Source organism: Leiobunum rupestre, chromosome 7, assembly GCF_980474605.1.
Source record: "Leiobunum rupestre chromosome 7, qqLeiRupe1.1.hap1, whole genome shotgun sequence".
NCBI lineage: Eukaryota > Metazoa > Arthropoda > Arachnida > Opiliones > Sclerosomatidae > Leiobunum > Leiobunum rupestre.
This window is the reverse complement of record NC_143390.1, coordinates 55,358,512-55,502,690: the sequence shown is the minus strand read 5'-3', so window position 1 is coordinate 55,502,690 and position 144,179 is coordinate 55,358,512. Positions and strand designations below refer to the sequence as shown.

Here is a 144,179-nt window from a genome sequence, read left to right as displayed (position 1 = left end):
GCAAAATGTTTCTAGTAATTTGCACAAATTTCCTGAAATTCCCCAGACTGCGTGTTTTTACTCCCTTTGGTGAAGTTAGTTCATAGACTGGCTCGTATTTATTGGCCTTCGTTGTACCGGCCGCACAAATAAAATCGTGCAACCTTTAACGGGATAATTCCCCAACGCGTATCGTATCGGTTGGGATAACGAGTACGGTCTAGAAAATATTCCTACCCTTGATCAAAGATATTAATTCACCAAGGCATGGGAATATGGCGACACAGTGGGAGTCGTGGCCTTTCGTGGGGTAAATCAAATCAGAGAGGGGGAGATTCGAATTCAGAATGGAAGCCATTTGTTTTTAATCAATCACTAAGTCTTTATTTAACACTGTAATATCAACCCTGTACATAAAATGAATATAATGGGGGAAATTTATCATCTATTTTTTTCTTTAAAGCGAGGGGGTAAGTCCTACTTTACTCTCTCTATGGTAAGGCCACCCCGACTACTGTTGGTTTCTTTACTCAAAATAAGCGGGGGATTTCGATATTAAATAAACACTCTTTACCTTAATTTTGTTAATAAAAGTATCTCTTATGGTTTTCCATATGATCAGTCCCTGAATTTGTAACTTAAGGAATTCTAACTCGAAAAGCGGGGGCAAAACGATTTATACCCTGAATAATAAATACTACAATTAATTTGAACTGGTGACAAATAACTAACTCCAAATAATAAAAGCGAGGGTAGACACGTATGAAAATAATAATCCTAACGTTATAAGCGTACGAAGCGGAATGAACTCTCAACCTCAAGGGGCACCTGTTTTACCCTTTCCTCGGACAATAGCGAGTTATAACACCTTTTTTCTAAGACTTTTTATCTACGTTTCACTGGCTACTTCAGATTTTGACCCTTGGTACTCCACGGTATGGAAAATTTATACTAATCACTGATTCTTTTCTTCGTGGTTGCTCTTTGCTTACGGTACGCTAGATCGCCCAAGACACACACACGCGCGCGCGTTATCTTTGGAGGGGTACGAGGGGGACTTCTTGTTTCGCGATGATAGTTCTAAACTATCTATCCGTCTCGCTTACGGTACTCCGGATTACGACGACGAAATTCTCGTCCTTGTGGCTGCAGCCTTTGAAAAATCGCGCTTGTTACCTGGTAGTAGGACTGAGGCCTGTGAACATTAATATGGTTTCTTGGGATCGCTTGTGAGCTGAGGAAAGCTTTCTGGTTTGGTCTTTTATCTAACTCATACTTCGGAAAGATTTGGGGAATGTATGTACCATGGTCTTGTGACAGAGAGAAACACCTTTTAATTAGCGAGGGATTATATTTTACCCTTGCTGAAGGCAGGGTTTTAGTTAAAAATTTATTTTAAGAGAACTATTTAATTAATTAGCTTAATGTTATGTTTTATAGCGAGGGTAGATCAAATTATATTTTCTGTATAAACTATATGTAATTCGTATGTGGCATTCAAAAGTTATTTAAGTTTTTAGTTAACGTTAATTTGAATTATTATTTAATAACCGGGATTATTTTTATATACTAGATCTTTGAATACTAAAACATTTGGCATATTGGTTTTTAGTAATAACAAAAGTGGATATTAAAACAAAAAGTATACTTCGTCACCCTTTCCTTGCTCCATGTAACCTGAGAGATCCCTTCTCAGGGCCAAATTGCTTCCATCCCCTATTGCGTAAGGTTACTATTGACGGTCATCGCACATGAACATGCGAAAATAGGCTTTAAAATATAGAGCCGATAGATTTTGCTTCCTAGGAGAATTAAAGAAACCCTAAATCGCCTTTAAATTTAAATTCGTATGGTATCGGAGTTAATATATAAATTTAATCTTTAGGGAATTAAAAATATTTTTTTAAATTTACAATTTTCTTTTAAAAAACTTTTGACCGATATTGTTCACGTGTCTTACTTATCAAGAATAATTTCGTTGCCTGTAATCGGCATAGAGATTGTTTGCTATAGGTAGGATTTGAATTCGCGAAATTAATTTATAATTATAAAATGCCGCGGAAGAAAAGTTCGGATTGCAAAAACCAGCAAACTCATTGTAATGCTTTCCTAGTTTTTAAAGATTTTCGTGATGTAAAAATACTAACTATTGAAACTAGGGCAGTCATAACGTTTAATAGCAAGGGCTTGGATAAAGTTATTCAAACGGACAATACAGGTTATGGTGTTTATGTACTAATTCAAACAGAAACGATTGGCTTTAAAGTTCCTTCTGCCAAATGGGACGAAATAAATTATTTTAAGAATGCAAACATTGATCAAAATACACGTAAAAGAAAGCTATTAATTGACAGTTAGTGAAGGTTTTATACCTAAAAGACCAACTTTAGATCTCCAAACAACTACTTCAAGAGAATTTGTACCTCTCGAACTTCTCCTTCCTCCATCCTACAGCCTTGTCAACTTTGAAATGTTTTGTAGGAAACTTAAATCATGGTAATAATTTTTGGCATGAACATTGTTAATCTACTCATTTCATCATGCGTAAAGTAACGTTACGTAACTTCTGTTTGTTCTCATGTAGGTAATCTTGCTTTGAGAAGTTTGAAAAGCTGTAGTGGCTCTGTGGATTATCTTGATATTTACCAGAAACAAGGATTATTGCCAGTCTCAACTTACTCCTCGGCGATTAATGTTTTCCTCAGAAGGGAAATTAACGATTTTGACGCTATTCAAGAATGTGGAAGAATTGAAATTCGACAACTTTGAAAAAAACTATATATTTGGATAGGAATACCTAAGGTATGAACAGTTATAATGTATTTGTCGATTTGAATTGTTCGTTGTTGGGTAAAATACTAAATACTCATATCATAAATAATTTAAAATATAATACTTTATTTTAGTATTTAAAATAAAATACTAAATACATTTCTTTCAAAGTATTTGAAATAAAATACTAAATACTGATTAAGTATTTAAAATGCTACCCAACACTGGAATTGTTGAATGTATTTTCCATCAACCTTTCTCAATAGGAGACATCATTTGGAATGGAACACACTAAAAATCTTCAGAAAATTATGCATCCATTTGAACGTTATGAGGCTGTAGATTGTATAGCTTGGTTTGTGCCTCCAGCTAAAGTTGCTAAGGAAAAAACAGAGGCAAAACTTTACCAGTGTCCTAATTACCGTAACCTAAATTGGTATAAACATCACATTCCCTAATATTTTAACACTTTACTAATAAATGTATATTGAATTACATTAGGTATATGACAGATTACAAAAAAAGAAGGAACAGGTCAAACTAAGGAGACAGTCTGTTAGGTCAACTTGCAGAATTAATATTTTGGCCCTAAAATCCAGGCAAAATAGATTGCTGCAAAACAATTGGAGATGTTCAGAACTATTTCGAAAGGTAAAAATTGGGAAGAACAAATTCTTGAAACAAGTTTGGAACTAGACAAAGACCAAGATGTTAAAATGAATAATGTTGAGCTGAAATAAATTTGAAGGGGAAAAAAGATTTGGATGACATATTTGAAGGGGCCATGCAAAAGAATAAGCTAATTGGATTGGCACTGAAAAAAGCGTGGGAGTTAAATTCTCTTAAAGACCAAGATAAATGTTCAAAGGGTTCTCAAGGTAATAGGTGGAGTCCGCTCACCTATAGAATGGCATTGAGTGTATATTCTCGGTCACCTGCGGCATACGAGTCACTTGCCTCTTTTGATGTCTTACAATTGCCAAGCGCCCACACATTAAAAACCAAAATAAGACAGATTGAAAGTAAACCAGGTTTTGACCTAATCCACCTTAAAAAGAATCAAAAAGGTTTGATGAATTTGTAAAACACCACCCAGAATACCACAATCCTATCAAGGAAGGGGCACTCATTTTTGATGAGGTAAAAATAATCGGCAAGCTTATGTGGAACTCAAAAAGTGGAGAATTTATGGGAGCCGCTATGGATCCAAATGAATACGCTTCTTTGGAAGACCTGTATAAAGTGAAAAACCTTTCGGAGGTTTTGGAAGCAGAATATACTTTGCAGTTTCTTTGGCGATGCACCACAACATTATTTGACATCATTGGCCCGTATTTCATGTTTTCTAAACCTGTAACACATGCAGCTATTTCAAGCACCGTGATGAAGACGGTATTTGCCTTTCATTCTGTTGGCCTGGATGTAGGTCTTTTGGTTTGCGATGGAGGGAGCAGCAACATGGCTTCTCTAAGACAAAGCCTAGGTTACAACAAAGCTGTTGAACCTTCTGCGAATGAAGATGGGTCATTTAATTTCCGATTTAGTACAAGGATTACCAATTGGTGTGCTGAAGAAAGATATATTTATTGGAAAGTATGTCCAACTCACCAACTTAAAAACATGATTAATGCCCTCAATCATTCCCAAGCTAAAGAACCAAGAGACTTCACTAAAGATGGTGAATCATTTGGATGGGATCAAATTGTGGCAAAGAAAAAAAGGGAAGACGACAGAAGAGACTGTGGTGAGCTGGTACAAGTCAAGCGCTTACAACAATCCCACATAGATCGCGACTAATGGTTGAAGCTCAACGTCACTCCCGCAAGGATCATGTTGCAAATGGAAGTCTTGGCTGAACTTTATAACTATGCAAACCCAATGTTTGAAGATGTGCCAGTAGACAGATCCAGTACAATGGCTTGCTACAAATATTTGAAGGCTTGCCATGAGATATTTGCTTGCTTTCAAAGAAGAGCGCTTCAAGCTTGTATTCAGCCCCAATTAGGTCAATGTTAAAAGGACTGAAATATTTCGAAGATTGGGCAACCGAAAGAATGAATGATAGTAAAAAATGACAAATAATCCAAAGTTTCTGTCATGGCAAACCTTTGAACTATTGAGAATAGCCATTTATGGTTTCATTTACTACGTTCAAGATTTTACATCCCGTTATCCATCAAAATACAATTATCCAGTAAGGATTAATAGTTCGGCAGTCGAAACCCTGCTTAGCCAAATGAAGTACGTTACTGCAGGAAAATTAACAAGTTTAAACTATGGAAATTCGCGACGGGCTTTGTTGATCAAAGGTTGCACGAAAACCTCACCTAATTCAGAGGCGTCATATCGCAAAGTTGGATTAGACATAAGTGAAAGCATTTGCAAACTCCAATGATCCTGATCCTAATTTGTCTTTAATAATAATTAACCTTAAATTTTAAAGTAGAAAGCTGGTGATTTTGTGACTATGTAATATTTTATATACTAAATTTGCACTGATAATAAAATCACAAGTTTGGTGAAGCGTACACCACTTAACGTAAATAAACATTTACTTTGGACTATAATAAAAGTCTTTCGACTGTTTCTTAACTATGTTTCTCCCTGCTCGTGATTTCCCTGGCATTTGCTTGTCTTGCCCTATTCGTGGAAATCTTGAACATCCAAATGTGGATGGCCTTGATGGACTAGTTAATATTTCTGTACACTATATCTTTATGTGATCAGTGTCTCTTGCGATAGATTCTTTGCCATTATTTTTCTTCCTCTTTACCACATTCATCTTCTTTATAACAGGCTTTTTACTGATCACATTTCTTTTATTTATCACAGCTGCTTTTTTCTTCCTAGATTTCATGCTGTAAAGCATACAGCGTAAATTTTGTCCTCCAGAACCTCTCTTTCCTCTCAATTCATTTCTGCGGCGGGGGCTGGCTCTGACCAAATCAGCTATTTTAGCATGGACTATTTTCCTTTGAAATATCACTCTAAATTCTTCTAACTGATCAGTTGAAAAACCCATTTCCATTACTTGAGGAAGTTTTGAAGCTATAGAAAAGATTCTTCTTCTCTAATAAATTTAGTTGTTTCCTCTGAAATTATAAGGTTTTGATTTATATTTTGTAATAAGTTACAAAAAAGCCAAAAAGAACTTACTAATTACAACTCCAGGGCTAGGGCTGCTATTCCAATAACTTTAATGATCCACAACTATTTTGCAAATTCTCGAAACCAATGGTATGAAGGTAACATGGGCAATAAATAAGCCACCTTTGTCGATCATCTTGATAACAGCGGGAAGCTCTTTATTTAATAATTCTGTATTTCGAATTGATAGAGCAATTTTGTACAGCATATGAGCTTAATCGCGTTGTTTTTTAGATAACAGTCTCTTTCCCTTTTAATTTTAGCTACGATTTGCATGCCTTGTTTACTCCCAAGACGCCTCCAACTAACCGATTCATGGTATAAAGCCTGTCTGTCTTTAAGTGCCTTAACTTTGATTTTTTGCTTGCTGTAAAGTAATTTTTAATTCATAAGGCCTATTTTTGGAACGATATCCATAATCAGAAACTTGACCTTCCAAATCATCGTTTCTTTTATCATATGCCTTGATGTCAATGACACGCCAAACAAACCATTCGATAACATTTAAAAGTTCACTATAACAGTCTATATCGTAGGAAATTACTGGATCTACTCCGATTTCTGACCATACTAAATTATGAATCCAAAAAAAATTGAATATCCTCCTTTAGATTCTCCTTCATATTTAGAATAAAGTAACCTGTATTGGGTGGCCATGTCCTCCATGATTTCTTTCAAACAACCCGAATCCCTCATGAACTCTAACAGTTTTCTTCTCTTTCCTGTATCATCCGTTATAAAGAAATCGTTCTTATCGAACTCATTTAAAATTAAGTCTACAGACAAATCTTTTTCCATTTAGGCCGAAAGCCTTGCAGCACGTGTTTCATTAAACTATAGCAGACGCTAGTGATCTAGCACACGATATTGCAAAGAATCTAAGCTGGGATCGCTAGTGTCGGATCGTACAATTTTGAAAAAAAAAAACCATATGACGTGAGAAAGCTAAAGCCTGATTGGTTAGTTCCAATAGGGAGAGAGGGGAGGTGTACGGCTAAAGCCTGGAATCGAATATCGAAGTATACTTTTTGTTTTAATATCCACTTTTGGTAATAATCAAGAATACTATCAGTAAATAGCTAAATTAGTACCAAAATGGTCAAGAAAGCAGAGAAAATGTATTAGCAAGAGTCAATTACACATAAAATAAAAGTAGGTAAGCTGGGGAAGCTGAGCCTGAAGGGTTATAATCGTCACTGAGGGAAGAACCTCTGGCCCTTCTTCGCCCGATTGGTCAATCTTAAAATTTATTATTCGAGTGAAAATAAGGGTATTAAAGCAGGTAAATAAGCCTGCTATATCTCATGACATAAAAGTTGTTTCGCCCGCAAAACGTAATTTTGAGATCGGTCCATTGTATGAGTGACGAGTATGAGTTGCGCTGTCAAAATTCAGTTCCCGGTAAGTTGTACGTTTGACTTTGCACTGTTTTCAGTATCAAAATTGCAGGACTTCGCAGAAGAAAATTTGTTGAATAGGTAATTAACTATTAGATTTTTTTTCCACTAGGAGTTAAAGACAGCCCTAACTTTATATCGCTCTTTACAAATAACAATTTAAATGAAAAGGAATTAATTGGGATTAAGGCAGATTGTGTTAAGTCTTCGTAAGTCCAAAACTTTCGTTCAGTAGAGCCAGCGGTATTTGTAAATATATAAAAGTATTTCATATTATAATTGTAAGTTGAAATAATTGGTTTAAATGTTAACTTATTTCACTTTGACACATCAGTGTGCTCTTGAAAAATATGTGGCCGGGTGCCCCACCTTGGTCTGATAACGGTGCTGTTCACAACTATGCGCGCCGCACAGCCACGACTAAAATAAATTAAAGTATTCAAATCATCAAAATAACAATTTAAAAAATACATAAAATCACATTTTTAATAAGTAAATTTAAACGTTTTTGCCGTCATTAGTTTGCCTCTATCAAACATTTAAAAAAAACAGACTTTAATTGTTACAATGCTACCTCGCTTTGTGAAGTAGGACTGATAAGTTACATACCTACTTACAATTTTAAGGTGGACGATACAAATTTCTTATTATTTTACATAATTCGGTTAATTCCCGGGAGTTCCCGGCTTAGCGCAACTTATTAAACAAAATGTGTATACATCATTGATTTCGCAGAATTGGTGGCAGCACGTGCCTCTGTTTTCCCTTGGCAACGCCACTGAATTTGAAATGAGTAAGAAATTTGAAAATGATGCAAAAATAATTACTAAAGCGTCGTATCATGGCTTTGTATATCAAACAGATAAAGCTCTACACATAGATACCGAACATTCGTTTTTACAAACCGAAGATAATCAAGGTCAAATAGACTGACTACACTAAACGTTTGTTATTAATTAAAACTACAGAAAGTTCTGGAGAAAGTGAGCACCTAAGCCTACGTTCACTGCCAAAACGCAAGGTGCTAAAGAAACATGCCACCAAAGATGTTCAACAAGGAGTAGATCATGCGTCATATAATATTTGAGGAGAAACTTCGGACAGTTTTTCCAAATGTTAAATCAATTTTCAGATTTTCCCTGTGCTTAATAGCTACGAATGGTGCGGGCGAACCGTCATTTTCTGGTTTAAAAATAATTAAGACGATTTTCGATCAACAATCTCCTAAGATCGGTTGTCAAAATAAGGCATTCTCTGCATAGAAAGTGATATGTTACAACCAATAGATTATAGTGATGTGATTGATAGCTTTTGTACTAACAAACGCGAGTAAAAATCATTCTGAGCTCTTTAATTTATTAGCCAGTAATGGGCTTAGCGAAAGTAACTACATTAGTACAGCTCATACCTTTTATAACCTTTCTAGGTAAGTGAGGTGTAAATATTAGTACTTTTAAGTACGAGTAAATAATTCCTGTTTTATTATTGTTTAAATATCAAATACGCTTTTCTTTTGGTCGTCATATTGTCGCACCCGCATGGACAGACGGGACACACCACCTACATAAGACTCTCTCTCTCGTTCTTGCGCTCTTACAAAGGGCCCCTCTGGTATAAAAGGAGGGTCCCCTCGTCGAGCGAGCGTCTTTCTCTCCTCGGAGATAAAAGGGACTAAGGTTGAAGAAACCGAGCCCTCCCCTCCGGGAGCGAGGTTGCGACTGCGAAAGTCAGCCCCCGTTACTACAAACCACGCCGAGGACTAAGGCTGAGAAAGCCGAGCCTCGTGCTTACCCCGTCCGAAGAGAGAGAGCCCCAGCGTATTTTTGTACATAGTTATATTTCTGTAATTTTCTAAGTTTTATAAATAAAGTATATTCGTCTAACCCTTTTTCCACGACTGATTATTTCTGCCGTGACAATATACTCATTTTAACTAAAAATTACAAGTATCTAACATTGAATTGAAGTATCTAAATATTGAATTACCTAAACCATTGATGCTCTATACTTGGACCCTAATTGGGGGACTCCTTAAGTATCATAGTACAGGGCCTCTATTAGTATAAATCCGGCACTGGCCCAATGCCGTACCCAGTGCCGTAACTGGGCAGGTGCGACAGGTGCGGCCGCACAGGGCCCAGAAGCCAAGGGGGGGGCATAAACGAGGTTAAAAACAAATATGTAAAATTCTTTTTTTGAAGCTGTGGTGGTGCCGAGATTATTTGGAATTAAGTTGGCCCCCTCATTTTCATTATTCTTAAAGCTTAATATAGTGAGTCACCGTCTACATTAGAAAAAGTTCAATTATTAAGAGAATTTAAAAGTTTTAAGATGCTAGTTAAATTTTTTAGCCGCCTTTCAAATAACAGACTAAGCCGTCACTGAAAATCAAAATCAACTTTACCACTATAGCAGCAGGAAATGAAGCTAAAGGTTTTGAGACAAAATTTAAAATTCAAATACATAACCTAAACGCGTTATTTACAATTTTAGCAAGAATACACGAAGTAGCGCCAAAATATCTAAAGCCATACGAGGAAGCGGACAATGTTGGGGCTCCACACCAAATACCCGAGGTGCTATTCCCTTTAATGCGATCAATTACATAGACGCCAAATGACCTGGAGCTCGGTTAAAAATTATATTACAATTTAAAATGTGTATGCATAAAACCACCATTATTCTCACCGTCGAACATCACGCTCACATACTTGTACCATGAAATTTTAGATATTAATTTTTTCCCTACCCAAAAAAGTGGCCCAAAAATTGAACTTTGCACAGTGTCCAAGAAAATCTAGTTACGGCATTGGTTCTACCACAGTCATAAGGGCTTCGTGACGTTCTACCCACCTAGTAGGTCATACTTGGTATAGTTTATTTCTCTTTGTGTCTGGTGCATACTTTTTAATATTGTCAACTAGGACATCTTGTCTTTTAGGGGTATTTAAAAGGGTATATACCTTTTCAATTATTCCAAAACAATTTCTTATTTGAGACATAACAAATTGCCAAATTTAAACTATGTGATGCGCAATGAACGTATAAACCTTGGGGATACAAAACCATCGCATCCTTGTCCACGTAAATATGACCAATATAAATATCGAAGCTTTCAATTATTTTGTTCGATAAATCTTTCCCTGTTGTGCTTGTAACTGGTACGAATTTCAAAAATTCTTAAATCATTATCTACGTTTCTTACCACGAATCCATAACGCTACTTAAAATGAATATCTCCCCATATCCGCGGTGGTATTTTGTGGCGGAACATTATTGGTTTCGCCAAAAACGCTTATACCGCCTTAAATGACGTAAAATTCGTGAAAGCTCTTACGTTTGATTCGTTATTAAATATACAGGGTCTTTTTTTTGCTCGGAAAAGTGTTTTTTTTCAAAAACTATTTATAGTACCGATTTCAAATTTGGAAGGTCAATTCTCTATACCGGGGGACATCAGTTTGAGAAATTTGAGCGTTTTCGGTAATGTTTTTCACCAATTTTGAAAAATTATTTTTCGACCACTAGGTGCGAGATAAAAAATTTCTATTATAAAGTTGTAGGCCGTCATCGAAAACCCTTAAAAATTGTTCACTCGACGAAAAACAACTTATTTTTCAGTGAAAATTCGAGCTTGAAAAATTTACAAGTTGGTGAAGCCAAATTACGATTGTTTGAAACGATAATTGAAAAGGGAACAAGTCTAATACAAACGTAGTAGAGTTTTCACACTTGAAAAAATGTACACGTTTGGTTTTTAAATGCAGATATTTTATTCACATAAATTTTTACAAAACATTTTCAATAATATCACCATTGGCTGCAACACAGGTTTGTGCGCGGACAATTAAGTTCTCAAACGCTTTCTCTACCATTTCTGGTGTGACGTCTCGGCAAGCACTGATTATTCGTCTAATGAGTTCCTCCCTAGTTTCAATGGGCGTGGCGTATACCTTTGCTTTAACGAATCCCCAGAGAAAATAATCCAGCGGTGTTAGGTCAGGGGACCTTGCTGGCCAATGCACTGGACCATTTCTCCCTATCCACCTTTCAGGAAACTCGTTGTTGAGGTGCTCAGTTACTTGCCGGGAAAAATGCGGAGGGGCGCCATCTTGCTGAAACCACAACTGACGTCTTTCAGCCAATGGAAGGTCGTCGATTGCGTCACTCAGTTCGTTCTGTAGAAAATGTAAATACCTTTGGCCGTTGAGGTTCGTCGGCAGGAAAAAGGGACCAATCAAACGGTTTCCAACAAGTCCAACCCAAACATTGACCCGTTCAAATTGAACCTGGTGATGATATTCAAAACCCCAATGTGGGTTGATGTCAGACCAAAGATGGCTGTTTTGATGATTAAAGGGCCCATCTCTAGAAGATGACGCTTCGTCGGAGAACAAAACATGGCGCAAAAATTGTCTATCTTCTTGGACAGCATTTAGTAACCAGTTGCTAAATTCATAACGTCTTTGATGGTCTCCGTCAATTAGTCCTTGGTGGAGCGTAGCTCTGTATGGGTGATAGCGATTCTTACGAAGAATTTTCCACACACGATTTGCAGAACAACCCAAATCAGCAGCGGCGTTAGCGCAACTGTGACGAGGATATGCCACAAAGTACGCGAGTACATTGTTCTCGAAGTCTAAATCCGGTTGACCCAATCCGCGAAACCTAGGTTGCAAGTTACCAAATTGATTGAAATCGTGAATTGCTCGTCTTACTGTATTTACAGATGGTGCTCCATTTGGATGTCTTTCTGCGAAGATTTCAGTCACTCTTCTAAGGTTTTGCGCTGCTTCTCCATAGTAAATGGCAACTATCTCGGTACGCTCAGCTACTGAATAACGAGGCATTGTTCGAAATATTATCAAACACTGATAATAAGCTCCCAAAGTTTTCCTTTAAATACCCAATGCATGTTTAGGATTGACCTATAGCCTCGTGTTTTTTAAATCCGGTCGTTTTTTTAACCAAAGTTTCAACTGGATTAGGTAATTCGGTTTCAATTATCGTTTCAAACAATCGTAATTTGGCTTCACCAACTTGTAAATTTTTCAAGCTCGAATTTTCACTGATAAATAAACTGTTTTTCGTCGAGTGAACAATTTTTAAGGGTTTTCGATGACGGCCTACAACTTTATAATAGAAATTTTTTATCTCGCACCTAGTGGTCAAAAAATAATTTTTCAAAATTGGTGAAAAACATTACCGAAAACGCTCAAATTTCTCAAACTGATGTCCCCCGGTATAGAGAATTGACCTTCCAAATTTGAAATCGGTACTATAAATAGTTTTTGAAAAAAAAACACTTTTCCGAGCAAAAAAAAGACCCTGTATACAGGTTCTTTGTTAGTCGACTGCTAGTTTTCATCTTCGGGAAAAAATGGTAGAACCCATCGGCATAGTTGATTTAGATGTTTCTCCGATATTAGAATCCGCGATAGATGAGTCTATAAAACCAATTCATGATTTATAAAAAATAGTAGTTTGTAACCAAGCTTCAAAGAAAAGGTCGATAATATGGTCCGTAAAGATGAAGTTTATTTTCCTCCAAACCTGAACAGCTCAGATTTAGAAGCGTGGAGTGAAGGAATTTTTTATCAAAATCCTGTGAGAGTTATCATAACATCCAACAATTTAAAGGCCATCCTATCATGATAGGATTTCAAACATGTATTCCATTGTGCTTGGCATAAAGTGTTAAAACCATTGGGTCTTTTCCTTGCATAAACCATGGGATAATTAATTAGTCCATGCATGAACTCAATACAGTCTTTAAACCGGTGCGGAGGGAATATTAAAAATGCTGTTCTCTAAAAATATGTTCATTTCCGAAACAACTGCTTTCAACCGATTTTTAAGTTCTTTTATAACTTTGTTCTTATTCATATTTCGGTCTATCAGATCTTAATAACATTATAATCAACTCCACCAAAGACCTTGGGTATTAGTCTAGCTGATTTTTATTATTACCTAATTAGCAAACAGACGACAGAGCCAACGACACATTAGTCACGTGGTTTTATGAGAGAAGGAGCTAACACTCGGCTTATAAGCTCCGCCTACTATGTTCCGCCACTCCGGCGGGGAATCAAAGCCGTTATTCATTCCAAGTAGCGTTAAGGATTCCTGATCTAACGCATAACGAAGATTGTTAAATTGTTGAAATGTCGCACGTTTCATCAGCAAGAATGGAAAAGCATTTCTCCTCATTTATTGCTTCAGTTAAAAGTTTTAAAATTATGTCATTGCATTTATAATTTTGTTTTTAATATTAAAACTTAAGTACGTAACATTTTTGCCAGAATGTTTAAAATGAGGAATCATCCGCGTAAAATCGCATTCGTAAAAGAGCACGAAAATTGCCTTCATTGTTGATTGGTTCTTATTCAAATGAAAATTCTCCATAATCGCGATGTCTCCTTAATGGTATATTTTGCCACCCACATAGAATTACAGTTTTTATAATCGGCTCTAGTCGTTTTCGATTAAGTGCAGCTTGTGATGCACTACCTGTAACAATTTGCATATCTATTGAAGTACCTTTTCATTTCTAATATCACGGAGATTTCCGTAAGATAGAACAGCGGATGTGTGATAGTGAGTGTTTTCGTGATATTTATTTTCTCACCGGATTTTTTCCAGTTAGTATAACCAAGAATTGATCTATTTATATATAGAGAGAATGTTTATATTCCGTCATGAACCGGGGGAATCAACTAAAGGGGGGAGGAAATGTAAAAGGAGGCTTTCTTATTTAACGCGGCACTCACGCGAATGGCAAGCGCGTCAATAATGCGCCGCCTGGAATCGACCTTATTTCTATTTACGCCTAGCGGCGGAATTAGGGTACTACAACGGGGGACAATGGAGTTTGCGGAACTACAGGTTAATGATGTAAAGAAGTCCACACTAGTTTGTTCGTTGCTTTTTGAAGAAAACTCTTATTTGAGATCAAAGAGTGTTAAAAAAAACCCCATTCTGAAACATGAAGCAACACCATCAATATTCCCTGGTCTACTGAAAATACTGAAACTAAGCAACATTCAGAGCACTCTTATTCTGTATAACACCGTGCCTGAGAGGTATATTTTACAGTCGGATAGTAGCAGCGAAGATGAGGAAACATTTTCTTTAGAGGGCTTTGAAAATCCCTACCCACAAGTTGAAGAACCAAATATTGAACCTCAATCAAGTACGAACACTCCCAATGTGTAATCGAAGGTTATATGACTTTTTCTAACGACATAGAACTGGGGTTGCATAATGGACTTAAGGTCGAAGTGCGCAGTTCGCCACCCCTTTCAATAATAATAACATTGTAATAAAATACATTTTGGAATTTAGAGGGAGTACAACCTTTGGTGTTTTAACCAGGTCAGTCGATTCCACCATAAAGAACACTATGGGGTAATACCCCCTTTAAGCGGGATTTTCAGTTACTCTACTTGATTAGTCAATTAGTTCAATTTTGGGCAAGAAATATTGTAAATATGTGTTAAATTTCTTAATTGAAATACCTCTTTTAAAAAATGAGGGAAAAGAAAATATTGAATTATGTAAAAATTTACCATAGTTGTAAAAAAATTGAAATGCAGGACGGATACTTAATGGCGTCCATCGTGCATTTTTCCATTTTTTTTTAAATAATAATTAGTAGTACAATTTTAATATTAACTTTAATTTATTTAACAACTCGAGAGGTAAAGAACATCTGTCTCGTTAGTTTTTTTAGTGAGTTGTCAGAGAACTTCAACAGTTACATAAATAAAAATGCAATTAAATTTTTAGTGATGTAACAGCTCCTATTATACTCTGCTTAAGACGACATTGTGATCACAAAATAATATTCTTCCTGGAAAAAAACTTGAAAATGTGTTAGTAACAGCAGCAGTTTAAATCTAGAAATAGAGCTGGTATTTTTTTTTCCCAATCAGTTTGGGTATATTTAACCATTTTGGTATTTAATACAGAATTTTTTATCATTCATATTGGCATTTTTTACCAATTTGGTATATTATAAGGCATTTTTAACCATTTGATGGGGTTCCAAACAGGTGGTACATAACATTATGGTAAAAAATAAGAAAAGTTGTAAATAATAATTTCATGTGAAATATTGTTTTATATTGATATATTGAATGATTGCAACTTAAATTTAATTTTACGCAGATAAAACGGTGTGCGTCAGCCTCCTTACCCTTACGTGCCCTTTAAGGAAATTAAAGTTATTAGATATCATTTTTCAAATGATATTCTTCATTTCACATAAACTAAAAACCAATATTTACCATTATTTAGCACTATTTACCAGTGGTATGCACAATATTAAAAAAGTTGTATTTTTGGAACAATGCGGTTTGATAGCTTACTATTTGGTTATAGATCTTTAGCGATATGAGGCAAAAGCCAGTCATAATAAGTTGTACACAATTTAGGGTACATTTCTGTATTTATAAAATTGTTGTCAAATTTTACAACAGTATACTCCAAGTCATTTGGTGGTACGAAAACAACAAAAAAACAGGAATCAATATTTGTTACCATCATTTTTCCTTGCACCTGATAAAAATAGTCGTTTCCTTTTCAACTTTATCCGGCCCTCACTCTAGTCCTTTTCCAAACAAAATGGTTTGTCTCCACTTAGTTTTTTTACTATGCTTTTTTTTGTCATAAATTGAGAATGGGCATTTTATTTCTACTAAATACAACTTGTTTTGATACAAAACAATTCGATCTGGGTTTGCACCTAAAAAAGAAATTCTTGGAGTTACTATCAAACCTACCGTTGCGTGTTCTTGTACGCCAATTTTAGTGCAAAACAGTGCGAAAGCATGCTCCTCATATTTTAATCCAAGCTGAACTGATGGAGTTATAAAAAATGTTCTTTTCCGTTTGAAAACTTCAACATTTTACAAAATGATCCAAAATTAGAGGCGGTTAGTCTTAGAGCCCTCTGTTTGAACCAGAATGGATTCTTGCTTTGAAGCCTGGTTTTTTTCTCAACTACTTTCGCTTCTTCAGTTGATAAATCTATCAATTTGAGCACATATTTCTTATCTTCGGATAAGTTTAAATGTTCACTAGGCAAATAATATTGAGGTGTGGCTGAAATAAACTCCCATAATTAATCGTAAATTTCACTGTTGCTTTCTTGAGTGCGAGTCTGTACAGACTGTACAGGCATACAAAAATTACTCTGAAGAGTTGCTATCACTGGGAGGGAAGTTTGGCATACTTGACTAAATAGCCGATCCAATTTCTCAATATGGTTTTGAGTTACGGGAGTAGAATTTTTGTTTTGACTAAAGAACCCAATGAATATTTTTTGGCTTATCTGGATCATGTTTCACGAAAGATATATCACTAAGCAAGAGTCGTTCGTCCGTTCTTGGGTGTTTCACGTGCAACATTTGTAGTTTACTAGTGCATGACGGCTTTGAAACAGTTTCTTGGTCCAATTTTGATAAATCCAAAAGTTCGTATAAGAGGGCGGCTGAATGTTTGCATTGACCCTCGATACCAGCGGGACAAGAACATGATGCCCATTTCAAATTGGAGCTTGGAGTGTTGAAACATAAATGTAGGAGATAGTTTTTCTGCTTCATTGCTGGTTAACAAGCGGGTTTTTACGAAGGCGAATGGTGCTTTCAGATTTGTTTCAAGTGCTATAATTCTGTTGTCACGGAAGAGACCGTAGCCCTCCTTTCTCTGTTGTCCTGATTTTATGAAATTGACTATCACAGTATCATCCAAATCTTTAAGAATGAATCTCCCCATCCTTCTTTAGGAAACACTGCCTTGTAAACGGACTAAACCTAGATCTGAAATTGAAGGATTGACCTGTTGAACTTCTAGACAAGCGGTGCAAAAGAAATGGTCCATAATCTCAAGTTCTTCCTGGGTAAGTTTCATACATTCTGTATGGTACCATTTTTCACACATATCACACTGTATCATGGGTTTATTTGGGTCATTTGCCTGTTTGCATATGCAGTTCAGTCTAGTTTCAGGATCTATACATGTCTGTTTAGATGGAACTGCTTCTGCCAAATCAGCTTGTGGAATCGTTCTTTTCCTGCCTCTACCTCTTCCTCCTCCGTTTGCCATGACTATTCAAACTATGCAAAAAAGCAAAATACATAAATATTTTATAATAGGCTTTTATAACGCTATATATCATGCATTATTTAAAAGAGGGATATTACACAAGAAATACCTGGTTGAACCCTTACCAAACCCCAAATGATAGACGGTTAAAGGTATACCTAAAAGTGCGGTTATATATAAGGAAAACTGATTAATTATTTAATTTTTTTGCAGTGGCTTAAAGAAGATTTTCTCCAATATTTAAATGACTGGGAAGGGCATGTTTGCCAAAGAGAGAATACTAATGGTGAACCGTGCACAAATGAGCAGCGAAAGAAGATGCTGCTAAGTCAGGAGACACTTTCAGGTTTAAAACAAACAAGTAAGAACATCGAATCTTGAAAACCTATCTGAAAGATTAAGATAAATATTTTTTATAGCAAAAGCTATGGTGGAAATTATTCCATTCCTACTTTCAAAAGGGGCTAAATTTGTGTTGTCATCTAACTTCAATCAGGATCCGTTAGAAAATGAATTCAGTAGGTATAGACAAGCTTGTGGCTCTGGACAACATCCAACGTACCAACAAGTCTGCACAAATGGTCCTAAACTATTAGCTATCAAGCGGGGTAACATAAAAATTAAAGCCATGGAAAGAAATTGCCGCTAAAAATCAATTTTAAAATGGATAAATAAAATTTGTACTTTAATAGGCTTCAGGAAACAGTTTAAGGCACACAGTTGCTAATTTCGTTTAGCTGTTTTCTTAACGCTTTTTTGGACTTTGCTTTTGTGTTTTTCTTTCTCTGGTCTTCCTTCAGTACGTCTTTCTCATGACGCACATGTCCATTGGCCACTGTATTAATAAACTTATTAATGATTGTATCAAATAGCTTTTGACTTGTTTCATTGGTTATGGCACACACATTGCAAATTGATTTCCAATAGCTGTATAGTTCGCAGTTATTTCGGATTGTTTCCTTCACAATGTTTTTCCTGTCAATTTGCTGCCTATTTTTATGACTAAATGATTCTGATATTACATCATGAATTTGTTTGAAAAAATGGTACGTTTCACTCTTTGCATATAAAAGACCTCCACGGTCTTGTAATTCTGTCCACTTTTTAATGCTGATGTTGACACATTCTTCGTTATTCTTGGTACAAGTCATCTGTTGTGCTATTTCCGATCCTTCGGTCGATTTTCTAAGAGCACGCATTAATGTTCCCACTACATAATAAAGTGCCTCGTCACTCGCTTTTTGGTTATTTTGTTCCAGTGTAGGAGGGGTCTCAATGTAGTGGAAACTTCTTTCAAAAATGTGCAAAAGCAAAAAATTCACAGCTCTGGTTTTTTGAAAGTATGTCAGTTGAGGTTCCTGTTTGAAGTGAATACAATTATTTGACTAATAACATACACACATGAATAATGTGAGCTTACGGTTATGTGAGACATTGTGTTCACAATAGAATCTATGATCTTTTTATTTGTTTTGACGTTCTCTGTAGCCTGTACGAACTTCTCTTCTGGTGTTTTTGTGAAAAGCTCCTCTAAGACCTCTTTGCAAGTTGAAAAGGTTTGGGAATTGTTAAGCAACAACGCCCAAATCATGATTTCTTTGTTAACATCAAGGTCCATTTCTTCTATCGACATTTTACAGCTCCGATCCCAAAATGGAACGCAACAGAAAACATTTGTTCATAAGAACTACTTAAAACGATTTGTTCTCTTTTCTTTTTTACTAAGCTTTTCTTCGTGCTTTTTTTCTTGGGAGGAGTATTCTCACTAAAGAAGGAATAGATTAGGGAGAGTTAACAGATGATATGAATGATAGTAACCATTGATCGTGACTCCCATGGGGTAATTGTCCATCAGAATCCGAATCTACAATTCCAAAAATGGTATTTTGTTTGATTCGATAGTTAAACTTAAATAAAAAATTTATTAAATATTCACCTGGTAGTACTATAATTGGAGGAGTTTCTATGCCCAAAGTTTCAAAGGTATGCAGTCTAAACATTCTGAAAAGGTTTTGTATTAGTTAAAATAATTAGTTGCTTTATCAATGTGCTAGTAAATCTTATAATTTACTGTTTGCATATTAATACTTACATTTTTAAAGATATAAATTCAAATAATGGTCAATTTCTACCAAATACACGAACGTGAAGTTTTATGGGTTCATGCACGTGGTATTTCGTTGTTTTTTTTTTTTTTTCAAATTGCCGGTCACCCCCCCCCCCTCTATAAGAGTCACGTGACTTGATCTAAAACAGGTCAATTTCCGTTTTGTATAAATTTGGCCGATAGATCGCGCCACTAGTAGCCGTTTTTCTTATTTGTCGCTTTTCAGGGAAAAAGTCATGTCCTAGATGAAATCTTTTATTGGCCCATGGTGAAGCGTTATACTTAGTTATTTTTTTTAATAAACTAAAACAATTTTTTATTAGGCTGTGATTGATGAAGTTAATACGTACAAAGATGAGTTACAAGAAATATGTTTAAATTGCACCAAAGATCTGATTTCAAAAGAACTTGCACTGCTGTTTTTGAATGAAGTTCAACGGAAATTTGTTCACACTACAAGTAACGAATTTATAACAGCCAGAGACGAGTGCGATAAAGAAGATAAAAATATCAACTCGAAAGGATGTAGTGGTTTGCGGGATGAACTCTTTTATTATTTCAAAAGGCCAAGGGAAAAAAACTGCCATAAATAGTCAAACATTGCCTAAAAATCAAAAGAGGAAGAACCTTCTGGATTCACCAACCAACATTATGAAGAATCAAATCACTCCAAAGAAAAGAAAAAAAATAATTGGGAAAAGGTTTTTTATAGATAATTTAAATACTAAGTCAGAAATATGTGATTTGAACAAACAAATTGTGATATATCTAAAGGAAATACTCATAGGAAACGCATACGCAAGGTTCCTCAACATCTTTAATGATTTCCATTGCGAATGAAAGATGAAAAAAGTTCAAAACCAAGTTCCTGTTTTGTTTCTGAACAACTTCCTGTTTAAAATTTTTTTAAATGTATTTTAGGTTACCATAAGAGTATTAATATAGTAAAATTTATTAAACAAGATATTTGGAAGATAATCCACCTAATGTTGATCAAAATTCAAAAGGCTTTCACGATGCATTTTTAGAGAATCAAAATTTTTGCGCTACAAGCAGAAAAACATTGTAGAACCCTATAAATTTTGCTCAACGTAGGGTGTTGTAATATATCTAGTCAAAAAAAGATTGTTTAATTATCACTTAGTAATTTTAGAGGAATTAAATACGTTTAATTTTTATTGTTTTCCAAATTTTTCTGCAAAATAATCTCTGACATATAACATTGTGTCTCGGTAACCTTTGCCACTCTGATGACCTTTTGTGTCTACTCTGGTAAGGATATTTTTGCGGGCGGTGCTAAAATTTAGGCTCGTCACTTTTCCTCCAGCATTATGTTTTATTTGAGAAAAGAGGGTTTCCACGGAGCTTCCATTTATACGCAGCGGGCACAAATAATACTCTGTACCATGAAAATTTAGATATTCTTCTGCTAGACCCTTCATTCCAAACACCATTAACCTTAGCAAACCCCAAGTCTATTCCAAAGATTGTAGGAAATTTAGTGCAAAATTTTAATAGTGAGTAATTTGGTTTACATACCTGCCAAGATATGAAGTATTTTTGCGTTGAGTTGCTGAGATTGAAATCAGGCTCCACAACTAAAAACGGTTAAATAGTAAATGGTAAAAAACATATACTTAATAGAATGGTAAAATCTTATTTACTCAGAATATCTTTCAGCCAATCGGAGAAAAATTTAAGCCCTTCTAAGTTTTGTATTGACTTGTCTGACGGAACTTTAATTGGTTTTTTTGATAACATCCCATCTTCAAACAGTAAGTGACAAGCCTTAAGGAAATTATATGCTGCCATTGTTTTATCGTAGTTATCTGGTTTCATACCAGATGGGGGGTGGGCATATTCATATATAGCTGATAAAACATCATTTTGCGATTAAAGAAAAATACAAGTAAATTCTCCTAATTCACATTTCAGGATTGCCAAAAAATTTTCAAAACCAAATTCCCCGACTTTTCCAGGTTTCCCTGACATTTTAAAAGTAAAAATTAGACAATTTTGTATAGTTTTTTCACATTGCAGACTTCCTATATGGGTCTCGTCAGAGAGAGCAGACGGAGTCGAGCAGACGATAAAAACCGAACTTACAGAAGCGCAACAGGGCTGTAAAGAAGGCTGTGAAAATTAAAAGTAGCGAGCGCAGTTCTCAAAATAATTTTAACAACCGCACGTGATTTAGAATAAAATTAACATTAGGTAAAACACCAAACACTGTCCTATTTGTTGAACGCAAATTTGGCAACTGCCCCCTATGCCCTCCCAAAAACTATTGTCTACCCCGCATCGCTGCGGACTCATCAAATCCTCAAAGTAAACACCAAAATATAATTTTTAGACTACATTGCAAGTTAGGACGAATTTGGCCTCTGGAGAGACCTTTGAGTTTTTTTTACCTGTACTCATTATACTTAAATAATTTAAAATTTTAATTTCATACCTGCAATATTCTAGCCGGTTTCACGTTTAATTTTGTCCACTGATCCCTTTTTACATAACTCTGAAGAAGTTTTGGTACAAGACGTGGAACTTTAAGCTTTCGAAGATGATCTTCCCTCGCCTTCAGATCGATGATTTGTTGCCAACCAAATTCAACACCTTGTAGTGTAAACTTCTTTGGCCTTTCCTCGTAGGATGACGACAGAGCGTTGATCATATTTTTTAACTGTTGTGATAAAAATAAATCAACGAGTTGACATTACAGTAAGATTTTAATACAGACCTGATGAGATGGACATATTATGAAATATATATTTCGATCACTTCGATACGGATTTGCAAAACCGGCTGAATCTCTACATTAATTTCACTTTCCTTTTTGGTGAAAGTAAATGTTCCGTACAGCTCAACAGCTTGTTTGATAACAGCCAAATTGGAACTGGCACCATCGCAGACTATTGCCGAAACATTAAATTTGGTAAATTGAAAAGCTTTTAGTACTTGGAACAGACAATTAAAAGTGAAATAAGAGTCTGCAGTAGACGATACTGAGAAGTAAGGGCCTATTATGTCATAATTTGACGAAAGGTCTCGCCAGAGGAACTGTAGCATATAGTTAGCTTTGGAAATATTTTTATCACAATCAATTTCATCATAGAGATCTTCCAAGTAGAAATATTCTTGAATAGGCATGGCTAGTCCGGCGAGTTGATGGTTCTTACTGTTCCAAGCAACCTTTGCAGCCACTTTCACCTCGTCAAATACTAAAATTCCATCACTATTTGGTTTCACATATCCTCTTTTCACTTGTTCCTCTACAAAAAGATCATAGCACCGCTTTTCTTCCCTTAACTTTTCATAATGTACACCCGGTTCATCCAGATTTTTTTTGGTTTTTCGTTGAAGAGAACGCCATGATGGTAATTGCAATATTTTGAAGCTTCTCAATGCTTCATAAGCAGCATGACTGCGACAAGCTATTGCTAAAGCTAAAAAAAATTAATATTTAAATATATGAAAATATTGAAACAATTTCCTATTCAATTTATATTACCTATTCTGTATGTGATGACGCTCCACCTGTTTTTATGACTACCAGTTTCTAGAAAACAATGAGAAAAGTAAATGAGACAATGTTTCAATTACCCATATATTTTTAATAAACATACTATTATGGGCTTGGTCATTTGCGAAATCTTTCGATTAATTCCCTAAATATGTCGCACAATCTTTATCCCAAGCTTCCCGCAAGTGTTTACGCTTTTCTTTTATGGGTTCAGCATCACTTGAGTTGGTGTCTATATTCAAAACTGAATCTATGTTGTTTGAAAATTTATTTTGGATAATAGTTGTCACACTTTTCAATTCATTATGTTGTTTATTACTCAAATTCATTTTCAACGATTCAAGTTTCTCTTCAAGTTTCCCAATTTTCTTTTTCATATTATGAAACCGATATTGTATTAACCTTTTTTTTTGCAATACTGTAAGGAGACAAATATTGTGTTGCAACAGTTGAAGATGGATCAGACTTCCTTTTTCTTACTGGTGATAACACTGCTTCCGCTCTCCGTTTCACACACACACGTAAATACCGCTGTAATGCATTGCAGTTCTTACAAATATTAATTTTAACATTAGCAGCTCTTTTGAAAAAGCTTTCACATCTTGTTGATATAAAATGTTCTGCCGGAAACTTGAAAACATCCAATTGTTTTGGTTTATTGGCGAGTTGAGCTAAAGTCCAAGCCCTTGACAAAAAGAACAAAGTTTTCACTTGCAAAATTTTTAAAAAGATCATTGACTAGATCAATTTGGAATTCTCCGTCAATAATAATGTTGTGTTCTTTCACAACACCCTTAAATTTAGAGCACAATTTCAGTTCACCAGTGTTTGTCAAAATGTAGTTACACGAATCTGAATTGTAACGCGCTAAAAAAAACCTTTCCTAGAGATTTCCAGATGTGACTAAAAGAAAACAATTATAAGCGGATTTATATACAAAAAGGTGGGATTAAATACTCAACTAACCTGTTTATCAGATGAAATTTTCTCCACACATGACAATGATTTATATAGTCGTATCAGTTTATTGATAGATTTTCCAAGCTCGTGAGGAAACATTTCAAAAACCACATCATACTCCTCAGTTTGAATGCTTTCGTTGGCAAAATTAATTTCAGTTTGTATAGCTTTATTTACAGTGTTAAATTCCGTCTGAGAAGTTTCATTTAAACCGTTAATTTCTGTTTGAACGAAAATATTAACTTTGCAACTAGGGTTTTCTTTTTCTACCTTTTGGACAATAGCTTCGGGAGGCCTAGGCTTAAAGTCAAAATTTGCTATATCATACTTTGAAGTTTTTTCTTTTCTAGTTTGAGTATATACATGGTTTCCCTTCTCAACTACCTTGACAGTTTGAATATGTATACTTCTTTTCTTGGGAATGTCACTTAAATACAAATTACATTGTGTAAATTTCTCATTTAATTTAGCCATGACGAACACGAGCTCGCAAAAACCATCTGCTGAAATTAGAGACTGAACGACTGAACTACTTTCCTTACAATAATTTATGCTAGAAATTTCTATTGGATGATTTTGAATTTAAATCATCCAATTGAAAAAATCGGAAAATTCGCGCCAGACCCATAGACCAAAGAGAAGTTGACAGTACATTGTCATGTAGTCGACTACGTAGTCTTTAGGCGTTGGTCACTCTCGGTAAATATTTTAACAGGCGCGAAAGTACGGCTGAAACACTTTTGGGTCTTATGTCGCTTTTCCTTAGTACAGGCGAAATTGTAATTCCGCTTTGATGCTCAGTAAAAAGCGATTTAACTCTAGATTATAACAAAAAAGAAAACCAATGTTACCACTTTGGCAGGTCCGTTTAAGGGGGTGAACATGGGGGATGAAATTTCACTATTAACTAAAAAATTTACTCAAAATGGCATTTGCTTACTAAAAGTGTGGCCCATTTATGTTAATTTTTGGAAATCGCTCAGTGGCGTCGTTTAGGAGGGGCGTATCATAACTCTCATCCCCCCTTTTCTTAAATCTCATTCATGGCCGGTGGTAACAATTATATATATTTTTAAAAATTAAATGCTCGTAATATTTACTAAAAATAGTTTTCGGGGCTTTCAAAAACATATAGAATTACTCTTTAGGCTTATTAATAACGTTTCTAGAATTTTTTTAATATACCCCCTCAAATCATAAATCTCGCCACTCATTATAAATCATTTATTTTGTTTTAGTTTTTTTTATTACTATTGAGTTATATTATTGCAGTATCAAATAGATATAGTTAATTACCAATACTACTGGAGATGTAGAAATTAATAAAAAATAATTAACATCACAAAAAGTACTTTTTAATTTTTATCAGGTACGTAACGCGATTGACTATTTACATATATTGTGATCATTTTCGGAAAACAGACACTTTTAAAAAAAAATAATTAACATCACAAAAAGTACTTTTTAATTTTTATCAGGTACGTAACGCGATTGACTATTTACATATATTGTGATCATTTTCGGAAAACAGACACTTTTAAAAAAAAGGAAATTTGTTTAATCGAAAAACGTCAAGAAAATATCTATTCTTCTTCGTCGTTAGATATCTCAAACTTCAATATTGGAACATTTTGGCAATTATCAGCCAAATTCAGGCGTCTGTGCAATGCAGGTCATTTTTCGACAAGAACAGTTGCCTTTACAGCCACTTTTACACCCGCATTTTATAAGCTCTAAGATAGCTTCGGGTGCCGCGGTAACTCGAAGCTTGTAACCTCCTCGTAGCTAACCGGGTTGGTATCATTTAGTTTCCATTCTGAGCTTTCTGGAAGTGATAAGCGCGGCTGATTTTCTCGCGAACCTTTCCAAGCGCAGCACAGGTAATGCGCTTCTAATATATGGTGTTTCATTGCGCCACTGGTAGGGGGATGGTTTTCACCGTGAAAACTACGCGACGAATAAAGCTGCCAACGTAGCATTTCGTGGGTCTCAGCCTGTTTCTTCGGGCTGTGCAGTGAGCATACAAAAGATTATTCAAGAGGACTTTTCTCCGGAAATGGATTGTTAATCTTACCAACTGACAAAGCCAAAATTGTGCCTCAGATTGATAAACTATAACCATTTCTAAGCTTGAAAATGACTTATTAACCCTAAACGTTGCCACTGCGGAGGAAATTAATTCACTTGCAAAAAGGAAGCTATACGGAAACTCTGAGATGAACGATTCCGAGATAGGGTCGCTTAACGTACTGCTTATTGATGGTATGGCATGGCTCAGATTTATAGCCCGGTGTACCGGTAAGATTTAAACCACACCACTGGAGGTCGATCATCAGAATGCCCTACGCCGGCATCCACAAGCCCGGACAGGTGACAAAACCAGCATGGGTAGTAGAGCCCTACTACTGATGGTCGCACCCTCGACGCAAGCCGCTCAACCCAGAAGAAGGTGCAGAAATGGTTCGACCAGCTCGCCACTTCACACACAGCAGTTGGAATGAGAGCGGATGCTCTGGCAACTCCGGCCGACACCCTACCTAGGAAGGTAGAGAGCCAAATTTGCCCTTTGGAAAGAGCTCCTAAAGGGGAACGACGAGCACACAGCAGCCCAAATAACCCAGTACAGCTGGCACCGGAGATCCCGGTGGACTCCAAAAGGCCGAGAAACAGGGCCACCGTGCCCACATATGGAGGCCCGCCGCCCCACAACAGGCTTCCCAATCTGCCGAGGCGGCCAGTTTGCCTGGACCCTCTCCATTAGCCTGGGCCGAAGCCCAGTATCCAGCCCCTACCTGACCGAAGTCGGAGGTGGAGATAGGACCATTTGGATGGAGTAAACATCTCCCAGTGCGCCACCGCCCTTACGGGTTACAAGAGCCGGACCCCGACTCCCCGTTAAAGTCACCAGTTATTGCACACTCCGACCCCTTGAGGTATGGCAGTAGTGCAGTCAATGAAAAAAATTAACAAATTAAAACTGCGAAGATTTAGGAAACTTATTTACTCTCACAATTCAGAGGATGGCCATTTCTTGGTTTTTGATACCTACAAGAATGGGTCCCTCAAAACACAAACAAGAAATAAACGCGCAAATAATAGCTCGACCTATTTCACATCAACGGCAGGACTAATAACGCTCACGTTCCTCTCAAAGAGTTGTTGTCTTCAATTAAAACGAAAGCAGAGCTAACAAGATACTTGGGAGAATACATATTAGCACACAGTCGCAGTCCGTCGAATAAATTAAAAATGATTTTTTGTTACGTATGGCTCTGTTACCAAGGCCAATGTCCCTGTCGACCCACATATCGAAGAACACTCGCACGAAGAAGCCGACACTCTCCTAGTATTACACGCTTTCAATGTTAAGAAAACAGCCAATATCTTTGTCGAATTTCCGGACACCGAGGTTTCGCTTCTACTTATATATTTTTTCCCGTTATTACCTATAAAAGACCACATTTTACTTAAAAAAAGGGTGACACCAAACTAAATGTCGCTTCCACGTACAGCGCCCTAGGAGAAGATCAGGCACGGGCAATACTTGGTTACCTGGCATTTACAGGATCGGATATAACGGGAAATATTTTTGGTTATTCCAAAGTATTTCTGAACAGAAATGATTCCATCTAGAATGCCTTTTCTTCTTTGGGGGAGCCGGCAACGCTACCGAACCAAGCAATCGAGGACAATCTTTTGAAATATGTATGCTCACTGAACAGCCCGAAGAAGCAGGCCGAGACCCACGAAATGCTACGTTGGCAGCTTTATTCTTCGCGTAGTTTTCACGGTGAAAACCATCCCCCTACCAGAGGCGCAATGAAACACCATATACTAAAAGCGCATTACCTGTGCTGCGTTTGGAAAGGTTCGCGAGAAAATCACCAGCGCTTACCACTTCCAGAAAGCTCAGAATGGAAACTAAATGATAACATCCCGGGAAGCTACAGGGTGGTTACAAGATTCGAGTTACCGGCACCCGAAGCTATCTTAGAGCTTATTAAATGCGGGTGTAAAAGTGGCTGTAAAGGTAACTGTTCTTGTCGAAAAATGGCCTGCATAGCACAGACGCCTGTATTTGTGCTGATAATTGCCAAAATGTTCCAATATTGAATTTTGAGATATTTGACGACGAAGAAGAATAGATATTTTCTTGACGTTTTTCGACTTAAACAAATTTCCTTTTTTTAAATGTGTCTTTTTTCCGAAAATGATCACAATATATGTAAATAGTCAATCGCGTTACGTACCTGATAAAAATTAAAAATAATTTTTGTGATGTTAATTATTTTTTATTAATAATTAACTATATTTATTTGATACTGCAATAATATAAATCAATAGTAATAAAAAACGTAAAACAAAATAAATTATTTCTCATGAGTGGCGAGATTTATGATTTGAGGGGTACCTTAAAAAAATTCTAGAAACGTTATTAGTGGGAAAAAATGGTAATTCCAAATGTTTTTGAAAGCCCCGAAGACTATTTTAAGTAAATAGTACGAGCATTTAATTTTTTTAAATATATATAATTGTTACCACCGGCCATGAATGAGATTTAAGAAAAGGGGGGATGAGAGTTATGATGCGCCCCTCATAAACGACGCCACTGACCGATTTCCATACATTAACATAAATGTGCCACATTTCTAGTAAGCAAATGCCATTTAGAGCAAATTTTTTAGTTAATTAGTTGCTTTAAAATAAATTAAAAACCATATACCGAAAAGTGAAATTTCATCCCCCATTTTCACCCCCTTAAACGGACATGCCAAAGTGGTAACATTGGTTTTATTTTTTGTTAATGACCCTTATATTATAATCTAGAGTTAAATCGCTTTTTACAGAGCATCAAAGCGGAACCCTTTTTTTTGACAACAACGCCTGCACTAACTAGCCTAATATTATGATTAAAAACCTCTGGTTTGAAAACTTCTACAAGTAAACAGAATCCCTCCACTTCAGTTCCTTCTATTTAAGGAATAAAACTACAGCTTTGATTTGCCCCAAATTGCTCGTGCTACGGAGGAGAGAAAATCGCCGAAAATTTCAGGATTTTGGGGAGCGTATAAGGTCAGTTTCGGACTCAAAGTGAATACACTTAAGCTTGGAAATGCGTTTCGACAATGACATTTTTGGAAAGAGAACGTCCTGGGCTTCAAAACAAGCATTCGTTTTTATTACTATCGATTTTTCGTGCAACCAACACTTTAATAAGAGTAAGAAAATTATATAATCAGAAGAAACTAATTATCATGCAAGTAGGGGGGAAATGAGAGTGGTGTATATGAGATGGTATTTTAATGGTATAAAAGTGGGTGGTGTATATCTAAACCTGTGGTATCGTACATTTACAAAATTTCCGCCCACCGACGCGTTTTCAGCACCCGAGCGAGTTTCCTACGTAATATTTCCGCAAATCAGCACGTTTTCTGCGGTGGTTTCCACATATTAGCGCGTTTTACTGCATACGGCGGGGTCAAATTTCGTTTAAAATCATGTATTCGGGTCCGGCTTGTTTGTTAACAACAAATATCTTAGGTTTTTAGTAATAGTACATGGAATAAATCGCGAATGTTGGAATTGGGTGTACAGCATGGTATTTTTCTCGGTATTTTTGATGGTATGTTGGTATATTTGTATATACAAAATAAGAAAAAACTGTTTTGTTTGTTTATGTTGGAATCAGTCACGTTTTTTGGTATGTTAGGCCCGGCTTGTTTCCTCGTTATCTTTATCTCGAGATAAAACTGGTATATAAAAGGCGCGATGGCTGAAGCTGCTCTGTATTTTGATGGTATCATAAGTAACAAATAATAATTCATAAGTATGACACTGAACGATTTCGGTAAATTTTTATGTTATGACGGTATTTTTCATGGTATGAATATATATATCCTATATTTACAAAATACGGCTGATGCATTTCAAAACGCGAATACGTAGAATAGATTTAATTTTAAAACCCATTTTAATAAGATAACGAAATTAAACAGTTTTAGGGTTTAAAAGTACTTAAAAATCGGATATTTATAGAGATGTTTTTTTGAAAGAAAAGATACGCGTTTAAAGAGATTCCACCGCGATGGGGAGAGAGTGGTGTTGGTAAAAGGATTTTGGTACCAAACTAATTTCATCCTTTTCATTTGTGATTTAAACTTCATTACACGATAGTTCATTTTTAATATTTATTCGTTATGGAAATTCCACAACAAATTCTCAAATTCGTAGGATTATCGAAATACGCATACTCCCCTATTCGTGAAACAGTCGGGTCTGCGGGGCTTGATTTACGTAGTGCATATAACTATGAACTAGCTCCTGGAGAAAGAGCTAATAAATACCGATTTAAGCGTAGTTATACCCTATTTCTGCAACGGTCGAATAGGTATGATTACAGTGTTGTATTTGATGGGGTTTTTTTTAAATTAAACTATATATTTATTTCTTTAGCACCTCGTTCAGGTCTTTCCGTAAAACATGGTATTGACGTTTTGGCTGGTGTGATTGATAAAGATTACACGGGTTCAATAGGAGTAGTCTTAATTAATCACGGAAAAAGCGTTTATAGAGTCTTTAGAGGTGAAAGAATAGAACAAATTATATGTGAGCGTATTTTGATGAATGTCCCGATGGAATGCGCGGTGAGTTTAAGGTTAACCTAAAGGCTCCGGTAGTTCCTCAAAAATCCGCTAGGACACCAAAAATCGTGAAATGGGAATACGTAGAAAAATCGTGTCCAGTATAGAACACAGAATCGTACTAAAGAATTGAACGAGATAGACAACTGTAATCGGTGAATTCCCGCGACTTGATTGACAGGAGATAAGCTGATTACACTCCTTTGTCATAGTAAAATAGCCATATAGTGTAGAAAGAAGCAATAGAGAAAGAATGGGACGGGTTGGAGTAAAGGTTACGACCCATATCTTTTGACACCAAAGGAAGAGGTAAAAGCACTCTACAGATAAACCCGTAAAAGGGGAGCCATCTCTCGCGGTAATAAAGTGTAGAAAGGCAAACGATACTATTCATACGTGGACCTAAAACGAAATATCAAAATAGAAGAACGATGTTGAACCAAGGATCAGTTGAACGAAGTTTTGAAAGAATTATAGTAACAAAATTATATAAAAAAATGTGTAAAAATTTATTACGGGTAAAAATATAGTTGAAAATCTAGGAATAGGAACGAATGAAATATTAAAGGTTTTTAATTAAAGACCGAGAATCGGAGAACAGAGCGAAAATTCTGGTGCGCAAATTGAGTAACCCTTTCTGAATTTGCAGTTTGATTGACAACTCCCGGAGAGCGATCACGATCGGCCCGAGCCCCTCTCCTCGTCTCTACAGCGCTAACAACTTTTCTAGACTGTCTCTTGTTATTTCTATCCGATGGCAGTGAATGCTTTTAGTAGGCGTAGCTTATACGACGCGAGGAGACCCCGGCTGGGCCGGGGAAACACTTTCGCCACTGCATTCCCAAAACCCCAGAGGGCCCAGACCCGTTCCTTAGCTGAAGGTCAGCGACTATACGCCAACCTTATTCATTTAGTTTTAGTATAGTTTTATCATCTTGGCTGCTAACAATTACAAATCGTACCATCCAACAATTTTATAAATAATTATTCCTTCATGAGTTTATAACGTGAGCAAACAATAGATAATATACCTAAAATTGCAGACTTATAAATAAATAACGATAAAATAAAAATAAAAACCAAGTCCACTGTATGTATAATAAAAACTAATTTTAATTACTAAAAATGACGACAAGTTTCGCCAACTCATTCGGGGGCTTCAGTTCAGTTCGGGAGCGGGAGTTAGACCTGATAGAGCCCCCGAATCGATTGACGAAACTAGTCTGTAATTTTTAATGATTAAAATAGCGTTTTTATTATACTTAGTTTTTATTTTTTGGCGAACATTAGAAAAAGCGCGATACATTCTTCATCCAGCAAATACCGATTGTATTTTACTAGTAGGACTGAGAATCAGAGCTCAGTATAACTTGATTATAATGATTATAATCAAAAATATTATTACTTATAATTATAATATTATATAATATTATATTTATCATACAAATTTAGAAATAGAACGTTGAAGATTCGATAATAGATGGAACTGATAACGTGGTAAATAATTCCGTCGCAAATGAATCGATAACTGATAATCTAAATGTATTGGAAAATTGAAATTGCAGTTTCACATTCAGATTCCTAAGGAACATAGTAGTAAGTTATATTTACTTGACAAGATTCAAAAGGGAAATATCGACTAGTCAGTACGTTACCTAAATTACGGTTTCAACTGCATGTTTGATATTTTGCGCGAACGTTTACTTCTCTCACGTAGGACGTAGGAACGGTGCAAAATGCAGCTTCCCTAAATTTTGGGAAGGGCGTCAAATCGGTTCAAACAGGGGCGCCAAAACGCTAGATAAAAAACATTATAGTTTGTTGTCTTACAAGAACTAGCTTCTGAAGAGAGCGGCAATATTGTAAATATTGCATAATTGGTTATTAGTGTGGACAAAATTGCAGATTCCAAATAATATATCCAAATAGTTCATCTAGGTCAATGAAATGAAAGCTCGCTACCTGAGAGCCAAGGTGAAGCAAATCTAAAACACCTTTTTGTATCTTTATATTTTTAATAAAAAAATTGATTTTTTTCTCGGGCCTTTTTGTGAAAAAAATTTATATTTTATTTTACATTTAGCTTTATTGCAATAGTAAACTAAAAGTGAAAATAAACACTAAGTTTTAAAAATACCTAGAAAAAACTAACTAATGTAAAGAAAAACACTCCAAGATTCTTGTTTCGAGTTCCATTCAAAAAAAGTCAATCAACCAAAGATGTTTACAAACCTTAGGCATGGCCGTCTCATTTGGGCAAGGGTGCAAATTGTAGCCGACTGGGAATAGGGTCGAATGAAATATTAAAAAGGTTATAATTATAATTTTTTTAGAAATAGCAAATAATAGTAATAATAATCAGTAAATACAGAATATGGTTTTTCACTTGCAATATACTGGATATAAATGTAGCTAATTTCTAAACGTGTTGTATTATTAAATAAGAAAAAAATATATATATATATACGAAATTCTTTATTTAATGCTTTTAAACATTTCCAAAATAATTTTAATTTTTTTTCTTGGATGGAGCTGCCTGCTCGTTTTCTTGGCCGACGGTTATTTTTTTTGGGCATTGACGCACCAAATGGTCAGTCGCCCCCACATGTAAAACATTTCCGCAATGTTTTGTTTTTTTGGGCCCCACTGCTACCGCTCTCTATTCCTTGGCTGCTCCATCGGCGGGAGCACCGTCGGTGATGGCGACTCCATCGGCGGGGGCACTGTCGGTCTTGATGGCGACCCCATCGGCGGGGGCACTGTCGGTCTTGATGGCGGCTCCATCGGCGGGGGCACTGTCGGTGGTGATGGCGGCTCCATCGGCGGGAGCACCGTCGGTGGTGGTGGTTTCATTGGCGGGGGCACCGTCGTTCGGAGTGGCTCCATCGGCGGGGACGAGAGCTGTGACATTCCATTCGGCCGCGCTGGCCCAGCTTTCGTTGTCGGCCCTGGAGTCTCCTGGAGAAACGGCGATGATGGCCCAGTTGGAATTTGCTTTCTTCATAATCTTAGCATCTAATTCTATCAATTACAATTAGTTTCTGATGGTCAACTTGGCGCTCCGACGACGTTTTATACAACATTCACTTCCCCTTATGTTCGTTCTTATCCCCCCACTCGCTATATTTTATCCAATTGCAAGAGTGAAAACTCAGGAATTTTCCTAAGTGACCACCTGTGCAACTGCCATATTACCCCCCCCCCCCATTTGTAAAAACCCTATTTTTAGGCATACTTTCGGGATTGTATCCGCGTTGTATTTTTATTGTAAAGCGCCCCTTATTTTACTTTGGAAATACCAGTGCGTCACTAAAGTTATTGGCAACGGCCCTTATATTCTCCTTATCTGCATGATACTGGGTAGTAGTTTTCCCCTTTGTCGTCGACTTGGGGGCGCGGTGTATTTAGGGTATTATTTGGTAATTAATTTATAATTTAAAAATTAACATTTTGAGAATTTGCGTAAATATCAACAACGTATGGTAATTGCAATAAAAATAAAGGCATATTGTTAATCTTCAAGTTTTTAATAAAGGTTTCAGATGAAACTTGCGCGTTTCTGAGAAATACCCTTCTGAAAATGGTAGAAATCTGGTTTTTTCACTAGTTTTTCGTCTGTGCAGACAGTTTGAATATAGCTAAGAAGCTGAAAATTTCCAGTTAGACTATCCATTTCCGTTGGAAGTTCTTCGATATCCCTTCACGGAAGCTAGTTTCGCCGCCGTTTTTATGTTTTATAAAATCGTATAGTGTACTGAACAAGAATATGTAAAAATATTTCCACATTATCTTTCGTGGAATTTATTCCAAAATTCGGGCTCTCTGGAACACTGTGCATAGGCGCATTTAGAAAAATTCCCAAAATAAACTAAACTAAAAGAGAAACATATCGTTTTTCAGTCGGCGATATAAAGTAAAATATAGCTCTCCCAAGAACCAGCAAAATAATGTTATAAAATCGATTGAAACCCAAAAGCGCATTTTCTACAGTCTACACCCTCTGTTGTGTAAAGAAATATTTCTTACGAAGTTCAGAGAGATAGTAGGGGCGGCTTTTAATGACAAAAATAAGAGGGTTATTAATATAAAAATTAAAGTTATTCTATTTCCACACCACCCTTGAGGTAAGAATATGGCGCTTTGACTTTTATTTGTTTATAGATAGGAGGTTCCCCAGTAGGCTTATAACTCCTATCTTGATGCGAGAAGATAAGTCGGCCATCTTCACTCGAGCTATTGTAGCGAGAAAATGTCTCGTTCATTTTCACTCTAGCTACTTACTAGCGAGAAGATATGGCGGCCTGAATCCTCACTCAAGCTACTCATTAGCGAGAAAATATCTAGAAAAGATATTCACACTCAAGCTATACTCATTAGCGAGAAGATATCACGGTCAGATATTTACACTCGAACTAAAATGTAACCGAATTTGATTTTGGCGGCTTGGGTTTTTGGTTTTTCAAAGCTTCAATTACGTAATTAGCTTCTCGTAAGTTCATACTCCGATGACTACGAGGGTCTACTAACTCCGGTAACAAGCCTTCGAAATAAAACCTCGATAATTTGTCCTTCATTTTATTCCCCCAAAACTCTTCGTCGAATAAAATTCGTTCGATATGAATTTCAGTGGGGCTCCACAATACGAAATCGCAAAATGGTTTACCGGTGATTTTCATTTGCCCCTGCGTTTGAAAGTAGTAATCGTGGGTATGTTTTAATTTCAAACTGCTACTGTTTTTGTCCAAAACGCAACAGAAGTTCGCCCCATCTTCTATTAGTTGTCGAAATGTTTTATCTTTGGCGCGCACTGGACACTTTATCTCAACAATACCGCCACTCGTTTCTAATATTTCATCTGGAGTGGCTGCCAAGTAGCCCTGCTCGAGATAAACAAACAAGCCGTTGGAAATCACGGATTCTCCCGTTTTTCTTTGATATTCCGCTATGGCGGTACTCTCGTTGAGTCTACCGTATTCCATGGCCGCTGATGTTATTCTCCCGCCGTAAAGAAGTCGCTTTACTAGCGAAATCACCGACGTCGTTTCTTTCATTTTGCAAATACGACCAAAGTTAGAAGCCGTTAGTCTGGAACGTCGTTCCGCAAACCAGACTTCACTGTCAACCTGGTTTCGGGTGCTTTTTTCGATTTCATTTCTTTTCTCTACGTCGACAGAAATATTTTCGACGAACTCGAGTGTAGCTTTATGATAGGCATCTTCGTCCATATCAGGTTGCTGGGCGTTCGGACCATAGTCCACAGATTCTTTTGGCGTTGAAGTTAATTTGTTATGTTTCCTTTGTTTCTTCACTTCGGGAATAGAAAGGAGTCTACGAGCCTTAATTCGGCTTCTGTCAATCCTCGAGGCGTACCGTTTCAAAACCATCGAGGGACTTTTTTTCAACACCTTTCTCCACGTAGACTCTTGCCATTTTGCGCCATACTGGTAGCTTAGGCCCGCACCATTGACCCTAACGTTGTAGGATCCTCGGCGAGACCTGCAAAACTGCTTGTGGCCAACGAATTTGGAAACAATATTCATATAAGTCTCCGCGGCATTGCTGGTCTCGTCAGTTAGGAGCTTTCCAGCCTTTTTTACCAAATTGCCAACGGCCGATTGAATTTTTAAAATTAAACTCGCTAGTAGGTCTTTGAACTGGTTGACGCTTGTGGCCTTTTTACCGTCTTTAGCGGGGCTGCAGAAGTATTCTTTGCATTTGGAGTGATCTCCGTAAACATGGTGAGGCCCGTTTCTGAGGTCGTAAACCAAATCTTGCTCAGATTGGTTATTTACCGAATTATATCTAATAGCTGCGCGGGCGCAAATGGATAAACGTTTAATTCGGGCTTTACTCAAATGCTTAGCCATCTGAGCTCCCTCCTTGTTTATGCCGTGTAGAGTGACTCCGTACCGTCGGATCGCAGCGTGATTGGCGCACTCAATTTTTTTAACTCGATGTCCATAGGGTACCTTTTCTCTAATTTTAAAAAGGGTACTAGAGTGACCGTCACCTACCAGTTCGATGAACCTGAGATTATGCAGTTCGACGCTTTTACAAAAGCCTTCTACAATAATGTCCGCTTCCATCGCGCACGACGAACCATTCCAATTACGGAAACATTCGTGTTGTATTTCAACGCCTTTTTTCTCGGCCATGAAACAAATACTGCAATATTTGTTTCTGACTCCGAGAAAAAGCAATTTCTTGGTTTCGGCTCCTATTATCGCGGCAACTCCCGAGTTCGCCAAGTATCTCCCGTTATATGCCCGCTGAACCCAGCCTCCGTCCGCGATAACTTTGATCCGCGCCGCGGAATCGGCGTCTACGTGACCTTTGCCGCGAGCTATCTCGTATTCCAAAACACCAGCGGCTAAAATTTCCGCGTGAAGATGTTCAGCCCAGTCCTAAGGAAAGAAAACGGATGAGTTTGTGAAATTACTTTGATCACAATCACTGATATCCCGTAATTCATTTTCGCTAAATAAATGAAATTGTAACAGCTAATATTGTTTGCCATTTTGTATATCAGTTACACTATGCTCCAGTGACGTAGACAAGGGGGAGTTCCCCCTTAGACCTACCTTTGGCTGATTTTTACCCCCTTCTTTTTGGCAGGCGAAATGGAAAACGTTGAAATTACACTTTCTATTTCGCGTTTTTTTATAATTTCCGTTTGTAAAAGTTATATTCTTAGTAAAAGAAATGTTTCAGTGGGGACGGAAGACTATGGACTACAGAGCGTTTCACCAAATATAACTTTGACAACAAAGTAAGCTTGGCAAAGCGAGGGGGAGTACCAACTTTTCCATCGATTTTGCAAAAACTAAAGAAATCAAACTATGCAAAACGTTGATATATTTATAAAAGCTACGTTATAAAAGCTACGTATCTAAGATATCAAAAAAATATTCGTACCTTTCCTACTTGGTTTTCAAGTTTCGAATACGTAGGAAAGCTCATGGAAGGCACATTTAGCACGGATAACACTTCATCCTGCTGGGCGTGACCCGCTCCAATTGATGTAAAGGCCCACGCTCCGACGTAGCTCACGCTTTTATCATTTTCAGTTTCTTTGTTTGTTGAAATTTTTTTGGTGGCTGAACACGAATTGCATTGAAAAAAGAGATGGCTCTGGAGTCCAAGAACCAATTCTTTTTCAAACTGAAAATGGCCTTGTTTTTTGCATTCGTATCGATGCTTCTCTAATGCGCTAATCTCCTCTAAAAAAACCAATATCAACAATTCTGCGCCCTTCAAGCTTTTTCATATTTGGAGATGAAAACCCATATCCCATTTGTTCCGTCGACAAATTGAATGATAGAAGTTCCGGTCGCTCCGGGCACCCTTCAGCTATCCTACATGGTAAATATCATTATAATATGCAAAAACAAAATACCAGATAATTATACAATCGTGAAAGTAAGATGGGGAATACTTACGTCTGAAAACTTTCATCCGCAGACCTATTATCGGCATGATGCACTATATAACCAAATCCTTCCGGAGATGATTGAGAAATCGGTAAAGGAGGGCGCGCTAACGGCGAGAAATTAGCCAAATCCGTTGATGAACTACCTAATTCGGACGACGAATTTGCGCGCGATGACTCTTTTTCGCTACAACGCTTGCGTAAATGAATCCCTCGGTTGTTCACCTTTTTCTTATAATATTTTTGAGATTTCGGTGCCATCTCTTTACAAACTTAATTTCAAAGTAAATGTAGTGTGGACAATTTTGTCGGGCTGAATCGATAAAAATTGTAAATTTTTAAACGGCTATAACACACGTCTTACACTTACAAGAAATCTAAAAAGTGACACAACCCTCGCTGCCTCGCACAAACCGGACAGAGGTCAAAACTATTTTTGGGAAACCCTCCGCTCCCTCCCCAAATTTGAGCCTCAACGTCGACTTTGGAACATTTCGCGCGAAGGCCGGCGTATTCTTCTATTTGGACAATAGAACAATACGCCGCTCTTATCCCTTGACAGTGAAGGGTTGGGAAAGCTCTTTTACCTACATTTTTTTAAATAAGTATTTACCGCCATCTATCGGAGAAATGGTGAACTAAGACCATAAACAAAATGCATAGTGGAAGCTACAGCTTTTAGCGTTTTAAAGATTACGACTCCATTTTTGATGTTAAAAATTTAAAAATGGTTTTAAAATTAAGTTTACCTTATGTGTTATATTTTGTTTTTGACAGAAACTAGAATATTTCGAAATTAAATGGTTTTTTGGGTGAAATTAAAATCTTTAAAAACGTTTTTTGTTAATTAAACAAAAACTAAGTAATAAAATTAGATTTTGCCAAAATTAAAAAATCGTCCTTATAGCCCATTGTTTATCTTCAAAATTTCAATCGTATTAAATACATAATAACGGAGCAATGTTTAAAACGCTTTTAAAACTTTCAAGTTTTCGAATAATTATAGTTAATTTACCACTATAAACTTATGTATAAAAAATAAGGAAAATATAGAGTGTAAAAAGGTCTTCACGTTGATATATGGTAGCATCAGTAAGATATTGGCGAGTTCACTTTATAAGCCTTTGAAAAACGGTCTCAATTGAAAACAAGATGATCAAGACGTCTTTAGGTTAACCTTAATCAAGATATACTTATTCCTAAAATTACAACTTCTTTGTTTTGGATTGGATTAGCAAATAGAAGAAACCGAAAGATGTACGAGAGTCTTCAGATATTTGCAAAAATAAATAAATGATTGTGTTTTATGGTGGTATATTTGTATATACAAAATAAAATAAGATTTTGGTAATGTTCTTGTTTTTCAAGAATATAGTAACTATATGCTTTAAAGAAATTTTTTTATTGAATACTTTTTATACATAAACTATTTAATCATTTTATCGTTTACATTTCTATCTAATAATAATAATAATAATCAGCTAAGCTAATACCCAAGACACAATGTTATACATATCTATTCCTTTACACCTATTTATAGCAAAATAGATACAGAATTCCCCACATGTATTACTAGAATTACTCTGTAATTGATTAGAATTAAAAGTAACCGTTTTACTGTTTCGTTCAATAAAGTCATTAAATATAAAATAATCTGGTGGGTTTTCAAAGGAATCCATGAATTCGGTATTTCTATGTTTAGAAAAATATATTAGAACCCAATGTAATCCAGGTCCGTCACTCGTATAGAGAAGGGAATTTTTTTAATATATTTAGGTAGTTTATCACCCGCGAATACACCTCGGAATATACTTTTAGTGCTTACATCTTTTTCAAGAATTTTACTTATCTGTGACGAATCCATTAATTACTGTAATCGAAAATCACGGTTCGGTTCTTATCAATTTCAATCAAATTTTGAAACTCAGCGTAAATTAGAATGGAAATCGTCTCCGGTAACGGTTTTGCAAATTTTAATTCTAATCTCAGGTTACTGTTTTTTACAAGATGCAAGTGATTAGCGTTGTTATTAAGATCCGAGGTTAAATTGTACGCGAATAAACAATTTCCGTTAGGGTAATCTTCCCGACTTATCTGATTCCCTTCATCTACGTTCCACTGATTAGTTTGAATGAAAAGATTGCAATACGCTGGAATATATTAATTTTCCTCAAAGGTTAGGGATAACGCCTTATGCAGGGCGCTGCTACCGTCAATGTACAATCCAATGCTCGATAAATCAAAATGTTGAAATCAAATCTCCTAAAAACGCTTTTTGTTCCACAAACCCGATAACAACTTTCTTGGGTGCTTCTCCAGTAAATAAATGATCCTGCACACTGGCCATAAGCCCAGCGGGTATAGAAAATGAGGTGCACTTCGAACGAGTTATAGGATATCCGGTATCACTTTTACTTTCCTCAGATAAAGGAAAGCTGATAAAATCTCCATTTTACATTTTACATCGGAGTGAACGCAAAACGCTGCTCTATTTTTATCGAATTTAAATTTCAAATCAACTATATTTAATAAAAAACGCGGTTTTTGACTTAAATCAGTATGGACTACCCCTAACAAGTCAATAGCCCCTTTTCGCGCTGAACTCGCTCGTTTAGAGAAACCATCGTTATCAAAAAATGAGTCGAACTTTCCAGGTGTATCCAGATAGAAAAGTGAACTCGTATAATTTCCCTTTTTTTCGCTGAATCTCCGAACATTAATAGAGTTTGTATCATACTTTTATAAGCGTAACTTTGACTGGAAGGTGTTACTGATCTTTTATTAAGAAATACATGAACGTTGCTAAAAAGCGAATGAAGAAACAAATTCTCGGGGGCAATGTAGTCGGCTAGAGTTCCGGCTTCTCCGCCTGCAACACCTGGAACCACGGGTTGCGGTAGTTGGCCATTATCTTTAGTTACCTTAACTCGAACGTGTAGCAAAGTTTTTGAAAGGTCTATATACGTTTCCGATTTACCGTTGATAGAAAATGTAATTGATGCATTATCAACTATATTTGATATTGGACTATACTCAACCCATTCACCTCCAATAATTGAAGATTGTGTCATACATACTTGAAACAAATCTAGCTCGGAATTTATACATTCAACTGAGTGCGGGTGTAAAAGAGACATTATGAGAATATATCGGAACGTTTAGGGAACCGTCCTTTCCCTACCGTATGCCGACTCAAATTGTTCAATTTTTTCAAACCCCAAAAATTACAAATTTCCATTTTGAGACTTTATAAAGTCGGCAAGTCGACTTTAATGTACAGTCGATATGCCGACTTGATAAGGACCACACATGTATTTTTTTCATATTTTTAAAATAATTGTATTTTATTGTATAATTATACTTGAAGTTAATTTTTACTAATTATGATTAATTAATTTTTAGAAATTAATTTGAATGATAAGTTACTTCCCCTGTAGCAAATTAGAGTCGGGCCGACGCCGGCAAAAGGTACTAAACACTAAAGTCGGCCGACCTTTGGATTGAGGGTCGAAATGTCGTAGGGGTAAAATGGTCGGCCGACTACAAAACGTCGACTCTTTATCGCCAATTAATAGACTCTAACCGACTCCGAAACGACGTCGGGCCGACTTTATGTTAATGCTTATTTCCGACCCAAAACTGATCTCATTATTAGATTTTCGAATACAAATAAGTTTGAAGAAAAATTAAAAGTGAATAAAAAATTCATCATCATCAAATAGTCAGAAAATAATTCAAATATCCCCTTTTCCTAAATAAATATGGTCAGTTTCATAAAGTTAATGTCGAATCCAATAATTAAATGTAAGGTCTATTTTAAGTTAGATAATGGTCGGTATACCGACCATAAATAGTCCCAAAAAAGGATTTATGGTATTAGTGTCGAAAAACGTCGTCGACTATAAACCATTGAATTGGGAATAATACTGCTAGAATTAAAATTACGATTTCAGTTGCCAAGGTTACGCGGGACCTAGTCTGATAAGACGGTACGAAATTCATCTTTATAATTAGGCGGTAGCGCCATCTATATTTTGTAAAGTTATATGGCTAAAAATAAATAATTATTAGCTAACTCACCGTAACTTGAGTTAAAAAGAATAGTGTTGACAGAATAAAATTATTTTTAAACAACTTCAAAGGTATGTTTGTTACGAGAAATCATACATTCCAATTTCGCATCAGATTCGCGGTAGAACGACAAAGTTGATAAAGTCTCTTTATGGAACGAAATTGATCCCGCGCCAGCCAGATTTAGTTGTACCTCTATTTATTCCCAACTCAATGCTATAAACCGACTTTTCGACCGTACCCCGACTCTAAACCAAAGACTATTTATAAATAGACTGGCGTGTTCAATGGCTCAACTTGCATACGATAGCAGACGCTGGTCAAAATTTTCCCCGCGCTTCAGGGTGCTACTAGTGGCGCCTCTAACGGCTGGTCAAAGCATGGAATAACGATTCCTGATTTTTATTGATATTGATTAATTATACACTAAATAGATTAAAAAATTTAAAATGTATTAATAAATAGGCCTATTGATACGAGCACAAACGCTTTTCAAACGCTTCATAGTTTAAAAAATTCAAAAGCACGCGCCAGTTGATACTTTCGCAGCGCCATCTCCAGACTAGCAGCATGTTAGAAGTTTATTGGCGAACTTGCTTGAGATGAGAGGTGTAATTGTTGACTTGTGCGCTTAATTTTCTATTAAAAATTAATGGAAAAATCATAATTGAAATCTTGAGAAATACATTATATCGAAACTAACAAAGTAAGTTTTTCAATAATATATCAATATAAATAATATCTATATCAATTAATTATAGCTTTGTGAACAATGTTTTGCATGAGTGGTTAGGCCTTGGCAATTACAAGGTCATGTGTTTTATAAATAACATATAAAATAGACTACAACATTAAAAGATAATGATATTTGTTAAAAGTATTTGAATTGTAATTGTTTTTACGTATTAAACTCTATAAGCTTAATTAAAATGTTTCTTTTCTATATCACTACTATATTAATTCTATGTACACTCTGTTTGAAAAGTCTTCGACAGCTGAAATGTTTGCCCTCTTTTTAATTCTGCTAGAAAACTATAATAGATAGCTCGATGAAACCAATTGCAACTTTTATTTATTTTCCAATATCTTTCGTTATTTATTGGTTTCGTCCGCCAAAAATTAATAGTTTGGCGGGAACCGTCAAAACTCATTTTTGACAACTGTTTAAATATTGGTTCTATGGCACTGACTCGCGCGTTTTTGAATTCACAATGGTCGATTCATATTTAGAAAGTGGAAAAATTATCTCTCTACAACCAACGGTTGAGAAGCTATCGCGTTTCCAAATTGTCGTCGAAATTGCGTTATTTATAATCGCTTGATGCATTTTAGGTGTTTCCTAGTTTCGAGGTAAGTTTTGAAACGCTATAACTTCTGAACCGTTGGTTGTAGAGGGATAATTTTTCCACTTTCTAAATATGAACCGACCATTGTGAATTCAAAAACGCGCGAGTCAGTGCCGTAGAACCAATATTTAAACAGTTGTCAAAAATGAGTTTTGACGGTTCCCGCCAAACTATTAATTTTTGGCGGACGAAACCGATAAATAACGAAAGATATTGGAAAATAAATAAAAGTTGCAATTGGTTTCATCGAGCTATCTATTATAGTTTTCTAGCAGAATTTAAAAGAGGGCAAAAATTTCAGCTGTCGAAGACTTTTCAAACAGAGTGTACTTCGCCAAAAGATTTTCAGTTTTGTATATTGTTTGGATTAGTTCTATTAATATAAATAGCTCATTTTTGTTTACAAAATAATTGAAAATTATTATCGATTCAATCTCATCTAAATTACTGTTAAGGAATCAAATTGGTATTAAGTGGGAGTTCCGAAGTGCGATTTAATTTGACGTCGGCACAACGTCGTTTCACAGTCGGAATTGTATGTATATGAAGTTAGCCCAACGTCGTTTCCGAGTCGGAAATATGCCTTTGTGAAGTCGGCCCATAGTCATTTCTGAGTCGGCCCATAGTCATTTCTGAGTCGGCCCATAGTCATTTCTGAGTCGGCCCATAGTCCTTTCTGAGTCGGCCCATAGTCCTTTCTGAGTCGGCCCATAGTCCTTTCTGAGTCGGCCCATAGTCCTTTCTGAGTCGGCCCATAGTCCTTTCTGAGTCGGCCCATAGTCCTTTCTGAGTCGGCCCATAGTCCTTTCTGAGTCGGCCCATAGTCATTTTTGAGTCGGCCTATAGTCATTTCTGAGTCGGCTCATAGTCATTTCTGAGTCGGCCCATAGTCATTTCTGAGTCGGCCCATAGTCATTTCTGAGTCGGCCCATAGTCATTTTTGAGTCGAATTTTTTTGTCGATCGACGGTCGGCTGACTACTTATCTACTAGGACATTTCGACCTTTCAGAGTGGGGTGGCCCGACAGTAGGCCGACCTTTCTGTTTTAAGACACTAGCCGACGTCGGCCCGACTCTAAAATGCTACAGGGGTATCCTGCCTACTGTTGAAATGCCGCTTTTCGACTGAGTTCGTTTCCTTTTATTTCCGGAACCTGTCATTCTTTTAACATGATCCGTAATATGATCAGCTGCTGAAGATAAAATTTCCTTTCCGGCGTTTATAGAATGGAATTTAAGCGCTGTTTTAATTAGGACTCCACTAACAACATCGGTAGCTACTTTCGCTCCGGTACTTAAAAGTTTTTTCCCTATGTAAGAAGCCCCTTTCTTCAGTAATGGTACCGCGAATCTAAACGCTGAAGATAATATATTTCCTAGACCATGTCCCCTTTGCACAGCTAAACCTCTATATACAGGTATTCCACCGAAACCAACCTGGTTTAAATAGTAACTTTCATAGTCAGTTTTGGAAGGTGAATATTCAGACCTCATGATGTTAATTGTTCACTCTCTTGAGCTAGAATGAAGGTGTGTCTTAAAGGGCAACGCAAGTGAGTTGGAATTTGTGTGACTATGTATGCAAAGTGCGAAATTTACGGTAAACTCTACGTGGTCTCGCTAGTACCGAGTGGGGGTGTAGGGAGCTTGCGTTGCCCTTTAATTTCTTAAATCATAAAGAGGTTTATGATGAAGTCCACATTTAAAGGGGTCTAAAATGTAATACAACGTGAACTGTATTGGTTCACCTAAATCATCTGTAATATTAATATCTATAGTCTTAATATTATTACACAAGACTGGTAGGTAATGAGGTTGTGAAAATATTTTTGTAGCCATTTTCCCTTTAGACTCAGCTTTCCCTTCGACGCTTATGACTCTTAATAGAGGTGCTAAACAATTTTCGACAACGCTATTTTCAACCAGATCAGAATAAAGGAATAAGGAATGTAACCCAGCGTCCATATCTCTTCTATCTTTAAAACCTAGTGAAATCGATAGATCGGGGCCAATTATAGCTATAATTTTCGGTTGCAATTTATCTTTAATTCGATTAGAATATTTTAAATAAGCGAATGTAACTTCATCGTCTTGGTTGGGAACGTTCATAACATGTAATAGTTCTTCTGGAGTTTTATAAAAACCCGCGCGAACTTCAATTATTTCATCATATTCGAGAGGGTCTTTAACTAGAGGGTTATCGGTCATTTTATCATGTTCAAGGGTCTTTAATAACCAATAGATTAGGTTTTCTAACGTTATACCATGTCCGAGGGTAGCTTATTTCCGCTAACCCAACTTCGTACTGTTCCTCAAATCTTAACGGTTCAGCTAAATACGTTCGAAATTTACCAACGCTATTATCTTGGTAATATAATAACGAGGCATCTTAAGGTAGCGTTACGTAAAAACTCATTTTAAATCCACTTCTTGTATCCAAGAATAAATGATGGATCGTAATCTTGCCACTTTACATAAAGTTCTACGCAGTGGCGTAGACAAGGGGGGGTTCCGGATCCAGACCCCCCCTTGGGCCTACCTTTGATTGTACTAAATTTCCACCCCTTCTCGACCCCCTCTTAACATTCACGTACCTCTACCCCCCCCCCCTTGACGAATTTCTGGCTACGCCACTGGTTCTACGGTACCGTCCGATTTTTTTCTCTTTTTTATTAGTTTTTTTATTATGAAGTAGCAGTCTTTTAGACCCCGATCAACAATCTGAACCTCCTCCTAAAATAGGATTGAAATTTAAATCCACCAACTTATATACAGGTGGGTCACGTGGTAACCTCTCATATATTTTGAACAATTCAGTAGTAAAATTCGGGTTATATTTCTTATCAAAAATTGATACATTTCTACTTATTCTACACATTCTACAAATATCTCCAATTTCAAATGCATATTTTCACGGAAGAGAAAAATTTACCGAACCGTAAAGATTTCTCCATATTTTGGCGCAGTTCTCTGGAGTAACTTCCACGGGTTGACATTTAATTGACCTGTGGTAACTATGGTTATAAGCGTTTACTATATCATCTAAAACTTTGATATATTTAAGGGTGTTATTCTGTGTGAAATAGCGATGTAAACGCGATTTAAAACTTCTAATGAATCTCTCAATAATGGACGCTTTTATTTCGGATCCAGTAACAAAAAAGTTAATATCCCTTCGTTGTAATTCGCTTTGCACTTCTTGGCAGACAAATTCGTTTCCATGATCACTTTTAATTCTTTTCGGTTGACGGCCTTTTCCAAAAATTTTACGTAATGCCTCTAAAATTGTTACACCTTTCTTGTTTGCTAAATAAGTCGATAATACATAATATCTGCCAAGTCCGCTTCACTTTTTCCATAGAAACTTTTAAACCTTTATGTCGAGCTGAATTATAGAGCGCACGAACTCCTGTGTATGACCCCGGGTCTGCAGGATTAGTATTGATTTCCTCAAGTTCTTTCTTCATATCGGGTAATATTTTGATGTAATGGCATGTAATACCAAAAAAGGAAATTAAATAATTCTAATATTATAATAGCTATGATAATTAATACAGCTGTGATAATTTTCGGTGATTTTGAAAGTGATTGTGATAAATAGGCTAAAAGTCCTAAAGAGACCGTTTCTGTACAACCTTCCATTGTAGGCTTATACTATGAAATGATAACAAAATTATCAGGTTAATATATTTTATTTAGTATGCAGCCAAGTTCTTAGAGGACTAGGTGAAGATGAAGATAACGTTGAACTACTTGGTGGCGTATGAAATACGGCGAATGTTTTTAAAAGTGTCAATCTTACAGGATTTTTAATTAAACGTTTTGAAATATTTGACTTATGAATACACTCATAAAACTCTGTAACTCCTACAGGATCAGTCGTCGTTCCAGGCGTTTTTCTCACAGCATCATACAATAGATCGATTATTTTAGATCCTCCAACCACTTGTCCTCGAATAGAAAGCTCTCCTGAGTTAGCCCATCTAATATATCTCGGATCTTCCGTAGTCGCTCGGTATAGTGCAATTGCATCGCTAACATAAGTTGCAGGTAGAGAATAAGATATTTGAGCGAACCAGGTTTTAAGCTGTCCAGACTTTTCAATATCGGGAGTGATTTGTTCTTTACGTATGAATGTTAGACGTCGTTGGAGAGTTTGTTTGTATAATGCTAATTTCTCTGATTCGTTTAAATCTGGATGATCTAGAATGGATTTCATTTCATCATCGAGTGTCTTCTTTTTTTGAGGTATAGGTGTTTCGGGTGAAGTGTACTACAGCGGCCTCATCGAATTTGATATTAATTTTAGTTGCGCCTGATAGACCTTGTCACGTAGATGTCGAGGGTATTTTTTATTTTGGCCGCAAATGATTATTTAATTGTTGAACTTAATTTTTTTAATTTTAAAAATTTCTAATTTTCATTGCTTTTTATATTAATTTTGGTTGCGCCTGATAGACCTTGTCACGTAGATGCCGAGGGTAATTTTTATTTTGGCCGCAAATGATTATTTAATTTTTTAATGTAATTTTAAATTTCTAATTTTTGGGCATTTTCACGTGTTCCGTTGTACTTATTTCCGTCGTGTGTTCGCCGACACCACAGTTTCGGTGTCCTACTGAATTCCACGTGATATTCCCTTTTTGTATAAAATCAATTACAGTTGTTGTTCATTTTCTCGGTGTTTTGTATTTTTGGGCCACAAAGTGATATTCCCGTACTTTATCAAATCTTTTACAGTTTTTGTTCATTTCCTAGGTGTTTTCTATTTTTGGGCCAATTTGTTTCTGGTTGAAATTAAAAGTATATACTTGATGCGTAAGGCTTGGTACTGTCCTCTAGGTCGCGTAATAGATGGCCCATCGCTTTTTTTAGTATGGGGTTGGGGAGGCGCTGCGCGCCCCCAGCGATTGAGCGAAGTGAGTGCGCGGCGCCGTCAGGCGCCAATACGGGGAATCTCAAAGTGCGTTTAGTGGAGTTTAGTAACGTCTTTTACGTGTTTTGGAAGTAATCACACGGAAATTCCCTAAAACTTCTAAATTTTAAAAATTAAGTTAATTAATTAAATTATCATTTGCGGCTCGAAAAAAAATAGTTAGGTAATCTACGCGTCAAGTGCTACATTCTCCGCCACAAAAAAAATTTCAAAAACACGGTAATTCCCTAAAATTACTAAATTTTTAAAATTAAGTTAATTAATTAAATTATCATTTGCGGCTCGAAAAAAATAGTTTCGTAATCTACGCGTCAAGTGCTACATTCTCCGCCACCCAAAAATACAAAAACACGGTAATTCCCTAAAATTACTAAATTTTTAAAATTAAGTTAATTAATTTAATTATCATTTGCGGCCCGAAAAAATAGTTTCGTAATCTACGCGTCAAGTGCTACATTCTCCGCCACAAAAAAATACAAAAACACTGTAATTCCCTAAAATTACTAAATTTTAAAAATTAAGTTAATTAATTTAATTATCATTTGCGGCCCGAAAAAAAATAGTTTCGTAATATACGCGTCAAGTGCTACATTCTCCGCCACAAAAAAAATACAAAAACACGGTAATTCCCTAAAATTACTAAATTTTTAAAATTAAGTTAATTAATTTAATTATCATTTGCGGCCCAAAAAATAGTTTCGTAATCTACGCGTCAAGTGCTACATTCTCCACCAAAAAAAACAAGAAAGTACATGAGGCCGCTGTAGTGCAATTTTGCCGGTGTTTCTTCAGTTTTGGAAGGCGTAGTGTTTTTTAATCTCTCCAATACATCTTCAGGTACTCGAAGCATTTTTCGAGCCATAATCAGTTTATAGCTTGGCTTATTGCACTTCCCGCGACTGAGCTAACGATAGATAACAGTGGTGCCAATACAAATGGTAGAAAACCGCCCTTTTGAACCAGATTCTTTCGTCGTTTTGACATAACGTTCTCCTTTGACACGTTTCGTATTACTGCGCTATGTTTCTTTAGCCGCTAACGATGACGTTCTGAAGTTCAATTGTTCCGTGTAATACATTTATACAACATTCGACGAGGGCCAATATAGCTTCCTTACTGGCGTACTTAATAGTCTGAATTGCATGATTTTAGGAAACGTTTTCCCTTACCCGTTTGGAGACATACATTTAAAAAATTTTCTTAACCTTTCTTAAACGTAATGAACAGTCTTGGAATATCTTCTAGTTACGATAATTTAGTGCAACCGATATCGAAGATGTCAGTAACTGAAACTCTTGTTGATAACATAATATAATACACTTCATTTGGGGATAAAGACCACAGCTTATTCACCTGGTATTAAACCCGTTCGTAGTAAATACTGATCTGAGGTGTGAGGTTTCAAGTCAATTAATAAATACCCAAATTTCCGTGACGTAGCTTGTTGGAACGCGTCTATAACGTATTTACTATTGGTTGGGGATATTGGTCTCGCGAGATGATAAATTGTTGATTTGTCACGCGGTGATTTAAAAATAAACAGATAATGTGCATTTAAATTTAAAGTTATTATTTCTTTTCCAGGGTAATAAAGGTTTTGCATTAGAATTAGCACGGCGGTGTTTCTTTGATGAGATCCACGAATAAATAAATTAGTTACGTCTTTATTATTATATATCTCACATAGTAAATCGTCTAAAATAACTAAATTCCTAATTTGATAATTTAATGTATTAACGTCGAGTAACTCTTCGTGAAATTCAACAGAAGATGTATGTTCTAATATTGATTGAAAAGGTTTTGGTTGATACTCACAAAATTGTCAGTATAACACCATATTATCCTCTCTGGAGGAGGGGATATGCAGGTCTTCCTATGTTGAATCAACTGTCCTACCAGGAATGACTTCCCACATTAGGTTGGCCCGGCTACAAGCCCATTCATAGGGTGTTGTAGGCTTAAATCCATAATGGTTAATGATAATCGGGGTATTAGTGTAATAAATTTTATTAGTTTTTTAACAAGTTTTTAAGGTGGCGTATTATTAGCATTGTATATTATTAGTATCATTATATTATTTAAAAAATAAATCGGTATTTATTAGCTCTCTTTCTCCAGGAGCTAGTTCATAGTTATATGCACTACGTAAATCAAGCCCCGCAGACCCGACTGTTTCACGAATAGGGGAGTATGCGTATTTCGATAATCTTACGAATTTGAGAATTTGTTGTGGAACTTAAATAACGAACAAATATTAAAAATGAACTATCGTGTAAAGAAGTTGAAATCACAAATGAAAAGGATGAAATTAGTTTGGTACCAAAATCCTTTTACCAACACCACTCTCTCCCCATCGCGGTGGAATCTCTTTAAACGCGTATCTTATCTTTCAAAAAACATCTCTATAAATATCTGATTTTAAGTACTTTTAAACCCTAAAACTGTTTAATTTCGTTATCTTATTTATTAAAATGGGTTTTAAAATTAAATCTATTCTACGTATTCGCGTTTTGAAGTGCATCCGCCGTATTTTGTAAATATAGGATATATGTTCATACCATGAAAAATACCGTCATAAAATAAAAATTAACCGAAATCGTTCAGTGTCATACTTATGCATTTTTATTAGTTACTTATGATACCATCAAAATACAGAGCAGCTTCAGCCATCGCGCCTTTTATATACCAGTTTTATCTCGAGATAAAGATAACAAGGAAACAAGCCGGTCCTAACATACCATTAAAACGTGACTTATACCAACAAAAACAAACAAAACCTTTTTCTTATAGTTAGTTATAGTTTATTGATGCCTTATGTATAGATTTGACAAGATTTTCTCAGTAGTTTTACATCTGTCCTCATCCACATAAGCAAATTGCTCATGCGTGGAGGGGCTTATCGCAGATTAATAAATTTTTTGGCCTTTGAAACGGCAGTATACAGATTGAACAAAACTATAAAAAAACAACAAAAATTAAGAAAGTTATACAAAAGTAAAAAAAACCAATGCAAAAAATATAAATAAGAAAAATATACAAAAGAAAAAACCGCGAGTTAAATATATTTTAGGTTATTATTAGTTAATATTCAGTTGAAGCTTTTACAAATTTGAATTTAATTTAATTCCACTATATTCATTCCCAAGTAGTATATCTTTAAAAACCTAAATACTCGTATTATTTATCAATTCCAAACTCTACCAGCCATTTACAGACTCTGTTCTTAAATATGTTTGAGTTTGTAGAGTTTCTAATTTCGCTATTTAATATATTATATAGTTTTGGTCCTAAGTACCATGTCTGTCTTTGGCCAATGAATTTACTCATTTTTTCAGCAATTAAATTATTATCCGCTACAAAACGGGTGATGTATAAGAATTGAGGGTTTATAGTTATTCTGATGCTGTATGTAAATAATAATATACATTTCGAATATAGTTGTCTAACAATGAAAACTTTAAATTCTTTGTATAAGACTGTGCGATTTTCATATCTCCCTTTTTTTAGGCAGGTCCTTATAATATTTCTTTGCATTATCTCCAATGGTTCGATAGTGGTTTTGTATGTGCCTCCCCAACCAATTATACCATATGATATTGTTGACTGAACTAGGGCATAATATACGGTTTTACTCCACATTAAGGGAAGAAAATTAGAATTTTGATAGGCATATACGTAGCTTTTTATTACTTCATTAATATGAAAGTTCCATTTTAAGTTATAATCTATGGCTAGTCCTAAATATTTTATTTTTGCAACTTCTTCTATCGAAAGACAGTTTTAATTACAAATAGTATCATTTACGTGATCATGAATTTTAATTTCGAGATTATTAGTTGTTGTTCTATTTGAAAAACATATAAATTTAGTTTTTTCAACATTAAGAATAAGTAACCTTTCATTTAGGGCTTTATAGACTAGATTAAGTGAAATTTGAGCTATATAGTAAGCCTGTACCCAAGTGTTTCCATGGCAAAAAATTAGTGTGTCGTCGGCAAAAGACACCAGACGACCTTGTATATTAATATTACATAGTTCATTAACGTAGACCAAAAATAAAATTGGTCCTAAGATAGTACCTTGTGGAATACCATTGTGATCTGGCATATGTCACTAAGGGTATCGTTTAGTTTAACTACGGTTGTATGATTATTTAAATAATTTTCAAGTAAATTTAAGACTAATCCTCTAATTCTAATTTTGCCTAATTTTTTAATCAGTATGTTACGCGCCACAGTGTCAAAAGCTTTTTTTTAAGTCAATGAATATTCCAATGGTCTTTCTATTTTTCTCTAAAGAATTATGAAGCTCTTTGGTGACTTCTAATAAGACATCGTTTGTGCTTAAATTTTGACGGCATCCAAATTGGTTTTTTGATAACCTATTATTATTTTTCAATTATTTTTGCTACATTACTAATTAAAGATATTGGTCTGTAATTTTCTAGTTTATCCCTTTTACCCGCTTTAAATATTGGTATAATTATTGATTTTTTAAGACATCAGGGAATAAACCGTTAGTTATTGATAAGTTTATAATGTACGAGAGCGGTGTAGATATTTCTTGTTCATATAATTTTAAACTTTTTACACTAATATTATCATAACCATTTGAGAGATAATTTTTTAAAGTTCCGATTATATTTTCTTTTGGAGTACAAGGGCTCAAGAATAGACTATGTGGACGTACCGTATCCTTATTACTGAACACATTTTCGTTCTCGTTATTACTTTGATTTTTTGCTAGTATTTTTTGGCGATTATAGGCCAATCGAGGTGAAATAATTGTTAAACACGTTAGCTGCCTCTTTTGGGTTATCTTTTACTACAATTATTTTATTATTGGTTTTAATTTTTTTCGACGGTATCCTGCCTTTTTTTAATTTTTACTGTTGCTTCATTTATCGTTTTCCAAATTTGCTTTGCGTCCTTGCTATTATTTTTAATCTTGTTTTTAAAATAATTATATTTCACTGCTTTTATTAGAGCTGTAATTTTGTTACGATAAGTCGTATAGTTATTTTTTAAAGTATATTAAAAGGTAATTTTTTTAATTTTTTAGCCATTTTATCTCTTTTTCTAATAGCGGTAATTAGTCCTAAAGTGATCCAAAGATTTAGTTTAATATTTTATGCGATAATTTAATACAACTCTTGTTAGTGGACATCTCTAAATATTTTTTAAAGATGTCTATAAAGTTTTTGGCTGCTATATTAGTATCGTTTTCTCGCATGACCGTCGACCAATCTTCTTTTTTAATGTTTTACGGTAAAAATTCACGGTAGTTAGGTGTTTCACTTGAAATATTTCCCTCTAGGGGTATGCTAACGAAAAAAGGGTAGTGATCAGTTATTTTAGTTTCGGGTACTATTGAACGTATTTCAATGTTATCTCTCTTTTTCAGAAATAAATGATCTATACAAGTACTACTACAACTCTACTACTCTAGTAGAATCGTGTATGCACGACAAGAATCCACATTCACGTAACAGTGTCAAATAATCTAGTGTCAATGGTTCATTAGATTTAATGTCAATATTAGTATCACCAATCCAAATCGAATTAGTAGCATTAGTTATTGTTTTAGTTTCGTGGCGACATCAGTTATGAATTCCATGACATTATTACTAGGCGATCTATAAACTGCGATTATTTTATAAACTTGGTTATTCGGCAGGGTTATGTCTATACATTGAATCGTTCCACTAGAGAACCGTATATTGTTTTTTGCATATTTCAGTTCTTCCTTGATATAAATCGCGACAACATCGTTTCTATTTAAATATGTATCAGAGCATGTCATATTATAGACACGTAGACTGAATTGGTTAATAATTTCGTTGTTACAGGTTTCTGTTAATACAATTATGTCTAAAGAAATTAGGAGATCTTTTTTTATTCAAGGAAGGAAGATACAAGGGCCGAGTGGGTCTGAGAAGACCGCGAGCCCGGCGAAGATTTTGAGGCATGAGCGGGACGGGGGGGGGGGGGACAAATGCGGTCCACCCGTCCACCGGATTAATCAGGGCGAGATATACGTAACGGCCACGCCAACGGGGGGATACGTGGGGACAGGGATGGGGACACCCGTGGCGGATGTATTCCGACCACCCGTTGGGGGATTGGTGGTCGTCCTCACACGGCCAGCCACAAACTCTGCCTCCCAGACGCTTGGGATTACAGGAGTACGCCACTACTCCCGGCAATTAGGACATCTTCTAAAAAGATAACTAGTTCGCCAAAATGTTTATTCAGGCTTCGTATGTTTAAATGCATTATCGTGAAATTATTATTTTTACCTCTCCGAGGGGACTATGTCCTCTAGGAGGGGTTTTACAATCACCGTGTCTGTGTGTCTGTGTGCTGCGAACGCGTTACCGGGGCAAAGTTGAAAAACCGTGTTTTCAGTTAAAAGGTTGGCAAAACCACCGTGTGACGGTGAGCGTCAACGGATAAACTTGCGGATTTTCGTGCGGTATGTGTCACAACGTCAACTGGTAGTCTACGAGTCGTCCACTACCAGATGTCGAATAAAGCTATTCTACGGTATCTTCATCAAGGGCGAGTGTTGAAATAAAATGAGCGTGAAAGATGCGGCAAGTATGTCGTAAGCGAGAAAAATACAGATACCCTTCTGAATTTCTCACAATGTGAGAATGAAAATTGTCACGGAGACTCTTCGAAAATTATGAAAAATAAAACTTTTCTAGCTTTAGACTACGGAGTGACGTAGACCAGAGCGATTTGCGAATCGCACATCATAATTATTTTTCCACTCTTTAATTTTGTATATAATCTCTTAACGTTTATAGAGTTTATTCTGGATAAACTTTGCGTACATTTCTTTGTTATGATGTTTCGTAAAAACATGAATTCTAAATTTATTTTAATGTCTGTCCCTTCTTAGCCGTAACACTTACAAGAATAAACACTGGTTTTTCAGTTCGTAGAACTGGTTTTTGTATAATGTATGTCCCTTTTTCAGAAGGAGAAAAAAGATTAAATGGAACGTAATCAAATTTATTTAGGTGAAACCAAATTGGTTTCATATGAAAACACTGTTTAGCACAGCGAAGACTTAACGAAGTATTTAATTTCTAGTCAAATTTAAAGATAATTCAAAATAATACAAAATCTAGTTGCAAATTGAGTTTGTGCAATAAAATAATTAGCGATTTGACCTGTATGTAATTGTAATTTTGTTATTTCTGGCTATTTCGTTCTCAATTTATGGATGCTTTTGTATACTTTTTTAATGTTGTAGACAGCGAAGAGGCCAGTGTAATGGTAAAGGACGCGCATGTGTATCTAACCAAAGAATATAAATCCCCAGGAATAGAAGGTGTAGCTCCGTCTAGTGGAACTTTTGCGCCTCTCGTTTTTAAAGAGAGACCGGGTTGCGTTAACCGTTTCCGGTTACTCTGATTTGCTTTGCCGGAAGTTTCTAGCTCGGCCAAAACTTCCATTCCTGGGGCTTTATATTCTCTGATCTAACGGGCGTGAGTTCAAATCTCGCTTCCGCAATTATATTTTATTACATTTTTTCATTTTAATTTTACTTTCAGTTATAACATTTTCTTTGCTTTTTATATCAAATAATTTATATTACTTAAATTCCTTGAATTCATTATCTTGTCATTTTATTCATTTTGGGCTCCCAACGCCATCTCGTTACAAAAAAATTATTAAGAATTTTGGAACTGCTGTATTTGTTCTCTCCGCTAGGCCCGGGCGCCTTTCCCGTCTCGTATTCCCTCTCTCCCTTCTCTGAGAATGGACCGTCCCCGTTTCTCCCTTTACTCCGTTGCCGCTCCCCAAGTAGCCGGTACCACGAAACGGGAATTTGCTAAGAGCACCGCCAAAAAAAATCGAATTTCTTTTAAACTAATGATTAAGCACTTAAAAAAAACCCAACTAAATCGAAACATATAAAAGGCAAAGGTTTCCGACGTCAGGAATCCAGTGGTAGTTTTAGATTTCACCTAGGACAAATGTCACAAATAGTTTTAGAGATATAAAAATAACAAGCAATGCATGTTAGAAAAGGTTCTCAGACGAAATTTCGGGGCTTACCGTTTCAGCATAGACCAAAGCCAGGCGATCCGGAACAGATTGCGTTGTAGAACGGGGGGCTTGAACGGGGCGCTTGAACGGGGGGCTGGAGTCGAGGGAAAGAATAAACAGTAAATCTATCGCTTTACTTTAATACATTCTTGCTATTATCAAATATTTTAAGTAATGGGAAGGGGGATCAAACGCCCCGAAATCAAATGTTTTACGGTATAATCAGACGAGAGTAATCACCTTTTAAAGGGGCTCCAAAGTTCGGTGGCAAAAAAAAGAAAATTGACCATGCTTTTCCTTCCCCCCAACCCCTCACTCAGCCTTGGCAGAGGCGGGCAGAGTCAACCGTAAATTTCGCACTTTTCTGACTTTACACACATTTTGCCACCGAACTTTGGAGCCCCTTTAATACCTTTGCCCCCCCCCCCCCGGCCGCCTGAAAAGAAATCCTGAGTGAGTCCTGACTACGCTGTAGAGGGTATTTACAACAATAAGTAAAATCTCTGGATATTTCCGCTATAATTAATTTTAAAATAATTTGCGTTATTTAGTGGTGTAAAGGGAATACCATCAAAATATAATAGGGGCCACAAGGTGCTTTTTGCTGCTAATTATCTACATGAATAGTATGATTGTTTACAACTAATCTAACGATTTTTACTCGGTAACAGTGGCGCACCCTGAAATAATTTATTAACGGGTGGGGAGAGGGTTTGGTAAAAACAATTACGGAAAATATCCCTGTTAAAAGAACTTAAAGAAATAAATTGTTTTAGGTTTAACTTTTTACCCTTACTTTAAACTATCAAGTAAACTGACATTTTCCTATAGGCTATAAGACCGGGTTTAATAAACTAATATATGAAAAAATAACTGTGGTTAATTAAGAGGAGCCTAAACCCGGTTTTATGTATGTGTCTAAATCAAGCATTAAACCGAAATTGACCCGGCTAAAATAATATCAATCATTAAACAAAAAATATAATAAGTATGTACGCGCCTCCTAACGAAGAAATTAGCTTTCCTTAAGGAATACCAGAATTAGATCATTAGTAAGTTATCATAGGGCGCATTTAACTTGCCAGAGAGAGGGGGGAGATAGGCGGGTTGACATTTTTGGCCACCCTATCACGGGAGTAAGACCGAGATCGGTACCTGGTGGAAATTTATAGAAACTCCGATTTCAGAATGTCCGCTACAAAACACCACCAAGTGGAGAAAATCCGCGATAGTAATACACGAACATGCAGCAACCCCCCCCCCCCTTTCTTAGGAGGCGAACGGTTCGCGCTCTCTTCAGCTGTTTTGCTCTTGACGCCGTAAATATCGGGAGAAAATTGGAGGAGCGCGAAGTGGACGCGTTTTTTCAGCCCGAATTCCCTTGTGGACGAGAGTTGCCTCTAAATAACGATAGTGGCGTTGGGGTAGCGGCGACACTAGTCTAACAACAACGCCAGGTGTAAATGGTCTTAGTATGAATTAAATCGAAAAATCATCTACGATATTTCTACCTTAAAGGGGCTCCAAAGTTCGGTGCAAAATGTGTGTAAAGTCAGTAAAGTGCGAAATTTACGGTTGACTCTGCCCGCCTCTGCCAAGGCCGAGTGAGGGGCTGTGGGGAATGAAAAGCATGCTCAATTTTCTTTTTTTTTGCCACCGAACTTTGGAGCTCCTTTAAAGGGCAACAAGGACCCTAAAGCTCAAGCGTTTTGGGATTTTTTAACAATAGGTACTTTTGTTTTTTTTTGTGTTTTGTTTGGTTTTTTTGGTTTGTTATTTGTCAAGGATTACAGTAATGCAAAAAGTTTTAACTGCAAGTTATTATTTAAAAAGATATGATCAATGTAAAATTGCTACTTGCTAACAATTTTTACAACGGAAAATACGACATATTTCGAGATTTCTGTACGTGTTGGATAAAGTAGGACTGATGACGAAAAATAAAAAGGCTCAATTGCAAAACAGTACTGACTTTTAAGGGTTAGGAATTTTTCCCGTATTTCAACGCATTTTAGCCTTTTTTTAACCATACTATGTCATATTATATGTCTTCTGTGTGATGTTGACTTATACAACGTCGAATTTATTCTAAGTATTGGCGCCTAACGGCGCCGCGCACTCACTTCGCTCGAGCGCTGGGGACGCGCGGCGCCTCCCCAACCCCATACTAAAAAAAGCTATGGGCCATCTATAACGCAACCTAGAGGACAGTACCAAGCCTGACGCATCAAGTATTGTAAACCCTATATTAATCCAACTAACCTAATAATATAAATAACCTAACCTATTATCCGCGCCAAAACCCCTAAAATGCATTGAAATACGGCGAAAATACCGAAAATAAAAAAGTAAGTTAGTATGTTTTGCATTTCCACATTTTATTTTTCGTCATCAGCCCCACGTTAACCACAACGCATTAAAATCTAGGAATTTAAAGAATCGTCCTAGGGAAAATTCACTGTAAAAGGCCGATGTTTAAAAATTCATATCTTTGTTAATATTCATTTCCGCCAAAAAAAAATAAAATTAAAATAATCCCCATCTTGCCCTCTATCCAAAAGAATATATAAAAAAATCGGCTATTTTTAACAATAGGTACTTTTGTTTTTTTTTGGGTTTTGTTTATGTTTTTAGATGTATTATTTGTCAAGGATTACAATAATGCAAAAAGTTTTAACCGCAATTTAATATTTAGAAAGTTATGATAAATTTAAAATTGTTACTTGCCAGCAATTTTTACCTAGGAAAATACGACATATTTCGAGATTTTTGTACGTGTTGGATGAGGTAGGACTGATGACGAATTAGATTTAATGACAAGATATTACTAAATTTTTAAAACGTGTGCAAACCGAAAATGTGTTTACGGCTTTTTTGGTTTTGTTATTGTTTTTTGTTTATTATTTGTCAAGGATTACAGTAATGCGAAAAGTTTTTAGAAAGATAAGATAAATATAAAATTGTTATTTGCCAGCAATTTTGGGTTAAGTGTAGAATAGCTGCCCCCCCACCCAATTTTTTTATATATTTTTTTTGGATAGAGGGCAAGATGGGGATAAATTTAATTTTCATTTTTTTTGGCGAAAATGAATATTAACAAGGATGTGCATTTTTAAACATTGGCCTTTTGCAGTGAATTTTCCCTAGGACGATTCTTTAAATTCCTAGATTTTAATGCGTTATGGATAACGTGGCGCTGATGACGAAAAAGAAAATGTGGAAATGCAAAACATACTAACTTCCTTTTTTATTTCAGGTATTTTCGCCGTATTTCAATGCATTTTAGGGGTTTTGGCGGCGATAATAGGTTAGGTTATTTATATTATTAGGTGGGATTAATATCGGGTTGACGATACTTGATGCGTCAGGCTTGGTGCTGTCCTCTAGGTTGCGTTATAGATGGCCCATAGCTTTTTTTAGTATGGGGTTGGGGAGGCGCCGCGCGCCCCCAGCGCTCGAGCGAAGTGAGTGCGCGGCGCCGTCAGGCGCCAATACTTAGAATACATTCGACGTTGTATAAGTCAACATCACACAGACGGCATATAATATGACATAGTATGGTTAAAAAAAGGCTAAAATGCGTTGAAATACGGGAAAAATTCCCAACCCTTAAAAGTTAGTACTGTTTTGCATTTCAGCCTTTTTCTTTTTCGTCATCAGTCCTACTTTATCCATAAAGTATTAAAATCTAGTAATTTAAAGAATCGTCCTCGTCATCAGTCCTACCTCATTCAACACATACAGAAATCTCGAAATAAGTCGTATTTTCCGTTGCAAAAATTGCTAGCAAGTAGCAATTTTACATTGCTCATATCTTTTTAAATAATAACTTGCGGTTAAAACTTTTTGCATTACTATAATCCTTGATAAATAACAAACCAAAAAAAAACAAAAGTACCTATTGTTAAAAAATCCCAAAAAATCAGGTGGGGGGGCAGCTATTCTACACGTAACCCAAAATTGCTTTCAAGTAACAATTTTAAATTTATCATATCTTTCTAAATAATAAATTGCGGTTAAAACTTTTCGAATTACTGTAATCCTTGACCATTAATAAACAAAACCAAAAAAAGCCGTATTAAAGTAGAAAACACATTTTCGGTTTGCACACGTTTTAAAAATTTAGTAATATCTTGTCGTTAAATCTAATTCGTCCTCAGTCCTACCTCATCCAACACGTACAAAAATCTCGAAATATGTCATATTTTCCGAGGTAAAAATTGATGGCAAGTAACAATTTTAAATTTATCATATCTTTCTAAATAATAAATTGCGGTTAAAACTTTTTGCATTATTGTAATCCTTGACAAATAATACATCTAAAAAAATAAACAAAACCCAAAAAAAAAGTACCTATTGACGGCTTTTAAATTCATTTTGCGCGTGGAAATACCTCTACATGTTATGGTCAAAAAAGCACGCAAAGAAGGCTGTACCTGTAGTGTCGCGCGCTAAAACGTCCTTTCAAAATCCGTCAATTGTTAAAAATAGCGAGCGTTTTTAAAAGCCCAATGTTTGGTAAAAATTTTAAAATTATCAGATTCAAATAATATTTACATATTTAGTTCAAGAAAAGGTGCTACCTATGTGACGTATCATAAACCTTATTTAGCTGCGCCTCCTAACGAAGAAATTAGCTTCCCTTAAGGCATACGTTAATACGTAGAAAAATAAATTCGCAAACTTAAAGGGCAACACAATGCAGGGGACATTAAGCTATCATCTCTTATAGATAACAACGGCATATCGCATGCCCCTTTGGCGGGGGAACGGAAACTTTGGGCAGACTGACAGTAAGAGAATGCCTGGATTTGAGGTATAGGGGGAAGGAAAGGGCGATTGACGCATACGCAGATGCAATGTCTACCTATAACATACGATTCTCACATGCATCATGACTTGCGTTGCTCTTTAAAGGAAGTTTGAACTAAATCGAAAAAACATCTACGATATTTCTAACGTAACTAGCGCCAATCACCCCTAGCGACTGTTAAACCTGGTGGTAGAAATGTGAAATTGGAAGTTAATACTCACTTAATGTTACTTAAATTACTTACGAAATGAACATACTGGAGCGCTTTATATCCAAATACATCTTTTTGGAATTGAGATTTTTTATGTCGACACTTGGAATTTATATGGTTCCATTGGCACTGTTCTGTGAATGCTTATAGGCAAGCCTTAGAGGGCCACAGAATCTTCCAATTTTGAGGGTGGGGCTACAGAATCAAGTGTTTTGACAAGTGGTCATGTAGGCCGAAATTACATGAGCGAAGAGGCAGCACTACATTAACTTGTCCGGAATTTTCCAAACTAGGTCAAATGCAAGACAATTTCCGTATTTTAAAAATCATTGGGGGGGAATCATAATTTAACTCTATATACAATGGTGTTAAAAATGTAACCATAATTTTGCATGGAACAAGGGAGTAAAGGTTGTAGGTATGCCGCGCAACTTTCAACTTAAAGGCCGGGTTTTTGGGCAAGGATTTCGTTGCAGACCGAAAATGATTTTTACGAATAGTCTATTTTTGGGACGTAAACTGATACAGTTCTGTTGAACTCTAGCTTCTTCTCATTGTTAGGCCACTTACATACCAATAAAGAACCCCTCCTTTGTCCTTTTCGTATCTCTTTGGGTCTCGTCTCGGGTCCCTCTCTAAGTTTTTGGGGTTTGAAATGTAGGGGAAGCAAAAAGAAAGTCGGTTGGTATCCACCTCACCCCACAGAGGTCATTCGTAAAAATCATTTTCGGTTTGTAACGAAATCCTTGCCCAAAAACCCGGCCTTTAAGGTAAAGCTGCCTCATCAAGACAAACTGGGTAAGAAACAACAGAATTACACATTTACATTGAATTTTAATTCAAATGTTGTACACAACTATCTCATCAAGTGCAATGTTTTGCCTTTCTTTTAAGATTATTATAAAAAGGTATCCATAACTGATTTCCACAATGCATTAACAAGGCAGCTGTGGTAAGTTACTAAAAAGTCTAGGACCTAAGTTTTGTATAGCAAGCTCAATTTTTATTTAAAAAACCAATCACTGAATTTATCCATAATAATTGTAATAATAGTAATAATACAAAAAAAGGGCACATCTCTGATTCCATCTGGTTATCTTTTAACTCCATACAGGACTTTTACGTGTAAATTTATACAAATGCAAAACTGTACAAAATGTAGATCCCCCTAATTTGTCACACTTCCAAAACACCTTTCAAACCTACTGAATTCATTTAAACTTTAATACAATTATTAGTCAGGGAAATAAAATGACAAATATATATAACAGGGGACCAAGTAAAGTAATGAGCTACTGTTGCATACATAATTAAAAAAACTAATTGACTAAAGAAATACAAAAAAATGTTATTGTTAATTATAACCTAAAATATTTAATGAGCAATAACTAGGAAACAAATTATTTTTGATCTGACTACGATACTCTTAACGCTCAAAAGTATTAAATTATCATTACATTTTCAACTTGATTAAAAAAATTCTATCATTTAAAATATCCTTGCCAATTCAACTCGTTTAAAATGAATTTCTAGAGTACCAAATACGAAATCTTAAAACATTCATAACAGCCAAGGGTTTTTAGCTAATAAAGCAATAATAAAGACCATCATAATTATTGTACGTGGCTTTTTAAACAACAAATAACCAATAGACATAAAAACCTTAAAACATATAAAATATTTGTGATACTTTTAAGAATTGAGATCTAAATTTAAAATCCCAAATTTTTTATTTAGATTATACGAAATATCCTTTCATTCGGTATATAACAGTCACTTCTCCAATGCACGATTAAGTAATAAACTCTTACCAGTCCTCACGCTTTTAATTTTCAATTTATCCAAATGTCGTTGAAATTTAGACTTTTTTACAAAAATTCCATTAACACATTAAACAGTCATTCTCGTTATTCTCAATGAAGTCACAAATAAATCGCTTTACTGCGTATGAAATTTTCACCATTTTCCAAAGTTTTCCATTATTGTTAGCCATAAAAATCAAGCACCATTTTTGTTATACGTAAAGAAAATAAAATGTTTGGTTTCTAGCAAATATTTTTTAAGTTTTTTGTTTATAAATGAGAATACCAATACAAATACTTGCGGGATTCTGGCATTCCTAAATTTTTGGCTAATTGTTATAATTTGTTCTAAGCAACTAAAATGTACTCAGTCAATAATAGTGGAACTATTTACAAAAAATCTATTGAGCAAAATGCAAAGAAAAACCTTAATTACTATTGTTTAACAGAATTATATTAAATGAAGCAATAGTAATTAAAATAAGGAAAATGTTTATTGGCAAGGAATTAAGTCTTTTTATAATCACTAAGTTCTTGACTGAGATTTAAATTCCAGCTCTATCAATCTTCAAAACGAAATGGCCGCAATTTTTTAATTTAAACTTGGCCAAAAAGGAATGAAGGTAGAATGTGGAAGAGTAAGGTTTGGAGAAATTATATCACACGCGCACAGAAAATAGGGTAAAAGGATTTGGAAGGACATCCGGAGTCGTGGTTATACTGGTAAATATGACACTACCAATTGGCCATGCCAGGCTTGTTCAATGTCATGAAATATATCTGGCAAGATGATCCTCCTTTGGCAGATGAAAAGAACACCTAAAAAACAAAGATAATTAAATTTGTTTTAATAAAGACAATTTTTAATCTCACTTTATCATTTCTTTCACAAAGAAACTTTAGTTTTTGTGCTTTCTTGTGCATGAATACTCCATCTAAATGACCAGTTTCCACATTTCTTATTTCAATGGCCTTGTTACCCCATCCCATTATTTGTCCAGTTCCAATGTATGCTGTAATAAATATTATCACTTTATCAGATATGCATTATGAAACTACAATTCTTTAGGATATCCATTGTGTACAATAGTCTAGACTAGAATGGTCAGTTGCTTCCCCAGGAGAAATTCCATGACAGATTTATGCAGATTTGCACCCCCAAATTTATTTCTATGGCTTTTTTTGACCAACACATCAAATTCTGGATTTATAGCAAGACCTATCCTGCCATTTTCGAGATACAGAAGGAGTTATTTTACGAATTTAAACCTTGACCTCTATTCTAATTTCAAGGTATGTTTAGACACTAGGTTTAATTAATTTGGTAGATAGAGGGAAATTCATAAAATATGTTCTTTGCGCAAGCTTATTATTTTATACTAAAGGGTTTTAAATGTTTGGCCTCAAAAGATCTCATTTTAATTTATTTCTTAAATTAATATTTAACTCCCCTCCCAAGATTCACTGAATCAAAAAACTTTAAAGTACTTTTTTTTAGTTACAGAGCAATGATTTTTTAGGTTAACCTTTCTAAAAACATTTACCATTTTTAAAGTTACTGATTTTTAAGATATAATTAGTAGAAATGATACCAATAATTAAAATTAGCGATTTTAAGCATCAAGGTGTTTAAAATATTACATCAAAATTATAATTTTACAGTACATACCAACAGATGTTGGCATTTCTCCCCATTGAAGGACAATATTTCTGCTAACTTTTCCATATGTGTTCACGTACATTCCTTCGTCTAAGTGAAATGTTAAATTATACACTGATAGGCATAGTAATAGACCAATAGATAATTGTCTTCCAAGTTAGACCCACTCAATCCCTCTCCAGGAGAAAACCAATATTTTATTATGTAATGTACTTACTGTTGTAGCACAGCAATAATTGCATCCCTTTGGAATTTGGCAATGTTACGATACAGTGTGATGTAACAGGGCTTTGGCTCTGAAATCAAGAAAATGTGTTCAATCTTGCAGATAAATTTTATAGCAACTAAAATAGAGGAAGTTCTGCATTTTTAGATTAAAAATAATTTTAACAAGTAGACATTGTTTACCATGAATGAATTTATTTACAGAATAAGAACGTAGAGACAATCTGTGGGTATCATGGTTTTATTTCACCCAGGCATGAGAAACATTAATCACTTCAGAAGTTGCATGTCTTGGGGAACCAATGAAATACTGGGGTGATTTGATTTTTTAGGGGGAAGGAGCTTACTCTTAAAGCATGATGGGGAATAGGGATCAACACTAAAAACAGTCTCAATATAGCCATTCTCCCTGAGTATAAATAAATACGTTTTTGGTGTAACAAGAAAAAACTGCACTAAAAAGACTAAAAGGGTCCTTTTAATTTAGTATATATTGAAGGAATAAATGCATGGCAAAATTAAAGTACAGCAGACTTTTCCCGGCGGGCACGTAGGAATTTGATGCCGAGATTACGAGGCTATTTTTTTGGCCGCAAATGTAGATTCAATTTAACTCTAAAGTTTTTGGAAATTATTATTACAATTTTTCATTGTGTGTTCGGCAAAACCACACTTTTTAAAATTTTGCTAAAGAACAGCTTTAATGGGTTAGCGTATTGGCGCCTAACGCCCCCCCCCCCCCTTAGCTCCATACTTATATTACATAGTTGGGCCATTTGGAGTTGTATCTACTGACATCGCAACTAGTAAAATCGTTTCTACTAAAATTGTAAAGGGAAGCCTTTATTCATAGTTCCCGAAATTTTAATAAATCGCAAGACCAAGGCAAAGTGGGTTACGCGATGGGTAAAAATTAAAGCAATTTTAGGGTTAAAATGTACTAAAATAACGAATTTTTAGTCCTTAATGTAATTCTTAAAATACACCGTAAATTTGCAAATATTTCTACCAAAACAGTAAAAAACTGTGGGGTCAGCGAACACATGACGAAAAGAATTACAACAACAAACGTAAATATTAAAAATTCAAAAACTTTCAACCTAAAAAATGAAATTTTCATTTGCGGGCAAAAAATACCAACACTATCTACACTACAAGGTCTACCAGGTACAAGCCAAGAAAAAGAATAAGGCTGCTGCAGTTTATTTCACCCTAATAATGAAAAGGTTATTTCCCTATAAAATTGCTAGAAAATAGGAACAGTCAGTTACCCTTACATTAGCAGGAATGTAAATATCAAAAACCGCTCCAGAATCGAGGTCTATTGCATGGAAACCTTCCGTTGATCCATAGATGACTTTAAGACGTACGCCTTCCTCAATGGTCATGTCCACTAGGTTTGGTTTGTGTAGGAGATCCGAGAACGACTTGAATGCCATGAACTTGTGATATGGTTTTGGAGCCCAAGCGTATATCTCTATACTTTCCCTTAGAGCTATCACCAGGAACTTAATTCTCTCGTACTTCACTGCATGGATTAACAGAGAAAAGGCGTGGGATAGATGGAAGACAAAGAAAAAGGAGGCAAAAACAAAACAAAAAGGGAAGAGAAAGGACCCAGTAAATAAAATAAAAAAGCAAAACCAAAATGATTTATATAAATATATATGAAGCTAATATTTATAGTGATTTTTGATATTCTATCAATACAGTATAATATCTTAACATACACATGCAAATGTATTTTTATGTCTATAAGAGTGAAATTTGTATGTAATGAAAAACATGGATATGCTGTTAAAAGTATCGGAGATTGTGTTGCAATTTTTTTTTTAAAACAAGCCAAGAACTGGAAACAGTCCAGATAGTTTAGAACAAAAAATTATGAGCTGGCAAACATTTTCAAAATTTTATGTATGAAACTTCTTGTTTTGTCGGAAGAAAAGTTAATAGTTAAAGTGCCAAACTTAGTTTAAAAATCACAAGTTTAAGATTTCATCAGAGAGGAAGACTTTGCTATTACGGGGAGCAGATTTTGTTAGTGGCTGAATACAACCTGGACTTTAATATTTTTATGAGAATAATTTTTATTAGGCATGAAATTTATCCCCTTTAACTTATTAATTGTTAGAATAGATCTATAAAATTTGTTCATAACAATAGTATGCCTATTCATTTTAAGCTGCTAACCCATTATCCTACGAACCCGGCTTTTCCATTTATCTTGTAAAATGGGGGTGCAAGTTCCTTCAACATCGATTCCCTTGTGTTCATCAAAATTACTTTAATTTACTACCTAGTCAAAACTTGAAAAATTTCCCATAATGGCACATAACTGGATAACTTGTTTTGTCCAATGGATTTAACAAGAAATAAACTGATACACAACTCACTGCAGAAGAGTTCTGAAAATTTTTAAGTCTAATGATTAATGGAAATGAGATATTTCCTCCTTAAAAAGAGCTATTTTAGACCACTGGCCCTCTTATAAAAGCTAAGAGGTAAATTATTGAAAACCACCACTAAAATTGTTTAAAATTAACTTATGTGGAACAGATTTATTCGAAGTAACACTGAAATTCTAGAGGTAACAGAAGGGCAAACTGCTAATGCTTAGTTTTTTTTAGGCAAAAAGAACCCGCCACAATGAAGTATTTTTGTGTTACGGAAATTTTTGCAAACTGTACCAATACACCTAATTAAAACTAACATCATTTAATGGATGGGTATGAATTCTTCAATAAGTTCCTTTTTTAACTTCTGAAAAAGTCTAGCTCTGCTAAGGGCGGTTTTTACTCTATAAACTAGGTGGCTGATACCATTTCCATGGAGATTTTTATGCCATAAACTTGCATTGGTTCATTAACTTAAGTTCATTGTGCTTATTTTGAAAGGCAGTTTACAAGATCATTTCAATGGGTGGTTCCATTACATATAAGGTGAATACTTTTCGCTTGTTTTGGGATTTTGGAGTAGGGTACGAAGAGTAACCTTATGACATCATTATAGTCCCATTCTGTGATAGCAAATAGTTTTATAGTGTGGGTAAAAATATTTTCTCAAAATGGCTGCCTGTGGCCATTTTAGTAAACAAGCAGACGATTTTATCAGTTTACTCTCTTTACACCTTTTCAGAAGGAGTACAAAGAGTAGCCCTAAAATCTGGCAACAGATGAATAGCCTACAGCTTTAAAGTCGCTGGATGATTTAGGCCTAAGGTGGTGCTTTGAGTATTAGCCTAGCTGATTATGAGTATTAGCAAAAGTAGCATAAGACCCAAAAGTGTGTCAGCTGTACCTTCGCGTCTATTAAAATTTCTAGTGAGACCTAGTCACACTATAGACTACATAACCTACTAGTTGGAATAGTACTAGCAACATTATATTTAGTATAGAATCTGGCACGATTATCTCTCTTCGATTTACTCGCCCGTAGACACACGTTCTAAAACGACTCACTCGGCGGCGCTGGTATACCTCGATTTTAATGACATATTTTCCAACCCCCCTTCGTTTCCCTGTTTTATTTTGCGACAAACTCTCATTAACTACTATACCATTCTGACACACTTTTGGGTCTTATGCTACTTTTGGTATTAGTAATAGTTAGTCCTGGAACAGGCTAATATTTTGTTTTAGGGTTAAAAGAATACACCTTTAGTTCAAGAACAGGCGAAAAGTATTCACCTATTAGAAATACATAAAGCTAAATGGAATGATTATTTGCTAGTATTCCACATGGTATTTTGTGAACAAATATTACATTGATGTCATGAGTTTTGTTAATTATCCATTAAAGTATTAACTTGTGATTGGCTGTTTTAAGTATAAGCTGCCGACAAAAAATAACAATGTAGGCTTAGAAAATGAACACAGTAGACATTAAAAAAGCAAATGAGGTATCTTCGCAATTGATTTTCCATGGTTATCATTCTCAAATAGGATGTGAAGATGAGCATGAGGATCTCTTGCCTTCTGCCTCTGCTATAAGCTCCGCCCATATTGGTAAAGAAAGTATACCAGATGATCATTCCATGTTGAGAGCGATAGTTTTAAAATCCATTTTATCAATCACAATTATTTCTATATATTAAGTTTTACATTAAGAACTTTAAAAATGAATTACAAAACATACAATGACCATTTTAGATTACAATTGGTTATCAGACCAAATAGTTGTTGGATAAAAAAATCAAAGGTAATAGAAATGAGGGGAAATTTGGCAGCAGCTAGAAGGGCAGATTATTTTAAAAAGAGGCAGCCACAACTTAATTTCATAAAACATTTTATTAAAGGGAATATAACCTCAGGTATTTGGTGTGGAACACCAACGTTTGCAGCTCTGGCCGCTCTTGCCTTTGGCTTTAGAAATGTTTGGCGCCACTGTACGGGGTAATTTGTAAAATTGAAGGGGTCTTCCGTAAAGATTGATTTGCAGGTTATATTCCCTTTAACAAGCATGATAATTTAACCAGTGGTAGCCCCCTATTTTACCTGAACCTTTGGCTAAAGTGATCAAGAAGAAAATAACAGGGCCCCCACTCAAATCTTCAATTTCTTTATAGGAAACAAAGGATTATATTTCTTAAAGTATAGGACTTTATAGGACTATTTTTTTCAAAATAACATGATTTTACAGGACTATATACGCTATTTCATTTACTCACTTTATGCTTTAAAAAAATCCATAGTGAAAAATCTTTGAAAATATACTAGTAGCTAACCAAGTTGGCAATAAAAAAAGTATAGACTAGAATGACTTTGCAAATCTAGCAATTTAACTGAGTGGCGGGATTTGAAATGGCCAAAATATTAAACAAAACCGGTTATTTAGGACTTTGAGGATTTTGCTAAAAATATACGATATTATAGGACATTTTTGAAAATATAGGATAAAAATGGAAGTTAAACTTTTGGATTATTAGACTACAGCGTATTACTCAAATATTTTTATAAAACTAGAAATAATATCATAGTGACCATTTGGATAAGTTATATTCATATCATTATACATACACGGGTGAATGGAAGATTTTATCAAGAGCATTTTATGTATTTTTGATTCACTTTAATTTAAACAATAAATAATGCAATTTTTGGTTTAACTCGGCACTTCCCGTTGTAATATCATTAGTCCTTTACCACTCCAAATAGAAAATCAGACTGTGTACCCATGCCCAGAAATGAGACCAAAATGATTATGTTAGGTCTGATTCAATAAATAAAAAACCATCATATTTCACTGGCTAAAAACTTAATATAATTAATTGCTTAACATCCTGTTAAAAACAACTAATACCAAAGGGCATGGTTAAAGAAAATTTGCTTGAAAATGTTTACCATTGCCACTCCAAATGCGAAAAGTGTTTTCCCAGTCTTTAATGTCATGCTGAGGTATAGACCACACCACTTGGAAAAGCAGATTTTAAATAAACAAAAGCAGGAATAGACAGGAAATTGGGACAGAAAGACACGTATTTTTTTGTAAAAGTAATAAAAACATTAATTTGGCCTAGTATTTTTAATATAAATAGCAATATATAAAAGCAGAAACACTTAAAATAACTTAATAATGATTATGGTGTCATAAAACTTTTACGCTTATGATAATGATAATGCAGTTTATATCAAGAACCAGTATAGTATGCCTTTAATAGGAGATAAATTGTACTAGAAAAAATTTTGTTTCGGTTAGAGACCATTGAGAATAAAAAATGCAAAATCTCAAGTGTTGGTAGACTCATATGGCTAGGTATTTATTAAATAGTAGAGCTGCCAAATTTGTAGTACACCCAAAGTTACAAAATCTCTAATAGAAATAATTATCTCAATTAAATTTGGTTTTCTCTTTAGAAATTTTTATTTTTGGCTTTTCACTTTATTTAATATATGAAACTCGTTGGGACAAGCAAAATATAGTACATTTATAGAATTGGTTTCATCACATCCACTACTCCAGAATGCAACTTCATTTGTTTTAAGGCAGAAGTGTCAAACGGACAACTAAAACAAGCTATATTACACCCAAAACCATTTTTTTTGCATAAATCTAGGTTTTGTCTATTCCTTTAAAAAGTTATCTAAGTTGAGTATTTAAATATGTCTAACTGTTTGAATTTAGAGTACTAGGGGAAATGGGGGGGGGGGGTGTAGAATCTATACTATAAAATTTCTTATATCACCGAAAACACAAATAAAAGCACGGCACAAATAAGTCAATGTTAATTCTACTGATAAAACTTTAATCCATGAGATTTCGCAAATGCTGTTTTATTTCCTTACCTATTTTGAAATGGACAGCTCCTTGCAGATCTCCAACATTAATCCAGCCACTACGTTTTTCAACTTGCTGTTATGGAAGAAAATATAATGTTACACTTCTGCCAGTTAACGATTTTGATGGCTGATAACATAAAACATTTCTGAAGCTGGAAAGGAATTTTCAGATTTATTTTTTACATTTTAACAGTTGATTATTAAGTAAATTGCAATCCTATAAATCTAATATTTAACTATATGTGAACATTGCATCGCATTAGAAACTCAAATAGGATAACAGAAGTTAAATTTTGTCAGCATTAGAGTATCCATTAGGCTAAACCTGCCTAAATTTAGAATTCTTAAGGTACATAAACAAGAGGGGAAAGCACCATCAGATTAAAATAATGTTTAAAAACATGTGTAAAGACCTTTAAGAGCATAGTATCATTTAAAAATAAGGTTTCATATTAAAGTTAGATACAGTGAAATGTCATACCCCATCTGTTCGAAGAATTTTACTCTTCAGCCATGAGAGGTAATACACTCTGACTCTTGATTTTTTCCCAGATATAGTGACCAGAATATTTTGACCTTCTAGCACTTCCATTTGCTGGAAACGACGTCTTGAGATCAACTGGTAAACTTTACCTTGACCGCTTCGGTCAAGCAGCATCAACCCATTTTCAGTACCAATAAGCAGATTTACACCTGAAACAACAATTTGTAATGCAGCATTGATTAAACTATTCTATATAGAATTACCAGTTTAGTAAATTAACTAATATTAATTCCCCAAATTTAATACCAATATAATTTCTTAACTTCATTTTAGTTTATAATCTAACATAGTAAATTGAAATAGTCACAAAGATTTAGGCTGCAGTTTTACTTAAAAAGTCAGCTTTATGAAAATCTTACCCCAAAGAGCAGCACAGAGGATTTCGGAATTAAATCTCTTCTTGTATTTCCGTATTTCAGGTGTATCTGATGTAGTTTCATGAGAAGTAGGTGTCACATTGACATTTATATGGCTTTCCCTTCTTGGTGAGGGTGTTGGGGAGGGTCCAGTACCTCCTCCTGAATTTCCAGCTCCAAATCCAAATGTTAAGAACGACCGCTGTTTGTGTTGCAACTGCGGAGGCGTTTTGCTTACCGCCTGCCGATACTAGTGTAAATTTTTTACTTTATAGAAACTACTTCTAAGAATAAAAGTTAATATTCACCTCTTCTGAAGTGCTTCTGTCCTGGGGCCTTTGTTGGGAAGATCCGTGCTGAATTGAAATATTTTGTTGAGGCAGAAGATCTGGCAAAACACCACTTGAGCGCTGAACTGGGGTCGAGCTTAAACACACTCCTGAACTTTGGGAAGACTCTGTTCTTTGCATATGCGATCGCTCGTGAGGAGTACCCCTGTCATGGTTGTTCTATAACAAAAAGTGTATGTTAATAGGTAAATTTAGAAGTGATGTGTCATCAGCATTTTATCTTAACATTTGTTTTGTGGTCACTTTTTAAGTTACCCAAAAAAAGACCATTAACTATAATCTTAAAGTCCGAAGCTGTTACATCATTAATATAGAAGGTCGAAGGAAATACTTTACTGACAGTAGTTCAAACCATTCAAATAAGCATATTTAAACCCACTTAACCCGCATTGTCTTAACTTAACAGCAGCCAAACCTGGACAAGTGCCCAAATTTCTAAAACCTAGAAAAATTTGTAAACCTTAAGTCAGACCTACAAAACCGCAATTCCCCAGACCTCTGAAAGCACGAGGCCCAAGACAATTGTTTTTTTTGCCTTGCCAACTAATACACTATTATAGCTAAATTATTTTCTAAAAAGGTAATAAATCTACATTGTATAATATCAAGCATGTATAATAATATGAGAGAGTAGTATTAGCCGCTGCTAATGGCCAGGCTTAAAACATAGTGAAATGTTGCATGCTGTTGAATATTTGTCGGGTTTAAGTTTAAAAATCCAAAATAAATACTTGAAATGTATTATTACTAACTTTGGCAAAATTGAACTACAGCAGCCTCATGTAATTTTGCTTTTTTTGGCGGAGAATGTAGCACTTGACGCGTAGATTAAGAAACTATTTTTTTTTGGCCGCAAATGATTATTTTTTTAATTAACTTAATATTAAAAAAGTAGTCATTTTAGGGGATTAGTAACGTTTTTCTAAAAAATAGTTCCGTTGTGTATCCGTCGACACCACTTTTTTGACGTGCCCCAGCCCCATTCCGAGCATTGATGGTGGGCCTTCTGTAATTGTACCTAGTGGCATCGTAATTAGTGAAATTGTATCAACTTAAAGTAACAAAAATGTGAACAGGTTTGCTTCCAAAACACGTATAAGACGTTACTAAATTCCCCGTATTGGCGCCTGATGCACTTTGAGATTCCCCGTATTGGCGCCTAATGGCGCTGCGCACTCACTTCGCTCAAGCGCTGGGGGCGCCTCCCCAACCCCATACTAAAAAAGCGATGGGCCATCTATAACGCGACCTAGAGGACAGTACCAAGCTTTATGCATCAAGTATATACTTATAATATCAACCAGAAAAATATGCTATTTTCAAACCACATAAGAGATGGCAAGCGTGAGTATCACAAAATCGAAAAGCAGATGAACTTGTGATAAAAACTATCCGGGGATTTGTTGAAATTTTTGCTTTCCCTTATTCTTGTTACCTGACTAAGACTCATAACGCTTTCCACTTATTAGCTTGGCAAGCGCTACAAAATCGCTTAGCTTTGGGACAGATTTCCGAAGTGTGGGACCGAATGAGTTTCCCAATAAAAGACGATAACCTTTTGAGAGCCCCCAAAAGCTGACCAAGATTAAGTTCCCCATTTTAGATTGCCGCAAAGCTACGTTAAAATCTGCTCAGGATCTCTTACCAGTAAAATTCTTAAGATCAACTTTCAGCTCCCTAACTGAGAAAGTCTGAAGTGAAGTATGTGAATCTCATAACGTCCTCTCCAAAAGCAGGCAACCAACCAGTGGAACATATAAGATTATATTTCACAAGATCTCACCCACTGATGTGGGCATACCATTTTTATACACATTTTCATTTATAAAAAATTAACATTTAAGATTTTTAAGCTAATGCTATAACCACTAAACATGTTATTTGACTTTGTGCTTACCAAATTTGCCAACCTTCTTAAAATTTTCGTTAGAGAAAAATCTGGTTTCTTCTTGGGTAACTTTGCATGTGAAATCCAGAGATAATGCCAAAATTATTCTTAGGAAGTAATGGTGTATCCATCAAGTGAAATAAATGCGATTTTGGGGGGTAGCATTCAGAGCTATGTTCAGACAATTGAACAAATTATTTTAAACTTGGAATATACTGTCTCAAATAGGACCAGTGTATAACCCACCCCATTACATTTCTAATACAATAAATAAATTTATTAGCGTTAATATAAATATTTTAACCTTGACCAAGTTTAATTATGTAGATTAGAAGATAGGCAAACAGAAAAGTTTCATTACATAGCTATTCAATCATTTTTATATCGTTAGTATAAAAATCTTGACTAAATTTTTATACTATTTCAAATTCCTAACCCATGAATTGCCAAAATCCCTTACTCAGGGTAAAAATTTTAGTTCCAGAATTTGCTTTTTGGGTTACGTTTACACTTTTTTTAAACCTCAGAACTAAGTTTAAGCAAGCGTCTTTTCTAAAATAAAATTTGTTTTCTACAGACAAAACTATAAAAGAAGTTTAGAAAATTTCAGTGCATGGAATAGTCGATTTGTTTGAAATTTAAATAAAGCGTCAAGGTTGCCTGATTTAATTCAACGTGATTAAAACAGATTAAAATCAAGTGTATTTATAAAAAATCATTCATTGAAATATCACAATGCTTTCAATGGGGGAATATATGTAATATAAAATAGGGTCTAGAAAAATTTTAATACTGAGAAAACTAAAATATTTATTTAAATTTATATAACTGAAAGCAAAGTATCCATCAATTAGAACATACATATCAGCTAGGCTAATACCGAAGACACCAAGTTAGGCCAAGTAATAGGCCTTTCAATGAAACCTGTTCAGCACTCGCCAAGGAGTATTAAAATGCCGCGCCTGGACTAACAGATTCCTTTTTGTATAGTCTTTGTCACTTGTGGTCGCTTGGTGCCTGAAATAAGGAAATATTTTTAACGCTGTAAATGTTAGGCCTAAGTTGGAATTCGTGATCATAGATATGGATAATAGGTCGGGATTTCCTTATTCTAAAATGCCTAAAAAAGCTACGTGGGTTAAAGGAAACACTTGTTGCATTCCGGATTGTCAAAGTAATAATTGAGTTCTAATGGGATAAGTTTTTCTCGTTTTAAATTTTCCTTCAATATATTCGGAGATATGAGCATTAACTGTACTTTTGTTTTTTAGGGGGTTTTATTACTGTCTAGTTGCTCCATATCATCTCTATTTATCTGAAAACTAGAAATTATTAAGTTATTTACATTAATTTATTTTATTTCATTAAAATTTTAACTTACCCAACGTTAAATATCTTAACGAAGGACCACAGAGTACGGTAACGCCCAAAGATATAGGAACCGTATATAAAGGTCTAGATAAAATATTTCAAAGGGAGTGAATACGGAGGTGACAGCTAGCAGAAACGCCTAATTTCTGCAGGCTATCCTTATAAGGCGCTATCTATTGGTAAGAAAGCTCGTGCTATCGTCGCGAGAGCCATTATCTCCTGCTTTAAAATTATACTAAAAGTCACCAACAGATGGTGTCTAAAGACTACGGCCTGCGGAAATGTCAAGCACTTAGTACTAAAATGCTAAGAGAGCTCGCGCTCTTGTCACGTGACTTCCTCGGTGTCTGCTAGGTGTCAATTCCGTATTTTATGTTAGACCGTATTTTATCTAGACCTTTATATACATTTCTTATATCCATGGTAACGCCGCTAACGCGTGTGCCGAGGCTTACAGTTTAATGCTAAATCTTGGTTTGAAGTTGGCGGTTTCAAAGAGGGTTGGCTGTACAACTACCCCATAAAATCTGGTAGCTGTGTAACATAAATTAAATCACCTATTTCCAGTTTTACGCGGCGGGCGGGATGGAAGGGGGACGTAACTTTTATTGAAAGACCTATTGAGCTACTTTTAATGCCTGTAAATAAAAACTTTACAAAATATCCAAAAAGGTTTTAGTGATGTTAATGTACAGTACCGCCTAGAACCAAGTTCACTAAGCGAGCGCTCGCTTAAAGCGAAGCGGGGGTCAGGCAGCAGCCCTAGCTCATGTTTTCCCCCCATAAGCGCCGCTTTAAGCGAGCACTCGCTAAGTGAACTTGGTTCTAGGCGGTACTGTACTTTAGCATTTAACTTCATGTCTTTAAAAAAACGTTCTTCACTTGATTTAAGATTTTGCAACGTCATTAGACTTAACACCAAAATTTAACTAAGAAACCCAGTTTTCATCTCTAAGGAGTAGAGAAAGTTTGCAACTATACATCAAAAGGGAGAACTCTGTTAACAAATGTATTTATTTTCTAACTAAAAATTAAGAAATTTTAGTTTTGAATAAAGATAAACATAAAATTGAGAAAAAAAGTTTTACCCCTGCTCACGGCCACTTGCGAATACGCATGGAATGACCCATTAACGTAGGATACAAGTATTTCAATTTATGACTAATTCCACAAGTAGTTAACATAATATGCTACAGTGACATATAGCTTGAAATCCCTGAGAAAGCACTCTTAACTTAACATACAATACCAGAAACTTTTGTTTCACTATTCGAGAAAAAGAATGAAAAAATCATAATGATGACAGAAAAACCCATGAAAATTTCACACTGTAGAGTGTTTACATTATATTTGGACCAATAGTAAAAATAACTGCAACTTTCAAAGACATTGAAAAGAGTGGAACTTCATGGAATTTAATTAATATAGCTAGACAATTTAACTCAATTGTTTTAGGAACTATTTCATTAGAATATGCACAAATTTTATTCTTCACGAATATTTACCTGTAGTAGATGAAATTCGTGACAATATGCTAATATTTATAGTGAAAATCAATAGGTAATTCCAAAAAAGATTGCTGGTCATATGATTTGGATATTTTTTCATATGGTTAAAGTATTTGAGCGCACGCATCTTTTTTGAATTTCTACACAAGCAACATCGCGCAAGCCACAATCTACTAATATGTAGGCGCCCAAAAAATTAACTCTTTTATACACGTATTGGGTGAAGTTAACTACAGCAACCTCATCTTGTTTTATAATTATATCTGGCGGAGACGATAGAGTTTGTCACGTAGATAGCGTGGGTATTTTTTTATTGGCGCAAATGATTATTTAATTTTTTATTTTAATTTAAAAATTGTTGTTTTTTCAGGTTTTTTGTTATTATTTTCGTCATGTGTTTGCCGACACCACGTGGTATTCCAGTTACATAAATTACAATTTAAATTAAATTTTGAGAATTATCTAGCTGTGCTGCCTTTTTTTGGCCGCAACAACTTATTTCATTTTTTTAATTAATTTTATTATTTTTCCTTATTTGGGCCTTTCCACTATTTTTGGTATTATTTTCGTTGTGTGTTCGCCGACACTTGCAGTTTCGGTAGCCGTGTTGTTCACTACGAATAATTTCCACGTGATATTGTGCTACGTTCTTGTTGTTATTTGCGTTGTTGATTCGCATAGTCTCAACGTGGCATTTCTATCTGTGCTGCCTTTTTTTGTCCGCAACCGCTTATTATATTTTTTATTTTATTATTTTCCCTTTTTATGGGCCTTTTCACGATTTGTTCATTTTTCGGCATATTAAAGGCTTTTATAAATATTTGAGTTCAGTTTAATCCAACAATTACTATAATTATTCAGGTGAAGTGCACTACAGCGGCCTCATTGAATTTTAAATTAATTTTGGTTGTGCCGATAGACCTTGTCACGTAGATGCCGAGGGTATTTATATTTTGGCCGCAAATGATTATTTAATTGTTTAACTTAATTTTTTTAATTTTAAAAATTTCTCATTTTCATCGAATTTTATATTAATTTTGGTTGCGCCTGATAGACCTTGTCACGTAGATGCCGAAGGTTATTTTTATTTTGGCCGCAAATGATTTTTTAATTTTTTAATGTAATTTTAAATTTCTAATTTTTGGGCATTTTAACGTGTTTCGTTGTATTTATTTCCGTCGTGTGTTCGCCGACACCACAGTTTCGGTGTCCTAATGAATTCCACGTGATATTCCCTTTTTTTATAAAATCAATTACAGTTTTTGTTCATTTTCTCGGTGTTTTGTATTTTTGGGCCACAAAGTGATAATCCCGTACTTTATCAAATCTATATTACAGTTTTTGTTCATTTTCTAGGTATTTTCTATTTTTGGGCCACTTTTTTTTCTGGTTGAGATTAAAAGTATAGTTTAGTACCTTTTTACGAGTTTTGGAAGTAATTATCTTCGTCGGGTTGTCGCCTTTTCCTGTCAATTAAATGCTTCAAACCTGTGCTCATTTTTGTTCCTATTTAAGTTGATACGATTTCACTAGGCACGATTACAGCAGGCTCACCGTCAATGCGCAGAATGGGGCTGGGGCGTGTCAAAAAAGTGGTGTCGACGGATACACGACGAAAATAGTTTTTCGAAAAACGTTACTAAACTTCTAAAATGACGCCTTTTTTAAAAGTTAAGTTGATTAAAAATTTATCATTTGCGGCCGCAAAAAAATTGGTTTAGTGCTACATTCTCCGCCACAAAAAAATACAAAAACACGGTAATTCCCAAAAATTACTAAATTTTTAAAATTAAGTTAATTAATTTAATTATCATTTGCAGCCCTAAAAATAGTTTCGTAATCTTCGCGTCAAGTGTTACCTTCTCCACCAAAAAAAAACATAATTACATGAGGCCGCTGTAGTGCAATTTTGCCAAAATAATAACCAAAACAAAAAAATAAAATACACAAAGAAGCTCAATTAATTAAATTAATAAATAAATAAATAAAATAACCATTTGCGGACAAAATAAAAAATACTCACGCTATCTATGTGACAAGGTTTATCACACAACAAAATAATAACAAAAAACGTGATAACATAAAATGTAAAATTTTTTAAATTAAAATAAAAAATACCCACCCTATCTACGTGACAAGGTCTATCACACAACAAAAAACGTGAAAATAACAAAAAGTTAAAATTTTTAAATTAAAATAAAAATACCCACGCTATCTACGTGACAAACTCTATCGTATCCGCCTAAAAAAATTATAAAACAAGATGGTTGTCTAGTTAACTTTTGCCCACGTATTTGTCAATATTATATTTCAGAATCACCTATTTCAAGTTTGTAGCTTTATCAGTATCTTTGCAGCTAAGGTTTTGAGGTTGTTGATGGAAATGATTGAATGGAATTTGATTACCACAGGAAAATTAGATGTAGTTGCAATAGACTCATTTTCTGTAGTATTTTTTAGTAACATGTGTTCATCTTAAATGTATAGGGAGTGTGGGACAATGCAACTAAACCAAAATGACGGTTCTATACCTAAATTTATATTGACAAGCCAAGGGTTAAAATTAAAACATACATTAACTAATATTTAACTTGAAAAAAATATAATTTCCCAAAACACATCTGGGCTTTCTTTTTAATAAATTTGTATAAAAAGACAAAACTCAATCTATAAAAGCTATTTTCCCAACAACATTGGACTGGTTGCCATTTCGAACATAAGTTGTTACCGTATGTTTCTTGTAAAAACACTATGTACAATAACACCCAATGGACTCACTATTGAGTCAAATTTCTTACTCTACAGTTTTATTGTTCTCGTTTTGCTGTCAAGTTGCACATCAGTGGCCCAGTGACTATCTGCTGTAACAGGTTTTTGTTGCTCAAAAGTATAGCAGGAGGCCCACAAAAATGGCATGGTGCAAAAATTTGACATAGATATTAAAGAACTGATGAATAAATTTAAGGAAAATTTACAAAATTTTATCTAAATTATTAGAACACTTGGAAATTTCAGTTAAGTATTGGCAAATAAGTAATTTCAGGTACATGTCTTTTAACAAATATGTTAATGGCCAAAAAGGTCTTCAGCAAGAATCTATGTCATGTTGAGGCAAATTTTTTAGTCATTTTTGAATTTAGTTGTACACAGGCAAAGACAATTTTTACTCGCATCGCAGCTAAACATTGGTTTTAGTGTAACACTGGCAAATGTAGCACTAGTCTTTGGAAAGGTTTCCATTAGTTAAGGCACAATTTTCTCATGGTCACAAAAGGTACATGTGAAATTTACCAGCTAAAAGCATTAAAAATGACAGCTAGCTTTAGAAAGAATCATCATAGCATATCTGCTTTAAATGGGAAAGCACACCAGTTCTTTAGGAAGAAGATATCTTCCATAATCCTTCAGTGTGAGACTTTCTAGTGCGAGCATCGTTTAAAAATTAACCATAACAAAAATTAACTGTTCAGTCAAATAATTGTATTTCTCTCCCCATTCTCACGAAACTGGGTTAATAAGGTAACATAGGTTCTCTTTTGAGAATTATTGTCAATTTAATACGTCGCTAGTTACTATCCATTTTAAACACCTAAGAACATTTAGCAAATACACAAAGGAAATAGATACCAACTTGGAAGACTAAAAATACAGAGCATTGAAAAAATGTCAGACAAATGATTATTGCTACAGGAAGTTTTCAGCTGCATTGAAGAATAGGCATATTTTCTCATCTTCAGTTTAGTTATGAAATTTAATGAGTACAAGAGAAAATAACAGAAGTATATTTCGTTCATTAAATAAGATTCATAGAAATGAGTAAAGTTCATATCGTTGTAGTCTTCACCATGCTTGTTAGTTAAGTTTAATATGTAATCAGTATGTTTTTTCTGAAAATAAACGTTGGGATTGTTCCATATTCTCTCGATGAGAAATGAAAGTATTTAACCACGCAAATACACAACCATTTACAGCACATGCAAAGCCAAAATTACAAACACGTACATGCAAAGAAAAAAGTTCATTTGGCGTAAAGTAATACTGGGACCCCCTTGGAAATCAGCTTTGCTGAAGGGGATATCCCTGTCTGATGTAATAATTCTCAGACGATAAAAAGCTTTTATTATTACTACTATTAGAGAGAGAGAGAGAGAGAGAGAGAAAAATTATGGTATGTTTAAGTGTGTCTACTTCAAATGTGCAATCACAAAATCAAAGAAAACTACCATCGCAGGTAAATAAAGGGCTTCGATCATTTAAGATATAAAATACGCTATAACAAATATTAGAATAAAACAGGGGCCACGTCTAACAATGGAAGCATCAAGTGTTAATAAGTTGTATAGGCAATAGAAGAGTAAAAATTTCCAAATATGGCAAAAATTTCACCTTATTAAGCAATTAGATTATATTTCAATACAATTTGGCTTTAGTAATGAGCACCGTTTAATGAAACAAACGCAAAAGTTAGCTTTGAGATCAAATATATCTGTCACAATGGTGACAGGTGTGAGAGCTTAGGTGGCATATTACATTAAATCTGTAACATGACCGATGCTATGCGAAGGATGTTGGATAAAAGGTGATGGAACTCTATTCCAATGTAAATTTAATATCGCAAAGGAAAACACCTTTTCAGACAAGTGTTTCTTTGTTTAAAATTTACATAGTGCTCAACTTATGAACTGCAAATAATTTCATATTTCGATAAGCTGGATGCTTCCATTTGATAAAATCACTTCTGAAAGAAAACTAATTGTTTCGAGAACCAACATTATCCTACTCTAAGATTGGAAGTAATACACTAATAATTTTTCTAAAGACCATACCACAAATTTTGATGAAGAAAATAAGAGGCACCAATGAAAGATACGAAGACTAAAAACAAACATATACATTACTGGTATAACACCAGTATGAAAATGTTCTTACAACAACAATAGGATTCCTTTTGGAAATTCCTGTTTAGGAATCTGGTGATTTACCAGTAATATTTTAAGTAAGATAATAACCATAACTATGACACATCCAATCCTACCAATTCTAATTTTCATAATGATGTTCTTTTTCACCAATGTCTAAATAAATAACTACATGGCAAGGGACTTACAATTTGTAAGTTGCTACTAGTCTCTGCAATAATACCCGAGAAATCTCTACCTTCAGTACTTTATCGGAGAAATCTAGCAGAAATGAAAATTCGAATGGTACTCTACTATGTTGGAATAAAAATACTCATTCCATTTAAAATTTGAGATCTAAGTGAGTTTTGGCTCACCATCAAACAAACCTTACCTTAATTTGGCCTACATAGTGGAATCTAGGAGCAACAAACACAGCACCCCACACAAGGAAAACGCAACCCGTCAAAGGTCGCGCATTTTCTTGTGTACATTCTTCATTGGTTCGACACTTTAGCGCCTACTGTCGTCGGAAAGGCAAAATTCGGAAATTGTCTTCCCCTTTTCCGTAAAACATTCAGCGTAAAGGCTTATCCAATGAATTTGTACACAAAAATGCGTTAGCATGTTTAAAGGCTAGCTGCGTTCTCCTTGTGTTTGTTGCTCCTAGGTGGAAGTGACAAATTTCCTGTTAAATAACACCCAATTACGCAATCACCAAGCAACAAAATGTCATTAATCAATATTATGTGTCATATTTATTTATATTACATTACTTAAACATTAAAATTCTAATGCACAACCAAAATTTCCTAGCTGAAAGAAGTAAACCTAAACATTTATTTATACTACACACTATCACACCATTTATGAAAAGCATTTAACATTTTATATCTAGGTTTTTCTTAGCTTTATATATGATTAAAGTCATCTTTTACAATTAAGTCAAGCTATTAATAAAAATTAATTAGAATATCCAGTTAGTAGAGGTCATTTTTTTTCAGGTTTTAAAAAAGTAATTTTTCAATTTCTTTATATATGTACTTCTTAATTGCACAAGTTTGTAAGCTATGGAGGAATATGAAGTTTATTAAAATTTTAAAATTAAAAGCATACATGAATAGTTTCATTATTTTCAAAGTAGTGGTCTTTGAAATGAAATAACTAGGTAAACCATCACAATGAATAAAAAATTTAAAACACCATTTTCATCTAAATAACACTTTTGAGAAACCCAAACTGATATTTAGGCACCAATAGAAATTATAAAAAGAAAGTTTAATAGCCCAATATTAGCTATAATGGGTTATACTGAGCAGTTAAATTACCACAAGGAAAACACCACCAAATCATGCTTAAGACTAATAATAATAAAATGCTATCATTCATTAAAAAAGTAAAACAAAAAAATCAAGAGAATATGGAATGTAATATGGAGCTTAAAAATGTTTCGATACATTTAGAAGCCCACAAATCCCAACTGACCTGTGATGAATTGGTCCTATTTCCGGTCACAGACTGTCTGGTTCTCTTTGAGGATATATCAGATAAATCTTTGATAGATGGCATTCCTGAAGAAACTGAGGACGCTGGACGTATATTGAATGAGGTGGAGGTAGTATTGAAGGAAGGTTTGGCATGTGACTGGATTGCACCTGATGACGCGGAAGTACAAACTGGATTGTTTGTCTTCTTTTTATCGTCAAAACCGCGAGAATGGCGGGAGGAGGAGGAGGAAGAATGTGACTGAGAGTGACGGCTTGAAACTTTGTTAGATTGCATATTTCCCGAATCTCTTTTACTATTCCGATGATGACAGTTTCTGTCCAAATTAATACTTGATGGACGTTCTCGCCTTTCCCTATTGCGATTCTTGACATTGCCATTAGATATGCTACCGGAGTTACTGGCACTTTCCCTTAGATTATTAAAGCGGTCCAAGTCTTTCTTATCCACTAAACTCTGGAAGTTCAGGTAAAAACTCAAAACGTGCAAAAACAAAATCATACAAATAACAGCGCTTCTGGGGAGATGTTTAAACAGCCATAACCTAAAAAAATGTTAACAAAGGTTTTTCCTTTCTCACAATTTCCAATTATTGCCAGTGCAGAATTTTCTAAAAGGCCTATTAAACCCAGACTTTAGGGGGTTCATTGCAAGATAGTGTTTGCTAAGTGTAGTGATTCACATGGCATGTGAATAGCAAGTTTCTAGAGGAAAAATTATCTTATCTCCTTCCATGATGACAAGACTGAATAGGTCTTCAAAAAATACCCCAAAAAGAGACAAACTCAGGGATGAATATAAAGTACCAAATAGAACATGATTGTTGATCACATATGCAGTCTATTTTCTAGGATCTTGTTGGATTTAGTTGCCAAGTGAGCTGAAGTTTTTTGGAAAAATATCAACAATTTTTTTCAACTGATATTTGCTTAGGTGATACACCAAAATTATTGGCCATTACAAGCTTACCCATAAATCCCCATCCCAATAAGGGTTTATCTTTTTTTTAATTCTATAGAACTTGCCCAATGGAACATTAACCCTTTCCTAGAAGAGGCTTTTAGACGTTAAATCTTTGAATTAATTTAATTGAAATATTTTTCAGGCAGCAAGTACTACATTTTTTCTTTTATTAACTTTTTTTAATTTATTAGCATTTTGAATTATCAGGTCATAACACTTTAAAGATACTGGGGTTATTCAATGTAAAATATTTTAATAAAAGTAAGTAATTAAACTGCTGAAAAGCCTCTACTATAAAGGAATACACCAAAATTAATTACCATAATAGCAATCAATCAACCTGACTATTGTTTGAAAACTTACTCTTCTGACTAGTGTTCTTTCATCCTCCTCATCTGGTGTCGGTGGTAGTGGTCTGTTAGGTGCTTGATTTGCTGTGTTATCTGAAAAGTTTTAAAAGAAAACGAAGTTTTATTTGGATCTCGGAAACCGAATATATAAAACGAATAACGTAAAGGTGGTAAAAAAAATTATTATTTGTTAACTAAAGACATTACTAGTAATGATTTTATCCAAATAAAGCTTAATTATAATTATAAAATTACACAAAGCAGCATAAGCAGAGTTGTAAATTTTATTAAATTGAGAAAAAATGCACTTTTAAAATTTTTTGTAGTTACATTTATTGTAATTACATATTTCGATTCCTAAAAGTCAGCATTTTGTTCACTATGAAATCAGAAGTTAATGAAAAGATGTTATTTTAGAGCAATAACTTAAATGTAAAGGCATTTTCCCTATTTGTCCACACTAGGATGGCATTATTAAATCCTAACTAAATCTCAAATTCCCTCTCTACACATCATGAGAGGAGGGATGATAACAGCCACCGCAAATTGCCTTCTCCATTGATAGACACAAGTTTATCTGTCAAACACTGTGTGCCAAGAAACACATGCATAGATAATTATACATGTTGAATTTTTTAGCCATAATTAGTAATTAAAACAATTTTGCAATGACTGATACTCCATGGTACTAAATTTATTCCTAAAAACATTGTAAAATGTTTTGTTTTAGCCATAAAGGGTAAAGTGAACTACACAGGCCTCATCGAATTTTATATTAATTTTGGTTGCGCCTGATAGACCTTGTCACGAAGATGCCAAGGGTATTTTTTATTTCGGCCGCAAATGATTATTTAATTTTTTAATTTAATTTTTTAATTTTAAAAATTTCTCATTTTCATTGAATTTCATATTAATTTTGGTTGCGCCTGATAGAGCTTGTCACGTAGATGCCGAGGGTATTTTTTATTTTGGCCGCAAATGATTATTTAATTTTTTAATGTAATTTTAAAAATTTCTCATTTTTGGGCATTTTCACGTGTTTCGTTGTACTTATTTCCGTCGTGTGTTCGCCGACACCACAGTTTCAGTGTCCTAATAATTTCCACGTGATATTCCGGTACTTTATAAAATCAATTACAGTTTTTGTTCATTTTCTAGGTGTTTTGTGTTTTTGAGCCACAAAGTGATATTCCGGTACTTTATAAAATCAATTACAGGTTTTGTTCATTTTCTTGTTTTTTTTGGGCTACAAACGCTTTTTTCTGGTTGATATTTAAACTATATACTTGAAGCGTAAGGCTTGGTACTGTCCTCTAGGCCGCGTTATAGATGGCCCATCGCTTTTTTTAGTATGGGGCTGGGGAGGCGCCCCCAGCGCTTGAGCGAAGTGAGTGCGCGGCACCATTAGGCGCTAATACGGGGAATCTCAAAGTGCGTCAGGCACCAATACGGGGAATTTAGTAACGTCTTTTAAGTGTCTTGGAAGCAAACCTGTTCACATTTTTGTTACTATTTAAGTTGATAATTTATCCCTTACCAAAAAACAAGTGGGATTTCAGTTGGTATACACATTTAAGTTGATATTAAGTTGGTTTTAAGTAGGCTCAAGTTGTCAGCATATTTGAATAAGCAAGTTAGAGGTAATAAGTTGTTATTAAGTTGGTGGGAAAATACTTTTTCTTTAAGTTGGTAATTTGTTGGTTTTACGTTAATATTTAGTTGGCATTTGTCTCAAATACAAACTTAAAACCAACTTATTTTTTGGTAAGGGATATGTTTTACATGCATAGATAGTCTAGCTTGCTAAAGAGAGGGGTATGACAGCAGTAAGGTGAAAAAACTTAACCCTACCTGTCCACATTAAGGAAGATGTCTCTTAAAAATTAGAATATATCCGATAACTTCTTTTCATTAACTTCTGACAATATTTGAAATTTTGATTTTTTTTTTAATTTAAAAATGGTTTAACTCGTAGAATATACTAAAATATTTAGTAATTATACTTAAATGTTTGAAACTCTTAAGGTTTATGGATATATTAATTAAAACAACGACATAATTGCGTTATTATAAAACCAACTAGTTTTGGCACAACATGGTGCCAATGCAAGGCTAAATAAAAAAGGCCTCGACCATTTTGTGCTGAAACTATTTATTTTTTAAATAAAAAAGTATTATTTACGCAATGTTGTAGTAACTTTAATTAACATGTTTAAATAATTAAAATAACATACCTAGAACTTCACCGTAACACTCAGAAGGCCTGGAAATAAATATAATATAAGTACATGGCCTGTCGCAAAGTCCAGACCCATTAATGTTAAAAACAACAAAGAAAACAAGATGTGAATTAAGCTTGCATGCTTCAAACTTTACAGAACAAATAAATCTGGCAAATGTAGCATTTCGGATATTAACTAAAAATTGCCAAAAACCATTCATTCAAAGCATATTAAAGGCCTATAATTTAATTTTAAATAATAACGCATAAACGCATTTGTGTAAAGAAAAACTTTCAAAGATAGATATGAGTAAGTGCACAATAACTTCACCTAGCTCCTTGATGAGTCTGCCCTAAGATACATAATTCCCACGGTTTAAAAGTTTAGTTCATTTAATTGAGATGCACTGGGGTGGATGAACTGACTGCGTTGGACTACGTACACTAATGTTTGTGTGAGTTTAAAATATTGAGCATTATAATTTAATAATATCATGCTAGTATAATGTAATAAATACTAATACAAAGAAACAATAATTTTTTTAAATTTTAACGACACTAAACTTATGGCTAATTTACATATTATCAAAGCAATCACTGTAAATGCTATTTGGTGATATTTATCACATAATTTCCAAGCTTTGAAAAAACTCATACACCATCTAAAAAATTCAAGCAATAATGTCAACCAAATTAGGATAAATAGTGCAAAGAAAATAAAACACATGCTATTGTGATCTAACTGAATATTTCATAAAAATAGTAAGTTAATATAGAAAATATCTATAACATAGTTTTCTAATTTTGTTCCATAGAAAAGTGACCTGTATGCTGCACCAGCAATAAAATTTACATGAAAATTATATCTTACATGTACAAGGTCATTTGACCTTCTATAGTAGTCGTAGCATATAGCATTTAGTCCTTTTTCGATGGAACAACCATAAAGCAAAGAGAATTAAAATGAAAGCACTAATGGATAAAAATATTTTTAGGTAAAACGTTTGTTAATATTTTTTTACCCACACTCTGAAAACTTCACTACTTATGAGAATAATACAAATATTGAAAATGTTACATTATAAAGCAAAAATTAAAAGTGGTTAATTACCATAGCTAATAAACTTAAAGGTCTGTTAATTTTAAAACAAATCGACTGAATATTATTACTACTCTAATTGAACATATATTCTATTCAATGGTAAATACTCTGATTAAAATAATGTTTAAATAGCTACCACATTTCTGAACATACGACATTTTTGTTAATACTATCACAAGTAGCATAATAGACTAGTTTTATTATCCCAGCACAAAGATTTTTGTGACAGTTTCTTTTGCTAACTGGTTTTTGAAACTGATAAATAATAGTTAGAATTATCCACTGCCTGATAATTGAATGAAGGGGCTATTGACTATTAGAAACACTGTTTTTGAAGTTAGATAAGTTACAATTGAAAGCCCCTCAAACTAGCCTGGCCGTTATTACTTTACCTATGATACCATGTAGATGAAAGGTAAGTCCAGTTACCATGCATTAAGGGTGGGGCTACCCCTATTATTGAGATTATTAAGTTGATGCAAGTGAGTTATTAATTATTTTCTTTGGTAGGATTTAAGGGTATATTCTAAAACAGTCATATAATTTTGTAACATATGCACTAAATCTAACAATAGTAATTTAAGAAAAATTCCTATAAAAACATCTACAGAAATGCGGCAATGAATGAGTTAATATATTCTTCATTTCCTAAATAAGTGGCTTGGCACAGAAGTTTGGAAGATAGACTATGTAGTACATAAGAAGAAAGGTGCAAGTTGTGATGAAAATTTGTTACACAGGAAGAAAAAGCTTGAATTTGTTTTAAGATTAGTGAATGGAAGTTAGTGATCAGCAGCAGAATATTCACAGCATTTAGATCTAACACTGCACACAGTCCTCACCTTAAAAGATCTAATTGACTTTTTGGAGGAGAGTTATTCTCCTTGTCTCGATGGTTGTTCAATGAACTGTTATCTCTCATCAGCACCAATTTGCCCTCACTTGAATATAAAATAGCTTAATTGGTTATAATTTTCTAAATCAAAACTACGGCTCATCAATATAAAAAATATTACACTCTTATATAATTAAATGACCAATCAACTACTTAAATGTGCGAAAAAAGTTACAACTTGTAAATATTTGTACCAAAGCTAATTTAAATTATGGGGTGCTTAATATCAACAAGTCCCAATTTTAAAGAAATTTTTTTTAAATACCTATACAAACATCTAACATACAAGCTGAACAAGTTTGTTTTTGCAACAGGAAATCCCTCTTAAGTTGTGCTGATTATTTTTAGGTACCAACTACCAAATTTTAAATGCCAAAAAAAATCATTTACCACAAAGAGCCAAATGCCAGTCATTAGCATGTATGCTAACGTTGATACCAATTAAACATTATTTTTAAGCATATTTTCTCTATAACATTTAAATTGGACATCCAGCTGATGGATTTATAACTGAAATTTTAAATCAAGAGTTGAAGACATTTTCCATAACCTCTAGTTACTGAAAAGAACAGTTACAGACTTTAAGAGACTGATTTATAAAAACCTCTACTGTAAAGGCCAGGTTTCCAAGGGCACTTGGAAATTGCTAAAATGCCAATGTTTGTTTATGGAATTTCTTTGAAAACTACAGCAAAGATTTGCTTTTTCAAGTATGGATCCCAACCCAGAAAGTCGGGGATCCCCAGGTTTTTTACCGGGCCCCGGTTAGGTTAAGGTGGTCAATTTTTGAGTCAGGTTTCTCAAAAAAGGCGGGTTAACAAAATAGAAACTCTGGATTGCCAAAAATAATCAATTTTTTTTGTAATTACAATTGCTTGTCTGCGCATTCAGTTGGCGACAGCATATTGGCAAGACTCATTATTAATTTAAGGGTTTGTAATTGCTGTCATTCGTCTGCCCATCCCTATCTAATTTAAAATAACTTATTTGCTCTTTTAAAAAAAAATTAGTAAACCCGAACCAGGGTTTTCAAGTTTTTTCTTCTCTCACGCCCAATCCCTATTTTCAAGAACCTTTGGAATAGCTTAGCAGATATTAGTTTTGAATCGTACTCCTTCCTCAATTGATAAACAAGACTAAGCTCTTGGGAAAAATAAAACTGAAAATATTTAGAATGTTAAATAAGAAATCTATCATTTGAAAGGTCGAGCAAATCCCAGCCAAATCAAGTACGGAGACAGCTATTTTTCAATTTCATAACCAGCTTATAATATTTTAGACAGAATATTTGTATTTTCGGAGTAAATTGTGCTAACTTAAATCTACATGACGAGACTGAAATGCTAGCCATAACTTGGAAATGATGGTACACAAGTTTACTTAAGGTGCATGAAGTGACGACAAATTACTGTAATACAATTTAACATTAAGAATTCAATAATTATCATAAATTCAAGATCAGTATATGAAATAACGGGTGCAAAACTGAAAACTTTTTAATTGATACTAAACAACAAAGAATATTGGCTGCAGTAAAATAGGAATAACATTTAAGTGACTGAATAAAACTTACAGCGGCCTTGGCGGGTCAGAGGCTAAAAGTGTGCCATCATTAAATCTGATCGCTTCCTCGTCATCATCATCATCGTCAGAATCAGATGCTGGTCCACCTAAGAGAGATGGGCCGTGGTCTGGGGTGCTTCCATTAACCCGAGAAGAAGAGTTTTCACTGCTAGCAATGTTAGAACGACCATTTCTAATTGCACCAGGAACATTGCTATTGCTACCACTAGCAGCCAATTCATTCAACTGAGCAGCTAATACTTCTAATTCCTGAAATGAAATTACAATTCAACAGTGGATTACAGCTGTAGTAAAGATGCTTAAATTTAGAATACTTTGAAATAACATTGAACACTACAGCTGTGTGAGTACTTGATCATTGAGGACCAAACATTTTTTAAAAGGTGGGTACTCTAACACGAACAACAAATTAGTAAATAATCATTGATTATCGTGTACTTGATTAAAGCCCATGCTGACCTCTTTGATTAATTATTCCTTAAGACTACTTGTCAGTTATTATCAGAAGAATAGATAAAACTTACGTAGACTCAGGCAATTTGAGAGAGGGGATACAGTCTATATATTATTATCAATCACGGATCTGAAACATTCTTACACAAAATTTATTGGGTGAAGTGAACTACAACAGCCTCATTGAATTTTATATTAATTTTGGTTGCGCCTGATAGACCTTGTCACGTAGATGCAGAGTGTATTTTTTATAAATAAATGAAATGATTATTTAATTTTTTAATGTAATTTTAAAAATTTCATATTTTTGGGCATTTTCACATGTTTCGTTGGACTTATTTCCGTCGTGTGTTCGCCGACACCACAGTTTCGGTGTCCAAATAATTTCCACGTGATATTCCCGATATTCCTGCACTTTATAAAATCAATTACAGTTTTTGTTCATTTTCTAGGTGTATTGTATTTTTGGGCCTGTTACGTTATTTTTATATTTAACTTCATTTTTATATATATTTTTCATTTACCATATACCATTATGAAACGTGCCCCCCCCCCCTACGCTTTTAAGGGAAGAGAAAGTCGTGGAGTGCCCAGTTCTCAGAAGTCGCGCGGGACCGAGAGAACAGGGCTTCGAGGCTCTAAGTGGTTACTTTGCCCCCCCCCCCTTAATGACCGCTCGGGAACTCCAACCCTTTTCTTTAATTTCGATTCTCCTTTAAAAATTATCGTGCCGATGGGCAACTTTAGAAGTTGCTAAAAATATTTTAACTGTCAGTGACTATTGTCACTGAAAATATTTACAATGTTGTTTTGAACTTTTTGGTGGGAATATCGGGGAATATTCATGTCAAGATTGGGTTTTCGGATCGTCACTGCCATTAACAATAAAAAGCCAGATAAGCCATAGCAAAAGAAGCCATTTCTAAACCGTTAATTGTCAGCCCACTGCCAGTCATGATACATGAACCATAAAGTCATTTCAACCTACTTTTACCCTTTTCTCGCCATATACTCAATAATAAGAAAATAAACGCTTCTCTTAATCCGCTAAAATGTTTGGATTGGCCAGAACTTAGCCCCTCTCATGACCTACGATTGGTGTCACCCAGTGACCCTAACACGTGATTTCATGTGCCAAGACATCCAAAAATACAATAAAACCAGCGAGAGTGAAACAGAAGCAGTGAGATGTCCGACGACTTTAGCCTGGGAGGCAAGTTTTTCCATATAGGCCTGGGAGGCTAGAGTTTTCGCAAATATTAGTCTGAACCAGACTTCGCTTTCGTTCCGCAAGTTTAAAAGAGTATTAAAAATTCAAAAGAGACAAATCTGTCTGAATCGGGAATGTGCAAACCTCTTCGTCGAAGTCCTCGTCCATCATCACCTACTAATCTTCACCTGTGGCCAAAACTTTTCATTAATCTACGTTTTTCCGTTTCTGGAGGAATGCATTGGTGTATGGTACCCAACGAAGAGATAAGTACTTTCGTCTAATATATGGCTTGGCTTTAGGTAAAACAAAAGGGCAAAACCCTGGCAGTGACAAACAATCCCTATTAGAGACAAAGTTTTTTTTTAATTGCATGTATTTAGTGTCGGGGAAAAATGAGTATTTAGTGGGAGGGTAGCTCTAAAGTATTTGGGGCGGGAATTTATTGGGGATTGAGAGTGTACGGTTTTGATAAAGGAAGCAAGAATTCCTAATGTATATTTGATGTATTGTAATAGTGTATTAATTTAACCATTGGCACGATAATTCCCAAGAATAAATTTTAAACGTTAACCTTGATCCAGTACAAATATTTTCACCCACAGGAGCTCTTCCTCTTCATATTTAATGTTACGGCTATCTAGAGAACCCCTAGGAAGAATTTAAAATTACGATAAAAAAAGCGTAACAGGCCACAAAGTGATATTCCCATACTTTATAAAATCAATTACAGGTTTTGATCATTTTCTAGGTGTTTTGTATTTTTGGGCCGCAACAGTTTATTTCAGGTTGATATTAAAAGTATATACTTGAAGCGTAAGGCTTGGTACTGTCCTCTAGGCCGCGTTATAGATGGCCCATTCCTTTTTTTTAGTATGGGGTTGGAGAGGCGCCGCGCGCCCCCAGGGCTTGAGCGAAGTGTTAGAAATATAATCAAATAATTTTATTGCTTATGTACTGTGCTCATCATTTATCTCGTCGTCTGCTACAGCCTACAGATCTATTGTTTCAGAACTTTTAGTTTTGGTTACGTTTTTGGTTCTGGACCTGCTAGTCATGTAGTTTTTATAATCCCATTTTTCTTATTAAATAGTGTACTTTATTACTAAAGCATTTTACATAAGTCTGTAAATGAATCTTTTAATGAATTTAAATCGTTTTGAACATTAAGTCCTTGTATTTTGATCCAAGATATTCTACAAATGGTAAACAGAGCGTGGTTTACAAGGCTTATATATAGTGACTATAAAGAATGTTCTAGAAGATAAACTAGATAGACATATACAGACCAAACTATAAAGAAAAATGGCAAGTAACTCAGGAGATATTAACTCTGTTGGCTCTTTTACATTTGAGAAACTAAATGAAGATAATTATATGGACTGGAAGTTTTATATGAAGAATGGTTTACTCTATGATGGTTTGTGGGGAATTATAGATGGTACAGATGCCTTACCCACAGGAGCAGCAGTGACAACTACACAAATAGAAAGATATAATACTAGAAAGCAGAGAGCGTTAAGCAAGATAGCTATGGGAGTAGACACTCACCACCAGAAAATTCTAGATGGTCATGATAATGCGCCCGAAGCATGGAAAGCACTTCAAGATATATATGAACCAAAATCAAGAGTACGGATTGGAGAATTACGAGAAGCATTTCAAGCGATAAGGTTTACTCTGATAAAAAACATGGTAAGCAACCCTGTATTGTTTTTTTGCCATATGGACTTATGTAATAATGACGTCATTCTGAATCATCTTTTTATGGGCGGCCATGAATATTACTCACTAATCTCTCAACTGTCATTGACAATGCATGTATACAATTTCTTTAACGTTTTAATCCTTTACAAATAAATTATTATCAAGTTTAATGTTGATACCGTCGTTATTAAATACCTCCTTCAATTGGCATCTCTGCTGGGGACGACGTTTGTGAAGGCGGTAAAGGACAACAGACCAAGGCTTAAAACAGTTTGTCAACATTGATATAAATGGTGACAATAGGAACCAACCATAACTACAGGACATGGAGTTTCGATATGCAGACGATATTAAGGAGTCATGGTTTATGGGAGATAGTCGCCAACACAGAAACTCCTCCAGCCCAAACAGCATCAGCTGAGGTGAAGCAGTTGTATATCAACCGAGAGTCAAGGGCTTATTCAACAATAGCCCTGGGACTATCAGAAGATTTGAGGAGTTTGATCGAGGGTCAAACAACAGCTGATGGGATTTGGACAGCGTTGAAGACCGCATTTGAACAACAATCGAGAGCACGTATCGGTATGTTAAGAAAACAGTTTTATAACCTTGAATATCAAGAAGGGGAAAGCATGCCTGTTTTCATTGGCCAGGTTTACTATGCTCGATGACAACTGGATGAAGCTGGGCAGGCGGTAACTGATACCGATGTTGCGTATCAATTAATAGGATCATTACCGGAGACTTATCAAAGTTTGGTGTCAGTCATATATAATGCTCCAGATACCGATTTCACTCCTGGTATTATTAAGGATCAACTTATCGCTGAATATGGGCGACAACAGTTAAAAGAGGTAGCGCCAAAACGAAAGTCAAAGGCTTTTGCAACACAAGTAAAGAAGACCTCTAATTCTCTAAAAAGGCGTTTCCAAGGACGATGTAATTACTGCAACGTATGGGGTCATCGAGCGGCTGACTGTCGTAATAAAGAGGTGGATAACAAAGAGAACAATAAGAAGGAAAATGAGAGAAACAAGGTGAGTACAGGAGCATTCATAGCTTCAGCACTGGTTATGAATACCACCCGTTCAGATGAGTGGACACTTGACACTGCTGCAACACTTAACTTTTGCTATCGTAACGAGTGGTTCTGTACATATACAGCGGTTGAATTGGAGGCCTATGTAGCAGAAGGCAAGTCAGATGTGGTTGGTCGCGGTGACATATGGCTCTATATCGGAAAGAACATTTTTCAGCTCCGAGACTTAATGCATGCTCCAAGAATGAACAGAAACCTCATATCTGGGCGATTAAACGATCAAGCAGGCTATAGGTCGGTTATAGAACATTCTAGCTGGGCAATTGAAAGGAATTGAACTGTGGCACAAGCGTTTATGTGACATAAACGAAGAAGATTTAAAATTTATGGCGTCAAGAAACATGTTGGAAGGACTAAAATTCCCACGTGGGAATCTAGCAGATTGTACTGCCTGCCGAATGGCGAAGAGCACTAGAAGTACACATCCATCGAATCCGAATATCAGGAGTAATGAAATTTTAGAACTAGTACATTCTGATGTGTGGGGTCCAATTTCTATCCCCTCATTAGGGGGGGCGAAATATTATGTCACATTTATAGATGACAAGAGCCGGTATATGAAAGTTTATTTTATGAAACGGAAGAATGAAGCTTTTGCTTGTTGACTGGACAAAAGATCAAAATATTACGAACGGACAATGGGATGGAGTATCTAGCTAATGATCTAACCAAATATTGTAGAGAAGGAGGACTGAAACATGAACGTACCAATACCTACTCACCACAAATGAATGGGGTGGCAGAGCGGGTTAACCGCACCATTCTGGATACGGTTAGAGCCATTATGGAGGATGCACATTTGCCGTACAATCTATGGGCTGAGTTGGTTAGCGCCGCAGTTCATGTGAAAAATCGGTCAAGACATTCAAAGCTGGCAGATAAAGTTCCGTTGGAAATCTAGCGTAATAAAAAGCCAAGTGGACGATTTTTGCGGCGTATTGGATGTCAAGTATTCACACATATACCAGGACCAAAGCGACAACATAAGTTGCAGATGTGGGCGAGGAAAGGAGTCCTTGTTGGCTATGCAGTCAATACGATGGGGTATCGGGTATGGTACCCAGAAGACGGGATGGTCATGGAATCAAAGCATTGCAAGACCCACATAGATGGCGCCGGAAAGTGAGGGCGGAATATGTGTAGCTGGGCGCCACCTAGATTTGGACTTCCGGGGTACGTTTTATCGGGAGAGTCGGCAGATTGGAAGGAGACGCGATAGCAGACAGACGGGCTCCTAAAATCACCCCCAGGCCACAAGGTTCAACGACAAGGTTGTGAGTAGATTAAAAGGATTTTGATACTAAATACGTTCTGCCTCGTTATTGCCCTACTTTTACGAAGCGGCAAAATTAGTTCCTTACATTTTGGTGCCCCGAGTGAGGAAATGCATAAAACGAAGTCGCCATAATCGTAAGAAACCTCACGCTGTTGTCGTCGTTTCCATGGGCGAAAATTGGGGGCGTTTTTACAATACGTCGCCGCCATTTTTGTTGTGCCGCTGGTTTTCGCGCCAATTTCGTTACTCATACGGGCACGTGGCCTCCATAGCCAATGAACGAGGAGATTGCAAACAACAACACGGTCGCCATTGTTGTTGTAGCCCTGCACTTGGAAGCTAGTCTTTCTTCTGTCTTACGTTTTCGCAGAGCCTTGGTGGTTGAAGGTATCAATTTTTATATCATATCAATTTTTATTTTTATTATTATTATTGTCGGTATGCTGGGCCTTTTTGATTATTTGTTGGCAGTGGCTTGGCTTGTGCTATGTTGGACCCTCAGTTATGTGAGTTTGAGAGCCATACGATATTACGTCGGACATGATTACGGTCAGTTACAACTGGTAATACGTATTATGGAATGGTTGCCATTGACAATTGGGTTGCTTATTTTATTCATAATAAAGTTGACCCGTTTTCTTTGTACCCGATTTATCATACCTTGTTTATGGGGAATTGACTGGAGTTATCAAAGGGCATGGTCTTGGTGTACCACCCCAACGACACCTGGTCAATTACCAGGCAATCAGCCGAGTACCACGATGGTAGGTCAAGACCCTCTAACGAATTTTTTAACCACTAGTGGGCCATTACCAAGTCCAACCACAGTAACGAGTTCTCCGACAGCCAGTAGAGCCATAGCAAGTCCGACAGTTGCAACAACCACAACCAGCCCTCAACCAACGTATACCCTAGCTGACTTGATGAAAGTTATACAGGACGCGATGAATTTGGTTACACCTCCCCCATCTACCGCACCAACACCTCCCTCTGTCGGTGGTACGCCTCAACATTCAGGACCGACCTCGCCGAGTATGACACAACGCTTGCAAAGACTACGGTCGTATACCCCACCACGAACAACGCCTAACACACCACAAGGAGGGTCTCCATTTCATATTTCAGTTCCGACTTGAAGTGATCCACAACCACGGGCCGTCCACTTCAGTAGCCCGATTGGACAACAGACCCAGCCAGGTGGTATACAACCTCTGCCACCGACCCGATTGTCATTGGGGTCGACCGTTGGTTCCGGAAGACGAACCTCGATGGGATCACAATATGGCACCACTGTCTTGGGGTCAAGCGTGAGTAATATAAAAATACCCATACCAACATTTTCTGGTTCAGACGAAAATCCTAGAGCTTTTCTCAAGGAACTGATGATATATATGAATGTTAAGCAACTGGAGATTGCGGATTTAGCTGCTATCGCCAGAACTATTTTTATAGGTAGCGCTCGCATCTGGTACGATGGTTTTGAAACAACTTATGACCCAACCACTTGGACTTGGCAGCTCTTCGAAAAAGCGTTTGGGAAACGTTTCATACCAGATGGACGTGAGAAGAATCTGAGGTTTCAAATTGAAAACACCCGGCAGACAAACGTGGAGTCGGTCAGCAGTTTTATGGACCGGGTAATACAAAAAAACCTAATGTTAAGTCAACCAATACCACAAGCAGAGTTGGTCACTACTCTGAAGTATAATGTGTTACCAATTTATGCTCAACATTTGATGACATATAACAAGGATGATTTAGATGAGTTTCGGCAGACTGTTGAAAGCATGGAGCAGATGATGGGTCCGCAAGCAACTCATACGAGTTCTGTGGGTAGTACAGCATCAACACTGATGAACACTGTCTACAATCAGCCCTGCCCCTACTGCGACCAGTTCGGTCATCCACCTAGCCTTTGCTCCCAGACAAGCAATATTGGTCGATATCAAGGTCCGTATAGCAGAGGGGGGGTAGCTGGTAACAGAAGTCAGCGAACCCGTTCTACAAAAAAGGAGGAGCCTCCTGTAACAGCGGAAATGAAGAAGGAAAACTAGAGGTACGATTGAAAGACGCAGGAGTTCAATCCTCTGATCAACAAACCCCTGCATTATTAAGTATGAAATTGCGACAATCATTTGGAGTGTTTTTAACTGTAACAAATAAAAATGAATTATTGGCATGCATCGATACTGGGGCAGAAGCTAGTTTTATAACTAAGAGGTATTTGGACACGTTAGGAGAATACATACTCAATAACAATCCCTCTATCTGTTTTCAAGCTAATGGGGAAACTATACCTATTTTTGGGCAAGTAATATTGCCAACCCAAGTAAATAACGTCGACACAGGTGAAGTCACTTTTAACGTCATTGGCTCTTTACCGTGTGAAATGGTTTTAGGTACTGATTTCCTGACCCGGATACGAGCAATCATTGATTTCAGTCGTTACGAGATGCGATGGAGTAACCACGTAACCAGCTTACACCGAATGGACTGTGAACAAAGGAGCGCACAGGAAGAGGTTCCCGTACACGTTCTGGATGACGTTCATAAGGTCCTAGATACGGATAACACTACTCCTCAGCAAAGGTGTGAATTAATTAATCTCCTTAGAGAATTTCCAACAGTTGTCACCAATCGAGTAGGGCGAACTGACTGGCTACATCATGAAATCAAAGTAAAACCAGGGTCGCAACCAGTACAAAAGAAACCACGACGGTTTACCGGCAAGAAGAGAGAGATTGTCGATGAAGAGGTACAGACGATGCTACGAGATGGCGTTATTGTCCCTTCTACATCACCGTGGGCGAGTCAAATACACATAGTGGGTAAAAAGGACGGCGGTCGACGAGTTTGTGTTAATTACAAATCGGTTAACGATGTAATCGAAGATGACCCGTATCCCTTGCCCCGTATCAATGATATTTTTGAGAAGATCAGGAAACCCAAGTATGTGACAAGATTGGATTTACGAGCAGGTTTCTGGGAAGTTCCAATGGATCCGGGAAGTGAGAAATACACAGGTTTTGTAGTGGATAGTGGCAAATATCAATTTAAATGTATGCCCTTTGGCCTTAAGACGAGTCCTTCCACTTTCCAGCGTCTCATGGACCGTGTCCTAAAACATGGGAACCGCCTAGGAGTCTTCTGGTACCTAGATGATATCATCATCGCAAGTCAAACGTGGGCCGAACATCTCAAAGCACTGAGGTTCGTTTTCACACAATTGGAGAAGGCCGGTCTCACAATCAAAATTTCGAAATGCGCTTTCGCATGTAGTAAGGTAAATGTTTTGGGTCATATCATTTGCAATGAGGGTGTAAAGATCAACGAAGACAAGGTACAAGCCATACGGAGGTATGTTGCACCTCGGAACGTCGACGAGCTCGCGACTTTCCTGGGTATGGTAACATATCACACGAGGTTCATTCCCAACTTCGCTGAGATTGTTGCACCTCTGCAATACTTGAAACGAAAGAACATACCCTGGAGATGGAGCGATGTGGAGTAGAATTCCTTTCACGTTATTAAGGAAAGTATAGCTAATGCGGTCGTTCTTCATATCCCAGATCCAGACAAACCGTTTATTGTCACCACTGATGCCAGCCAACATGCCATAGGGGCGATGCTATCACAAATTCAGAACGGCAAAGAGGTACCACTTGCATACACGAGTCGTATATTTCGAGGGGCCGAGGAACGCTACAGCAATCCGGAGAAGGAGTGTCTAGCAATCGTTTACGCTCTGGAAAAGTTCAGGTATCACTTAGAGGGTCGGGAATTTACCGTTGTCACCGATCACAAAGCATTGACGTGGTTGTTCAATCTTAAAAACCCAAAAAGTAAACTAATCAGATGGGCGCTGCTCTTACAAGAATTTAGCTTTAATGTGGTGTATATACCAGGGAAGGCAAATAGAGTTGCAGATGCTTTATCCCGATCTGTTACCTTGTTGGAAAAGGATAAAACAATACCACTAAAACAATTGCTAACTATTTATCTCGCAGCCGGACAACAGATGCTTGAACCTATACTGTTAAAGGACCTCAAGTACGCTCAGGAAACAGACGACCTTTGGAGTCCTATCCTGTCAACTCTCCGTGATGGTGTCGAACACGACCTCTACGAATTACAAAACGATATTCTGTACCGTAAGTCCACTCCTTCTAAGCCCGCTAAAGCAGTGATACCTCGGTCACTCCATGAGCGACTCTTCGATCAGTATCATAATCACCCTACCGCTGGACATCGAGGACGGCTAGTCACCGAAAGAAAGATCACAAGGAAATTTTATTACCCAGGGTTTAGAAAACTGATATATGATTGGCTGAAAAGGTGTAACACCTGTCAACAGTACAAAGCCAGAAATACGAAACCCTCAGGTAAAATGATTATCAACACATCAACTAATGGCCCGAATCAATTAGTGGGTATTGATATGATGGGACCTCTCTTAACCACTGCACGAAACAATCGCTATATTGTGGTAATAGTCGATTATTTTACTAAATACGTTGAGTTATTTTCAATACGCAACATAACAGCTTTTACAGTTGCGAATGTCTTCATGAAGTATGTCACACGTCATGGTTGTCCCGAACGAGTCCTCTCAGATAATGGAACGCAATTCACATCCGCAGTATGGCAGGAGATGTGCCGTCTAATGAAAATAGCACCTAATTTCACTACGCCATATCATCCCCAGACGAACCTGAGCGAACGAGTGAATAGAGTTCTAGGAGAGCTAATGAGTATGTATGTAGGTAATGCACATAACAAATGGGATTTGGGACTGGAATTGCATCAACTTGCTATCAATAGCGTTCATCATGCGACTGTTAAAGCTTCTCCTTTCTACCTCACTTACGGCCGAGAACCGCATATGCCATGGGAGGAAGAGAAGCATACAGTAGCGGACGACCTAGACACGACTACCCTTCAAGAATACGAAAAAGGGCCGTTAACAGAACTACATCAAGCCCTAGATAATGCACAGCAGTTTGCCAGACTAGCCCAAGAGATGCAGAAACATTACTATGATCTGAACTATTCTGGATCGGAAATGGAGGAAGGGCAGTTAGTATGGAAACGTACACACAAGTTGTCCAATGCAGCTGCAGGCGTTATGGCAAAACTCCTCCCCAAATGGCAAGGCCCGTACAAAATCATCCGTAAGCACAGTCCATTGACTTATGAGTTAGAGGAAGTCCGAACCGGCACAAATGCGGGGAAGTGGCACATTGAGCAGTTAAAATACTTCGTATCACAGGCCAATGAGGCTCAATCCACTGGAGATCCTACAGGCCACGTCACACTGTTAAGGGACGAGGACGATTCGGAATCAGATGACGTTGACACGGGAATGATAGAAGTACACCCACCTGGCCCTGATTCAGAGGAAATAGTTGGAGAAACAAGCCTGCTAGAACCAGAACCCTACGACGATGTGACCCACAGCAACCAGGGCGCAAGTAGTAGCAACTTGTCTTCACAATACTTACAACCATTATATCTGGGATGGACTCGTGAGTTGGTTTACCGTAAGAATGCCAACCAGGGACGTATAGGTGACGTCTACTATTATACTCCAGTACCGAACTCAAAGCAGTTTCGTTCACGCAGGCAAATAGAACGTGCCTGGCCCACTTTGTTGGAGGCTGGATGTGTCAAGGACATATCAATTGATGCGTTCACTTTTAAGCCTGAGCCTGTTCCTGGGGCTACGACCCAACAGGAACTCATACGAAACGCTCGATAAACACGTTAACCACTTTCTTTTTCAGAGGCCACCATGATAATATTCGTAGGCGATGATGAAGTGCCGTTGCACGCTCATATCCAAGCCAATTTGCCGTTCCCGATCATTTCGTTGGACGTTTATCATCGGATTTTGCCATCCACTACCAAGCCAAAGATGACCATCGATCCAGTGGACTTCCGAAAACGTTACGGCGTACCAGGAGTATTATTACTGGCCATGGATGTACCACTGCGACACGGCGAAACAGTGATCAACAGTCACGTAGGAGTGGCGCAGGACCATTCAGACCACAAAATATATCTCAACGCCGCCATGGAGTTTTCATTGTTTGGCCCATTGGACTATCGGTGCGAAACACCCCCATACGCCTTTCCCGAAGTGGTCGACAAGGACGTTTTAATCCTCTCCGACGCGGGCGATAGCGCAAGAATCCAACCTCCAGCACGGCCGCCACAGATGGTCACTTTTGTGCATACGGGGATCGATACACGGGAGACACGAGTTGTGCAACATAAAACGTCAACCCACGAAAACCGAATTGACCGACCCAACGTGACCCGAAGAACCAGCCCACCATGTCAGAGATCCCTTCGTTCACGCGTGTTTCGAGGACAGTGCTATAAATGTGGCTTTCGAGGACATAGGGTTAAGGAGTGCCAGGTGCAGCGACGCGTTGTTCGCACGAATGAGCAGAGACGAAGCCACCGGCTACCAGTGGTAAGCAACCGTCAGCTCCCAAAACCGTATGCCCAAGTACGTGGACTGCACCAACGCTAGTCAAGTCAAGTGAGGGGACTTTGCCCAATTCCAAATAAAAGGAAATAAATATATATATTGTACTAACCACTCTAACACCTTTTGTTATTCTTCGTTTTGAACGTATTATTGAATTGATTAATTATTCTTATCTAGTGTAATGTATGATATGATTGCATCTTGTGGTCTGGCGGCGTTTTTGCGGGGCGGGAGAATGCAAGACCCACATAGATGGCGCCGGAAAGTGAGGGCGGAATATGTGTAGCTGGGCGCCACCTAGATTTGGACTTCCGGGGTACGTTTTATCGGGAGAGTCGGCAGATTGGAAGGAGACGCGATAGCAGACAGACGGGCTCCTAAATTCACCCCCAGGCCACAAGGTTCAACGACAAGGTTGTGAGTAGATTAAAAGGATTTTGATACTAAATACGTTCTGCCTCGTTATTGCCCTACTTTTACGAAGCGGCAAAATTAGTTCCTTACAGCATGTCACATTTATAGAAGAGAAAGATGGTTATGTTAACCCTGAAGTTGACTATGAACAAGAACGCATTACTTTCTGGGCCATCCAAAATGAAGATACGGGAACAATCCTTAGCACAAGTACACCTACATCAGAGCAAGAAGAAACTGAAGATGGGATTGAATCCGATCTTGAAGAGCAGAGTGAAGACGAAGAATCTGAAATCGTCCAAACAGTGGTTGCCCCGCGGGTAAGAAGAGAAGGATGTATACCTCTTATTGGATTACCAAATGGATGGCTTAAACAGGTCAAAATAAGGCAAACGGGGGCTACAGCTGGTCGACGTGTTGTTTACTACTATGATCCTGAAGATATCAAATTAAGGTCGATGAAAGATGTTATAAGATACATGAGGGAAAACCAATTGAATTGTGATTTGAGTTGTTTTGAATTCATGACCACGAACAATAAACCTGAAAACTCTGCAGACGTCATTGCCGCATGTTGTACAGAGGTTAAAATCCCATTGAATTATCAAGAAGCCATTACGTCACCACAACACATGGAATGGACGAAAGCTATGGACCTAGAGATGAACGTTCTGGAAGAAAGACAAGTGGCTACTTTAACGCTGAAACCACCGGGAAAGATTATGGGCTGCCGATGGGATAATGCGTTAAAAAGAAATCATGAAGGTGACATAGTCCGATACAAAGCCAGAATAGTAGCTCAAGGCTACGGGCAGGTGGAAGGCATAGACTATGAGGATGCGTTTTCCCATGTGGTTAATTTTTCACTGATAAGATTATTTGTATCATTATTTGTCATTTGTTTGGGATGGGTCCATACACATATGGACGTCACGAATGCTTATTTGTACGGAACACTTGACAAAAAGGTCCTGATGAAACAAATCCCTGGCTATGAGAAGGCAGATCAAGACAAATACTGTCTAAGTATACAAAAATCACTGTACGGGTTACCACAAAGTGGAAGACAGTGGTTCCTCGAGTTGGATAAAAGTTTTAGAGAACTGGGTTTCTCTAAGGTTATCGGCACGAACTGTATATACCATAAATCGTTTAACATAATAATACTTGTTTACGTTGACGACCTGGTGGTTTTGGCGAGAAATCAAGCTTTGGCTCAAGAAGCTTTTCAAACCATATCTACAAAATATACACTGAAAGTGTTGGGTCCAATTCGAAACCTATTAGGTGTGGTTTTTGATTTTAGACAAGACGGAACCCTGAAGATGCATCAAATGACATATGTAAACAAGATTAGTCAGAAGTTCGGTTTTCGCGACAAAAATCCAGTTAGCCTGCCCATGATAAAAGACAATTTTAACAAAACAGGATTGTCCGGTAACAGAGGAAGATCGAGAACTAATGAAGGATATCCCATATCGACAAGCAATTGGCAGTTTATTATTTCTGGCCCAACGTACCCGTCCAGACATCCTATATGCTGTTATCATGTTATCACAGTATAACAGTAATCTCGGTCAGAAGCACTGGTTTTATTTGCAACAGTTGCTGCATTACGTTATCTCTACAGCAAATTATGGACTGTTATATCAGAAAGTCAATAATCCCCAACTTGTGATCTACAGTGACAGTGACTGGGTGGAAAATAGAGACACGAGATGTTCCCATAGCGGGTATATAGTTTATCTTGGATCCTCACCTATAACATGGCGCTCAGTGAAACAAAAATCAGTTGCGTGCTCAACAGCTTTGAAACATGATGGCATTAAAATTGAACGTACCAACACTTATACTCCCCAAATGAATGGAGTTGCAGAACGCTTCAATAGAACCCTGATTGATGGAACGCGAACATTATTAGAGGAATCTTCATTGCCTCAAAAGATGTGGGCAGAAGCTGTGTATACCTGTACTTATTTAGCAAATCGTCTTCCACATTCCAAAACTGGAGAAAAAGTACCCGAAGAACTATGGAGAAACAGAAAACCTTCAGTGGGACATCTAAAACAATATGGATGTTTGGCATTCGTACACATAGCTGGCCTTAGAGAATCAAAATTAACTAGAAGAGCAAAACCAGGAATTCTTGTTGGTTATGCTGGGAAAACAATTGGTTATAGAATAAGGTTTCCTTACGAGAATGACAAAGTCATTGAAACCAAACATGTTCGTTTTGATGAAAGCAAGAAAGGGATAACATCCATCAATGGTTATTCAAGTGAGGATACTGTATTTGTCTATAGCGTAAATTGGCCTGAGAATAAAAATGAAGGCGAACAAGAAGAGAACAATGAAGATGAAACAGATCAAGAAAACGAAACCGACCAAGAAGAAGATGAATCAGATTTCTACAGTGGAAAAGAAATTCAACAAGACAAAAATAAGATAATTATAAATAAAGTTCCTGTACCAGTACATAGAGAACCTGATATAGTTCAACCACCCGCAGTAAACAATGATCTACCTGACAGTTGGAGAAAGGAAATAAAAGTGAGACAGAAAGGTGAATCCAAGGGACGAAAAGATATATACTTTTATGGACCTAATGGAACAAAATGTAGATCACAGGCAGATGCCAAGAAACATTTTGAAGATCAAGGATTGAAGTTTGAGCCTTCAAACTTTGGTTTCAAAGAGAAGACAAAAGAAAAAAAAGAACATATGGATTTTCATTGTGTGGAAATACCTATGACATTTCAAGAAGCGGTAGAAAGCCCTCAATAAACATTATGGAAAGATGCAATGGATTCAGAGATTCATACAATAGAAAATAGAGATGTTTTCGATTTAGTTCCAAAACCAGAAAGAAAGAAAATAATTGGTAGCAAATGGATCTACGATGTCAAACAAAATGAAGATGGAAAAATTACAAGATTTAAGGCACGCCTAGTTGCTCAAGGATTCGCACTAAAGTATAAACCAAACCTATGCACCGGTGATAAACTTCACTCTAATAAGGATATTAATTTTCCTTTTGTGGTTTATATGGGATGGTTCCATAAACACCTGGACATAAAATGTGCGTACCTATACGGAAATTTGGAAGAGGAAGTATATCTTGCACAGCCAAAAGGTTATTGCGTAAATGGAAAGGAACAATTTGTCTGGAAGCTCAAAAAGGCACTATATGGCTTGAAACAGAGTGGAAGGAGTTGGCATACTGAACTAGATAAAAGATTACAAGAGATGGGTCTCGTAAAGCTTCAGGGGTGTAATTGCGTGTACCGCTATCAGATTTCAGCCCTGATTTTAGTTTATGTGGATGACATAATCTTATTAACAAAAGATCAACTACTAATGAAGAAAATAACTGGTCTAATTGAGAAAGAATTTCAAGTTGTTGACCTAGGTGGTGTCAAGTATTTTTTAGGAGTAAAATTCGATTTTAATAACCATGGTTTAAAAATACACCAATGAAAATACATAATCATGTTGAAACAACAATTTATAGTTCCAGAAGAATCATAGAAGCAAGATGTACCATTAACTAAAGGAACTATGTTATCAAAGAATAAAAATCCCTGCATTGTAGAAGATGTTACTGAACCATCACTTTATAAAGATGATTGGTAGTTTACAATACATTGCACATCGCACTCGACCAGACATAGCTTATGTTGTGTCCACATTAGCTCGATTTGCGAACAATCCAAGTATAAAGCACTATGGCTATGTTGAAAATGTACTAAAATATGTGTGTGATACTGAAAGCTATGGACTGCATTACTAAAGCATTTTAAATAAGTCTGTAAATGAATCTTTTAAAAATAATAGTGTACTTTATTACTAAAGCAATTTAAATATGTCTGTAAATGAATCTTTAATAATAAATCGTTTTGAACATTAAATGCTTGTATTTTGATCCAAGATATTTTACACGAAGTGAGTGCGCAGCGCAGTCAGGCGCCAATACGGGGAAACTCAAAGTGCGTCAGGTGGCAATACGGGGACTTACTATTTAAGTTGATACGATTTCACTAATTATGATGCCACTAGGTACGATTACAGAAGGCCCACCGTCAATGCTCTTAATGGGGCTGGGGCGCGTCAGAAAAGTTGTGTCAACGGATACACGACAGAACTATTTTTTAGAAAAACGTTACTAATCCCCTAAATTGACTACTTTTTTAAAATTAAGATAACTAAAAAAATTATCATTTGCGGCCCAAAAAAATAACTTCGTAATCTACGCGTCAAGCGCTACATTATCCGCCAAAAAAGAACAAAAAAAACGGCAATCCCCTAAAATTACTACTTTTTAAAATTAAGTTAATTAAAAAATAATCATTTGGGGGCCCAAAAACATAGTTTTGTAATCTACGCGTCAAGTGCTACATTCTCCGCCAAAAAAAAAGCAAAATTACATGAGGCCACTGTAGTTCAATTTTGCCAAATTATTATTTGTATTACGTTGCAATATTTTTGTACATATATCTGCAATATTTATCTTAGAATCTATTAACTTCGTGCGCCAATTCTTAGTTACTGTTATATTGGTTACAGTGTAGAGACTTTCTTGAAAAATTGAACAAGGATATATCATTAACCAGATTGTTTTCTATTATATATTTATCTGCCTCGGGTTTTGATTGCATCCAGATTATAAAAGGAAATGTCTGCGACATGTTTCAATTGTCTGGGTACCCCATTATTTGTGGAATCCCCTAATGGGTTTATTCTTTCCTATGGACCATCTGCGATGATTTTTGCCTCTTTTAGGATAACTTCTTTTAGAGGTTCAGACTCCTCAGTAAGACAATTCACATTTAATGTGTTTCATTCTAACCTTCTCTTCATTGCATTTTTCATGTTGGCTCTCCCTCACAGAGTTATTGCCTGGAAACCAGATCCTGTAACCTTTGATTCTCACAGCATAACCAATAATCATACCCATTTTAGCTCTTCAGTGAAATTTGCTACCCCTCTGTTGTTGTGGGACATGGCACATATGCTAAAAAATACGGCAAAAATGACTAGAGCTGTGCTTAAGTCCTATCCAGACTTCCAATGGAACTTTATTTCCAAATTTAGCATGTCTTGAATAACTCTTAATGAATGCTGCGGTCAACATCAGCTTGGTCCATAGACTTGTTGGTACACCCGTACCTTTAAGGAATGCACGTACCATATTGAGAAGAGTTCGGTTGATTCTCTAAGCCACCCCATTCCGGTAGTTTGTTAAATAAATTACAAGTTTTCTTAATTTTGGGAAATTTCTAGGTGTTTTGTCTTTTTTTGACCGCAAACGCGGGGATTTTTAAGAATAGCACCTTTCATTTTTTTTTTTTTCATTTTTTTGTAATGGTTAATAAGTGGTCAAGGAATCTAAAATAAATAAAATTATTTTGCGGATCGAAACATGTTTTTACCAGGAAAAAAATTGGAAACTGGAAAAGATGGGCTTTTTCGTGGTACTGCATTTGGGTAAAGTCGGGCTGATGAAAAAAAAATTGGAAAAGGAGAAAATTGGGCATTATGCGGGTTGGATAAAGTAGGGCTGATGGAGAAAAAAAGTTCAAAACTGAAAGTAAAACTGGACTCGTAAACAAAGTATTGGCGCCTCACGGTGCCGCGCACTCACTTCGCTCGAGCAATGGGGGCGCGTGGCACCACCTCAGCCCCATTCTTGCTAATCAAGCTGTGCCTTCTTTAACGCGACCTAGAGGACAGTACCTCGTATAGCCTCTTGTGGTGTTAATTCAAATCTAATTCTTCATCAGTCCTACCTCATCCAACACATACAAAAATCTCGAAATATATCGTATTTCCCGAGAAAATCTTGAAATATTATGTATTTTCCGAGGTAAATATTGGTGGTAAGTACCAATTTTATATTTATCATATCTTTCTTGGCATCCGTTAAATAAAATAATGGCATAAAATCTGGCCGCGGCAAGGGTTGATATTGTGTAAATTGTGCATGTTCTAAGTGTCGGGGTATTATTGGTTTTGGGGGTAAGTGAAATTAAATAGGGGTTGGGATTGTCGGGGTTTTATAGAATTGTATTACTTGTTTTCTAAATAAATGACCTTTGGCACGATATTCTGGAAGTTCTGATTTAATTAAGTTCTAAGGTGAGATATTTTAGGAGATACTAGAATCTTTTTATAAATTGTTGGCGCTTCGGAAAATCTCAAGCTACTAGAATAAATTAGCGCTACATTGCAGATCTCACGCCAGAAACGGAGCCGATCAGCCACCTTCATTGCAATGTAACTTAAAAGTACTTGTAAATAAATATAAGTTACTTTGTTATGCTTAAAAGATTGTGGATTTAATTTGAAGTTTCCAGACCTATAAAATTGAAAGTAAAGTATTGAGTGAGTTAGATAAATCTATTGTTAAGCTAGTTTATCAGAACTTAGGCTTAAACAGACAAAACATAACACTGTGCTATTTTGGGCAGTAGTTTGGTACGGTTTGGAAACGTTGACATCAAAAATGGTTAACAAAAAGATGTCCAGAAACGCAGTTAAAATTTCAAATCCTGAATGAATAAATAAACCAACATTCTTCATCCAAAATAATGACTATTCATAACATTCATCCTAAAGAATGAATATTCGAACTTTCTTGGCCAATAATCCCCTGGAGTGGATTTTTGTTCATGAAAAACCCAACATAAAGGGGATTATACAAATCCCTTTGGTCAAATATTTAAATATCAGCCATCTGGTTTAAAAAATTGGCATTTGCTCTTGTAACAGGGTATACGGACGTTTCGGTGCCTAGGTCATTTTGGTGGTGTAGTTTATTAGAATTTTTTAAATGATTGTTAAGCCTCTTAGCTTCTGAAGAATATTTGCTTCATACAGTTTGAGAAGTAAAAGGAAAATTAAATTTCATTATATAATGTTAAATATTAGGAATGGCTTGGAAAATATTTTTGGTATGGTTTAAAATAACGGCTTACTTCAGGGCGTCTAATTGCTGGTGGTTTGAAAATGCCAGAACTCCTCTGTTGATGTGGCGGTTGTTGCTGAGGTGAAAATTGTTGTGCATGCTGGGGATGTTGCGGTGGAAATGGTTGAGACATATGATGATTTCTTGGTGGAGTAACTGGTTTCCTCTCTTTCTCTCTTCTCTCCTCTTCAACCGGAATTGGCGGCAGTGGTTTACTAGGAGGTGGAGGATCTGGCACTACTAAAAGAAAAAAATACAAGATTCAATTAACTTTGATCATTTTAATAAGCAGAGATCACAGTCATTGAACACAGCACTTTCTGTAGAATTAAGTATGATGTTCGATGAGGGATCAGCCAAATGCGTGTTAAGCAACGTTAAGCAAAATTCAAAACACTTTACACTTGCCCCCTTAGTAGATTCTGCTAAACAACTCATTGGGTAAACAGCTATTGTATAATGGAAGGCAGATTTGGCTAAGTGTGAACTGGGGATTGAATAGACGCTACAATAAAACATCAAGGGTGTACAAAATATGTTACGAGACCAAATAATTCGATCGAATATCATATATTACTTCTTGGCAATTTCCTCTAAGCTGCTATATTGAAGCGCCTATTGAACTACTAATCCTACAATTTAGCTTAAACTTTCCAAACACTTATCTAGTATTCTATTTACGAAGTTGAAATGATCGTAATCATCTAGGCTAATAAACAAGGCACCAGTATAGGTCCAAATAAAGAAGTTACGGCAAATACTTCCTTTATTCCAGGTAGCCAGGTTCTACGGTGTAGGAAGGTGGTGGCTATGCAAGCCAACAGCTCTCATTACTTACTCAAACTATTATGAAAAGGGGAAACTGAAGAACTTTTGGGGGAAAACCCTTTTACCAGTGCGGAGAGAACTTGAAAACTCAGCGCAGGAGTTGCTCCAAGTTTTCACCCAATGGAACAAGCTGGGATCAAACCAATCTCCTTTAGTTACGAGGCCAAAGTGCTAACCACTACTCTTCAAGGGGGCAGATGGGCTTAGTAAAACCTATTAAAGTTTCTTATATAGTAAATGGTTTTTCTATATTTTACAAAAAATTAATTCCAAACCGAATAAAGCTGTTTTCATAAATTTCCCATTTATAGGGAAAATTAATTCGTATTTTAATGGTGAACATACACTATCACTTAAGATTAAGCAGAAACCCAGAACCACTAAGTAGGCTTAAGAAATTGTCAACAAAACTGTGTGCTGAGCCTCTCTACTACACTAACTCCGATATTTTGAAAAGAAAGATTGCCTTACCGATTAGCCTTTGTGGAGGAACCGGAGGCCTAGATGGGGGTAGAGCTGGAGGAGCATCTTGAGCTTGTGAATGCGGAGGGGCCGGATGGCTAGACCTATGATCACTAGGAGTTAGAGTTCTGTTATCTTGTAACTGTTGAAAGTTTCGTTTCAACGTAGAATCTTGTTGTACAGGTTCGATAGAGCTTGGTTCACCCGGCACACCGAGTTCATCATCTTCATTATCACTTCCACTATAGTGATACTCCTCTTGTACATCAACTAATTAAAAATCCAAATTCCATAGAGATAGTTAAGATAAAATATCTACCGTATAATTAGCTCTATAAATTTTTATAACCTTCAAGCAATAATTGGGAACTTATTGTAAAACCAAAGAATCAACTGTTGCAATATTTCTAATACATTTTATGTTCAAAATGAAAGGGCATCTATTGTCGTATAAATCATTTTGTAAATTTACTGAATCAATTAGTAACTTATTGAATTGGTGTGGCAAATATTGGGATAAATTCGAAAAATTAACCCAGGTGGTGTTAAAATTGCTATTGGACATTTCCATAAATTTTAAGCTAAGCATTCCTAATATGTAACCAAAACTTGATACGCATTGAATACCATAATAAGGATAATGTAAACTTAAGAGTTCAAAACCAAATTCATTGTTTTGATTGGTTTTCCCTTCTTTTAGTAACAATATTGCCTTAATAATCAACATATTGGCGGTATTTCGCAATAGTAATAAATATAAAGGTCATGCATTTTCATTAGAACTTGGGTTATAGTATTTATTCAGTTAAAAATTACCTATGCTAGTTGATTTTCAAATATTTTATAGGAAAATCTAAAAAATTGCATTGGTTTAGAACTAAAATTATTTCCGATAGAAAGCTAAATAAAATCCAATATGTTTGCGTAAATTACCAGTTGGTTACCACTGTTTCCCAACTGGATTCTTTTTGTTTACATAGTAACACAAATCGCTCTATAAATTCCAGAAACCATTAGGTGCTGTAATAGAGGTTTGCATCTGCAGGTTTTCAAATGTATATAGGCACCATGCATAACAAAACATCACAATACGTTAACCAAATAACTGAAGCAATTTATGAGTTCCATAAAAAAATAAAATCCCAAAAGGGTAACTAATTTTGTCAAAGGGTAGAATTTAATATTGGCCTAGCCCTTACAAAAATTGGGATAATGAATTTGGCCTAGTTCAATATCAAGGTAAATTTATGGTATTTAGTAAGCACTTGTAATTTACATGGTAAATATTGGATACATTTTAAATAAACAAAAAGGTCCCTGTTATCCCAAATAAATATTAAGACATAAACAACAACCTGAAATTTTCTAAGTTGAAGAAAGCAAATATTGGATAAATTTTAAATAAACATAAAGGCCCATCTCCGTTATTCCAAGTAAATATAAGCGCATCAACAAAAACCTGAAATTTACTCAGTTGAAGAAAGTAAATAATTGGTAATTTTAAATAAACAAAGAGGGTCTCTGCTATCACAAATAAGTAGTAGGATATAATCAAAACCTGAAATTTACTAAGTTTAAGAGGGTAAATATTAGGTAAATTTTCAATAAACAAAAACGTGCATCTCGGTTATTCTAAGTAAATATAAGGACATCAACAAAAACCTGAAATTTACTAAGTTGAAGAACCTAAATATTGGGTACATTTTAAATAAACAAACGGGTCTCTGTTATAGCAAATGTTAATAGATATGGCATAAATAAAAACCGTCGTAAGTAATTAATTATCGCATTAGTTAACAAGTAAATATATTTTGGTATACATGTATATTTAAATTACATGCTCTCAGAATAATATAAAAAAATTATTGAACAGTAAAAATTTTAATTCTGTATTAAAAGTAGCCAATTTGGCTGTTTCATATCAACCTGGCAGCACGAGCGGTTACAGCCAATAGTGTTGAAGATAAGAAACGTTATCAGCTTTTTCCCGTTTTGTTTTTTTAACAGGTTAAAATGTTAAGTGTAAATAAGATATTTTTTTAATTATTGCTAATCTTGTTTACTATTTTTAACCTCATATATATATATATATCCGCTCAACAGCGTATAGTGTCACTTATATTCCCTTACCAAAAAATAAGTTGGCTAAAAACCACTTAGGACAACTTGTATTTCAACTTGGTTTTCAGTTTTTATTTGGGACAAATGCCTACTTAAAAATAACTTAAATCCTCTTTATTAATCAACTTATTTCCAACTAAACCAGAATCAACATTTACATTTAACTACTTAAAAGCAACTTAAATCCTACTAGGGAAACATCTAAAAACCAACTTAAAAATATTATGTAATTTCCTGACTACTAAAAACCAACTAATTATAAACTTAGCAAAAGCAGTATTTTCCTACCAACTGAATAACAACTTATTACCCCTTTAATAGTAACTTGAAATATGCTGACAACTTGAGCCTACTTAATACCAACTCAATATCAACTAATTATGTGTATACAAACTAAATACAAACTGAAATCCAACTTATTTTTTGGTAGGGGTTCTGTCATTCCATCTTGTACAGTATTCACTATTAATATGTTTTAATTAATAAATGTTTGTTATTTTAATTAATATGTTATGACTTCTTACTAGTTTCGTCAGTTTAGTGTAGTGTAGGCTTTGCTGTAATCATTGGTGTTTAAAAACTCCAATAAATAGAAAAGCAAGTCACATATTTTACGCGTTCAAAACTCTGGAAAAGCCTCTGCGTAAAGCGCTTCGTTTTGTAAGTGTTTCATTTAGTAATTAAATGTTACAGTTTAAGTTAGATTTAATTTTTAATTAAAAAAAATGGCAGCATCAATTAGTGAACTTGTACAACACCATTACCAAGATCAATTGCTAAAATCCCAAAATAAAACAGTTAAAAACGCGGCCCCCATTAGACCCATAAAGGCCTTGGTCTACTGGGAACTAGATAAAAAAATAAGTATTGTGCCAACTAATAGCTTTGTACACAAAGATTTTGTTAATAACAAAAAGATTATAAGTGAATAACAAGGTTTGTTTAGAATTTGGTTTTAATATATTTAATATTTCTAGGTATCATAAAATAATTTTAAAAGGAATCACTCGTGGAGGAAGGTAAATTTGGGTAGCGAAGAGGTAAATGAAGATTAACTATACCAAATATTTGGTGAAACAGGATAAATAATATACATTTTGGGTAAATGTGGGGTAAAAATATGTTGCCAAGTAGGAAATTATGCTTGGTAAATTTTAGGTAGACCCAAAATTTAAGTAAATTTCACGTAACCGTAACGTACTACGGACGTAAATTTTTGTGACTAATTTTAAGTAATTTTTAAGTAACTCAAAGGAGGTAAATTTTGGGTAAATATTTTGCCAATTCTCTTACCATTTTTCCGTAAGGGAGTATTTAAGAACAAAGGTAAATACCTCGTTTGTGTTTCCTGCATCTATCAATATGGTCTTTGAGTTGAATCCTGACTTGTCTCTCAGTTGGCTGGTCCCTTATAAACGCTTGCTTCAACAGCTGGTCAGTGTACGGTCTTTGTTGATAATCTTTCACTAAAATTGTTTCTATAAAGCTATGAAACTTCTTCGTCCACTTCTTTGACTTTAACCTCGGAGGCGGATTGCGAGGTATCAGGAAAAGAGCTCTCATTGGATGCATATCACAGAGTGCTACAAAAGATAATGATTAATTATGAAAAGCAAGTTTTATACTTCTCTAGAATATTTATAGATCTCAGCAAAAAGACATGCATGGAAAATTAGATTTTAAGGATCGGAGATTGAGGTTTATGTACCAGTGACTATCTGATTTAAAGTACGCAAAGTACCACAAAAAGTATATACTGAATGGAAATATTTCGTACCTTATAAGCTGAATATTCACTTAACTTTTATTTCGAAAAAATGAAGTATTTATGATTTTTATTCCCCTGTAGTGCTTAGGTCAAATATTAGCTAACCAAGTTTCAAGTGCAAATTATGTTTTGAGAATGACCACAAGTAATTCAATATGGGAAATTATACACCAATGCTCAAATATTAACTCAAGAGGGCTCCAATATTAACTCAAGAGGGCTCCAATATAAAACTTATCCCAGCCTATATGTCCATATAATGCAGATAAGTAGTTTAAATATACTCACGTGGCTGAGATTCTGCCATTTCTAAAGCTGTAATACCAAGTGACCACAAATCGCTCTGGAAATGATATTGAAAATCTCAAATTAACAGGATGTTACTTATAATCAGTAACTTCATGAAATATTTAATATATATTATGATTACTATAAAATTTTATTATATTCAGTGAAATGTTTTACCCGATTATCATAAGTTGCATCAGGATTCTCATCACAAGCAATAACTTCTGGCGCCATCCTAAAAAAATTAAAACCATTACATATTTGTATAAGTAATAATTTGTGTAAAAACATACCAATAAGGAGTTCCAATAAAAGTATTTCTGCGACCAATAGTCCTGTCAAGTTGCGCACTGACACCAAAATCCACTGTAAAACATTACAAATTACCATAAATAGGGGCCAATAGCAGCGTATTTGAACAATGCAATTAGGTCTGAACCAATGTAAGTTGTGTAATAGCAAGCCAAAAAAATAAGCCCCAAAAACAAGGTCATTAATTAAATTGTCAAAGAGATGCATGCTTAGGTGTTAATAATTTAGTTGGAAATTGTGCTACGGCATCAACATTTTCAGGATAAATTCACTTTGATACGGTATATTAGGCTATTAAAATTTAGTGGACCTTAAATCAAGTCTTCTAGGTCATACAAAATGTATCTCGAGAACCTGACACGAGTTTCGGCTCTTTTGGGCCAATAGGTTCTTAACAAATTGGACTTAACTGTAACACGTAATAGCATCTACCACATAATTAAGGAGGATCTCTTTAAAATTAGAGTGAAATTGGTCACAAGGTCTGATTGTCACTACTACTCATAAATAGCATTTTACAATTAAGAAGGAACATACCTAAGTAGAGTATAAGCCCTAAAAAATTTGGTACCTTGTTAGTAAAGCCATATTTTAAATGCTAGGCAAGGTTTCAATTAATAGTAAATTTTTATGTCTCAATTAGTTAAAAAAACACCTGTTTACTGACAAATTATAAAAACCATGCTAACAATAGTCTAACTAAAATGGTAACTTCATAAAATATATTAATAACAATCATGACATTACTGCGTAAGTTTTTAATTTTAAAACATTGTCCCATTGTCAAGGTGAACCGCCTTTTTGCTAGAATGTCGTAGGTTTTTGTTAATGAGGTTACAACGGACGGAGGGACATTCAAAGTTTGAATGTCCCGCCGCCCGTTGTAGGCTTCAATCCCTGGATGGCGCTACCTCCTTGAAAATACGTTAGTTGTTTAAACATTTTTTATAAACCGAAGCACAGGAAGATATAAAAAGGATTGTGCCACGTGGAGAGAAGGAGACTGGTTGGAGTTAGTTAGTTGTGTCAGACAGTCGGACAAAGCCAATATTATTTAATATTGTTTATGTTAATTAGTAGTGTTCTCACTAAATACGACGTGTGAACCAAATTCAAATGGAAAGTCTTGTAAGTTTCAAGAAATATAAGATTGTTGTTATTCCTAAACCTCAGCTGAGTCCCTGAGAATTGTTCACTTAATAGGAACCCAAATTGTTTCCTGTTATAACGGAAGGGTGATTACTAGTTAATTGTAACCCTGCGTCCGTTATAAGGTAGTGTCAGCTTGGACACTAACATATTTGGTAGATATTTGAGTACGCTCAGTAAACATTAGTAAGAGCCATCATTGTGGTATTTCCTCTGGGTTTTAACAACACATTAGCTCTTTTTCCCAGACATTGCTACCTATGGTGCAATGGGAAAGAGATGCTGGAGTTTTCCCGCTAAATTTGGACACATGACCTCCCTTTTTCCATCCTTGGGGTTAGAACAGCTTGCTAAAGCGAGTGATCCTGTCGCGGGTTTTAGAACGCTATGTGCGGGGTGGACTTGTGGTGAATTGTGCTAATATATGTTTTTATTTTCATGAAAGCCGAACAAAGCAAAACTTGTATTAAAAGAATATGCAAACAATTTAAGCAGTTGTAGAGGGTGAGTTGAGAAGTATGCTTTTTTTCCAATTTTCCTACGATGAGTTAAAAGAGCGCCAGAGAGCTTCAAAGTGAAGCCTACTAGCCCCTGGAAGTAGGCTGCAACAAGTACAAAACCAAACAGCAGGGAAATGCGAACATCAAGGTGTGGGTTCGTGTGATAGGTAAAAAAGGACTTTGTAAACAAATTGAGGTAACCAGCGTAAAAAATGAAACTTAAACAGTATTTAAAGTCGGGATTAAAACTGCAACAATGGAGTTCACTTCAGAAGACCTGGCGGATATTCATTTCGTGTTTGGACTAGCGGATGGCAATACTTTGGCTGCTCAATGTCTCTACCAGGAAAGGTACCAGAACCGGCGCATCCCCGTCTCACGGACTTTTACCAATGTCCATCGTCGATTACGTGAGACAGGCACATTCTTGGTACGTAAATTAATTTTTTACTTGAACTTCTCTGCGACTGGTTCATTGCAAACTTATTGTTCGTTTTACAGAACAGGAACGAAGTAGGTCGACCACTGGTTGCCCATAATTTTCAGTTGGTAGGCCACACTTAAAGGCTCTCTGGCGCTCTTTTAACTCATCTTAGGTAAATGGACTACAAATAGGCATAATTCTCAGCCCACCCCCTACAACTCCTTAAAATTTTTCATAACCTTTTGAAAAACACCTTGTAAATTTATATTTAGTTTGTTTTGGCCTGACTGGCCCTGTTTGATTTACTCGTTAACCAAACCATTTTGCCACCCTTATATTTCATCTCAAATAGAGAAAATGTGTGAATACAATGAAACCATTTATGTTTATTCGAATATAACAAATCTCAATACGCTAATCACATACTCTAAATTCCCCTATACAACGCGCAATTATTTAAAAAGTTTTACAACAAATTTAGAGTTTTGAAATTTAGGGTAAATCATAGGAATTCTTAAATGTATGTTACTGTGTAAGGGCCTGCTAGATGGTGTTAGGGGCATAGCTGGCAGTGAGCCAAGTAAAGGACTATATAAACCCCTAGACAATGTAGAGGGCAGAGACAAGGTTGTTACTTAAAACAAATATTTAAACATGAAAATTAACTTTGAAATATTTATCTTCGCCACGATTTTACCCATTGTTGACATCAAAAATGGTTGCGGAGAGGCAAAATTCCTACTGTTCTAGTTTTTGTTAAGATTAAAAGTGTATAATATTATGTGTTGATTCTTTGGATGCACGTACCTAATATTTTAAAGGAGTGTGGCTCACGTGATTTCCTTAAAAAAAACATGCACACTCAATAACTTTAACAGTGCTTTGGAAAAAAAGCGAAAAACACTAATATTTTTCTAAAGTCTAGTACATTATCATTTGTTTTGGAAATAAGGTATTGATTTCTGTTTATTAATAGTTAAATTCCTTATAGGTAAAACAGATTTACAATTTTGGCTGAATATCAACACACCAAACCCATGTACAATTTTTTTTATTCATATTTTTGGATACTTTAGAAAGTACTGAACATTCCGGTGTCAAGATTATTTTGCGGAAATAAAAATTCAGAGATATTTTTGGAAAATTAACTTATTCTATTGAAAATTAAATTTTCTAGCGTTACTTTGTGATGTAGTACTATACACTAAATTTTCCATTTGTGGAATATTGGGTGGGGACTAAGTATATTCTATTACTTCTTGGTAATATGCCCTTTAGGTTGCGATGCTAGACGGCCCATCGTGATTATAAAGAATGGGGTTGGGTGAAATATGCGGAGATATTACATTTTTAAATAGACTTTTTCTATTGAAAATTAATGTTTTCTAGCGTTACTTTTCCATTTGTGATGTAATAGGATACACCAAATTTTCAGTTTGTGGAATATTGGATGGAGACAAAGTATATTTATATGTATGGTGTCGCCAAAAACTTTCCTCGCTCCGGGAAGGAGGTTGCCACCGATTTCGCAATATCCATCGTAGGGGTTAAAACCTCCAACCCGAGCGAGGAAAACACAGAATTGAGATAGCAACTAAGAAGACGCGATGCGGTTTTTAGATGTGTGTGCGCGCCGTGACTTTGGCCCTTTCGGACAAGCTTCCGCGAGACGGAGATGATTTTGTAAATATACTATCTTTGTGTTCGTGTAAATATATTTCTTTGTTGTACATACTTCTTGTGATAATATTAATAGATCTATGCCATAACGTCATTGGGGAAATATTTAGTATTAGTGGTTGGCAACCCTGTAAAAATCATAGCGTCCCCATTCTTGTTTTTCTTTTGTAGTCTTACTCCTAACCAAGCCTTTATATCGTTCACTCTATTGTATGTAAGATGTATATTATTAACTATGCCTAATTTAACTAAGACTATACGTAGTAAAGAGATATTAGAATTGGTCCATTCTGATGTCTGGGGACCAGCTCAGATTCCCTCGATAGGGGGAGCTAGATATTATGTCACTTTTATTGATGCCAACAGTCGTTATATGAAACTTTATACTATGAAAAATAAAAGTGAGGTCTTTGATATTTTCAAGGTGTATAAGGCAGATGTCGAAAAACAGACTTGGAGAACCATTAAAGCCCTGCGAACTGGCAATGGTATGGAGTATTGTGCAGGTCAGTTTACCAAATATTGTAACGAAAATGGTATTAAGCATGAGCGTACCAATGTTTATTCGCCGCAAATGAATGGCGTAGCCGAACGCATGAACAGGACACTCTTGAATACAGTCCGGGCGCTACTGGACGACAGTAAATTACCTCATTCGTTATGGGGTGAGTTACTTTATACTGCGGTTGTGCTCCGAAACCGTACCCGACGTGCCAAACTAGGAGAGACTGTGCCCCTTGAATTATGGTGGGAAAAGAAACCGAGTGCAAGGTTCCTGAGACACATAGGTTGTCTGGTATTTAAGCATATTCCATCACAGCGTCAACAGAGCAAACTGCATGGTCAAGCAAAACTAGGTATACTTGTTGGTTACGCCAAGAACACACACGGGTACAGAATATGGTTCCCAGATACCAACGAAGTGAAGGAGACAAAGCACGTCAAGTTCGCAGAACATAAACTGGGGGTGGAGAATGTCAGTGTGGCTCATCACGACAGAGAAATCATGTTTTGGGCAGCGGAAGAGAGTGTTGGTGGAGAAGTCACAACACCGACACACGGTATTACTGAAGACAACCCACCTCAGGAAATGGCTCAGGCAACAGAACCTATACAAACGGAAATCCTGCGTGACGAAACAGCTGGACCACCAAATTTTGTACAACCCGACACTCAAAGAGGTTATCGGTCTACCAGTCGGTTGGACAAGACAACTGAGAACACGAAAAACCGGAGCAACAGCTGGTCGCAAAGACATCTATTATTACGATCCGGATGGAGTACAAATGCGATCAAAACCAGATGTCCGGAAATATCTTGAGGCAAAGAACCTCAATTATGATTTGAATTTATTTGATTTCTCCACAAGGCAGACATTAACACCATCTTCACTGATCACTTCTATAACAGAACAGGATGTATCTGAAATTTTTTAATCTCATTGTACTGAGGTCAAGATACCACAGTCGTATGATGAAGCGATACATTCACCACAACACCGCGAGTGGAAGCAAGCGATGGACAAAGAAATGGAGGTGTTAGAAGACAGGCAGGTGACAGAAGTGGTTCAAAAACCAAATGAGAGAATTATTGGATGTCGATGGGTGTATGCCCTGAAGAAGAATTCGGTAGGAGAAATAATTCGCTATAAGGCACGCATAGTAGCCCAAGGATATGGCCAGATCCCTGGTATAGACTATGAAGAGGCATTTTCACTGGTCATAAATTTTTCACTCATACGTCTCTTTATATCACTGTTCGTGGTTTGTTTCGGTTGGGCACATGGACATATGGATGTTACTAACGCATATCTATATGGGACATTGGAAGACAATGTATACATGGGACAGATTCCGGGGTATGAAAAAGTAGATCCAGTTCACAATTGCTTGAAATTAAAAAGGGCCCTCTATGGTTTACCTCAAAGTGGCCGGCAATGGTTTAAAGAACTGGACAATAGTTTCAAGGAACTGGGCTTCTTCAAACTGTATGGCACGAATTGTGTTTACTTCAAACCTTCCGGCTTGATAGTTTTAGTTTATGTTGACGATCTTGTTGTTCTCGCTAAAACCGCAGGAGGGATACAGGACGCATACAAGCTATTATCAACAAAGTATTCATTGAAACATCTTGGTCCACTCAAGAAATTACTTGGGGTCATGTTTGACTTCCGAGATGATGGGACACTGAAAATGCATCAGACTGAGTACATCAATGACGTCGGCAAACGATTTGGTATTACCGAATGTAAGTCCATCAGTCTACCGATGGTACAGAATACGATTTTAACAAAGAAGGACTGTCCAACGACAGAAGAAGACAAAAGAGATATGCAAGACATTCCTTATCGAGCACTTATCGGATGTTTATTATTTATAGCGCAACGCACTCGGCCAGACATTCTGAAAAGATGAGGTAAAATTAAATATTAGCTTTGTCATAAAGTTGTTTAATGACGTTCACGGTCTATTTAAATTGGCCGCCATCCAAATTGATGACGTCATATTTGGCGCGGTTTTTGTTATCGCGTAGCATGCGTAGTTGACCCCAGTTTTTAGACTAGCTTACGTTTGATGCAGTTGGGTCATTGCACTCCCTCTCCCTCGAGTATGGTTGTAATTAGTTAATACTTGATATTTATTAATTTATTCGTTATGTTAAATTATAGTTTTAAATAAACACATTATGTTTTATCCTCCGTATTTATTAAACCCTACTTCAATTGGCATCTCTGCTGGGGACAAATGAAACTTGAAGCTGCATTACGGAGGTGAGAGACAAGGCTTAGTCACGTTGTGAATACCAAGTTGAACAAAATGGCGGAGAGTGGATCTGGAATAATGGTTATGGGACAAGTCACAACAAAGCTTACTACAACCAATTATAGAAGCTGGAGGTACGAAATAGAGTTAATATTACAAAATCGCGGATTATGGGAGATAGTATCAGAAGAGGAAAAGGCCCCTGATAGAGAGAAATCCGAAGATATTAAGATGGCGTATAAGCAGAGAGTAACCCAAGCCTATACCACAATTGCGATGAGTTTATCAGAAGACTTAAGGTGCATCATTGAAGCGCAGAAGACTCCTACTGAAATATGGAAGACATTACAGACAGCTTTCCAACCAACTACTAGAGCAAGAATTAATACATTACTTCGGGAATTTCACAGTATTGATTATCATCCTGGTGAAGATATGATCAAGTTTATTGGACGGGTTTATTACGCAAAGCGACAATTAGATGAAGCTGGTGAGCCAGTTGCAGACAAGACAGTTGCCTATCAGTTAATAGGATCTCTTCCGGAGTCTTATCAAAGTCTGGTGTCGATAATTTATGGATATGATGATTCTCAATTTAAACCAGAGATGATAAAGAGTCAACTTCTTGCGGAATATGGGCGTCAACAGCTACAACGATCTTCAGAGAATCAAGGATCAAATGCATTTTCGACGCAAATAAATCGAGGTTTCAACTCAAGAGGTCGTAGCAGTCAATTTCAAGGGAGGTGTAATAACTGCCACATTTGGGGACATCGGGCAGTAGACTGCAGGCATAATAAATCAAGAGAATCTAATGGAAATGAGCGAAGAGGTGGTAGCAACTCTCGAGGAAGAGGTGGTAGAAGAGGTGCATTCATCGCATCGGCACTTGTCACAGTTGAGGCCCATCCAGACGTTTGGATTGTTGACACAGCCGCTACACATCACTTTTGCAGTAATCAAGACTGGTTCTGCACGTATTCAGAATTTTCAACTGAAGCGACAATGGGAGAAGGAAAGTCATGTGTTGTTGGGCGTGGAGATATATGGATCAGGATCGATGATGGAGTTAAGAACATGTTCAGGTTGAGAGGAGTAATGCATGCGCCGGGAATGAGACGTAATCTGATATCAGGTCGATTGATCGATCAAGCAGGTCATAAGTCTGTTATAGAGAAGTCAAAGTATACCGTTTATTTCCCGGATGGTAAAATAGCGTTTGAAGCGCCATTAGCGGAGGAAAATTAGTATACGGTGAAAGCTCATGTCATAGAAAATATATCTACTACTAACGACGTTCCTCAAAATCATGTAGCCAAGATAATTTTATCGGGGTAGGCCTCTGGCACAGGCGGATGGGTCACTTGAACGAGGAAGATCTTAAATATATGGCTGCGCATGACATGGTACGAGGTTTGGATTTACCACGAGGTGAGCTCGAGCTCTGTGTGCCTTGCAAGCTGGCTAAAAGTACTCGAAATACATATCCGTCAATTAAAGACATTAGAAGCAAAGAGCTCTTGGATCTTGTACATTCAGATATTTGGGGTCCAGCTCCAGTTGAGTCACTTGGCGGTGCGAGGTACTTTATCACGTTTATAGATGATAAAAGCCGTTATACGAAGGTGTATACAATGTCCCACAAGAGTGAGGCTTTCCAACGTTTCAAGGAATACAGAGCAGAAGTTGAGAAACAATCAGGAAGGAAAATAAAAGCGTTGCGAACGGATAATGGGTTGGAGTATCTGTCAGATCGGTTTACTACATATTGTAAAGAAGCAGGAATTAGACACCAACGTACAAATACATATTCGCCCCAAATGAATGGTACGGCCGAACGAACAAATAGGACGCTGTTGAATACCGTCAGAGCTATGATGGAAGATGCAGAATTACCTTATAACCTGTGGGCAGAATTAGTACGTACAGCTACATTCCTTAAAAATCGATCGAAACATTCGAAGCTTGGCAATAAAGTCCCGCTGGAACTCTGGATAAACAAGAAGCCCAGTGTGAGGTTTCTGAGGCGTATTGGATGTCTGGGATTTGTCCATATCCCACCTCAACGGAGGAAGAATAAATTTCAGAGAAGGGCGAAACCAGGAGTGATTGTTGGGTACGCCGTGCATACGATAGGGTATCGTGTGTGGTTTCCAGAGGATGGAGATGTAATAGAGTCGAAACATGTCTCAGTCGTGGAAAAGAAAATAGGAGCTGATGTTGTCAGACAAGCCCGTAGAGAAGACGGGGATATTGTATTTTGGCCAGATGAAATAACTGAATCCATTCCGAAGCAGTCTGTTGACAAAATTGTTGATGAGCCTGTAAGGGTCGTGGATGCCACCGAAAATACAGAGGGTGTAAATGAGCCCCAAGTACCAACGGGACGACAGACATGTCCTGGATTACCAGATGGGTGGTTGAGAGAAGTCCGGAGCTACAGCGGGGCAAAGAGATATTTATTTCTACGATCCTGATGGAAAGCAGATGCGGTCAAAGCCGGAAGTCGTTAGGTACATGCAGGAAAATAATTTGGATTACGATTTAAATTTATTTGACTTTTCGAAGAAAACTCCAGCAGCAACGTTAGTCTCGGGCATATCTTCTACAGACATCTCAGAAGTTTTTGAGGCAAATTGTACTGAAGTGGTTATCCCTGCAAATTATGACGAGGCTATTAAGTCGCCACAAAAGGCAAATTGGCAATGGGCTATGGATCAGGAGATGAGCGTTCTGGAGGAGAGACAGGTAGCGACAGTAGTTGAAAGACCCAATGAGAAGATTATAGGTTGCCGTTGGGTATATGCACTGAAGAAGGATCCAGCAGGAAATATCACCAGATATAAAGCGAGAATCGTAGCACAGGGTTATGGACAAGTTGAAGGAAAAGACTATGACGACGCATTTTCTCCAGTAGTCAACTTCTCGCTAATAAGACTATTTATCTCTTTATTCGTAATGAGTCTGGGCTGGGCACATTACCATTTAGACGTTACCAATGCATACTTATACGGCAGTCTTGACGATAGAGTGTACATGAAGCAGGTCCCGGGATACATCAAGAAGGATCCGAGCAAATACTGTTTGCGGTTACAAAAGGCACTGTATGGATTACGCCAGAGCGGGAGACAGTGGTTTAAGGAACTGGATCAAAGCTTCAGGGATTTGGGTTTTTCAAAGCTGATAGGAACCAATTGTGTATACTATATACCTTTAAAAGTAATTGTGCTCGTATACGTGGATGACCTAGTAGTCCTAGCCAGGGATAAAAGTCTAATACAGGAAGTTGCCGATATTTTATCCACGAAATATAAAATTAAAATGCTTGGTCCTATACGAAGTTTGTTGGGAGTGATATTTGACTTCCGAGAAGATGGAACTTTGAAGTTACAACAGACGAACTATATAGAAGAACTTGGGAAACGTTTTAAAGTACAAGTGGAGAAGTCCGTTAATCTACCAATGGTGCAGGGTATAACATTAACTAAAGCCGACTGTCCAGTTTCGGACGACGACAAAGATCAGATGAGAGACGTACCATACCAAGCGATGATTGGCTGTCTTCTGTTCGTTGCCCAACGAACTCAACCGGACATTTTATACAGCGTAATTGCCCTGTCACAGTTTAATTGTAATCCGGGGTATAATCACTGGATTCGACTCCGCAAATTGATGCAGTATGTACTGACAACAGCCGAGTATGGACTGGTTTATCAACGCAGTGAAAGTCCGCAACTAGTCATCTACAGCGATAGCGACTGGGGAGCTGATACGAATACTAGACGTTCCCACTGTGGCTACGTTACTTTCCTGGGTTCAACGCCGGTTTCATGGAGGTCATTTAAACAAAAGTCAGTGGCGCTATCAACGGCTGAGGCTGAATACGTGGGTTTAACTGAAGCAATCAAAGAACTGTTGTGGCTCCAACCGATATTGCATGAAATTGAACAATGTAATGTAAACTTTAATAAGCCTTTAGTTAACTGTGATAACCAAGCCGCTATTGCCCTCTCGAGAAATAATATAGAGAATCAACGTACAAAGCATATAGATATAAAGTTTCATTTTGTTTGGGAAAATATAGAAAAGAAAACATTTGATTTAAAATATGTAAAATCTATTAATAATGTCGCGGATATATTAACCAAAACTTTAAATAAGACATGTTTTATGAGCTGTTTAAATATGTTACAATTACGTCGTTAAACATTATCTGCCAAAGAGGGGGAGTGAAAAGATGAGGTAAAATTAAATATTAGCTTTGTCATAAAGTTGTTTAATGACGTTCACGGTCTATTTAAATTGGCCGCCATCCAAATTGATGACGTCATATTTGGCGCGGTTTTTGTTATCGCGTAGCATGCGTAGTTGACCCCAGTTTTTAGACTAGCTTACGTTTGATGCAGTTGGGTCATTGCACTCCCTCTCCCTCGAGTATGGTTGTAATTAGTTAATACTTGATATTTATTAATTTATTCGTTATGTTAAATTATAGTTTTAAATAAACACATTATGTTTTATCCTCCGTATTTATTAAACCCTACTTCACATTCTCTATTCAGTCATCAAATTATCACAATTTAATGCTAACCCTGGTTGTGTTCATTGGTTTCGGTTGCAACAACTGTTGCGATATGTACTGAATACAGCAAACTACGGACTGATTTATAATCATATTGATAATCCGCAACTGATTCTCTATAGTGACAGCGATTGGGGTGCGGATATAGACAGTAGACACTCTCATTGCGGATTTGTGGTCTACATGGGTTCAACACCAATTTCATGGAGATCGGTAAAACAACAATCTATTGCACAGTCAACAGCTGAGGCTGAATATGTAGTGCTAACATATGCACTAACTGAACTGTTATGGCTCGAGCCAATTCTTAATAACCTTGAAGACTTTAATATAAATTGTACTAAACCTTTGGTATTGTGTGATAATCAATCGGCTATTGCCCTTGCTAAAAATAACCGTGAGAATCACCGTTCAAAACATATCGACATTCGGTATCGATTCATCTGTGAAAAAGTATTTGATGACAAGATATGTAATGTGAGTTATGTGAAATCAGTTTACAATGCTGCAGATATTTTTATGAAAACCTTAACTAAATCTCTTTTCCGTCATTGCTTAACACTGTTAAATTTACGCATTTCACTTCAAATTGATATGTCATAGAGGGGGAGTGTGATAATATTAATAGATCTATGCCATAACGTCATTGGGGAAATATTTAGTATTAGTGGTTGGCAACCCTGTAAAAATCATATCGTCCCCATTCTTGTTTTTCTTTTGTAGTCTTACTCCTAACCAAGCCTTTATATCGTTCACTCTATTGTATGTAAGATGTATATTATTAACTATGCCTAATTTAACTAATTAAATAAATAAACTACTCATTATTCATAAAGAAGTTATATTTATTGAACCCATCTACAACACTTCTGACTTGCTTCTTATGTTTATTCATTGTTTTATTATAGTAACCATTTAACTCCATATTTTATTTATTTAATGTAACACTTAATCCTAATCTCAATTATTCTAATTAATTACCCCTAGACAACTTAACCATAATTTAAAATCCCCATTAGTTTACCATAATCTTTTAAGCTCCATTAAGTTGGCCCCCCCTCTCTACAATTTTAAAAACTTTCATTTTCGATCGAATGCGACCTCGATGCGACGTTATGCGAAACTAAAAAAAAAAGATGCGACATAATTGTTAAGTTGGAATAATTAAAACAAAAGGGGGGGCTAACTTAATGACAGCCCCCCCACTTTCAACTATCAACCCGGAAACACAACCAATAGAATGCGACCTCAATGCGACGTTATGCGACACCCTTACTTTCGAATGCGACATCTTAGTTAACGAGATAATCGCTTTCGTAAGTGGGGGGGCTAACTTAACGTGAGCCCCCCCCTATAACAGTTGAGGCCTCCAAACACCTTTATTCGATTGCGACCTCAATGCGACGTTATGCGACACCCTTACTTTCGAATGCGACATCTTATTTAACGAGATAATCGCTTTCGTAAGTGGGGGGGGGCTAACTTAACGCGAGCCCCCCCTATAACAGTTGAGGCCTCCAAACACCTTTATTCGATTGCGACCTCAATGCGACGTTATGCGACACCCTTACTTTCGAATGCGACATCTTAGTTAACGAGATAATCGCTTTCGTAAGTGGGGGGGCTAACTTAACGTGAGCCCCCCCCTATAACAGTTGAGGCCTCCAAACACCTTTATTCGATTGCGACCTCAATGCGACGTTATGCGACACCCTTACTTTCGAATGCGACATCTTATTTAACGAGATAATCGCTTTCGTAAGTGGGGGGGCTAACTTAACGCGAGCCCCCCCTATAACAGTTGAGGCCTCCAAACACCTTTATTCGATTGCGACCTCAATGCGACGTTATGCGACACCCTTACTTTCGAATGCGACATCTTAGTTAACGAGATAATCGCTTTCGTAAGTGGGGGGGCTAACTTAACGTGAGCCCCCCCTATAACAGTTGAGGCCTCCAAACACCTTTATTCGATTGCGACCTCAATGCGACGTTATGCGACACCCTTACTTTCGAATGCGACATCCTTACTTTCGAATGCGACATCTTAGTTAACGAGATAATCACTATCGTAAGTGGGCAGGGCTAACTTAACGCAAATGAATGGGCCGCCATGTTAAATGAATGCAAATGAATGCGACCTCATTTTAAATGAATGCAAATGAATGCGAGCTCATGTTAAATGAATGCAAATGAATGCGACCTCATTTTAAATGAATGCAAATGAATGCGACGCCATTTTAAATGAATGCAAATGAATGCGACGCCATTTTAAATGAATGCAAATGAATGCGACGCCATTTTAAATGAATGCAAATGAATGCGACGCCATTTTAAATGAATGCAAATGAATGCGACGCCATTTTAAATGAATGCAAATGAATGCGACGCCATTTTAAATGAATGCAAATGAATGCGACGCCATTTTAAATGAATGCAAATGAATGCGACGCCATTTTAAATGAATGCAAATGAATGCGACGCCATTTTAAATGAATGCAAATGAATGCGACGTCAATGCGAAGCAATGCGACACCATAATTATCGAAATAATCACCGCTATTCGAATGCGCTTTGGTCCGCGTTGACGACTTCATTTTTTTTATAGAACTTATTTTTTATATTTCGGGGGGGGGGGGCTGTCATTAAATTAGCCCCCTTTTTTCATTTGTCTATTATCTCATAACCTAATTTGTCGCATTCGTTAAAAATAGTGTCGCATTAATTCGCATTGACGTCTCTTTATATTAAGGTTAATTAAAATTATGAATTAATATGGGGGTTACTGTTAAGTTAGCCACCCCCCCACTTTCTCTATTAATTTTCTCATAAACTATTTTTCGCAATCAAAATTATATCTGTCGCATTTCTTCGCATTGCCATGTAGTGGCTATGATATTCTGTTCTGGTTGAATAACGAAATTATGGGGGCTGACGTTAATTTAGCCCCCTTTTAATTTTAATTATATCTCGATAATGGTTAAGTCACATCTCTTTCACTTGCTGTCGCATTGTGGGTGCATAAAATTGATAGAGAAATTTTCTGGGATATCAAAAAAGGGGGGGCCAACTTAATCGACCTGTGTTTCCGTATTTATATTTGATGATTCTCGATCTGGTTCAATCGATTATCTCGTTAACACGGCTGTCGCATTCGAATAGCGGTGATTATTTCGATAATTATGGTGTCGCATTGCTTCGCATTGACGTCGCATTCATTTGCATTCATTTAAAATGGCGTCGCATTCATTTGCATTCATTTAAAATGGCGTCGCATTCATTTGCATTCATTTAAAATGAGGTCGCATTCATTTGCATTCATTTAACATGGCGGCCCATTCATTTGCGTTAAGTTAGCCCTGCCCACTTACGATAGTGATTATCTCGTTAACTAAGATGTCGCATTCGAAAGTAAGGGTGTCGCATAACGTCGCATTGAGGTCGCAATCGAATAAAGGTGTTTGGAGGCCTCAACTGTTATAGGGGGGGCTCACGTTAAGTTAGCCCCCCACTTACGATAGCGATTATCTCGTTAAATAAGCTGTCGCATTCGAAAGTAAGGGTGTCGCATAACGTCGCATTGAGGTCGCAATCGAATAAAGGTGTTTGGAGGCCTCAACTGTTATAGGGGGGGCTCACGTTAAGTTAGCCCCCCCACTTACGAAAGCGATTATCTCGTTAACTAAGATGTCGCATTCGAAAGTAAGGGTGTCGCATAACGTCGCATTGAGGTCGCAATCGAATAAAGGTGTTTGGAGGCCTCAACTGTTATAGGGGGGGCTCACGTTAAGTTAGCCCCCCCACTTACGAAAGCGATTATCTAGTTAACTAAGATGTCGCATTCGAAAGTAAGGGTGTCGCATAACGTCGCATTGAGGTCGCAATCGAATAAAGGTGTTTGGAGGCCTCAACTGTTATAGGGGGGGCTCGCGTTAAGTTAGCCCCCCCACTTACGAAAGCGATTATCTCGTTAACTAAGATGTCGCATTCGAAAGTAAGGGTGTCGCATAACGTCGCATTGAGTTCGCAATCGAATAAAGGTGTTTGGAGGCCTCAACTGTTATAGGGGGGGCTCGCGTTAAGTTAGCCCCCCCACTTACGAAAGCGATTATCTCGTTAACTAAGATGTCGCATTCGAAAGTAAGGGTGTCGCATAACGTCGCATTGAGGTCGCATTCTATTGGTTGTGTTTCCGGGTTGATAGTTGAAAGTGGGGGGGCTGTCATTAAGTTAGCCCCCCCTTTTGTTTTAATTATTCCAACTTAACAATTATGTCGCATCTTTTTTTTTTAGTTTCGCATAACGTCGCATCGAGGTCGCATTCGATCGCAAATGAAAGTTTTTAAAATTGTAGAGAGGGGGGGCCAACTTAATGGAGCCAATATTTTAAAAGTGTTACACTCTAGGTTGCGATGCTAGACGGCCCATCATGATTAGCAAGAATGAAGTAGGTGTGGCGCTACATGCCCCCAACACGAGAGCAAAGCTGTTATCATTTTATGTTGTTTGGTAATTAATACACTCGATTATTAATAAAACATTTAATATAAAAAGAAAACTAACTGAGTTACATAAATACAACGTCCTGCGACAGGATTCATGACCAGCCACTCTGAAGTAAGATCTCAGGGAAAAGAAAACTTTTTTAACTTTACGGTGCTGCCAAACGAGTGATAAGGAAACTAATGACGTAATACTTTTATGACGTAAGGTGACGGTGGAAGATTTAAATGACAAATAAACTATTCCAACAAAAGCGAATGTGCGGCACCGTTTGGCAAGTTGGCAACACTTAGTTTATGCTTAATTTTGACACAGATATGTTCAGTACATATCGTTTTAAGTATCCAAAAATCATTCAAAAAATGGACAAGCGTTGGTGTGTTGGTATTTTGCCCCATCGCTTATTCTACTTCACCTACAACAATTAAGCAGGCCGAATTTTAGAACTAAGTAATGATAAAAAAACGTTTATTTTATAAAATTAAAATCTCCTTGAATTTTCATTTCTGCAAAATAATTTTGAATCTAAAATAAAAAAAAACTAAAAATTGGACATGCGTTGGTGTGTTGTGTTGATATTTTTCCATAATTTTATTAAAGGTAGAATTTTGATAATGATGTCTTACAAGGAGACATCCCGAAGTGTAACCCACCGATTTTGTTCAAACTCGGGGGATTGGTAGACATTCATGAATCATGAAAAATCATAAAGGGAATTTATTCAATGGGCAACCGTTTTGCCATGGCAACGAAAAATGTTTTTGATAATACAAAATATTAAATTTTCCCATTGAAAATAACATGGGATTTTGACCTCAAATTGATCAAAAGTTGATCAATTTTTATGTTTTTATTGTCAAGCTTTATTTTTTTTTATTTTTTGGGCATTTTCAAAATTTTGAAATTTTGGGAAAATTTCCATGTTGTCAAAAACATTTTTTGTTGCCATGGCAAAACGGTTGCCCATTGAATAAATTCACTTTAGGATTTTTCATCATACATGAACGTCTACCAATCCCCCGAGTTTGAACAAAATCGGTGGGTTACATTTCGGGATGTCTCCTTGTTAGTGTTCTTCATAAGGCTTGCAACGATTTTTTGTGAAAATTTTTTGCTACTATTTTTTCCCGGATTCCTAGCTTTCTCTAGAAGCGACCAATATAAACATCTACACACAAATGGCGTTCATAATAGGCACCCAAGAAATGCAGGGAAGCCTACCCATTCATTTAAAAACTTCCAATTTGCTACTGAATATTTATTTTTCAAGTTAAATCGTCATGACCATTATCTATTTACATAGCCAATACAAAAATCTAATACACCATAAATACTCAACTCTGACACTATCTCTCTAATATATTTTATGAAGTTATTTTATTTATTTATTTATTTATATATATCCATAAGCGTAATGATTACAAACAATTAGCATAATAGTGAAAAACTAAAAAAAGTTTCTTTCTGAACTGTCAATTACATTGCATGGATTAAAAAAACTTACCTAATTTTACTTCAGCATTGTCTGTAAGTAACACATTTTGACCCTTAATATCTCTGTGAATAATCTTGTTCGCATGAAGGTGACTAAGCCCCTGAAATTAAATAAAATTAGTTATTAAAAACAAAAAGTAACTTAAACAGATAGGTAACTAAATCAATTGGCTTGTAAGAATTATATCTTTATTAATTATGTTTTTAATTTCTCATTAAAAAGTGAAGAAAAGGAATATTTGGGTCCAGTAGTTTACTTGTTCAAGATGGTACCATAGATTTCCTTAATATTACACAGTCAGGTATTATTAATTATTTATCTCCTTTGGACAGCCCAGTACAGTTAGATAAATATTTCAGAAAGAGGTAGGAACACAAGGTCCTACAATTTCTGGCCCCATAAGTCACAGAAAACATGAAATTACTTTATAAACTATCCAAATTCCAATATTATACTACCTTCAATGACTTTCATAATGCATTTTTTCAACACATTGCTGGAGATTATCTAGTATACCATTATTATTAGCAGAAGTTTTAAATATATCTCTTACAAGATAAGCATGTGTCCTAGGCATCACGCCTGAAAATTTACTGCAAAATTTTTTTCCAAACTTGTAAAATGTTAAAATTTCACTGCATAGCAATAAGTACTAATTAATAGTTAATTTCCATGTGTTACTCGCTATTTGATTAATTTTGACCAGCATTATGTTTTCTTCAAAAAGCATTTTGAAAAATGAGCAGGAGCCCAGGCGAATAACATTAAATCTATTGGAAGATAAAGAGCTCTCATATACACTTCTGTTATTACCAAAAAGTGTGTTCATTGGCTTAAAAATTCATTTCGAACTGTCCAAACAAAAAGAATATACCCAATTTAAAAAACTTAGTTCCATGTAAAAAACCGTGTACCTAACCTAAGTAGTTTATTTTATAAAGTAACGCAGTTTTCTTAAAGCTATTATGTCAATGTATTCTACTCTTATAATTCTACACGAATGTGTTCAAGTCACAAGGAGCTTTCGATCATATGATGCCCTTACATATAACTTAACAAAGTCAAAAGAACAACATTTAATACTTATTATATTTAGGGATGCACCGATAAATCAGCCTATTTTTCTAATATCGATATCAGATTAAACAAAACTGATATTGGGCCCATACTGGTTTTAGAAAAATATTTTCAGGAAAAACTTTAAAATAAAAAAATTATTGATGAGCTAGCTACTTGAGTTGTGATAGAAAATATGTAAAACGTAAAATGAAAAGATACATTCGGATATTTTCTTGAAAAATTAGAATAAAATGGTATGACAGTGCACTGAACCATCTTTTATAATGATTTTTTCATATATACTACTTTTATGATAGATAACTTTGTTTATATCAGCCGATACGTCAGCCAATATTATCGGCCACGAATAGCAGATAGATCAGCTGTACCCATATCGGTACATCCCTAATTGTATTGTATAGAAACATCTATTATACTGGTCTAAAATAACAATCATTATCTACATAAAAAGATTTAAGTAAACATACCCGGAGGATCTCTCTGCAAACATATGCAATCCACTCCTCTTTGAGAGATTGTCCTTTCGTTGCTGTCAAAAAAATTCATAAAAATTATCCATCAAGGGTTTTTAGTTCATCCATATAACACTTAAGTGAGCGTAAACATAGTTTCGATAATAACTTTATGTTTAGCCTAAAGGTTTTTCTTTTTTCTAAACTAGTGAAATTTTATTTTCACTACCTTATAACAAAAGTCACCAAGTTAAGGTGTGACTTAAGCTGTCTTAGCTTTCAAATTTTATTTGGTGTAATAAGGCAGTTATTAGTGGCGTGGTTAAGTGGTTCGTACTCTCCACTATCAGCAAGAGGAGCTGGGTTTAATCCCAGCTTGTGGGACTGGGTGAAAACTCTGAACTACATACTCCTGCGTTGAGTTTAAGTTAGCTCCCTACTGGCTAGAGGGGTTTTTTACTGAACTTCAGTTCCCCCTTTCCATAAAAACTAGCTGGAGTTAATGGTAACAGTAAGTGTAGGGAGCTAAAAAGGCTTGCCACCACCATCCTGCACAATTTAACCAGGTAATTTGGCTTCATGAGTCACTAGTTGACTTAGGCCGGTGTGTTTCCTTGGGTATTAGCTAATAAATATTCCTAATAATAATTGAATTTCAAAATCAACTCAAGGCTTAAAACTTGGCAATAAATATATACAACAGTTTACAACCAAGAAAGAAAACTTACACTTAATTAGATCTGTTATGGATCCGGCACCACAATACTCCATGACAAGCTGCAAAAGATGTGTGAAAGTCAAAAAAAAAGTGGTACTTAAATAGTGTAGTAAAAATACAAAAATATACCCATAGTTTGTCATCCTTGCCAGGTGGACTCTTTTGAATAAATGCTCCATAATACGTGGCAATATTACGATGATGCGAGTACTACAAAAGAATATAAGTATGAAATTTAGCATTTTTGATTTCATTTATATTAGCAGCTTATAGTCTAACTTTAGACAAAACCCATGTATATTCACAATATGTTCATAAAACTTCTATTTCAAAGATCAATTGATTTGCTTAAATGGAATATATTTTATATGGTAAAATCATCTGCTAACACACTACCACGAATTTGTGGTGTAATCAGTTACTGCTAGCTTCTTGTGATCCGCCATAAAAATGAAACTTCAAGGTCCCTTTTAAGTTACTGGACAAATATTATAAGTTCAGACTTTTGCTATTTCAATATCAAAATTTTTTTTTAACATTTAACAAGTTAATTTTTTTTTTTGCTAAACGAAAATTTATTTATTTATTAACACTATTGGGGGTCCCTAAAAACATTCAGACCTTAAAAAATATTGAAATAATATTATAATTTAAAAAAAAACAATTTCGAAGATGGGTTGGCCCCCTAACCTTGGGGTTAGGGGGCCCCTGTGCCATGGCATATGCCTTAATACGGCCCCGATTCTGTAAAAATTGTGCATAACTTCAATAATGTGAAGCAAATATAATTACCTTCTTTAGAACATTAATTTCAAGTTTAATTTCTTCTTCTTCATCTTCAGTAACATCCATGATTTTTATGGCGGCTAGTTGACCAGTTTTTGTGTGCCTTCCCTATGGAATAAAGAAATTAATGTGTACTTGCTTTTTACTTTTCAGATATTACAACTTCGAACCCAGACAAGTCAATTTATTTGGAGATTATAGTTATCAAAAATACTGTTCTAACAATGTAGATTCTGTTGTACCACTTTAAAAATAACACTGGTAATTTCAGTCAGTTTACTTAAATTATAACTTCATTTTAAAAAAAATTACTAAAATCATTATAATTCCCCAGTATGAAGTTTTTTAAATTTCCAAACTATTCAATACTTAAATTACTATTTGTTCAGTTAACTCAATTCAAGATTGTTCCAGTAAAAACTACCAGCAAATTATTTTTTTTTTAAACAAGCAATTTCGTATTTGACAAGTCTGTAAAAAAATATGTTTGATTAAAAATAACCAAACCAAACTTTGGCAGGAAAATGTTTTTACCAAAAAACCAGCTAAACATTCTGGGAATTTGTTCATGCATTTTAAATTGGTTGTAACGTATTTTACTCTCCCTGAACTTATAATGATAACTCTGGCATTTGGTGTCGCCAAAAACTAATCTCAATTATTCTAATAAATTAACCCTAGACAACTTAACCATAATTTAAAATCACCATTACTTTACCAAAATATTTTAAAGTATTACATGGTTTTAATTTAAATTTATTCATTCATTCATAAAGAGGGCCTATAATACGCCTAAGCCAATAGAAGCTTCTGTTGCGCCCTCTAAAACGAAAAACAAAAATACACCAACAATAAATTATCATTATCATATACAATACAATGATAAGGAACAATAGGAATTAGTTAATTATCCTTAACCCATCTATTAGTTTGACATGAAAAGAGCCCTTTGATTGACTGTTGAGGATATCTTGAGGCAGTCGCTTAGAGCTTGGATTGCGAGGTGATTTTGTCGCAAGGCGGAGTGTACACACGGCTTGAAAAGTTTTGCAGAATGACTGCGCATGCGGGTGGTATTATTCAGTGTAAAAAACTTTGAAAAGTTTAGGGAAACATTGCCTATCAAATGTCAAAAATATATACAAGGTCATTAACTCTATGAAAGTCAACTGGGTCAAGAAAATTAATTGAAGAGTTATGGTCATGTGGGTGAAAAACCAAGGCCAGGCGTCAACTTAGTTAACTGGTTATGGGCTTTTGATAGGAGTTAACGGTTACCAGTGAGTGAGGGATACCAGATGACAGAGCCATAGTCGATAGAGGGAAGGATTAGAGCATTGTAGGGTCTATGAGCGGTAAAAGAAATTAATTAATTTAATTAAAAAACTAATTTTTTCAGTAAATTTAAAATCTACTTCGTGACCTTTAACATCTCATAAATAAAATTGAAAATATCTAAATATATCCATTAACTTTAGTGTTAAATTAAATTTAACTTCAATAAAAACATACTAAATCTTCAAAAAAAATTTAATTTATATTGAAGTTCAATTGCGGTGTGCGGTAGAGAAGTGTTTAGCACTATCGAAAGCTCTGAAAATTTTATAGAAAAAATAGGAATTTTAGAGGCAAAATATAGGAAAATTATAGGAACTGAAAAAGGAAAATTATAGGAAAATATTGGAAATGAAAAAGGAAATTATAGGAAACTAAATAGGCGAATTATAGGAAAAATAATAATAATAATAATAAAAGGCTTTATTGGACGTCTCTTTCAGAAAAAAATCTGATTTACAAAGAGGTCCCGAGTATTAATTTAAAAAATAAAATAAAAATAAAATAAGGAATTTAAACTCTGAAATATAGTCTCAATACAATTATATGTCCATGCTAATAATATATTTTGTCACATCTTCCCTGAATTGTTTAAAATAAGGTAACAGGCCTTTCTAAAATAAAGGTACCCTTACTTAACTTGTTTTATGTTCCCACCATTCCGTTATGACATAAAAACAAGTTAAGAAAGTGTACCTTTTTTTTAGAAAGGAAATACCATTTGTAATAATGTCACGAAATACTTAGAAGTTGAGTTCAGTTTATGCTTAAAAACAAGGTAGCTCGTCGAATTTACTCTAATGTCCGGGGATTTTCATAGTAAAACGTCATTGATACATCACAAGTGACGCAGCAGCAACATCAAAACCAGAAGGCCAATGTTACTTTATAGGAAGGTCTATTATTGCATATCAGTATACTTTAACTCAAATCACCTAGAATATATTGATAGAATATTTCAAGATTTTGCTCGAAAGGGGCAGTCTTTTCATTAGATGTTCTATGACATGTACAAAAAAGTTCTTTTATTTTCAAAAGACCGTTAAATTATAGGAAAATAAGTTAAAATAACAGAATTTGTAGGAAGGCATTAAAAATATAGGAAATATAGGAAGTCTGGTCACCCTGCAAGAGGAGCCAGGTATGATGCTAACTTGTGGCACTGACTGAAAAACTGATTCTTCAGCGTTAAGTTTACAACTCCTCTCCCCACTCGTTTAAGGGTTTTCGCCGATCAAGTTCTTCAGTTACCACTTTACATAAAACCTTTTTAGGTTAATAGTAATAGTAAGTGTTACCACGAGTAGCAAAACCTCTAGCTAAGCCACTGCTTTTACACCATGTAGCCTGGCAACCTGGAATAATGGCATTAGAAGTCACTGACTTGGGCCTTATTAGTATTTTATAATAATAATCAGCTAGGCTAATACCCCAGGCACCACCTTAAACCTAAGTCATCGAGCAACTTTTAATGAAGTAAATTTGGCTTCTTTAAGAAGTTTTATCAAATGAAAAAAAGCACATTGTTGATTTTATAAAATGTCTTTACGCTTGCCCAACTTGTTGAAATGTTGCCCTGGAATAGTTCAGCCAATGCCTAAGAATGAGTTCATAAACTCTTTAATGGGAGAGAAAACAGATCCACAGCTGAAGCGGGAAGGCAACATTTCAACAAGATCGCCAAGGTTATTTTATAAAAAGAACTATTAAGAGCTAAATAATAATTTTTCCCTTAACTTAACAAATTTAAAACTTTTAGAGCAGTAATCACAAGAATGTTTGGTTCTTCTTCCACTAATTGCATTGACCTACCTTGTAAACCTGTCCATATGTTCCTGTTCCAACAACTTCTATCAGTTCAAATATCCCAGCAGGGTCCTAAGAATTAAAAAAAAAGTCAACTCAAAATCAGCTTTGAAATTTAATTAAAATCAATAGGCAGGTAAATGCCATTTTTGGTTTTTTTGTTTCCAGTCACTTACCACTGATTATGATGATAACTTAGATACTTAAGTAGATTAATAATTATCCTTTTGATAAAATTTAAGAATTTGAAATGTTTAATGCATAATATCCAGATGGGTTCGTTGCTTACTCAATATCCCATGAAGGGCCACTGATCCCTGTCAAATTACAAATTTCCCAAAAAAATGTGTTGCTTTAAATTTTGGATTTCATGGATATTCTGAGCATTTTCCAATCTTCAGCAGCACTAGGAGGCCATAGGGGTAGTATGATTTTCGAACCTTATCTGCACTATTGTATTTAAAAAATGCTCAACTTTTTTAAATAAAAAAGCGCCCTTATTGTAGTAGAGTGAGGAAATTTCATTACAAAGATACAACTGTCTCTATTAACTATCAACCTTTACTTCATATAAAGAAGTATTGGATAGCTAGACTGTAGAGTTAAAATCAAGCAAGTCATGATACTTAAGAAAGAACCTTGAAATATGAATTAACAAGTATACCTACATCAAACTGACTCATTACTTAATTTTGTTATAACTTTCACCCTTTCTATAATGTAGATTACTGTTATTATTCTAGATTGAAAGCAAAAAGATTATTTTTCCACTTGCTTGAAATTTGCTCTTAAATAGCAGTGTGTGTCATCCCCCTTTTCCACTATAATGCTCTGCTTTAGAGCCATGGTCTACATCATGCTTACATGTCACATAAATACCACCTTAACAACAAGCAGTGTTTTGAATTTTTTACCGCAAAATAAATATTATAGATTTTAAAATTCTTGGTGATACTTTATTAATTTAAGAATTTTGCCTTTATATGCATATACATAAAATATTAAGGCAGCATCTTCTCCATACAAAGATTATCTGAAATCACTAGTAAAACATATGCATGTAATTTTCCTATTAGTTTTTGAATTGTTATAGACAGATGTAAAATTTTAGGAATTAAATACTTTAATCAGAAGTTTAACTTCAATACTATAATAATAATAACTTCAATACTAGGGTAAAATTTAAATTAACACAGAAAATCCACCTTTAAACCTCTTAGCTTCAATTCAGAGCTTACTGAAAAATGTATTACCGTTAAAATCAGATTTTAGTACTAATTAAAATTGATAAGTTCATCTCAGTCATGAATATTAATAAGATTTAAATGATATCTGAAATTCGTAAACAATGCACTTAGAAAGTGACAATCTTGGTACAATTTGACAGTTTCATATAAGAACATTTCATTATAAATTCAAAGATCATAAAACTAATTTCTTTTAATTTTAGAACTTTTGAAATCTGTTAATTTAGCATACTTTAGTAAGTTGATTTTCCAATTGCACAGTTAAATTATTTTTAAGATACTGGGCCTAGGTTTTAAGGTTTGGTCACATAGGCTTGGTCTGCACCTGAGTCATATCTTGAGAACCCAGTCATTCATTGTTATCAGTTTAGGAAAATATTATCCAAGTATAGTAATCCAAAGGTATAACCACATTGTTAATGATGAAAGGAATTTAGTAGAGGCAAAGCAAGGCATAATTACCTTTAAACTGTTCAAATCTATATCATCAAGGCTGCAATTAACACTGGGCTGAGTCAACGCCATTTCGGTGAATTTACAGTATTGTTATTTTACTGTTTGGACTTAATAAATTCACTTTCCACTTGTAAAACCTGTAAAAGCTATTGATAACATATCCAAATACTATTATCGAAATAAACCTACGTTAATATTTGGTAAAATTATCATAATAAACACAAGGGGTCTGTTAAGCCTACAAATATTTCAGTGAAAGTTTAGGACCGTCAATTAACAGGACTGTCAATTTCTAAATAAGAAATACCAACATAAAATTTTTACCAATGAACTGGACCCTGCGGCGTAAAGAGGCGAGCGAGTCACATTCGGGGAATTTTGGCCAGCTCTATCCTAATTTTTCCGAGACACTTTTAACAAAAAGTTTCTTGGAATTTCTTTTAAAAAATATTTCAAAAAGTCATTAACATATTCAATGGACTTCAGTTTTCTTTAAACTGCTCTGACTGAAAATTATGGCGTGGGCTAACGGCTAATGACAGCAGATATCGGAGTGAAAGAGCAATAGAATTGGGAGCACGATTTGATTAAAAGATATTTTTGAGTGGAAATGGAGGAAAAGTGTCAATTTATAAAGTTTTATTATATTATAATAATGTGTATAATTTTAACAGTTCTGTAGATCAGGGGTCTCAGCGATCCTATTATTCAGAAATCTTCCTATAAAATCCTATCATTCCATTTTTATCCTATCATTCCATTTTTATCCTATCATTCCATTATGTATCCATTTTGCGACCGAAAAATATCGCTATGCCCCCTTTGAAATCTAGATAGGTAGTAGGGCCAAGGATTCTAAATGGAATGGAATCAGCTGTGGCGCTAAAAGAGACGATATTAGTTTTCCCTCATCGTTATTCGTAAATTTGACTTTATAAATAATGATTGACTACAATCCCTCCACGTATTAAGTTTCTTGCCCCACAGACTTTGGTCTTTCTTATGCCACTGTAAAGCGTTATCTTAATAGATTATCCATTAGTAAATCCCCTGGGCCTGATGATCTTCATCCCCGTCTTCTCAAAGAGGGCGCTGCCATTCTTGCATCCCCTCTATTATCGATATTTGCACTCTCTATTGCGTCGGGTCGGCTACCGTGCATTTGGAAACAAGCAAATGTCACTGCCATCAAAAAGTCCCCCAATTCTTGCTCGGTAGACAATTTTCGAGCTATAAGTTTGACCTGTCTCCCCAGTAAAGAGCTCGAAACACATGCTCGTGACACTCTTGTGTCTTTCCTTTCAAAACGGTCGTTCTTTTCAAATGACCAACATGGCTTTCTCCTTCGACGCTCCTGCTTCACGAATCTGCTCTCGACTATGGAGGCTGTCACGCGCTGTCTTGATAATGGGGACGCCATTGACCTTATCTACTTAGACCTACGGAAAGCATTTGACACAGTCCCCAACTCCCTACTTATTCGCAAATTGGAGTTCTTAGAGGTTCCCCCAATCATTGTTAACTGGAGTGCTGATTTCCTAAGTAATAGGTCTCAGCGTGTTGTTCTTCATGGCGTCACCTCGTCCTGGTGCTCGGTCACTAGTGGCGTTCCCCAGGGGTCTGTTTTGGGCCCCACACTTTTTGTCATTTTTGTCAATGATCTCCCCCTTGTGGTCAAGGAGTCGTTTTTGAAACTTTTTGCTGATGACAGCAAGGTTGGCCGTGGAATTACCTCGGTGTCTGATGCTCTTTTACTTCAATCCGATGTCAATGCATTGGATTATTGAGTGGGCTCGAACGGTATCAGTTTCAACTCCACCAAATCATTAGTTCTGCATTGTGGGAGTAACAACCCCCTCTTCCAGTATCGTCTTGGTGGCAGACTAATCGAATCTCAAAATATCATTCGTGATTTGGGGGTGATGCTCTCGGGCAGAATGTTGGGGGACACTCACAGCAAAGCTGCTTCAGCCCGGGGAATGAGAGCCCTTTATCTATTAAGGCGCTCTTTCTCTTTCTTTAGTGCTAAATCGTTTAAGATTTTGTATAGTGCTTATGTCCGTCCTCATCTCGACAATTGCTCGAGTATTTGGTCTCCTCACCTTGTTAAAGACGTTGATAGATTGGAAAGGGGACAGAGGAAAGCCACGAAACTTGTCCCGGGTTTGCGTACCCTCCCTTATCCTAACCGCCTTAAGCGCCTGGGCCTTTTAACCCTTTCTGATCGCCGCCTTCGTACTGACCTCATTGAAACTTTTAAGATTGTCCATGGTTACTATGACTTGATGGCCGACCAGTTCTTTACAATTAACCCCTGTAGCACACGGGAGTCGGTTACGGGTCAGTCTTTGGTCGAAAAGTCGGTTTTAGGTTCATGACCAAAAACCGACCCAAAAAGGTTTAATCTTTTTCGAATAAAAAAATATATGTACGTTTTTCAGACTTTTCTTAGTCAGGGTGGTGATCACTGTAATACACGGGAGTCGCTTACGGGTCGGTCTTGGGTTGAAAAGTCGTTTAAGGTGTATGACCAAAAGCCGACCTAAAAAGTCTTAATCTTTAAAAAAAATATATGTACGTATTTCAGACTTTTCTTAGTCAGGGTGCCGACCGAAATTTATAGTGCAATTTCCGACTTAAAAAAGATCTTAAGTACACTGTTTTCTGATAATTGAGATTTTGGGCATCTTATCGGTTTCATGAACCCAAAATATTACCAAAAATACTGTGCTAACTTTTTGAATACGTATATATATAAACGATTAAATCAATAAAATATACAGTGCTAGCTTGTAATATTTTGTTTATT

At 35.9% G+C, this 144,179-nt stretch overlaps 1 protein-coding gene and 1 long non-coding RNA gene across 9 annotated transcripts; both read right to left on the bottom strand.

Moving 5' to 3' along the window:
• Positions 1 to 19,025: 19,025 nt before the first annotated feature.
• LOC149937495 (uncharacterized) lies at positions 19,026 to 19,585 on the bottom strand. Its single transcript, XR_016472244.1, has 4 exons — positions 19,495 to 19,585; positions 19,339 to 19,403; positions 19,221 to 19,266; positions 19,026 to 19,167 (listed from the first exon to the last, which is right to left on the bottom strand). It is a non-coding gene; the product is annotated as an uncharacterized LOC149937495 (long non-coding RNA).
• Positions 19,586 to 62,313: 42,728 nt separating this feature from the next.
• Positions 62,314 to 141,638, bottom strand: msn (serine/threonine-protein kinase msn). 8 transcript variants are annotated; one of them, XM_090181461.1, is made up of 28 exons: positions 141,377 to 141,638; positions 139,674 to 139,739; positions 136,533 to 136,634; positions 135,870 to 135,950; positions 135,751 to 135,799; positions 135,038 to 135,099; positions 133,500 to 133,590; positions 116,377 to 116,449; positions 116,261 to 116,318; positions 116,084 to 116,138; positions 115,362 to 115,610; positions 111,916 to 112,176; positions 110,627 to 110,856; positions 90,987 to 91,246; positions 89,361 to 89,459; positions 87,430 to 87,458; positions 85,209 to 85,288; positions 83,862 to 84,338; positions 72,670 to 72,870; positions 72,365 to 72,611; positions 71,943 to 72,154; positions 71,468 to 71,534; positions 70,526 to 70,594; positions 66,458 to 66,714; positions 65,179 to 65,257; positions 64,971 to 65,051; positions 64,175 to 64,314; positions 62,314 to 64,120 (listed from the first exon to the last, which is right to left on the bottom strand). In XM_090181461.1, exons 1-28 carry the CDS (start codon positions 141,437 to 141,439, stop codon positions 64,037 to 64,039), a joined length of 3,822 nt encoding a protein of 1,273 aa, XP_090037587.1. In that variant the 5' UTR covers positions 141,440 to 141,638; the 3' UTR covers positions 62,314 to 64,036. The 8 variants fall into 8 exon arrangements, with proteins under 8 accessions (XP_090037587.1, XP_090037589.1, XP_090037590.1 ...); XM_090181463.1 differs by having other exon boundaries at positions 66,464 to 66,714; XM_090181464.1 differs by having other exon boundaries at positions 72,365 to 72,602.
• Positions 141,639 to 144,179: the final 2,541 nt, after the last annotated feature.

Coding starts and splice junctions, on each gene's coding strand:
- msn (XM_090181461.1), bottom strand. CDS start 141,439: ATGGCGTTGACTCAGCCCAGTGTTAATTGCAGCCTTGATGATATAGAT. Junction 135,951..136,532: donor AAATTAATGTTCTAAAGAAG/GTAATTATATTT, acceptor ATTCTTTTGTAG/TACTCGCATCATCGTAATAT. Junction 89,460..90,986: donor TCTGACCCGCCAAGGCCGCT/GTAAGTTTTATT, acceptor TTTATATTCAAG/TGAGGGCAAATTGGTGCTGA.